This window comes from Xiphophorus maculatus, chromosome 13 (genome assembly GCF_002775205.1).
Source record: "Xiphophorus maculatus strain JP 163 A chromosome 13, X_maculatus-5.0-male, whole genome shotgun sequence".
Classification (NCBI taxonomy): Eukaryota; Metazoa; Chordata; class Actinopteri; order Cyprinodontiformes; family Poeciliidae; genus Xiphophorus; species Xiphophorus maculatus.
Window position 1 is genome coordinate 8,095,775 of NC_036455.1, and position 121,896 is coordinate 8,217,670.

At 38.0% G+C, this 121,896-nt stretch overlaps 9 protein-coding genes, 1 long non-coding RNA gene and 2 pseudogenes across 13 annotated transcripts; 9 read left to right on the forward strand and 3 right to left on the reverse strand.

Annotated features, from left to right (window-relative positions):
- The first annotated feature begins 8,023 nt into the window (after nucleotides 1-8,023).
- Nucleotides 8,024-9,282, forward strand: LOC111610440 (gastrula zinc finger protein XlCGF8.2DB-like). Its single transcript, XM_023344666.1, has one exon. It carries the CDS (start codon nucleotides 8,043-8,045, stop codon nucleotides 9,162-9,164), a length of 1,122 nt encoding a protein of 373 aa, XP_023200434.1. The 5' UTR covers nucleotides 8,024-8,042; the 3' UTR covers nucleotides 9,165-9,282.
- A 10,610-nt stretch (nucleotides 9,283-19,892) lies between these two features.
- Nucleotides 19,893-22,636, forward strand: LOC111610420 (annotated as a pseudogene).
- A 14,025-nt stretch (nucleotides 22,637-36,661) lies between these two features.
- LOC102217500 (oocyte zinc finger protein XlCOF6-like) lies at nucleotides 36,662-48,137 on the forward strand. Its single transcript, XM_023344627.1, has 2 exons — nucleotides 36,662-37,612; nucleotides 46,890-48,137. The coding sequence occupies exons 1-2, from the start codon at nucleotides 36,712-36,714 to the stop codon at nucleotides 48,014-48,016; spliced, it is 2,028 nt and encodes a 675-aa protein (XP_023200395.1). The 5' UTR covers nucleotides 36,662-36,711; the 3' UTR covers nucleotides 48,017-48,137.
- Nucleotides 48,138-61,723: 13,586 nt separating this feature from the next.
- Nucleotides 61,724-64,776, forward strand: LOC102223177 (gastrula zinc finger protein XlCGF26.1-like). Its single transcript, XM_023344661.1, has 2 exons — nucleotides 61,724-61,974; nucleotides 62,562-64,776. Exons 1-2 carry the CDS (start codon nucleotides 61,917-61,919, stop codon nucleotides 63,743-63,745), a joined length of 1,242 nt encoding a protein of 413 aa, XP_023200429.1. The 5' UTR covers nucleotides 61,724-61,916; the 3' UTR covers nucleotides 63,746-64,776.
- A 3,075-nt stretch (nucleotides 64,777-67,851) lies between these two features.
- On the forward strand, nucleotides 67,852-72,406 carry LOC102223442 (zinc finger protein OZF-like). Its single transcript, XM_023344654.1, has 2 exons — nucleotides 67,852-68,086; nucleotides 69,569-72,406. The coding sequence occupies exons 1-2, from the start codon at nucleotides 67,942-67,944 to the stop codon at nucleotides 70,852-70,854; spliced, it is 1,431 nt and encodes a 476-aa protein (XP_023200422.1). The 5' UTR covers nucleotides 67,852-67,941; the 3' UTR covers nucleotides 70,855-72,406.
- Nucleotides 72,407-73,385: 979 nt separating this feature from the next.
- LOC111610483 lies at nucleotides 73,386-93,305 on the forward strand. Of its 2 annotated transcripts, XR_002753662.1 has the most exons (6): nucleotides 73,386-73,628; nucleotides 74,795-74,937; nucleotides 81,720-81,784; nucleotides 88,059-88,115; nucleotides 91,168-91,233; nucleotides 93,224-93,292. It is a non-coding gene; the product is annotated as an uncharacterized LOC111610483 (long non-coding RNA). The 2 variants fall into 2 exon arrangements; XR_002753663.1 differs by lacking the exon at nucleotides 91,168-91,233 and having other exon boundaries at nucleotides 93,224-93,305.
- Nucleotides 74,960-75,912, forward strand: LOC111610454 (gastrula zinc finger protein XlCGF49.1-like). Its single transcript, XM_023344682.1, has one exon. The coding sequence runs from the start codon at nucleotides 75,016-75,018 to the stop codon at nucleotides 75,835-75,837; it is 822 nt and encodes a 273-aa protein (XP_023200450.1). The 5' UTR covers nucleotides 74,960-75,015; the 3' UTR covers nucleotides 75,838-75,912.
- On the reverse strand, nucleotides 78,520-84,354 carry LOC102223955 (gastrula zinc finger protein XlCGF8.2DB-like). The gene is made up of 2 exons (XM_023344664.1): nucleotides 83,788-84,354; nucleotides 78,520-80,589 (listed from the first exon to the last, which is right to left on the reverse strand). Exons 1-2 carry the CDS (start codon nucleotides 83,846-83,848, stop codon nucleotides 79,487-79,489), a joined length of 1,164 nt encoding a protein of 387 aa, XP_023200432.1. The 5' UTR covers nucleotides 83,849-84,354; the 3' UTR covers nucleotides 78,520-79,486.
- Nucleotides 85,400-96,350, reverse strand: LOC102221969 (gastrula zinc finger protein XlCGF26.1-like). 2 transcript variants are annotated; one of them, XM_023344651.1, is made up of 2 exons: nucleotides 88,900-89,551; nucleotides 85,400-86,712 (listed from the first exon to the last, which is right to left on the reverse strand). In XM_023344651.1, exons 1-2 carry the CDS (start codon nucleotides 89,081-89,083, stop codon nucleotides 85,400-85,402), a joined length of 1,497 nt encoding a protein of 498 aa, XP_023200419.1. In that variant the 5' UTR covers nucleotides 89,084-89,551. The 2 variants fall into 2 exon arrangements, with proteins under 2 accessions (XP_023200419.1, XP_023200420.1); XM_023344652.1 differs by lacking the exons at nucleotides 85,400-86,712; nucleotides 88,900-89,551 and adding exons at nucleotides 91,245-93,517; nucleotides 96,108-96,350.
- Nucleotides 96,351-100,876: 4,526 nt separating this feature from the next.
- Nucleotides 100,877-107,989, reverse strand: LOC102221437 (gastrula zinc finger protein XlCGF57.1-like). The gene is made up of 3 exons (XM_014475166.2): nucleotides 107,907-107,989; nucleotides 107,710-107,808; nucleotides 100,877-103,430 (listed from the first exon to the last, which is right to left on the reverse strand). The coding sequence occupies exons 2-3, from the start codon at nucleotides 107,771-107,773 to the stop codon at nucleotides 101,665-101,667; spliced, it is 1,830 nt and encodes a 609-aa protein (XP_014330652.1). The 5' UTR covers nucleotides 107,774-107,808; nucleotides 107,907-107,989; the 3' UTR covers nucleotides 100,877-101,664.
- A 1,114-nt stretch (nucleotides 107,990-109,103) lies between these two features.
- LOC102221175 (oocyte zinc finger protein XlCOF6-like) lies at nucleotides 109,104-114,229 on the forward strand. 2 transcript variants are annotated; one of them, XM_023344625.1, is made up of 3 exons: nucleotides 109,104-109,366; nucleotides 111,118-111,491; nucleotides 113,742-114,229. In XM_023344625.1, the coding sequence occupies exons 1-3, from the start codon at nucleotides 109,225-109,227 to the stop codon at nucleotides 113,826-113,828; spliced, it is 603 nt and encodes a 200-aa protein (XP_023200393.1). In that variant the 5' UTR covers nucleotides 109,104-109,224; the 3' UTR covers nucleotides 113,829-114,229. The 2 variants fall into 2 exon arrangements, with proteins under 2 accessions (XP_023200393.1, XP_023200392.1); XM_023344624.1 differs by lacking the exon at nucleotides 113,742-114,229 and having other exon boundaries at nucleotides 111,118-113,593.
- A 6,010-nt stretch (nucleotides 114,230-120,239) lies between these two features.
- Nucleotides 120,240-121,123, forward strand: LOC111610456 (annotated as a pseudogene).
- Nucleotides 121,124-121,896: the final 773 nt, after the last annotated feature.

Below are 121,896 nucleotides of genomic sequence, written 5' to 3' on the forward strand. Positions count from 1 at the left end.
TATGTAATGTTCAAACATTTTAAATATTCATCTCTTACTGTTATATTAAAATTGTTTAATCTGATTTGGATGACTGGGAGAATTCCGGCAGAATGGAAACAGTCAGTTATAATTCCCATCTTAAAACCTGGTAAAAATGCAACAGACCCATCAAATTATAGACCTATAGCTCTTACATCTCAATTAGGGAAAATAATGGAGAAGATTGTTACTGATAGGCTTTCTTATTTTATTGAGAGTAAAAATAAATTTAGTCCATTCCAGAGTGGTTTTCGTAAAGGGAGAAATACGATGGATGCAGTTCTGTGTCTAGAGTCAGAAGTAAGAAAAGCTCAAGCGAATAAAGAGTTAGTGATAGCTGTGTTCTTTGACATTGAGAAGGCATATGATATGTTATGGAAAGAAGGATTATTGATTAAATTAGGAAAAATTGGTATAGGAGGTAAGATTTATAATTGGATTTTGGATTTTTTGTTTGGTAGAGAAATAGAAGTTCGGGTAGGGGTGAATTTCTCTTCTAGATATGCTGTAGAGAATGGTACCCCCCAAGGTAGTGTGTGTAGCCCAATTCTCTTTAATATTATGATTAATGACATTTTTGATGAGATAGATAGTAGTATAGGCAAATCTTTATTTGCAGATGATGGTGCTCTATGGATTCGGGGACATAATCTGGTTTATTTACAGAAAAAAATGCAGGCTGCCATTTTGAAAGTGGAAGGTTGGGCTAATAAGTGGGGGTTTAGGATGTCAATCGCAAAGACTCAAGTAATTTGCTTTTATAGAAGACATAAGGAAGTTAAGTTGAATCTTTATAAACATAAACTTGAACAAGTGAAAACAGTGAAGTTTTTAGGTGTCATCTTTGATGAAAGCTTAACTTGGAAACATCAAATAGAATTAGTTCAAAATAAATGTAAAAAGGTGAATAATTTGTTAAGATGTCTCTCAGGACAGGAATGGGGAGCTTCAAGAAGTGCACTGTTGGGAGTTTATCAGGCGCTCATGAGATCTATTATGGATTATGGGTGTATAGCATATATGGCAGCTGCTGACAGTCATTTGAGAAAACTTGATAGTGAGCAAACACAAGCATTGAGGATTTGTTGTGGAGCTTTCAGAACATCGTCTTTAGCTGCTTTGCAAGTAGAAACTGGTGAGCTTCCTTTAAGATTAAGAAGGTTGAAATTAATGTACATGTACTGGGTGAACCTACAAGGACATAAGTGTGATCATCCAACTAAGATGGTGCTGAAGGAATGTTGGGAACATCATAAATTAAATTGTAATAGTTTTGGATGGATTGGGGAAATAAAGGCAAAACAGCTTGGTTTAAATATGCTCCAGTATAGTGCAACAGTTCCTCAATCTGAAATTCCTCCATGGTTATTTCTAACTCCAGAAGTTGATCTTCAATTAAATGAAATTCTTAAAAAGGAAAAGACTCCAGAATGGGTTCTAGTTGATAGATATTTTAAAAGATATAAAGACAACATAATTATATATACAGATGGATCTAAAGATCCACATAGTGGTAGAACTGGGGCAGCAGTGAATATCCCACACCATAAAGTCTTGATTAAGAGGAGAACAGCTGATCATTTAGCTGTTTTTACAGTTGAATTATCAGCCATCATATTGGCCTTAGAATGGTTGCTTGGTAATGATAATAGGGAAGTAAGTACATTTATCATAGCATCAGATAGTCAAGCAGCATTATTAAGTATTAAATCTGGTAAATCTAGCAGATTAGATTTGATATTAAGAATATATCAATTATTAGTTTATCTTCATAATAATAAATGCTTGGTTCAATTTGTCTGGATTCCTGCCCATGTGGGTATAGAAGGAAATGAGGAAGTTGATATTCTAGCTAAGCAGGCCTTGAAATCAGATATTGTTCATCTGAATATTCCTTTGAGTAAAAATGAGGGTAAATCTATTATTCAAAAAGAAATTATTAAGATTTGGCAGGAGCTATGGGATAACCATGATAATGGGAGACAACTATATACAATTCAAAAGAGTGTGGGAGATAGTAATTATATGAGTGGAAGGCGGAAAGAGGAAGTAGTTATGTCTCGACTTAGAATTGGACATTCTGGACTTAATAGTTCGCTCTTTAAAATAGGAAAGCATGAGAATGGGGCTTGTAATTATTGCAATCAGGTGGAAACAGTGGAGCATGTCTTGTCAGAATGTGATAAATACTCAGAGGAACGCCAGATTTTAAAGTCGTTACTAAGTAGAAAGAATATAGGATTGTCTATGATTAGTCTATTAGATAATAAATCAAGTTATGTTAGAAATCTATTATTTAGGTTCTTAAATAACACTGGGTTAATGAGTCGTATTTAGGATATGAACAAATATTTATGTGTATGGCAGTGCATGTTCATGCATTAATTCAGGTAATAATGAGTGTGTTAGGATGTGAATTTGCACATCCTACACATCATTGAGGTGGATTTAATTCCCTCTGAGATCTCTGATGACCACACTCCAGTCTGGTAGGTGGCGGTAAATGCACCTTAAGTTGGATGCCAGCCGCCAATAAAAAACAAAAGAAGAAGAAGAAGAAGAAGAAGAAGAAGAAGAAGAAGAAGAAGAAGAAGAAGAAGAAGAAGAAGAAGAAGAAGAAGAAGAAGAAGAAGAAGAAGAAGAAGAAGAAGAAGAAGAAGAAGAAGAAGAAGAAGAAGAAGAAGAAGAAGAAGAAGAAGAAGAAGAAGAAGAAGAAGAAGAAGAAGAAGAAGAAGAAGAAGAAGAAGAAGAAGAAGAAGAAGAAGAAGAAGAAGAAGAAGAAGAAGAAGAAGAAGAAGAAGAAGAAGAAGAAGAAGAAGAAGAAGAAGAAGAAGAAGAAGAAGACAAAGAAAATGGCGCATGGTCTGTTTGGTTGAATGTTCGACTGTTTCTCTAAACGAGTTTATCAACGAGCCGTTAACTGCTGCTGAAGAAACATTCACAGAGTTTAAAGAAATCATCGTCAAGTCGGAGGAAGAGATGGATGATCATCGCAGACTGCTGGATTTCTCCCGGAGGCCCCAGATAATCTTACACCGAATAGGTAGGAACCACCAGCGTTTGGATGCAGGTTAAGGTCTAAATGTCTGCACCTTTCTGTATGAGGATCATTTTAGTAAATGTTCTTTTCCCGTATAAATGTTTTGTTAACCGGTAAATGAACGCAGGAATCACAATTACGCTGTGAAAATGGCTTATTGATATAGAAATAAAATGACCTTTTATGGCTTTTCCTCCTTTAACTACACGAAGCTGAAGTTGGTTTGGGATTTGTGAAACTTTTTTCTGATTTGTGAAACTTTATGTAACAGACGGCTGCAGAAGATCTTTCCTTCCAACAACCATCTCCATCTACAATAACTCTTGGAAGAATTCATGAGTAACACCAACATTTAATTTCCCATTAGGATTAATTAAGTGGTTTTGAATTAGAATTGAATTGGAATTTTAAAAAACTGCATGGAACAAGTGTGAATAGTAATCTAAACTTTAGTGAAGTTTCACAAATCCCAAACATGAATTAAAATATTCTGCTATTAGAGAAGAATAATCTAGTCCAAGTTTGAAATACGTAATTGTTGTAGTTTTGGCATTAGAGCAGTTTTAATATGAGCTGGATGCAAAGATGGGTAAAAATGGCATTTTATTGAAGTTCCACAAATCGGATAAAAGTTTCACAAATCACAAAGATGGTTTTAAATATTCTGCTGTTAGTTGAAAATAATCTTGTCCAGGTTTCAAGAGTTTAGGTGTTATGGTAGTTTGGGAATTTGAGCAGTTATACTATAACAGAGATTAAAAAAAAAGTGGTGAAATCAACCTTTATTGAAGTTTCACAAATCAGAAACATGGTTATAAATATTCTGCTGTGAGAGCAGATTAACCCAGTCCAGGTTAGAAGAGTCTAGCTGTTGTAGTTTTTAAACTAGACTCTATTAAAGATGTGGAAGGTAGTGAAAAATTAAGTGGACTCGCCCTTTAGCCATTTGCTGAATCAGAAGCTGGAATCAGAAACCAACTTCAGCTTCATCCAATGATCTCAGGTAATTACTAATTGGAACGTGCATATATAAGCTAGTAAAGCCTTGCAATGCAAACAGCATGAAACAATAATAGAGGTGTTATTATCTGTCAAACTAAACCTCATATAAAAGTCCAATCAACAAGCCACTGCTGCATTGAGGTGATGTTTCATACGTAGGTGTAACACATGAGAAAACCCGGATCGTGACAGACGACGTGGAGTTTCAAATAATATCAAGTGGCCTAGGCTCTCCCTATTAAAAGTACCCAGGCAAGTCTGGCTTAAAATTATGAAACAGAAGTAATATACAAAATATATTTTATTTATACATACTTTTATAATATTAAAAATAGACTTTATTATTCTAATTTAAAACCCAATGAAGCACAGCAACCCAGAACAAACACTAGGAGCAGTCTGAGACTTAAAACAACTGCAAACCAAATTAGTAGCACACACCACACACTACAGGATGATCGGTTACGAAATCGCAAGCGACAATCTTAGAGAACGATCAACGTTCTAAAATTGTCGTATGGAGAGGGGGGGGATTGTGTAGTGTGAACTATTGCATCGGGTAGTCGATGTGCCCATCTTCTCTATTTAAATCTAATTATTACTATAGGGCAACATGATATACAGACTTTATAATCTGCACTCTTTTGGTTGAATGCAGTATTTATTTCCACTTTGGCTTTATGTTGTTTAATTTTTGTTCAAGTAGATTTTTTATTAATGGAGACTGAGAATCCATGTTATTTATGGTTTTGGTTGTTTTGTTTTGTTCATCAGTTCCAGTGTTAAATGTTCTTTTGAAAATAAAGTGTATCTATCTTTGGCAGAAAATCGCATGCATTATTACGTCATTTCCATTAAATCAGTGTAAAATGGTCTTCAAACAATATTATCGTTTATCGCAATAATTTTTGAGACGATTAATCGTTCAGCAAAATTTGTTATCGTGACAGGCCTAGTAGCAACAATATAAAAAGCGACACTGACGTTACACAGAACCAGCCACAAGTGACACATCAAAAATCCATTTATCCTACCAGCAGCACATATATTGATGATCCTGCGGCGCCAGCGCTCATCCGACAGACATCCAACTGCACACAACAACACTCATAGCTTGGCTGCCACACCCGATGCCTATCTGCACTAATAAGCCCGACAATGCTGTGAACCGGAAGTGAAGGTGGGGAAAAGCATAGACATAATATAATGAGTAGACCCCGCATGGCTGCTCTGGCGTAGGAAATACGGCGTCCATCTTGGAGCGGTCGTCCCTCCTACTTGGCTAAACCAAAACAGCAGAAGATGCCTCAGCACTGCCAGATATTTGTGTTCAGATCGACAGACTAATGACGCGAGATCTCGGACGATAACGTTTCACAAGTAAGATGGACATATTACAGTTTATATTTTGTGATTAGAATATTACTATACTGTATTTATGTCCACTGACAAAATAACAGCTAATATTAGCTATCAGCTTAGTGTAATACCGGGGTTCAGCCCCGCTATGAAGGCTAACCGAGATTTTGTAAATCTTAAAAAGTTTTAAATATTCCCTAACATTGATTTAGATTATTCCACACAAAGTGGCAAGACTCTTATTTATATGAAATTCTTTCACTCTGTCTAAAGTAAAATAGCTCCTGTTTTTGTTTTGAAGGTTTCATAAAGACCATGTGAGGAAGAAGTGGGGAATGTCTTTAAGGAGAGACAGATTCACTGCACTGATGAATCTCAGCTGCTGAATCTCTCTTAAGCTCCTCCTCGGCTGGAAAACATGAATAAAACCTATATAGATATTATGTATATACGCACGTCCATATAAATATGTGTAGTTTAATGCATATTATTCATCATTAATAATTATTTAAGCATCTTTATTTCTCTGATTGTATTATTTTGTGTTTGTATATGTATATGAATATGTATTGATATTACTAAATAACATATTTAAAAATTATGACTGGTTGTGTGCTTTGTAAAATAATCATAATACAGAAATATCAACACATTCTATTCTGACTCTATTCTGTTTTCCCCACTAAGAATAGTTAAATATGCTCAACCTTATATCAGTCATTCAAAAATACTTTAAAAATCATTTCCTTGTAAATGTTGCTAACCTTTTAATAAGGTTTACAGAAAAATTGGTAAATATCTGTTTAGTATTTAGCGAGTTATGATTGATAAATGCGCTGATACGTCATTGAGTCTGTTAAACATAAAGCTGAGTGGAACGGTCGACCGCTCCAAGATGGCCGCCTTAAATCTCTTCAGTAAACACATTTTTCAACTAATATACCAAACAGTTACATAAATAAAAGAAGTTCAATGTCCAAAAAACTTGAAAATTGCTTTTATAGTTTATTTTTTCAGTTTGACAAGCAAAAACAAAGATCAAACTTTACATTAGTGATGTGTTGAGTAATGAAGCGGGTAAGACAGAGAACTCACCTAAACCTGAGCAGTTAAAGTTTTTATTTTTTAGTAATAAATCGTTGTCCCTGGTGACATAGCGAGTAACAAGCCAATCACAACTCTCTAGTTTCTAGTTTTCTTTTGGATCCAGCCATTGTTTCATACAACCAGATTAATCAGAATTTATGTATCAGAATCACAAACATTTTAAACTTGTTTATTCATTGTAAAGCTTCATGTTGTTTTCACGCTGCCTATTTTACATATATTGTCCAGTTGATGTCACAGTAGAGCAAATGAAGCACCGCGGTGCATCGGCTCATGAGTCGAATGGTTGGATGGAGTTCCTCAGGGCTTTTAAAAAAGTGGACTAAAATGAAATTTGAATATAATTTATAGTATTTGTTTAAAATCCGTTCATTTGAGAATTTTCCAAATGTCAGCTGGATATGTCGATTCATCTATATCTCTGTCTACGCTCTTGAATTTTCAAATGGATTTTTGTTCATTTCTGCCTTAAACTATTTACTTCAGTAAAGTTAACAATTACTCTTTTTCTCTGTTTTCTTCTCCAGATTCCCTGAAGTGTAACGTTTATAACCAGGAGAGGAGATCCACTCTGGACCAGGAGGAGTTAGAACCTGTGCAGGTGAAACAAGAACAGGAAGAGCCAGAAGATCATCACATAAAAGAAGAGCAGGAGGATCTAAAACACCAGCAGATAAAGGTGGAAGAGAAAGAAGTTTACTGCAGTCAGGATGAAGAACAGATTGGATTAAAACAGGAGACTGATACCTGCATGTTGGTTCCTGTTGATGAGCAAACAGACCACACTGAATCAGAACCAAACAGGAACCAAGTCATCTTCCAGGAAGCTGCTGAAGCTGAGAACCAAAATCAGGAAAGAAGAAAACCTTTCTCATGTGGCATCTGTAAAAAGTGTTTTGCTTTCAAATCTGCTTTTGATGCTCACATGAGAACTCATACGGGTGAAAAGCCGTTTTCATGTGTGAAATGTGGAAAAGGTTTTAGTCTAAAACAGCATTTAACTCTGCACATGATGATTCACACTGGTGAAAAGCCGTTTTCATGTGTGACCTGTGGAAAAAGTCTTAGTCACAAACAGCATTTAACTAAGCATATGATGATTCACACAGGTGAAAAGCCGTTTTCATGTGTGAACTGTGGAAAAAGTTTTAGTCACAAACAGGTTTTAACTCGGCACATGATGATTCACACTGGTGAAAAGCCGTTTTCATGTGTGAACTGTGGAAAAAGTTTTAGTCAAAAACAGCATTTAACTCAGCACATGATGATTCACACTGGTGAAAAGCCGTTTTCATGTGTGAACTGTGGAAAAGGTTTTAGTCGAAAACTTAGTTTAACTGAACACATGATGATTCACACTGGTGAAAAACGATTTTCATGTGTGAACTGTGGAAAAGGTTTTAGTCAAAAACAGTATTTAACTCAGCACATGATGATTCACACTGGTGAAAAGCCGTTTTCATGTGTGAAATGTGGAAAATGTTTTAGTCACAAACGGATTTTAACTCGGCACATGAAGATTCACACTGGTGAAAAGCCGTTTTCATGTGTGAAATGTGAAAAAAGTTTTGGTCAAAAACGGATTTTAACTCAGCATATGATGATTCACACAGGTGAAAAGCCGTTTTCATGTGTGAACTGTGGAAAGGGTTTTAGTCACAAACAGGTTTTAACTCGGCACATGATGATTCACACTGGTGAAAAGCCGTTTTCATGTGTGAAATGTGGAAAAAGTTTTAGTCAAAAACAGTATTTAACTCAGCACATGATGATTCACACTGGTGAAAAGCCGTTTTCATGTGTGAACTGTGGAAAAGGTTTTAGTCGAAAACTTAGTTTAACTGAACACATGATGATTCACACTGGTGAAAAGCCGTTTTCATGTGTGAACTGTGGAAAAGGTTTTAGTCAAAAACATAATTTATCTCTGCACATGATGATTCACACTGGTGAAAAGCCGTTTTCATGTGTGAACTGTGGAAAAAGTTTTAGTCAAAAAGGTAATTTAACTCAGCACATGATGATTCACACTGGTGAAAAGCCGTTTTCATGTGTGAAATGTGGAAAAAGTTTTAGTCACAAACAGGTTTTAACTCAGCACATGATGATTCACACTGGTGAAAAGCCGTTTTCATGTGTGAAATGTGGAAAATGTTTTAGTCACAAACGGATTTTAACTCAGCACATGAAGATTCACACTGGTGAAAAGCCGTTTTCATGTGTGAACTGTGGAAAAAGTTTTGGTCAAAAACGGATTTTAACTCAGCACATGATGATTCACACTGGTGAAAAGCCGTTTTCATGTGTGAAATGTGGAAAAAGTTTTAGTCAAAAACAGGATTTAACTCAGCACATGATGATTCACACTGGTGAAAAGCCGTTTTCATGTGTGAAATGTGGAAAAAGTTTTGGTCAAAAACGGATTTTAACTCAGCACATGATGATTCACACTGGTGAAAAGCCGTTTTCATGTGTGAAATGTGGAAAAAGTTTTGGTCACAAACGGATTTTAACTGAACACATGATGATTCACACTGGTGAAAAACCATTTTCATGTGTGAATTGTGGAGAAAGTTTTCGTCACAAGGTGAGTTTAATTCACCACTTGAAGCGTCACACAGGTGAAAAGCAGTAGAAGTATTTTCCATACATGTTCTATGTTGAGGTTCACTATAGAACTGATTTGGTTTAAAACTAGAATGAAAGACTGGAGGGGTTTCATGTCTATAAAGCTGAAAATTGTTGTATTTGTTAAATGTATTCATTTGGATACTTGGAGATGTGCAACCATGACACATTTTCCTTCAGAGATGCTTTCTTGTTTTTTTTGGTATATTCTGTATCAATAAACAATAATGATAAACTGTATGTTATTGTATTAACTTACAGTTTATGTCAAACTGTATGTTGTGTGTGTACAACATGAAGAGCAGAGGGCTCAGCACACAGCCCTGAGGAGTGCCAGTACTGATGCTGATAGATGAAGAGGCTTGGGGGCCCACTGACTATTTCATGCATTAACAGAGTTTGACCGGACATGGACTCCCTTCCAGAACATTCTCACATGATTGGACTTGAGGGATTGATTTGTATTATTCTGTACCATAGAGAGAGTTAGTGGGGTTTATTTTTGTAGTTTTTTAAATCAACAATAGAATGTACGGAATTGAGTATTTTCAAAACATCTGCAAAAAAAGTATTTGTGATAGTTTTGTCTTTAAAGTAAAATGAGATTTCTTTCAAATTATCGTAACCAGTTTTACTCTACCTAATTAAAATCTTTTCAAATGAAAGAAAACTCATTTGTACTTTAAAGAAAATGCAAGATTCACCACAAACTAATTTTCATGCATTGATTGCACAAAGTACATGTGATTATTTTTAATATTTTGCTTTTTTTCTCTAGTTTTAGCTGTAATATTTTGCTCTTTTTTGCTGCATGCATTTATGTTGAAACAATTTTTATGTGTATTTATATATGTATTTTAGAAAGAAGTTACAGTGTAACATTTCATTGAAGATTAAAAGTTTTGAGTTTTCCTTTAGTGTATGTTGTGCCTCATACTTGAACCCAGTAGATGGTGGTACTACAGCTAAACTGGTTGTAGCCACTGTGGTTCCTGTAACTGGTGGGTTGCCGGTTCAAACTCCCCACATCCATCTCAGTTGTTGAGTCCTTGAGCAAGGCACCAAACCTGCCTTGCCTGCTGTTAGTCAAAGGTCCGATGGCGCCGATTGTGTAGCAGCTTCTATCAGTCTGCCCTGCTCAAAAAGACAACCATACACAAGTTATTTCAAAAAGATGCATTACAGAAACTACTGCCGATCGATTTATTCAGGCTGTTCCTTCAACTGCTATACACTCCTGTACTTCTCTGAGTGATTTAACAGACAAGTTTATTTTTACAATTCAGAAGGTTACTGACACCATTGCTCCTGTTACTACAAAAATAATCTCTGGGAAACGTAAACCACCTTGGAGAAATTTTGAGTCAGTTAGAAAAGGGACAAAAAGAGTCCCGGAAAGCAGAACGTCGGTGGCGTAAAACTAAAGTACAAACCCATTTAGATATCTTCAAAGATAAACAGAGAAATGCAAGAGTTTTTTTTTTTTCCAAATGTCATCTCTACCTCTGCCAACAACTCTCGTGCTCTGTTCTTGATTGTTGACAGATTGACAAATCCACCTTCTTCTGTTAACTGTAAACTTTTCTCCTCTGAGGCCTGTGACAAATTGACCACCTTTTTCATTAATAAAACGGTGAAAATAAGGGAGGCAGTGAACTCCTCTGTGTCTGTTGTTAGGAAACAATTAACTATATTTTCCACCAAACAGGACTTACCTAGGATCACAGCAAAAAGCCCAGTGTTAATTTAACTCCCACAGAGTGGATTTTAACACTTTTTCAGTGTTTATATAGTCCACACTCTTCAGAGTTAAATTAACACTTTCAATATAGTTAAAATTTTAACACTTTATCAGAGTTACTTATTTAACTCACAAAACAGGGTTCATCCATATAATGGATAACACTGATCCAAGAACAAAATGTACCACTTTTAGTGTTGATTTAACACTTTCAAGTGTTATTTACTCCAAAAAAAGTTACTTTATGATTATGATTAATTATAATAATTATTAAGAAAAAAAAATTGACACAAGTACATCAATTTTGAGCACTTTATTTTTGCAGCTGTGTTTCCAACATTTTAAATTGATGTACGATGAACAAGCATTCATTAGAAACGCCATAAGAGTTTTGAATATTAAAAGGCTTATGAAATTTAAGTTTTCTTTACTAAATTCTTCACTTTGAACAATCCTGAAAGCATGATGATGATCATCAAATGTTTCTGTGAATAGCTGTTTAGATAACAAAAGAAAGGTATTGTCAACTAAAAGTACATCACTTATCTGACAAAACACTGGCATCTCATCTTGAATTGTGCTGCAAACAGCAAGTCCTGGTCTGTATTCAACACCCTCAACTCTAACCCAGCTGGTTGAGAAAACATCTCCTGATGAAATCATTTGAAGCATTTCTTTGTTGACCACATCTTCATCTTTAAGTGAAAATGGTTTGAGAGGCCCATGCTCATTTTCTTTAATACTTATTGTTTCCCAATGATAAGCTGTGGCCATCTGATGCTTTTTCGTAAGTGATTTGGTTATATTTTTAAAGTTTTTAAAATATTCTTTAAACATTTTGTGTTTAGCCTCAAACCTCATAGACCACATATGTAACAATGGACCTATTTTCCTAATGGAAGATGGATAGTGGATCATAAAATGATGCTTAGGTATCAAATTTCGATGTGAATATAAGAACTTAAAGAGTCTATGGTGTTCAACAATCAAATGCTTCAAATACATCGTCATACCCATAGTGAGAATAGGAGAAAAGACAATGTTCACAAAATGTGCTTTGAATAGCTCATCAAATGCTCCAAGAGAACCGTTTGTCTGGCATGGGATGAGGCACTTATCCATGACGATGTAGAAGCTGTCAATCTTGCTTCTCTGACGCCCAACAGCAAGGAGGTATGGCTGCAGACCCTGTTGACCCCGGAGATGCTCCTCTAAACTGCAGCATGACTAAAATTAAAAAGATATACACCAAACATAAGAAACAAAACATACAGCTTTACGATACATGTTACATCGAAAATAAATGTAAGTATGCCCAGACATCTTCAAAGCTGTCATTCAAACATCTGTATTTATGCATGTCTATAAAAGGAAATAGACAGATAATTTTGCATATTTTAAACTTCAATTACCTTATGAAAGACAACAAGTCTCTCAACTGCATCACTTGCACTGATTTTTGGAGACTTCTGTCCTCCTGGTTGCGGTGGAAGGAGATGTAAGAGAAGTAACAGCGAGGCCGTTTCTTGGTCATAGCCTGAGGACAAATTTATAAAAGTTTTCAGATATAATATCAGAACTTTATGAGTACTCTGAACAGTCAACTATCTTCAGATATATCTAGGTACTTACTAGATGTGTTAGCAGACAAAAAATATTGTTACATTCTTAGCAGACACTGAGTTATTAGGATTCTCAGGTTTTTGCTTCTTGCGTGGTATCTCATCCATTAGTATTGTTGATGTTGATGCATTTGAGTCGAAGCTCGAGTCAGACTCAGAAGCAGATTACCATTCTGAGAACTCTGAAGAAAGAGACAATAGACATCAGTGACATTCTTTGGTAAAATCTGTATAACAGTTGATTTAATTTGCTTTGGCATCTCACCATCATAGCAGAAAACTGTCAGTACCACATTGCCTTGTCTAAGGAGGTCACTGAATATTTCTTCATCAACTTCAGTACCTGTTTGTATGTAACTTTGCCTTCAGGTGGCAGGCAAAATCGTTCAATGACTGAAAAAACGAGGCAAGATTTAGAGCCTAATTCTGTAATTAGCTGGATTTTTTAAAACTAACAGTTACTTGTTATGGATCATGTGATTAGTATGAAACATATTAATGAAAATACAATGGATTACTCTTTTTACTTACCACAAATGTGTAAAATATGTGTTAAATAGACATACATTGAAAAGAATAATGCCCATGCCCCACACACGTCTTAAATAAATAACAAACCTTTCTCATGAAACTGATTAAAGTCATCCATCTGTTCCCTTGACTTTATACCCACAAGTTTATTCCTAAAGGTCTTTTATGTTTTTGCTCCTGATCTTTTACAAAAAATTAATAAGTCACTCTCCTCTGGAGTCTTCCCTCAGGCTTTAAAGACAAGTGGTTATGGGATTTTTTTACGGGATAGAAATATTCAAGTAAAAATAGGATGTCAGTTTTCGAAATTATGTAAAATAGAAAATGGAACACCTTTAGGAAGTGTGGTAAGTCCAACATTATTTTCAGTTATGATCAACGACATTTTTAAAGAATTATCCATCGGTTTTGGTAAGTCACTTTTTGCTGATGATGGAGCATTATGGACAAGGGGAAGAAATGTGGACCGTCTTATTGTTAAAATACAGGAAGGTATAGATAAAGTGGGTAAGTGGGGAGTAAAGTGGGGCTTTAAATTTTGAAAAGACAAAAGTAATGTTTTTCACAAATAAAAAAATAGGGGTTGATAAAAAGTTGTGTTTATATGGGAAAGAGTTAGAAAGGGTTGATTGGTTTCGTTTTTTGGGAGTAGTTTTTGATAAGAAACTAACTTGGGGAAATCATATAGAACATATTATGGAGAAGAATAAAAAGGTTCTAAACATTATGAGGTGTTTAGCTGGGTTGACATGGGGTGCGAATTTCGATTCCCTTAAAAATATATATGTGTCTCTAATTAGATCAAGAATAGATTATGGGAGTGTGGTGTATGGATCAGCAGCTAAAACTAGGTTAAAAAAGTTAGATGTTATTCAAGCCAGAGCACTGAGAATCTGTTTAGGGGCAGTTAAATCAACACCAATATGTGCATTACAAGTAGAGTCAGGAGAAATGCCATTATGCATTAGAAGACAGCAGCTAATGGTCAATTATTGGATAAGTTTAAAAGGACATAATGCAGATCACCCGGTTAAGAAATTATTAGGAGAGTGTTGGGAAAGAGGAAAGAAACAAATTGATAGCTTTGGGTGGGTTGGGGATGATAGAGCGAAAATGTTTAATGTATATTATAAGGAATTTAGTCCAACTGTATTGTGGCCTTTGAGACCGACATGGACTTGGAAATATATTAATGTAGACAGAACACTAACAAATATTAGGAAAAGGAACACATTAGATACTTGCCAAGAATTTTATAATCAAATGCAGAATAAATATAATGAATATTTGCAAATTTATACGGATGGGTCGAAAGACCCTAAAAGTGAAGCAACCAGTATAGCTGTAGTGATTCCTGAATTAAAGATTAGTATTTCAAAAAGAACATCTGATTATTTGAGTGTATTCGCGGTAGAACTAGGTGCTATTTTAGTAGCTTTAGAATGGGTGGAGGAAACTGATAGGAATAAAATAATAGTTTGTAGTGACTCTCTATCTGCGTTGACGAGTATCGGAAAGGGACGTACAAAAAATCATCAAAATATTTTATATGAGATTATGGCGGTTCATCATAGGATATGTGAACAAAATAAACATGTTGTATTATTCTGGACTCCTGCTCATGTAGGTGTTATGGGGAATGAAAGAGCGGACAGGCTGGCGAAGGAGACAATTAAAAAAGATGATATTGATATGCAAATAAAGTTATCTAAATCTGAAGGCAAAAGTATAATTTGGAAAGAAAGCAAGAAGATATGGGAAGTTAGGTGGGTAAATGAAATAAATGGAAGACATTTATTTAGAATACAAAATACAGTCGATGTAGAAAGGATCAGAGGATTAAACAGGAGGGAAGAGATAATTATAAATAGAATAAGAACTGGGCATAGTTTCCTAAACGGAACTCTTTTTAAGATGGGGAAACACCTTACTGGTTTATGTAGATGGTGTGATGAAGTAGAAACAGTGGAACATGTTTTGATTAAATGTAGGAAATACGCAAGTCAAAGAAGATTATTAAAAACAGATCTAGGTGTTAGTAGGGAATTGGAATTTGACAAGGTGATCGATCAGCTGAATAGTATTGAGGGGAAAAAGAAGATTTTTCGTTTTTTAAAAAACACTGGGATTTTTAAGAGTCTTTGAGGAGTAGGTGGTAGGAGGCAATAGAGGGCAGTAGTGCAACATAATTGGATGCAAGCTGCCGTTAAAATCTAAAGAAGAAGAAGAAGAAGAAGAAGAAGACAAAGAAAATGGCGCATGGTCTGTTTGGTTGAATGTTCGACTGTTTCTCTAAACGAGTTTATCAACGAGCCGTTAACTGCTGCTGAAGAAACATTCACAGAGTTTAAAGAAATCATCGTCAAGTCGGAGGAAGAGATGGATGATCATCGCAGACTGCTGGATTTCTCCCGGAGGCCCCAGATAATCTTACACCGAATAGGTAGGAACCAGCAGCGTTTGGATGCAGGTTAAGGTCTAAATGTCTGCACCTTTCTGTATGAGGATCATTTTAGTAAATGTTCTTTTCCCGTATAAATGTTTTGTTAACCGGTAAATGAACGCAGGAATCACAATTACGCTGTGAAAATGGTTTATTGATGTAGAAATAAAATGACCTTTTATGGCTTTTCCTCCTTTAACTACACGAAGCTGAAGTTGGTTTGGGATTTGTGAAACTTTTTTCTGATTTGTGAAACTTTTTTCTGATTTGTGAAACTTTATTCTGATTTGTGAAACTTTTATCTGATTTGTGAAACTTTATTCTGATTTGTGAAACTTTTTTCTGATTTGTGAAACTTTATGTAACAGACGGCTGCAGAAGATCTTTCCTTCCAACAACCATCTCCATCTACAATAACTCTTGGAAGAATTCATGAGTAACACCAACATTTAATTTCCCATTAGGATTAATAAAGTGGTTTTGAATTAGAATTGAATTGGAATTTTAAAAAAACTGCATGGAACAAGTGTGAATAGTAATCTAAGCTTTAGTGAAGTTTCACAAATCCCAAACATGAATTAAAATATTCTGCTATTAGAGAAGAATAATCTAGTCCAAGTTTGAAATACGTAGTTGTTGTAGTTTTGGCATTAGAGCAGTTTTAATATGAGCTGGATGCAAAGATGGGTAAAAATGGCATTTTATTGAAGTTCCACAAATCGGATAAAAGTTTCACAAATCACAAAGATGGTTTTAAATATTCTGCTGTTAGTTGAAAATAATCTTGTCCAGGTTTCAAGAGTTTAGGTGTTATGGTAGTATTGGAATTGTAGCAGTTATACTATAACAGAGATTAAAAAGTGGTGAAATCAACCTTTATTGAAGTTTCACAAATCAGAAACATGGTTATAAATATTCTGCTGTGAGAGCAGATTAACCCAGTCCAGGTCAGAAGAGTCTAGCTGTTGTAGTTTTTAAACTAGACTCTATTAAAGATGTGGACTGCAGTGAAAAATTAAGTGGACTCGCCCTTTAGCCATTTCCTGAATCAGAAGCTGGAATCGGAAACCAACTTCAGCTTCATCCAATGATCTCAGGTAATTACTAATTGGAACGTGCATATATAAGCTAGTAAAGCCTTGCAATGCAAACAGCATGAAACAATAATAGAGGTGTTATTATCTGTCAAACTAAACCTCATATAAAAGTCCAATCAACAAGCCACTGCTGCATTGAGGTGATGTTTCATACGTAGGTGTAACACATGAGAAAACCCGGATCGTGACAGACGACGTGGAGTTTCAAATAATATCAAGTGGCCTAGGCTCTCCCTATTAAAAGTACCCAGGCAAGTCTGGCTTAAAATTATGAAACAGAAGTAGTATACAAAATATATTTTATTTATACATACTTTTATAATATTAAAAATAGACTTTATTATTCTAATTTAAAACCCAATGAAGCACAGCAACCCAGAACAAACACTAGGAGCAGTCTGAGACTTAAAACAACTGCAAACCAAATTAGTAGCACACACCACACACTACAGGATGATCGGTTACGAAATCGCAAGCGACAATCTTAGAGAACGATCAACGTTCTAAAATTGTCGTATGGAGAGGGGGGGGATTGTGTAGTGTGAACTATTGCATCGGGTAGTCGATGTGCCCATCTTCTCTATTTAAATCTAATTATTACTATAGGGCAACATGATATACAGACTTTATAATCTGCACTCTTGGTTGAATGCAGTATTTATTTCCACTTTGGCTTTATGTTGTTTAATTTTTGTTCAAGTAGATTTTTTATTAATGGAGACTGAGAATCCATGTTATTTATGGTTTTGGTTGTTTTGTTTTGTTCATCAGTTCCAGTGTTTAGTGTTCTTTTGAAAATAAAGTGTATCTATCTTTGGCAGAAAATCGCATGCATTATTACGTCATTTCCATTAAATCAGTGTAAAATGGTCTTCAAACAATATTATCGTTTATCGCAATAATTTTTGAGACGATTAATCGTTCAGCAAAATTTGTTATCGTGACAGGCCTAGTAGCAACAATATAAAAAGCGACACTGACGTTACACAGAACCAGCCATAAGTTACACATCAAAAATCCATTTATCCTACCAGCAGCACATATATTGATGATCCTGCGGCGCCAGCGCTCATCCGACAGACATCCAACTGCACACAACAACACTCATAGCTTGGCTGCCACACTCGGTGCCTATCTGCACTAATAAGCCCGACAATGCTGTGAACCGGAAGTGAAGGTGGGGAAAAGCATAGACATAATATAATGAGTAGACCCCGCATGGCTGCTCTGGCGTAGGAAATACGGCGGCCATCTTGGAGCGGTCGTCCCTCCTACTTGGCTAAACCAAAACAGCAGAAGATGCCTCAGCACTGCCAGATATTTGTGTTCAGATCGACAGACTAAAGACGCGAGATCTCAGGGGATAACGTTTCACAAGTAAGATGGACATATTACAGTTTATATTTTGTGATTAGAATATTACTATACTGTATTTATGTCCACTGACAAAACAACAGCTAATATTAGCTATCAGCTTAGTGTAATACCGGGGTTCAGCCCCGCTATGAAGGCTAACCGAGATTTTGTAAATCTTAAAAAGTTTTAAATATTCCCTAACATTGATTTAGATTATTCCACACAAGGTGGCAAAGACTCTTATTTATATGAAATTCTTTCACTCTGTCTAAAGTAAAATAGCTCCTGTTTTTGTTTTGAAGGTTTCATAAAGACCATGTGAGGAAGAAGTGGGGAATGTCTTTAAGGAGAGACGGATTCACTGCACTGATGAATCTCAGCTGCTGAATCTCTCTTAAGCTCCTCCTCAGCTGGAAAACATGAATAAAACCTATATAGATATTATGTATATACGCATGTCCATATAAATATGTGTAGTTTAATGCATATTATTCAGCATTAATAATTATTTAAGCATCTTTATTTCTCTCTGATTGTATTATTTTGTGTTTGTATATTTATATAAATATGTACTGATATTACTAAATAACATATTAAAAAAATTATGACTGGTTGTGTGCTTTGTAAAATAATCATAATACAGAAATATCAACACATTCTATTCTGACTCTAATCTGTTTTCCCCACTAAGAATAGTTAAATATGCTCAACCTTATATCAGTCATTCAAAAATACTTTAAAAATCATTTCCTTGTAAATGTTGCTAACCTTTTAATAAGGTTTACAGAAAAATTGGTGAATATCTGTTTAGTATTTAGCGAGTTATGATTGATAAATGCGCTGATACGTCATTGAGTCTGTTAAACATAAAGCTGAGTGGAACGGTTGACCGCTCCAAGATGGCCGCCTTAAATCTCTTCAGTAACAATAGGCAAGAGCGGTCCATGAGGCGTTTATTTATAGTCTATGGGGAAATAGGGCACAATGACGTATGGGCAAAGGTGCATTCATGGGCCCAATATGGGTGGGAATTTACAGCTACTTCATGTAAACACATTTTTCAACTAATATACCACCCAGTTACATAAATAAAAGAAGTTCAATGTCCAAAAAACTTGAAAATTGCTTTTATAGTTTATTTTTTCCCGTTTTACAAGCAAATAACAAAGATCAAACTTTTCATTAGTGATGTGTTGAGTAATGAAGCGGGTAAGACAGAGAACTCACCTAAACCTGAGCAGTTAAAGTTTTTATTTTTTAGTAATAAATCGTTGTCCCTGGTGACATAGCGAGTAACAAGCCAATCACAAGCCTCTTTTCTTTTTGTTTCTAGTTTCTTTTGGATCTAGCCATTGTTTCATACAACCAGATTAATCAGAATTTATGTATCAGAATCACAAACATTTTAAACTTGTTTATTCATTGTAAAGCTTCATGTTGTTTTCACGTTGCCTATTTTACATATATTGTCCAGTTGATGTCACAGTAGAGCAAATGAAGCACCGCGGTGCATCGGCTCATGAGTCGAATGATTGGATGGAGTTCCTCAGGGCTTTTAAAAAAGTGGACTAAAATGAAATTTGAATATAATTTATAGTATTTGTTTAAAATCCGTTCATTTGAGAATTCTCCAAATGTCAGCTGGATATGTCGATTCATCTATATCTCTGTCTACGCTCTTGAATTTTCAAATGGTTTTTTGTTCATTTCTGCCTTAAACGATTTACTTCAGTAAAGTTAACAATTGCTCTTTTTCTCTGTTTTCTTCTCCAGATTCCCTGAAGTGTAACATTTATAACCTGGAGAGGAGATCCACTCTGGACCAGGAGGAGTTAGAACCTGTGCAGGTGAAACAAGAACAGGAAGAGCCTGAAGATCATCAGATAAAAGTGGAAGAGAAAGAAGTTTACTGCAGTCAGGCTGAAGAACAGATTGGATTAAAACAGGAGACTGATACCTGCATGTTGGTTCCTGTTGATGAGCAAACAGACCACACTGAATCAGAACCAAACAGGAACCAAGACATATTCCAGGAAGCTACTGAAGCTGAGAACCAAAATCAGGAAAGAAGAAAACCTTTCTCATGTGACATCTGTAAAAAGTGTTTTGCTTTCAAATCTGCTTTTGATGCTCACATGAGAACTCATACGGGTGAAAAGCCGTTTTCATGTGTGAACTGTGGAAAATGTTTTAGTCACAAACAGCATTTAACTCGGCACATGATGATTCACACTGGTGAAAAGCCGTTTTCATGTGTGAACTGTGGAAAACGCTTTAGTCGAAAACTTAGTTTAACTCAGCACATGATGATTCACACTGGTGAAAAGCCGTTTTCATGTGCGACCTGTGGAAAAGGTTATTGTCAAAAACAGGCTTTAACTCAGCACATGATGATTCACACAGGTGAAAAGTCATTTTCATGTGTGAACTGTGGAAAAGGTTTTTGTCAAAAACAGGTATTAACTCGGCACATGATGATTCACACTGGTGAAAAGCCGTTTTCATGTGTGACCTGTGGAAAAAGTTTTAGTCACAAACAGGTTTTAACTCAGCACATGATGATTCACACTGGTGAAAAGCCTTTTTCATGTGTGAACTGTGGAAAATGTTTTAGTCAAAAACTTAATTTAACTCAGCACATGATTATTCACACTGGTGAAAAGCCATTTTCATGTGTGAAATGTGGAAAAAGTTTTAGTCACAAACAGGTTTTAACTCGGCACATGATGATTCACACTGGTGAAAAGCCGTTTTCATGTGTGACCTGTGGAAAAGGTTTTAGTCACAAACAGCATATAACTCAGCACATGATGATTCACACTGGTGAAAAGCCGTTTTCATGTGTGAACTGTGGAAAAAGTTTTAGTCACAAACAGCATTTAACTCAGCACATGATGATTCACAATGGTGAAAAGCTGTTTTCATGTGTGACCTGTGGAAAAAGTTTTAGTCACAAACAGCATTTAACTCAGCACATGATGATTCACACTGGTGAAAAGCCGTTTTCATGTGTGAAATGTGGAAAAGGTTTTAGTCACAAACAGGTTTTAACTCGGCACATGATGATTCACACTGGTGAAAAGCCGTTTTCATGTGTGACCTGTGGAAAAAGTTTTAGTCACAAACAGCATTTAACTCAGCACATGATGATTCACAATGGTGAAAAGCCGTTTTCATGTGTGACCTGTGGAAAAGGTTTTTGTCAAAAACTTAGTTTAACTGAACACATGATGATTCACACTGGTGAAAAGCCGTTTTCATGTGTGAACTGTGGGAAATGTTTTAGTCGAAAACGGATTTTAACTCAGCACATGATGATTCACACTGGTGAAAAGCCGTTTTCATGTGTGAAATGTGGAAAGAGTTTTAGTCAAAAACAGGATTTAACTCGGCACATGATGATTCACACTGGTGAAAAGCCGTTTTCATGTGTGAACTGTGGAAAACGTTTTGGTCAAAAACGGATTTTAACTCAGCACATGATGATTCACACAGGTGAAAAGCCGTTTTCATGTGTGAACTGGGGAAAAAGTTTAGTCGAAAACAGCATTTAACTCAGCACATGATGATTCACACTGGTGAAAAGCCGTTTTTATGTGTGACCTGTGGAAAAGGTTTTAGTCACAAACATCATTTAACTCGGCACATGATGATTCACACTGGTGAAAAGCCATTTTCATGTGTGAACTGTGGAAAATGTTTTAGTCAAAAACTTAATTTAACTCAGCACATGATGATTCACACTGGTGAAAAGCCGTTTTCATGTGTGAACTGTGGGAAATGTTTTAGTCGAAAACGGATTTTAACTCAGCACATGATGATTCACACTGGTGAAAAGCCGTTTTCATGTGTGAACTGTGGAAAACGTTTTGGTCAAAAACGGATTTTAACTCAGCACATGATGATTCACACTGGTGAAAAGCCGTTTTCATGTGTGAGATGTGGAAAAAGTTTTACTCAAAAACGGATTATAACTGAACACATGATGATTCACACAGGTGAAAAGCCGTTTTCATGTGTGAACTGGGGAAAAAGTTTAGTCGAAAACAGCATTTAACTCAGCACATGATGATTCACACTGGTGAAAAGCCGTTTTTATGTGTGACCTGTGGAAAAGGTTTTAGTCACAAACATCATTTAACTCGGCACATGATGATTCACACTGGTGAAAAGCCATTTTCATGTGTGAACTGTGGAAAATGTTTTAGTCAAAAACTTAATTTAACTGAACACATGATGATTCACACTGGTGAAAAGCCGTTTTCATGTGTGAAATGTGGAAAAGGTTTTTGTCAAAAACTTAGTTTAACTGAACACATGATGATTCACACTGGTGAAAAGCCGTTTTCATGTGTGAATTGTGGAAAATGTTTTAGTCAAAAACGGATTTTAACTCAGCACATGATGATTCACACTGGTGAAAAGCCGTTTTCATGTGTGAACTGTGAAAAAATCTTTAGTCGCAAAGGTAGTTTGACTCGCCACGAGGCGTCACACAGGTGAAATGCAGTAGAAGAATTTTCCATACATGTCCTATGTTGAGGTTCACTATAGAACTGATTTGGTTTAAAACTGGAATGAAAGACTGGAGGGGTTTCATGTCTATAAAGCTGAAAATTGTTGTATTTGTTAAATGTGATCATTTGGATACTTGGAGATGTGCAACCATGACACCTTTTCCTTCAGAGATGCTTTCTTGTTCTTTTTGGTATATTCTTTATCAAAAAACAATAATGATAAACTGTATGTTATTGTATTAACTTACTGTTTATGTCAAACTGTATGTTGTGTGTGTACAACATGAAGAGCAGAGGGCTCAGCACACAGCCATGAGGAGTGCCAGTACTGATGCTGATGGATGAAGAGGCTTGGGGGCCCACTGACTATTTCATGCATTAACAGAGTTTGACCGGACATGGACTCCCTTCCAGAACATTCTCACATGATTGGACTTGAGGGATTGATTTGTATTATTCTGTACCATAGAGAGTTTGTGGGGTTTATTTTAAAAGTTTTTTAAATCAACAATAGAATGTACAGAATTGAGTGTTTTCAAAACATCTGCAAAAAAGTATTTGTGATAGTTTTGTCTTTAAAGTAAAATGAGATTGAGATTTCTTTCAAATTATTGTAACCAGTTTTACTCTACCTGATTAAAATCTTTTCAAATGACAGAAAACTCATTTGTACTTTAAAGAAAATGCAAGATTCACCACAAACTAATTTTCATGCATTGATTGCACAAAGTACCTGTGATTATTTTTAATATTTTGCTTTTTTTCTCTAGTTTTAGTTGTAATATTTTGCTCTTTTTTGCTGCATGCATTTATGTTGAAGGTTATCCTGCAATAGTCAGCCCCGCCCACTCCTCACTACTACCCAGGGCTGTCTACTGACCAGTTCTCTGTCTAACAGGTCCGGAAAATCTCTGAGACCTGGGTATTACCCTAAAAGTACTCTATAAGAGATAATCTATTTAAACTGGTGGCGAAAGTGATTCGTCTAGCTCTAACTACCTCCAATCCAGAAGTTATGACCCTTTACAGTTAAGAAACAATCAGCTGAGTAGCCCTCACAGCTGCATAATTCCAATAACCACTTCTGTTAACGGTAGCCCACTTTCTAAATCATAACTTGCACTTGGAACCGGCTAGATTATGTTTAGTGACTTAGATGTAAGTCCCAGGGTCATTATTTACTCTCACCAAAGGAAATTATGAAGCCTCCTATTTACTGGAATCATGTACATTAGTTTTACCTTAATTAAAAGAACTGAACGAAGATTAAATGACTCTATTAATTCCAATGTCCACCAACCTCTTTAGAATTTTATAGTATAAATTTATTAAGCCAGCTTAAGCAGGGATATGCGACATACAAATCAATAATCAATCGTAAATAATTCAAAAACAGTGTAATAAAATTTACATGTACAATCATACTACCCTGTCCTCTTTTCCCTGACTAAAGTCGCAAGTTCTGAAATGGAATTTCAATGAGCAGATTCAACTCATACCCAGACGCGAAGGTGTTGTAGCATCTCTGCGGTAGCCTCCTGGTGTCTTGGCTTCTCACGGCCCGGTCCTTCCCAGATAATGGGGAGATGGTGGTCGGCTAAACAGACCGGACAGCCGCTTTTAGCTTTCCTCCAAACCAGCATCTCTCTCTCCTCCGACAGGACTCCATTTTTGGCCCAATCCAATTTCTTCAGGGCTCGTCCTGCCCAAATCCCTGAAGGCGTTCTTCTAATTACAACCACCCCTTTCACGGTGGCCAGTCCGAGATAGGGTGGAATGGTACATGATTCACTGGCCATTTCACCGGCTTCTGTTTCACTTTAGTCAGGAACTGGCTTGAGCTGCTCAACTCCCTGGATCCCTTTTCTTTCCAGCAATACTGTGTTCCTATCCAGTACTTTCTTGACGATGTCAGTTGTCTCAAACTTGGGTTTTACTGCTGCATGTACAGGTTGCTCTCTTGCTTTGACCCACACGCGCTGTCCCTCTCGGAATGGCACTCTGGGCGTCAGCTTCTCCTTTTTGTCGCTGGAGCCCCGCCCCACTTCCTTCGTGGTGAACGGCCGTTGGTTGAGTTCCATCGCAGGGGCGGGTCTTTCGGCTCTGCTTCTGTCGTTCAGGGCCTGCCCTATTTCCACCGCTTGGGTGCTCCAACTGTTGGTGTTAGCATTTTTAGCTATCCAGCTTTTCACTAACCCTATGGCTCGTTCCACCACTCCGTTAGCTTGTGGGGTGTAGGGAGGCGAGTAAACTCGCATTACTCCATACTTCTGACACCACTGGTCAACCTGTGAATTACGGAAATGAGTCCCATTGTCCGTGCGCAGCTCTTTCGGGATTCCCAGGGCACTGCATACTTGTTCCAGCATGCCGACAACGCTATTGCCGTTTGCTTTCCTGGCTGCTTTTGTAGTTACAAACCCCGACATAGAATCCACCAGCACTAAGAGGTACTTCTCACCTCTCCTTCCTGTTATCCCCATGGGGCCTGCGACATCCATGCAGACTGAGCCCCAGGGGACCGTGCTTTTGATGGACAACCCATCCATCCGCTGCCCTCGGCGACCTGCGTTGTATTGACCACACACTTCACAGTCCCTTAGCACGCGTTGGACTTGTTTCACTGGGATCCAAAGGTCTTGCTCCTCCAGTTCCTTACGGGTAGGTCGCACGCCTGCATGTCCAAGGGCCTCATGCACGCTCCGCACGACCTCGACCACGTATTCTTCTGGGACCTCCCGTCCTTTGGGAGTTCTGTCCCACTTCTCGGTACCGACAAAGACGATCTTCCTTTGTTGGACATAACAGTCCACTTCATCATTCCCACGCCAATGAGCTCCCTCATGCGTGTGTGCTCTTTGGTGCTGCACTTCTATTTCCAACTGCAGCTTCAGCTCAGCAATCTTTTTCCACAAATCTTTGTGCGCCACTGGCTTGCCCTTTGCTGTCTCGAAACCATTTTCTTCCCAAATGGCCAAGTCCTCTCTGAGAGCCTGAGCGCAGTAGTAACTGTCGGTTACTAACCTGGCACTTTTGATTTTCCTTTTCACCAGCTCCAGCAATCCTTCCAGTACTGCCGTCACTTCTCCGGCTTGAGCACTACCCGGGGCCTTTCCTTTCTGGCGGCATTTCTCTTTGCCGTCCTGCTTCAGAATAAATCCCCAGTATGCCGACTGGTCGGACCCCTTTCTGGATCCATCGGTGTAGATTGTCCATTCCGGTTGTCCTGGCTTCTCAAGTGTTTCTTGTGGTTTTTTCTTACTGGTAGGTTGTGCTGGCCCAATTTCAAGCTCCGGGTCCAGCAAGATGTCCTCCCATCTTCCCCACCGAGTATTGGTTGCTTTAGTACTTTCCACAGTTCCTTTTCTTAGGTACTTGTGAACTTGGCTTTGTGTGATGACTTTGACTGGTTGTCCTTGTGCTAAATCTTTCAGCACACCCCAATAGCGGGCTAACACCGCTAGCTCTTTCTCTTCCTGCGGGTATTTCTTTTCAACAGAAGTTAGGGTGTAACTCCACAGGGTAACCAAGCCTCCATTTTCGTTACTCACTTTGATCATGGCATCGTCATTCTCGCAGCTGATCTCTGCCACCAGTCTTTCTGACAAACTCCTTGGCTCCAATCTCACAGCTGCTTGAATGGCCCTTCTTAGTTCCTCTAGGTTCTGTTGATTGGCTGCTGTCCAAACCCAGGGTCTTTTTCCGTCTTTCTCATCGTCCTCACTTTTCCTCAGGCAGTGGTACAAAGGTTTGGCATATTTCTGATAGTTGGGTACATGGTCTCTGACATAGTTGCACAGTCCCAATATTTTCTGCAAGTCATTTTCTGACTGTGGTGGTTGAATGTTCGTCAGCTTTTCTCTGTACCCATCCGAGAGTCCCAAGTCCGACGTGACTTGGAAACCCAGATAGTTCACTTGGAACTGTCCAAATTGACATTTCTTGAGGTTTAGCTTCAAACCTGCCCTGGTGAGATTTTCAACCACTTTTCGTAGCCTCTCTAGGTGTTCTTCCTCTGTGTCATCAGCAATAAAAACATCATCAATGTACACAGTTGCACCTACGTCCCCCAATACTTCCATCACTGCTGACTGGAACACGTTTGGGGAGTTCTTGTACCCCTGGGGTAACCTTTGCCACACATAGCTTTTGCCTTTATGGGTGAATGCAGTTTTACCTTGCGACTGTCTGGCGAGGCGTAGAGAGAAAAATCCATTGGCTAGGTCGATGCAGGACTTGAACTTTTTGACTCGAAGAGTTTTCAACGCTCCTTGTGGATTGATCAAACTGGCTCGGTTTGCTATTGTTCTCCGATTCAGGGCCTTGAAGTTGATAACTGGCCTCCAACCCCCTCCAGCCGATTCAGGTTTCTTCACCGCCTGGATGGGGCTGTTGGTGATCGGGTTGAGCTCTTCTCTGATGATTTCCAGGGCGCTCAGCTCCTTCACGATCTTGTCCATCTCCTCGACTGCTCCTGGGTTCAACGGGTACTGCCGAACAGGTGGATGAACCCCACCTTCGATGTGATGAACAAACTTTGGGCCCAAATCTCCACAATCATTTTTGAACCGGGCTACCTGTGCTGTAGCGATGATTTCACGCAGCTTCTCTTTCCCAGCCAGGGAGAAGTCACTCTCTTCAAGTTTCTGTTCTGTCACCGTTGGTATGTCGACCGGTTTGTACCAGTCTTGCTTCTCTGATCCTGCTTGGGTCGGGCCGACTTTCACCAATCTTGCTTTCAAGTTCGTCAGTCTTCGCTCCAGTCTGCGATGTGTGCTTTTCTTTTTACTGAGTTCGTCTAAGTCTTTTACTGTGAGGAGATTGTAGGGACCTTTCACCCATACTACTCCTTTCCAGGTCCCATATGGCATTTCTTCTATTTTCCCATTGGCAAACTGAACCTTCAGGTGTCCTGCTGTTTTTAGGTCTTTGCGGGTCATCGACACCTCCGCTCCGGTGTCCACTAGGTAGGGCACTCCTTCCACTTTAGCATAGATTTCGTCCCCTTCCCAGTAGGCATTTTCTAAAACGACCCGCGACCTGGACGCCATTACTTCGGTGACCCTCCGGCCCCGGCTTTACGGGACTCGCGGAGGGCCGTCCTCTCTTCTGGGCTCAATTTCCTATACTCCTCATCTGTCAGGAACTGACCTTTTCCTGGCTGGTTTGATGTAGCCGGAGGGCTGGTCGGTTTTCCTTGTGGTCCTGGTGGTTTCTGCTGGAACGGCCGGTTCCGGAAGTTGGATGGCGGTGCTCCTTGTTGAAACGGTTTGCTCTGGAAGTTGGATGGCGGTGCTCCTTGCTGGAACGGTCTACCCTGGAAGTTGGATGGTTGTCTGATGTTAACCCTTCCAGGTGGCTTTGCCGGTTGGCTAGCCTCCTTCTTCCTTTTGTCCTCGTAGTACTGTTGTTCCAGGTCGAATCCTTGCACTGCTACATCCATCTGAGCGACTGTTGTGCTTCTCACTGGCAACTTCACGAACACGATCTCTCCTCTGCGTCCTTTTGTCACCTCACGCAGTACTTTCACATATCTCGCAGGGGAAACGGTCTGCTTAAGTGTGTGCCAAAGCGGTTCCAACCGGCTTCCCTTGTCCAGCCGTCCTCTGGCTCTCTTCACCTGGGACTCTTCATCATCCATGTCCTCCAACACCAGCCTTTCATAGTTGCTCTGTGCTGAATCTGTTCCAACCATCGGGTCCGAGGTCACGCTGGTCAGCCACAACTTTTTGGCTCCCTCGTGGTTGGTGGTAGACAACACAGTTGGCCAAACATCTTTTAGATACTCCTCATTGTTTTCGTCTGCGTTTTTACTCCTAATTACCAGCCTTAGATTCTTCAACTCGGCGTAAGCATCCTGTCCCGTATTAGCGGCAGGTAGCTGAGCCAACGCCCCTGGTGGCCTCACCGGGATCTGTGGTCCTGGCTCCGAAGACGTCGCCTGAGGTTCCTCTTCATCAGCCGACACTTCGTCCAGCTTCTGTCGAGCCTCCCTGGAGTATTTGAAGGCGGCTTTCTTCAGTCGTCGCAGCATCACATCATACATAATTCCAATGTATGCATTCCTGAAGTTGGTAGTCAGGGAATAGTGTGCTGTCAGAGTGGAGCAGGATGGTGTCATCAGGATGTTAGCCCATTCTCCGATTGTCGCTTCCACCTCGAGCCGCACCCGGTCTCCCAATCTGCTGGCCCATCCTGCCGGGATCTGGTACTCGGTTTGGCCGACCTCTGGTACATACGTACACCGTCCGTCCTTAGCCTGCACGGGACCCCAGGTCACGTCTCTTGCCAGTCTCTCAGAAGATCCTTCGATGTCAAAGGTTTCTATTTCTTTCTTCTTACCCCGGTGCTGTCCTGTTCGGAGTGTCTTATGCTCGGCCGGTAGTTGCTTTGGGTCGGAGAGGACGCTGTCGTGATCGCTCTCCTCTTCTTCTTCTCCAGGATGTTCGATCTCCGGTTGCTCCTCTTCGTCCTCCGAGTCGCTGATGTCTTCATGCTGCTGTTGTCGAAGAGGTTCTCTCCTGGGGGAGTTCAGCGGTCGAATCTTAGCTGGTTTCATCGGTCCTTCTTCTTTCGGGACCGTCGGCTGCTCATTCTTGACTTTTCCCGCATTGGGTTTTTTCAGTTCACTGCGGCTCTCTTCAAACGAGAACTCCTTAACGTACCTTGCTGCAGAGAACCCTGGTTCAACAGGTGCCTCCTTTATCTTTATCCTGGGTGGCTGCACGGCCTTGGCTTTTCCTATCTGGGTGGTGTTTAAAACCTCACTTTGGGGAATTTTTAAGGGATATTTCTTGATTTCTTGCGATGGATGGCTAATGCGGCATTGCTCCTCCATCTCAGCTGCCAATTTCACCCCTTGCTCAGTGCGGAGTCGATGCAGACGGGGGTCAACCACCACCACCACTTCTTTGAACACAAAGAAATGACTGTTGGTCTTGGCTATATTCACCACTCCGTTCTCCGCGATTGATCTGGCGGTGTCCCTTGGCAGATCTGGCGATCTCAGTCCCTGTACACTCACTATCACTCTTCTCATGCATTCGTTGCTGGCCGCCGTCAGGCCCCGCTCGAGTCCATGCCACATCTTCTTCCGATATTCCTCCAAACTCTCTCCTTTTCGGTAGACGTCAATCGGGACTAGGATTACAGCTCCATAAGGGAGACTATAGCCGTTCATCAAGACTACTTCTCCCCTTGTTTTTGGGCTACAGGTGGCTTCTAGCAATTTTGAATCCATTTTGTAATTTTGCCCTGCTTGGTCCTCAAGGCTGTGTCTGAACTTTCGATTGTGGATCTTGTATTTGTCATTGGTGAACACAATCAGTCCGTCACCTTCAAGATCCCATATTCTTCCAATAACCTGATAAACCCGGAGGCCGGTCTGCAGCCTAACGTTGCTGGCCCCCGGTGGTAGTTCGGCTAATTCTCGGGCCATCCTCCAGGTGTCCGATTTCTGAGTCTTCTTCTTGGGGCGGCCGGGGCCCCGCTGCTCCTCGTCCGATTCCTCCTCGTCCTCGTCGGAACTGCTGGCCGCTGGGGTCTTCGAAGGTGGTAGTAGATGCCTCCTCTCCGTGCTGTGGACTCGGGGATGAAACCCGGGCCCCTGACTTTGTCGGGGGGACCAGTCCCTGGCCTCTTGCTCCAGTTGCTCCTCGGTGAAACCGCAGACGAGTAGTCCCTCGGGGTCTTCCTCATGTGCCGGTGCAGGTGGGATGTCCTCGTTCCGCGATGGACCCGGTGGAGCTGAGGGACCTCCATCGTTGTCGTCGCTGCTGTCACCGCCGCCGTTGTCGTCGCTGCCGCCCGTCAGGTCTATCAGATCCCTCGGAGGTTGCTTCTGCTGGCGAGTCGGTGTCGTGGTTCTGCTGGGCAGTCGGGATGGGGCCTCAGCCACCTCCGACTCTGCCTCTTCGAGGGCTTGCTCCTTTTCCTTGCCTTCTTTGTAGGTTGAAAGTCTCTGCATGGCCTCAGTATACTCTTTATATTGGCGCACTCCTCTAACGAGAGGGTTCACCAGGATTCCGTCGATGCCCGCCGCCAGTGTAGCTGTTTTTACTATGCTGTCATACTTTTCGGAGGGGCTGTAGACAGTCCGCAGCTTACCATCTGTCCATCCTTCAAGGAGTCTAGCGAACCATTCCAGCCACTCCCCAACCTCCGCCTTCTTAGCAACCTTCACCGGGCATCTGACGACCCCCAGGCGGTGGCCATGGTTGAGCTGGGTGCAGTAGTATATGTGATTCCTCACTAGGATCTCCATTAATTCCTGAGCCATGTCTTTACCGGTGGCGTAGTGAGATCCAAAGAACATCTTCTTATTTATTTCAGTCCAGGATTCCAATCCATCACCGAGTAATATTAACTTTGTAGGAAGTCGTGTTATAGTGGATTGGGAAAGCCGGGATTGATGACTCCTCCAGTCCCGGCTGGTGTCGCTTGCCCCTTGTCCCATCGCTGGCTTTTGCAGGGGATCCAGTTCCCCTCCTTCTTCTTCGCTCATAGTTGTCTTTGTCTTCGAGTCGCCTATCCCCCAAAGCCTCTCTTTGCGCTTTCGAGTAGGGATGGGTCCAGGCTGTGTTGGCTACTGGCTTCACTGTCTGGATCTGGTCATTCTATCCTCAGTAGAAGCTTTCCCTCACCTGTATGCTATACAGTTACTGCGAGGGTTGTGACTGATGGCCTTATCAGTCACCACTAACTCTTTTCCCCAAGAGTTAGTAACCCAAGTGAGCTATTCAGAGTCTCACATCTGTTTTCACCGACTTGGTATCTTTGGGGCCCGCCTACTCAGTTGTGCGCAGCCCCACGTTGGGCGCCATGAAGGTTATCCTGCAATAGTCAGCCCCGCCCACTCCTCACTACTACCCAGGGCTGTCTACTGACCAGTTCTCTGTCTAACAGGTCCGGAAAATCTCTGAGACCTGGGTATTACCCTAAAAGTACTCTATAAGAGATAATCTATTTAAACTGGTGGCGAAAGTGATTCGTCTAGCTCTAACTACCTCCAATCCAGAAGTTATGACCCTTTACAGTTAAGAAACAATCAGCTGAGTAGCCCTCACAGCTGCATAATTCCAATAACCACTTCTGTTAACGGTAGCCCACTTTCTAAATCATAACTTGCACTTGGAACCGGCTAGATTATGTTTAGTGACTTAGATGTAAGTCCCAGGGTCATTATTTACTCTCACCAAAGGAAATTATGAAGCCTCCTATTTACTGGAATCATGTACATTAGTTTTACCTTAATTAAAAGAACTGAACGAAGATTAAATGACTCTATTAATTCCAATGTCCACCAACCTCTTTAGAATTTTATAGTATAAATTTATTAAGCCAGCTTAAGCAGGGATATGCGACATACAAATCAATAATCAATCGTAAATAATTCAAAAACAGTGTAATAAAATTTACATGTACAATCATACTACCCTGTCCTCTTTTCCCTGACTAAAGTCGCAAGTTCTGAAATGGAATTTCAATGAGCAGATTCAACTCATACCCAGACGATGGTGGATCTTTGGCAACAGGAATTTCTAGCATCCTTGGTTGAGGTCTTTGCCTTGTGTGGAAAAAACCCTCTTTAGAAAAGAAACAAAGCAGAACGGGTCCGAATCCTTTTACAAAACCCAGTTCCTCATCCCTGAGGGAGCTTTGTCCTTCCTCCAAGTCTTGTTGCAGAGTTTGTAATTGCTGGGCTGAGACGAGACCGACGATCGAATGAGGAACCGGGGATGGGGCGATGGAACCCAGTCCTTTCTTGGCGGTGTGAAGTCCGAGCTCTCCCGTAGTTCTGAAGTGCGGTCCGTGGCTCAATCTGCTTCAGCAAGTTGTCTCTCCTTCTGCGCCGTCGGACTGGGAACGGCTGGTTCCTCTTTTCAGCCCCTTTTTATGCATCTCTCCCCCATGTGTGTGTATGGGGAAATTTGGTCTACGTGACTTGCTTCACATCTGCTATGTATCATGAAAAAGCCCCCACATTGCCCAACCTATTTCTGCTGACCATAGTGGAAAGTCCCGTACTTCCCCTTTCTCCGTTGCTTCAGCCAAACTCAACACTCCAACCATCCTGTGCGCTCTGACCATCTGTTCAGAACTGCTTGCGACATTTCCTGTTTCAGGACTGTACTGTATTCCTCTCTTTTTCTATAACCCACTATTATTTATTATAGCTCATTAAACACATTAAATCTGTTGTTAACCTGTTTGAATTAATTTCAAATGATTACAACTTCACATTATCACAAGTTTGATCCTTAGTTAACAATCACAGGACTGTACTGTATAATTCATCAACCATAATCTTTCCACAGTTAATTCATTACAGAAATCATTACAGATCACATTTCAGATAATACATTTCAGAAGGTTATTATGTGATTACTTGTATTCATTTTACTATTCCTTCATATTCAATTTAATTAGCTTTTAATCAAACTACAAGATTACTTATTTTCTCCCAGGCCTCTATGCACCTTTTCTGCATGCACCCGGAAAGATCTCACACCCTATGCCAGTTTTCTTGACAATGTTGAAACAATTTTTATGTGTATTTATATGTATTTTAGAAAGAAGTTAAAGTGTAACATTTCATTGAAGATTAAAAGTTTTGAGTTTTCCTTTAGTGTATGTTATGCCTCATACTTGAACCCAGTAGATGGTGGTACTACAGCTAAATTGGTTGTAGCCACTGTGGTTCCTGTAACTGATGGGTTGCCGGTTCAAACTCCCCACATCCATCTCAGTTGTTGAGTCCTTGAGCAAGGCACCAAACCTGCCTTGCCTGCTGTTAGTCAAAGGTCCGATGGCGCCGATTGTGTAGCAGCTTCTATCAGTCTGCCCTGCTCAAAAAGACAACCATACACAAGTTATTTCAAAAAGATGCATTACAGAAACTACTGCCGATCGATTTATTCAGGCTGTTCCTTCAACTGCTATACACTCCTGTACTTCTCTGAGTGATTTAACAGACAAGTTTATTTTTACAATTCAGAAGGTTATTGACACCATTGCTCCTGTTACTACAAAAGTAATCTCTGGGAAACGTAAACCACCTTGGAGAAATTTTGAGTCAGTTAGAAAAGGGAAAAAAAGAGTCCTGGAAAGCAGAACGTCGGTGGCGTAAAACTAAAGTACAAACCCATTTAGATATCTTCAAAGATAAACTGAGAAATGCAAGAGTTTTTTTTTTTTTCCAAATGTCATCTCTACCTCTGCCAACAACTCTCGTGCTCTGTTCTTGATTGTTGACAGATTGACAAAGCCACCTTCTTCTGTTAACTGTAAATTTTTCTCCTCTGAGGCCTGTGACAAATTGACCACCTTTTTCATTAATAAAACAGTGAAAATAAGGGAGACAGTGAACTCCTCTGTGTCTGTTGTTAGGAAACAATTAACTATATTTTCCACCAAACAGGACTTACCTAGGATCACAGCAAAAAGCCCAGTGTTAATTTAACTCCCACAGAGTGGATTTTAACACTTTTTCAGTGTTTATATAGTCCACACTCTTCAGAGTTAAATTAACACTTTCAATATAGTTAAAATTTTAACACTTTATCAGAGTTACTTATTTAACTCACAAAACAGGGTTCATCCATATAATGGATAACACTGATCCAAGAACAAAATGTACCACTTTTAGTGTTGATTTAACACTTTCAAGTGTTATTTACTCCAAAAAAAGTTACTTTATGATTATGATTAATTATAATAATTATTAAGAAAAAAAAATTGACACAAGTACATTAATTTTGAACACTTTATTTTTGCAGCTGTGTTTCCAACATTTTAAATTGTGGTACGATGAACAAGCATTCATTAGAAACACCATAACAGTTTTGAATATCAAAAGGCTTATGAAATTTAAGTTTTCTTTACTAAATTCTTCACTTTGAACAATCCTGAAAGCATGATGATGATCATCAAATGTTTCTGTGAATAGCTGTTTAGGTAACAAAAGAAAGGTATTGTCAACTAAAAGTACATCACTTATCTGACAAAACACTGGCATCTCATCTTGAATTGTGCTGCAAACAGCAAGTCCTGGTCTGTATTCAACACCCTCAACTCTAACCCAGCTGGTTGAGAAAACATCTCCTGATGAAATCATTTGAAGCATTTCTTTGTTGACCACATCTTCATCTTTAAGTGAAAATGGTCTGAGAGGCCCATGCTCATTTTCTTTAGTACTTATTGTTTCCCAATGATAAGCTGTGGCCATCTGATGCTTTTTCGCAAGTGATTTGGTTATATTTTTAAAGTTTTTAAAATATTCTTTAAACATTTTGTGTTTAGCCTCAAACCTCATAGACCACATATGTAACAATGGACCTATTTTCCTAATGGAAGATGGATAGTGGATCATAAAATGATGCTTAGGTATCAAATTTCGATGTGAATATAAGAACTTAAAGAGTTTATGGTGTTCAACAATCAAATGCTTCAAATATATCGTCATACCCATAGTGAGAATAGGAGAAAAGACAATGTTCACAAAATGTGCTTTGAATAGCTCATCAAATGCTCCAAGAGAACCGTTTGTCTGGCATGGGATGAGGCACTTATCCATGACGATGCAGAAGCTGTCAATCTTGCTTCTCTGACGCCCAACAGCAAGGAGGTATGGCTGCAGACCCTGTTGACCCCGGAGATGCTCCTCTAAACTGCAGCATGACTAAAATTAAAAAGATATACACCAACATAAGAAACAAAACATACAGCTTTACGATACACGTTACATCGAAAATAAATTTAAGTATGCCCAGACATCTTCAAAGCTGTCATTCAAACATCTGTATTTATGCATGTCTATAAAAGGAAATAGACAGATAATTTTGCATATTTTAAATTTCAATTACCTTATGAAAGACAACAAGTCTCTCAACTGCATCACTTGCACTGATTTTTGGAGACTTCTGTCCTCCTGGTTGCGGTGGAAGGAGATGTAAGAGAAGTAACAGCGAGGCCGTTTCTTGGTCATAGCCTGAGGACAAATTTATAAAAGTTTTCAGATATAATATCAGAACTTTATGAGTACTCTGAACAGTCAACTATCTTCAGATATATCTAGGTACTTACTAGATGTGTTAGCAGACAAAAAATATTGTTACATTCTTAGCAGACATTGAGTTATTAGGATTCTCAGGTTTTTGCTTCTTGCGTGGTATCTCATCCATTAGTATTGTTGATGTTGATGCATTTGAGTCGAAGCTCGAGTCAGACTCAGAAGCAGATGATCATTCTGAGAACTCTGAAGAAAGAGACAATAGACATCAGTGACATTCTTTGGTAAAATCTGTATAACAGTTGATTTAATTTGCTTTGGTATCTCACCATCATAGCAGAAAACTGTCAGTACCACATTGCCTTGTCTAAGGAGGTCACTGAATATTTCTTCGTCAACTTCAGTACCTGTTTGTATGTAACTTTGCCTTCAGGTGGCAGGCAAAATCGTTCAATGACTGAAAAAACGAGGCAAGATTTAGAGCCTAATTCTGTAATTAGCTGGATATTTTTTAAACTAACAGTTACTTGATATGGATCATGTGATTAGTATGAAACATATTAATGAAAATACAATGGATTACTCTTTTTACTTACCACAAATGTGTAAAATATGTGTTAAATAGACATACATTGAAAAGAATAATGCCCATGCCCCACACAGGTGTTAAATAACAAACCTTTCTCATGAAACTGATTAAAGTCATCCATCTGTTCCCTTGACTTTATACCCACAAGTTTATTCCTAAAGGTCTTTTATGTTTTTTCTCCTGATCTTTTACAAAAAATTAATAAGTCACTCTCCTCTGGAGTCTTCCCTCAGGCTTTTAAGACTGCGGTGGATAAACCACTTCTCAAAAAACGTAATCTAGACTCATCCATTCTAAGCAATCATCAACCAATATCAAATGTACCTTTTTTGGCTAAAATATTAGAAAAAAATATTTTTCAACAGATAAAAGGCTTTCTAGCCCTGAACAACTGTTTTGATGTCCATCAATCAGGCTTCTGTCAACATCACAGTATTGAAACTGCTCTTGTTAAAGTATTCAATTCAAGTTAAACCACTTCTCAAAAAACATAATCTGGAAGTTTAAAGCTGTAATTATTGGCTCTTTTCTGCTGCGCATTTAGATTACTGTCTTTTTATGTTCAAATTATTTTTATGTGTATTTATAAATTGAGAATGAGCTCTGCATCAATCAGGATGAAGAACAACTTGTGGTGAAGAAGCAGGAGATGAAAACCTTTCCTGCATCTCCTACCAGTGTAGAAATAAGCTGCAGTGAACCCGAACCAAACAGGGAGCAACTCGTCTCTCGGGACGGCTGTGATGCTGAGGACCGAAATCAGGAAGAAAGCAATGATGAAGACACAGAAATAAGCAGCGATGAAGAACCGAAACAAAATAACAGATGTCAGAAAACCAGAGGGTATGATAACAATTCTGACAAATTAAAACAAAAAGAGCAGAAGAAAACGCACAAAGATAAAAATCTGTATTCATGTACGATGTGTGATGAATTGTTTTCTCAAAAGACTCACTTGATCTACCACATGAGAACGCACACAGGTGAGAAGCCTTTCTCATGCAAGTTTTGTGGAAAATGTTTCAGTCGAGAAAGTATTGTGAACAATCACCTGAGAATCCACACAGGCGAAAAGCCCTTCTCATGTCTGACCTGTGGAAAAAGTTTCACTCTCAAACATAAGTTGACGGATCACATGAGAATTCACACGGGTGAGAAACCGTTTCCGTGCAACGCTTGTGATAAATCTTTTAATCTAAAAAGCAATCTGAAGCAGCACCTGAGAATCCACACGGGCGAGAAGCCTTTCTCATGTGTGACCTGCGGTAAAAGTTTCAGTCAAAGAAGTCAAGTAACGCTTCACATGAGAAGTCACACGGGTGACCGACCTTTTTCATGCGTGACCTGTGGGAAAAGTTACAGCCACAAAGGTCACCTAACTGATCACATGAGAACTCACACAGGTGAGAAGCCATTTTCATGTCTGACATGTGGAAAAAGTTACAGTCAGAAAGGCAATTTGACAGTTCACATGCGAATTCACACAGGTGAGAGGCCGTTTCCATGTAGCACCTGTGGAAAAACCTTCAGTCGAAGAAGTCGTTTAAAAAAAACACATGAGAATTCACACAAGATAGACGTCCTGTGTGACCTGTGGGAAGTGTCTCAGTTTAAGGAGCTAAGAAGCATTTTATACAGCTGTGAACTTTAAATCATCCACTCACATATTTTTTCTGATTTTACTTCTTGGTTACTGAAATGTAAAAATCCGTAGCATCCGTGTCTGAACAATGTTTACATCTCTAATGAATGGACGGGTCTTCAGAACAATCTTGTGTTGAACACACAGTAAGAGCTATAAGGAAAGAATAAAACTACTGTTTGCTCTTACACACACACAGAGGTTCACTTTAGAGTGACATTAGGTCATACTAAGCAAATTCAAGCATATCTAAATAAACACCAGCTTCTTCATGTAAAAACTGTCTCTCCTGCTAAAGTTCAACATGAATGGAACGGCAACTACGGATTTAAAAGACTGTGGGAGTTAAGAGTTGTATGACTGGAAGACGGAAAGAAGAGGTAGTCTTATCTCGACTTAGAATTGGTCATACTGGACTTAATAGTTCTCTTTTCAGAATAGGGAAACATGAAATAGGGACTTGTAATTATTGTAAATAGATGGAAACTGTAAGGGCACTGGGTGGGGACCCGGAAATTCAACCACACACAAGAGTTGCAAAGGAAAAAGGTTTAATTAAATTTTCAGCTATTGGTGCGGCTCAGGATGTGGTCATCCAACACAGCACTGAGAAGAGAGGAGAGAAGGCTGGTGATGCACTGATAGGGGAGGGGTAACTTTGAAATGTTCGGCTTAACTGACCTGTAGTGCAATGGATGGGTGGAGCAGAGAATCCAGGAAGAGACTAAGACGGTTATCCAGGCAGAGGTCATACACAGGAGATCGGAGGGAGCAAACTTAGCTTGAGGGGCAGGCAATAGTCGATGGTCGTGGGGCGAAGCTTGGGTCAGGGTCCAGAAATCCAGAACAGTAGGTATCCGAGGAGGGCTTGGCAGGAGGGGTCAATCCGTGGGCAGAAAAGGGTCGAAGAAACGCTGAAGGCTTATAAGGAAACGCTGGATCACTACTGGCTCGTGGCTGTCGATAATCTGGCAAGGAGGCAGAGGCTGAGAGGAGTTTAAGTAGGGCAGGGACCAGGTGGAACAGGCAAGCAATCAGCAGGCGCGGCAGGTGAACTGAATGAGTGTTAACGCACAGCATGGACAGGACAGAACATGGATCATGACAGGAAACAGTGGAACATATTTTATTAGAATGTAATAAGTATTCAGAGGAACGTCAGCACTTAAATTCAATGCTAAATAGAGAGAAAATAGGATTTTCTATGATAAATCTTTTAGGAAATAAATTCTGTTAGAAATCAATTAATTATTAATTAGATGTTTTTTTAAAAACACTGGGTTATTTAATCATATATATATATATATATATAAAAAAAAAAAATTAAAAAAAATTCCCTTCTCACCCACCGCGGGTGGTTCTTATCCTCTGAGCTCGGGTCCTCTACCAGAGGCCTGGGAGCTTGAGGGTTCTGCGCAGTATCTTGGCTGTGCCAAGGACTGCACATTTCTGGACTGAGATGTCTGATGTTGTTCCTGGGATCTGTTGTAGCCATTGGTCCAGTTTGGGGGTGACTGCCCCGAGGGCCCCGATGACCACAGGCACCACTGTGGTCTTCACCTTCCAGGCCCTCTCCAGTTCCTCCATGAGGCCCTGGTATTTCTCTAGTTTCTCGTGCTCCTTTTTCCTGATGTTGTAGTCGCTTGGTATTGCTACATCTATCACAACGGCTTTCCTCTGTTGTTTATCCACTACGACAATGTCTGGTTGGTTCGCCATTACCATTTTGTCTGTCTGGATCTGGAAGTCCAACAGGATCTTAGCTCTGGCGTTCTCCGCCACCTTTGGGGGTGTTTCCCACTTTGATCTCGGGGTTTCCAGTCCATATTCTGCACAGATGTTTCTGTACACTATGCCTGCAACTTGGTTATGTCGTTCCATGTACGCTTTCCCTGCCAGTATCTTGCACCCTGCTGTTATGTGCTGGACTGTCTCAGGGGCCTCCTTGCACAACCTACACCTTGGGTCTTGTCTGGTGTGGTAGATCTGGGCCTCTATTGCTCTGGTGTTTATATATATATATATATATATATATATATATATATATATATATATATATATATATATATATATATATATATATATATATATGTGTGTGTGTGTATGTGAACTGTGGAAAAAGTTTTAGTCAAAAACAACATTTTACTCATCACATGAGGATTCACACTGGTGAAAAGCCGTTTCCTGTGTGAACTGTGGAAAAATCTTTAGTCAAAAGATAGTATCAAAGGTAGTTTCACTCGCCACGAGGCGTCACACAGGTGAAAAGCAGTAGAAGTATTTTCCATACATGTTCTATGTTGAGGTTCACTATAGAACTGATTTGGTTTAAAACTAGAATGAAAGACTGGAGGGGTTTCATGTCTATAAAGCTGAAAATTGTTGTATTTGTTAAATGTGATCATTTGGATACTTGGAGATGTGCAACCATGACACATTTTCCTTCAGAGATGCTTTCTTGCTTTTTTATTGGCATATTCTGTATCAAAAAACAATAATGATAAACTGTATGTTATTGTATTAACTTACTGTTTATGTCAGACTGTATGTTGTGTGTGTACAACGTGAAGAGCAGAGGGCTCAGCACACAGCCCTGAGGAGTGCCAGTACTGATGCTGATAGATGAAGAGGCTTGGGGGCCCACTGACTATTTCATGCAATAACTGAGTTTGACCGGACATGGACTCCCTTCCAGAACATTCTCACATGATTGGACTTGAGGGATTGATTTGTATTATTCTGTACAATAGAGAGAGTTAGTGGGGTTTATTTTAAAAGTTTTTAAAATCAAAACTAGAATGTACAGAATTGAGTGGGGTTTTTTTTAAATCTGGAAAAAAATATTTGCGATAGTTTTGTCTTTAAAGTAAAATGAGATTGAGTTTTCTTTCAAATTATATTAACCAGTTTTACTCTGATTAAAATCTTTTCAAATGAAATAAAATGGATTTGTACTTGAAGGAAAATGCAAGATTCACCACAAATTAATTTTCCTGCTTTGATTGCCAGAGCCGGCACAAGGCATAGCAAACCAAGCAGCCACTAAGGGCCCCAGGGCCACTAGGGGCCCCTCAGTGGAGCTGATTTTATTTATTTTTCTTAGTAATAATTTCTGTCATAATATCAAAACCACACAATGTCACTATTAAGTGGTTTGTTTTTACAATAATATATATTTGATAATGTATGTAGAAATTATTTTTTTATTGATAGAAAGAAACAATATGCTCTTGGCGGCCCCTGGTGGCCGCGGTAGGTACCGCACGCTTCGCTGGTAACATGAGCCTCATCCAAACGTGAAAAGCTCCGGTCAGAAGACAAGTCAGCAAAACAATGTCTCCAAAAAGGACTTATCCTTCAGGGAGGGAGAAAAGAGGAAGAATAGAAAAAAGCCAAGATAAAGGTTTGTTTTAATGTGTCTTGGTAATGTCATGGAAAAGATTTGTAAAGTTGTAAAGTTTGTACTCATTTATCTTACTTTAATTTGCTTTTTCTAGCAGCTGTTAACTTCTGTAACTAGGGTTTCCCAAGTCTGAATAAAAAGAGGAGCAGCGAGAGGGGAAATTTAGAGTGAATTGCAATAGACACTGTTTCAAAGTTATAATAATTTATTAAAATAAAAACAGTAAAACTAAATAATACTTCTATGTAGATGAGAAGAAGTTAGGAAAAACTAAGCTGAGTTGCCGAGGCTTGGCGGTAGGTGCTGACAGGTTCTGGATCGGAGGCTCCCGAGCAAAGAATCACCAAACACCGTGACGTCACACACTCGTTTGATTTCCCTCAATCGATTTATGTTGATCACGGGACAGCCACAGCAACAGGGGGCGCCACTATCTGGGCCAAACGCACCACCTTCAATCCTCAGAGCTAAAAAATAAAAAAATACAAACTATTATTAAAATACCGGTAGAAAATTCAAATAGATAAAACCCGTTAAAAGTCATTTACACTCGACCACCAGCACCGCACAATTCAGTGAACAAGCCGGTGCTGATCGGCTCTCAATAAGCCACAGGATGGGCGGAACCAGCGGTAACTCCGAACAAAGCAGCAGCGATCATTGTGGATATACGGAAACTATAGGAAAGGTTCTGATCTGGTGGAGTGAAGAAACTGTGAAACATGTTGCGGGATGTAGGAGATACGAATCAGAAGACAATATTAACTTTGGATTTGTGGAAAACTGGAATACTAATATTGTATTTGTTTTATTTAGATAAAGTGGAAGAAAAGATTTTACGTCTTTCAAAGAGAACTGGCACTGTATGAGAAATCTTTAGATGTGATGATCGTAAGATCCACAAGGTGGCGGTAATGCAATGACATGAATGAACGACAGTCATAAAATCCCAAAGAAGAAGAAGAAGACAAAGAAAATGGCGCATGGTCTGTTTGGTTGAATGTTCGACTGTTTCTCTAAACGAGTTTATCAACGAGCCGTTAACTGCTGCTGAAGAAACATTCACAGAGTTTAAAGAAATCATCGTCAAGTCGGAGGAAGAGATGGATGATCATCGCAGACTGCTGGATTTCTCCCGGAGGCCCCAGATAATCTTACACCGAATAGGTAGGAACCAGCAGCGTTTGGATGCAGGTTAAGGTCTAAATGTCTGCACCTTTCTGTATGAGGATCATTTTAGTAAATGTTCTTTTCCCGTATAAATGTTTTGTTAACCGGTAAATGAACGCAGGAATCACGAGTTACGCTGTGAAAATGGCTTATTGATGTAGAAAGAAAATGACCTTTTTATGGCTTTTCCTCCTTTAACTACACGAAGCTGAAGTTGGTTTCCGATTCCACCTAATTTTTCACTTCCTTTCGCATCTTTAATAGACTCTGGTTTAAAAACTGCAAGAACTACACTCTTCAAAACCTGGACTGGATTATTCTGCTCTAATAGCAGAATATTTAAATCCATGTTTGGGATTTGTGAAACTTTTTTCTGATTTGTGAAACTTTATGTAACAGACGGCTGCAGAAGATCTTTCCTTCCAACAACCATCTCCATCTACAATAACTCTTGGAAGAATTCATGAGTAACACCAACATTTAATTTCCCATTAGGATTAATAAAGTGGTTTTGAATTAGAATTGAATTGGAATTTTAAAAAACTGCATGGAACAAGTGTGAATAGTAATCTAAGCTTTAGTGAAGTTTCACAAATCCCAAACATGAATTAAAATATTCTGCTATTAGAGAAGAATAATCTAGTCCAAGTTTGAAATACGTAGTTGTTGTAGTTTTGGCATTAGAGCAGTTTTAATATGAGCTGGATGCAAAGATGGGTAAAAATGGCATTTTATTGAAGTTCCACAAATCGGATAAAAGTTTCACAAATCACAAAGATGGTTTTAAATATTCTACTGTTAGTTGAAAATAATCTTGTCCAGGTTTCAAGAGTTTAGGTGTTATGGTAGTTTGGGAATTTGAGCAGTTATACTATAACAGAGATTAAAAAGTGGTGAAATCAACCTTTATTGAAGTTTCACAAATCAGAAACATGGTTATAAATATTCTGCTGTGAGAGCAGATTAACCCAGTCCAGGTCAGAAGAGTCTAGCTGTTGTAGTTTTTAAACTAGAGTCGATTAAAGATGTGGAAGGTAGTGAAAAATTAAGTGGACTCGCCCTTTAGCCATTTCCTGAATCAGAAGCTGGAATCGGAAACCAACTTCAGCTTCATCCAATGATCTCAGGAAATTACTAATTGGAACGTGCATATATAAGCTAGTAAAGCCTTGCAAAGCAAACAGCATGAAACAATAATAGAGGTGTTATTATCTGTCAAACTAAACCTCATATAAAAGTCCAATCAACAAGCCACTGCTGCATTGAGGTGATGTTTCATACGTAGGTGTAACACATGAGAAAACCCGGATCGTGACAGACGACGTGGAGTTTCAAATAATATCAAGTGGCCTAGGCTCTCCCTATTAAAAGTACCCAGGCAAGTCAGGCTTAAAATTATGAAACAGAAGTAGTATACAAAATATATTTTATTTATACATACTTTTATAATATTAAAAATAGACTTTATTATTCTAATTTAAAACCCAATGAAGCACAGCAACCCAGAACAAACACTAGGAGCAGTCTGAGACTTAAAACAACTGCAAACCAAATTAGTAGCACACACCACACACTACAGGATGATCGGTTACGAAATCGCAAGCGACAATCTTAGAGAACGATCAACGTTCTAAAATTGTCGTATGGAGAGGGGGGGGATTGTGTAGTGTGAACTATTGCATCGGGTAGTCGATGTGCCCATCTTCTCTATTTAAATCTAATTATTACTATAGGGCAACATGATATACAGACTTTATAATCTGCACTCTTTTGGTTGAATGCAGTATTTATTTCCACTTTGGCTTTATGTTGTTTAATTTTTGTTCAAGTAGATTTTTTATTAATGGAGACTGAGAATCCATGTTATTTATGGTTTTGGTTGTTTTGTTTTGTTCATCAGTTCCAGTGTTAAATGTTCTTTTGAAAATAAAGTGTATCTATCTTTGGCAGAAAATCGCATGCATTATTACGTCATTTCCATTAAATCAGTGTAAAATGGTCATCAAACAATATTATCGTTTATCGCAATAATTTTTGAGACGATTAATCGTTCAGCAAAATTTGTTATTGTGACAGGCCTAGTAGCAACAATATAAAAAGCAACACTGACGTTACACAGAACCAGCCACAAGTGACACATCAAAAATCCATTTATCCTACCAGCAGCACATATATTGATGATCCTGCGGCGCCAGCGCTCATCCGACAGACATCCAACTGCACACAACAACACTCATAGCTTGGCTGCCACACCCAGTGCCTATCTGCACTAATAAGCCCGACAATGCTGTGAACCGGAAGTGAAGGTGGGGAAAAGCATAGACATAATATAATGAGTAGACCCCGCATGGCTGCTCTGGCGTAGGAAATACGGCGGCCATCTTGGAGCGGTCGTCCCTCCTACTTGGCTAAACCAAAACAGCAGAAGATGCCTCAGCACTGCCAGATATTTGTGTTCAAATCGACAGACTAATGACGCGAGATCTCGGGGGATAACGTTTCACAAGTAAGATGGACATATTACAGTTTATATTTTGTGATTAGAATATTACTATACTGTATTTATGTCCACTGACAAAACAACAGCTAATATTAGCTATCAGCTTAGTGTAATACCGGGGTTCAGCCCCGCTATGAAGGCTAACCGAGATTTTGTAAATCTTAAAAAGTTTTAAATATTCCCTAACCTTGACTTAGATTATTCCACACAAAGTGGCAAAGACTCTTATTTATATGAAATTCTTTCACTCTGTCTAAAGTAAAATAGCTCCTGTTTTTGTTTTGAAGGTTTCATAAAGACCATATGAGGAAGAAGTGGGGAATGTCTTTAAGGAGAGACGGATTCACTGCACTGATGAATCTCAGCTGCTGAATCTCTCTTAAGCTCCTCCTCAGCTGGAAAACATGAATAAAACCTATATAGATATTATGTATATACGCACGTCCATATAAATATGTGTAGTTTAATGCATATTATTCAGCATTAATAATTATTTAAGCATCTTTATTTCTCTCTGATTGTATTATTTTGTGTTTGTATATTTATATGAATATGTATTGATATTACTAAATAACATATTTAAAAATTATGACTGGTTGTGTGCTTTGTAAAATAATCATAATACAGAAATATCAACACATTCTATTCTGACTCTATTCTGTTTTCCCCACTAAGAATAGTTAAATATGCTCAACCTTATATCAGTCATTCAAAATATTTTAAAAATCATTTCCTTGTAAATGTTGCTAACCTTTTAATAAGGTTTACAGAAAAATTGGTAAATATCTGTTTAGTATTTAGTGAGTTATGATTGATAAATGCGCTGATACGTCATTGAGTCTGTTAAACATAAAGCTGAGTGGAACGGTCGACCGCTCCAAGATGGCCGCCTTAAATCTCTTCAGTAACAATAGGCAAGAGCGGTCCATGAGGCGTTTATTTATAGTCTACGGGGAAAAAGGGCACAATGACGTATGGGCAAAGGTGCATTCATGGGTCCAATATGGGTGGGAATTTACAGCTACTTCATGTAAACACATTTTTCAACTAATATACCAAACAGTTACATAAAAAAAGAAGTTCAATGTCCAAACAACTTGAAAATTGCTTTTATAGTTTATTTTTCCAGTTTGACAAGCAAATAACAAAGATCAAACTTTTCATTAGTGATGTGTTGAGTAATGAAGCGGGTAAGACAGAGAACTCACCTAAACCTGAGCAGTTAAAGTTTTTATTTTTAAATAATAAATCGTTGTCCCTGGTGACATAGCGAGTAACAAGCCAATCACAACCCTCTTTTCTATTTGTTTCTAGTTTTCTTTTGGATCCAGCCATTGTTTCATACAACCAGATTAATCAGAATTTATGTATCAGAATCACAAACATCTTTTACTTGTTTATTCATTGTAAAGCCTCAGGTTTTTTTCACGTTGCCTATTTTACATATATTGTCCAGTTGATGTCACAGTAGAGCAAATGAAGCACCGCGGTGCATCGGCTCATGAGTCGAATGATTGGATGGAGTTCCTCAGGGCTTTTAAAAAAGTGGACTAAAATGAAATTTGAATATAATTTATAGTATTTGTTTAAAATCCGTTCATTTGAGAATTCTCCAAATGTCAGCTGGATATGTCGATTCATCTATATCTCTGTCTACGCTCTTGAATTTTCAAATGGTTTTTTGTTCATTTCTGCCTTAAACGATTTACTTCAGTAAAGTTAACAATTACTCTTTTTCTCTGTTTTCTTCTCCAGATTCCCTGAAGTGTAACGTTTATAACCAGGAGAGGAGATCCACTCTGGACCAGGAGGAGTTAGAACCTGTGCAGGTGAAACAAGAACAGGAAGAGCCTGAAGATCATCAGATAAAAGTGGAAGAGAAAGACGTTTACTGCAGTCAGGCTGAAGAACAGATTGAATTAAAACAGGAGACTGATACCTGCATGTTGGTTCCTGTTGATGAGCAAACAGACCACATTGAATCAGAACCAAACAGGAACCAAGTCATCTTCCAGGAAGCTACTGAAGCTGAGAACCAAAATCAGGAAAGAAGAAAACCTTTCTCATGTGACATCTGTAAAAAGCGTTTTGCTTTCAAATCTGCTTTTGATGCTCACATGAGAACTCATACGGGTGAAAAGCCGTTTTCATGTGTGAACTGTGGAAAATGTTTTAGTCACAAACAGGTTTTAACTCGGCACATGATGATTCACACTGGTGAAAAGCCGTTTTCATGTGTGACCTGTGGAAAAGGTTTTAGTCACAAACAGGTTTTAACTCGGCACATGATGATTCACTCTGGTGAAAAGCCGTTTTCATGTGTGACCTGTGGAAAAGGTTTTAGTCGAAAACTTAGTTTAACTGAACACATGATGATTCACACTGGTGAAAAGCCGTTTTCATGTGTGAACTGTGGAAAAGGTTTTAGTCACAAACAGGTTTTAACTCAGCACATGATGATTCACACTGGTGAAAAGCCGTTTTCATGTGTGAAATGTGGAAAAAGTTTTAGTCAAAAACAGGTTTTAACTCAGCACATGATGACTCACACAGGTGAAAAGCCATTTTCATGTGTGAAATGTGGAAAAGGTTTTAGTCGAAAACTTAGTTTAACTCAGCACATGATGATTCACACTGGTGAAAAGCCGTTTTCATGTGTGAAATGTGGAAAAAGTTTTAGTCAAAAACAGCATTTAACTCAGCACATGATGACTCACACAGGTGAAAAGCCATTTTCATGTGTGAATTGTGGAAAAGGTTTTAGTCACAAACAGCATTTAACTCGGCACATGATGACTCACACAGGTGAAAAGCCATTTTCATGTGTGAATTGTGGAAAAGGTTTTAGTCACAAACAGCATTTAACTCGGCACATGATGACTCACACTGGTGAAAAGCCGTTTTCATGTGTGAACTGTGGAAAAGGTTTTAGTCACAAACAGGTTTTAACTCAGCACATGATGATTCACACAGGTGAAAAGCCGTTTTCATGTGTGAACTGTGGAAAAAGTTTTGGTCAAAAAGGTAATTTAACTCAGCACATGAAGATTCACACTGGTGAAAAGCCGTTTTCATGTGTGAAATGTGGAAAAAGTTTTAGTCAAGAACAGTATTTAACTCGGCACATGACGATTCACACTGGTGAAAAACCATTTTCATGTGTGAACTGTGGAAAAAGTTTTCGTCACAAGGTGAGTTTAATTCACCACTTGAGGTGTCACACAGGTGAAAAGCTGTAGAAGTATTTTCCATACATGTTCTATGTTGAGGTTCACTATAGAACTGATTTGGTTTAAAACTAGAATGAAAGACTGGAGGGGTTTCATGTCTATAAAGCTGAAAATTGTTGTATTTGTTAAATGTGATCATTTGGATACTTGTAGATGTGCAACCATGACACATTTTCCTTCAGAGATGTTTTGTTTTTCTGGTATATTCTGTATAAAAAACAATAATGATAAACTGCATGTTATTGTATTAACATACTGTTTATGTCAAACTGTATGTTGTGTGTGTACAACGTGAAGAGCAGAGGGCTCAGCACACAGCCCTGAGGAGTGCCAGTACTGATGCTGATAGATGAAGAGGCTTGGGGGCCCACTGACTATTTCATGCATTAACAGAGTTTGACCGGACATGGACTCCCTTCCAGAACATTCTCACATGATTGGACTTGAGGGATTGATTTGTATTATTCTGTACCATAGAGAGAGTTATTGGGGTTTATTTTAAAAGTTTTTAAAATCAAAACTAGAATGTACAGAATTGAGTGGGTTTTTTCTTTAAATCTGGAAAAAAATATTTGTGATAGTTTTGTCTTTAAAGTAAAATGAGATTGAGTTTTCTTTCAAATTATACTAACCAGTTTTACTCTGATTAAAATCTTTTCAAATGAAATAAAATGGATTTGTACTTGAAGGAAAATGCAAGATTCACCACAAATTAATTTTCCTGCTTTCATTGCCAGAGCCGGCACAAGGCATAGCAAACTAAGCAGCCACTAAGGGCCCCAGGGCCACTAGGGGCCCCCTCAGTGGAGCTGATTTTATTTATTTTTCTTAGTAATAATTTCTGTCATAATATCAAAACCACACAATGTCACTATTAAGTGGTTTGTTTTTACAATAATATATATTTGATAATGTATGTAGAAATTATTTTTTATTGATAGAAAGAAACAATATGCTCTTGGCGGCCCCTGGTGGCCGCGGTAGGTACCGCACGCTTCGCTGGTAACATGAGCCTCATCCAAACGTGAAAAGCTCCGGTCAGAAGACAAGTCAGCAAAACAATGTCTCCACAAAGGACTTATCCTTCAGGGAGGGAGAAAAGAAAGGAAGAATAGAAAATAGCCAAGATAAAGGTTTGTTTTAATGTGTCTTGGTAATGTCATGTAAAAGATTTGTAAAGCTGCTAACAGAAAATTAGCTTGAATGGTCCAGTTCAACAGCCCAACATTTATAGGGTCTTTGTGTTTGTGTGAACCTGAGTTTAAACTTTAAACGAGTTGATTCTCATGGTTGGCTCTGTATATTTCTCAGGTACTTTTGGCTTCAAAACTCCGTGTTTGATAAGGTTTGATAACAATAACTTAAACTTCTCAATGTTTGACATTGTCTAGCAAAATGTTTTTACGTCAGGCTACATAGCTGCTACATGGATGAGCTGCTCTATGCTGTAGTTGGTGATTTGTTGTTTGCTGCTGAGCATAATCATTTTGTGGCTAAAACAAACATTATTTTTACATCAACTTCTAAGTTATGTTAGAATCATTTGAAGGATCAGAATCAGTCCAGTACTGGTACCGGTCCACATTGTTGGGGAGAAAGACTCACCTGGTATAAATTGCATTTTTAGCTATTTGTTAGACTTTAAATTCCTTATTTTCATATGTACTCATTTATCTTACTTTAATTTGCTTTTTCTAGCAGCTGTTAACTTCTGTAACTAGGGTTTCCCAAGTCTGAATGAAAAGAGGAGCAGCGAGAGGGGAAATTTAGAGTGAATTGCAATAGACACTGTTTCAAAGTTCTAATAATTTATTAAAATAAAAACAGTAAAATTAAATAATACTTCTATGTAGATGAGAAGAAGTTAGGAAAAACTAAGCTGAGTTGCCGAGGCTTGGCGGTAGGTGCTGACAGGTTCTGGATCGGAGGCTCCCGAGCAAAGAATCACCAAACACCGTGACGTCACAAACACTCGTTGGATTTCCCTCAATCGATTTATGTTGATCACGGGACAGCCACAGCAACAGGGGGCGCCACCATCTGGGCCAAACGCACCACCTTCAATCCTCAGAGCTAAAAAAGAAAAAAATACAAACTATTATTAAAATACCGGTAGAAAAATCAAATAGATAAAACCGTTAAATGTCTTTTACACCCGACCACCAACACCGCACAATTCAGTGAACAAGCCGGTGCTGATCGGCTCTCAATAAGCCACAGGATGGGCGGAACCAGCGGTAACTCCGAACAAAGCAGCAGCGATCATTGTGGATATACGGAAACTATAGGAAAGGTTCTGATCTGGTGGAGTGAAGAAACTGTGAAACATGTTGCGGGATGTAGGAGATACGAATCAGAAGACAATATTAACTTTGGATTTGTGGAAAACTGGAATACTAATATTGTATTTGTTTTATTTAGATAAAGTGGAAGAAAAGATTTTACGTCTTTCAAAGAGAACTGGCACTGTATGAGAAATCTTTAGATGTGATGATCGTAAGATCCACAAGGTGGCGGTAATGCAATGACATGAATGAACGACAGTCATAAAATCCCAAAGAAGAAGAAGACAAAGAAAATGGCGCATGGTCTGTTTGGTTGAATGTTCGACTGTTTCTCTAAACGAGTTTATCAACGAGCCGTTAACTGCTGCTGAAGAAACATTCACAGAGTTTAAAGAAATCATCGTCAAGTCGGAGGAAGAGATGGATGATCATCGCAGACTGCTGGATTTCTCCCGGAGGCCCCAGATAATCTTACACCGAATAGGTAGGAACCAGCAGCGTTTGGATGCAGGTTAAGGTCTAAATGTCTGCACCTTTCTGTATGAGGATCATTTTAGTAAATGTTCTTTTCCCGTATAAATGTTTTGTTAACCGGTAAATGAACGCAGGAATCACAATTACGCTGTGAAAATGACTTATTGATGTGCACAAGATGGCGGCGCGTGTAGACGCTGCGGCTCGGAGCTCCCGTGTTTTCGTTTTTTTTAGCCTGTTTTTATTGATGTCTTCGCTCAACACACTACTGGAAGCCGTTACAACTTACAGCAGATTAGAACTGTGGGACACAGGAACACAGTTTGGACTTCACACACCCACCAAGCTGGACTTTATTCCTCCAGAGCTGCTACGAACACCTGGGACTATGATCATTCCCCCCCTGCTGCCAAGGCGACGGAGGAGGCAGCGCAAACAAAAGAGGGGTAAGAGAGCCGGCGTGCGTGCTAGGCTACAAGCTAGCCCTCATAAACCGGCCCTCCCCAGCCTCTTCCTCGCCAATGCCAGGTCCCTCGTCAACAAAATCGACGAGATGCGACTCCGGATTACTTCTCGCCGGATGGACCGCTGTGTGACTGTTGTCACAGAGACCTGGCTGGAGGATAACATCCCGGACGCAGCGGTGGAGATAACGGGGCGCGCTCTGTTCCGGGCGGATCGGACTGCAGCTTCGGGTAAGGGCAGAGGCGGAGGTTTGGCATTGTATGTACACAATGCCTGGTGTACAGCCACACACTCTGTCGGAACATTCTGCTCTCCTGACTTGGAATATCTGGCGGTGAAATGCAGACCCTTCAAGTTGGTGAGAGAACTCTCGTCCATTGTGATCGTGGCCGTCTACATACCACCGAGGGCTAATGCTAAGCTAGCATTAGAGGAGCTGTACTGCCTGATCAGCGTGCAGATGAACTCCAACCCGGAGGCGGCCGTGATTGTGGCGGGGGACTTTAATCACGTGGAACTGAAGGCTGTGTTTCCCAAATTCCACAAATCCATAAACTTTCCCACCAGAGACAATAACATTTTGGACCAGGTCTACTGCAATATCCCCGGAGCCTACAAGGCTGTAGCAGCTCCACATCTGGGCATGTCTGACCACATCTCAGTGGAGCTGATTCCTGTCTACAAGCCTCTGGCCTGCAGAACTAAGCCGACCACCAGAATAGTTCAGGTCTGGACTGAGGAGGCCTCCTCTGCACTTCAGGACTGCTTTGAGCATACAGACTGGAGTGTGTTCAGGGACGGCGCAGACTTGGAGGAATACTCATCGTCCGTTCTGTCCTATGTTCAGTTCTGCACCGACGCTGTCCTCCCTGTTAAGACCATAAAAGTGTTTCCAAACCAGAAACCATGGCTGGACAGCACAGTACGGGCCCTGCTGAAAGCCCGGGATGCTGCCTACAGGTCTGGAGACAGGTTGGCTTATATCAGGGCCCGGTCGGAACTGAAAAAAGGCATTAAGCAGGCCAAGCTCCAGTACAAACAGCAGATTGAGGAACATTTCATCAACAACAACCCCCGAAGCATGTGGAGAGGCATTAGAACCATGACGGACTACAAACACAGCACTCAGCTGACCAGCCGCGACCCCACCCTGCCTGACACCTTAAACAGTTTCTTTGCCCGCTTTGACACGGCGGGCAGCAGAGAAGCTGTACATCTACCCCAACTGGAAGAGCAGCACCAGCCCCTCGTCCTACAGAAGCATCAGGTGACGTCCACCCTGAGGAGGATCAACACCCACAAAGCTCCAGGACTGGACAAGGTGTCAGGCCAGACGCTGAAAACCTGCGCCGACCAGCTGGCAGGAGTGTTTCTGGACATTTTCAATCTGTCCCTGCAGCTCGCCATGGTTCCTGAGTGCCTCAAGTCTTCCACCATCATCCCTGTACCGAAGAAGAGGTCCATCACCAGCCTGAACGATTACCGGCCCGTCGCTCTGACCCCGGTGATCATGAAGTGCTTTGAGAGGATTCTTCTGAGGTACATCAGAAACTTCATCCCCGCAAACCTGGACAGCCTTCAGTTCGCCTACAGAGCGAACCGGTCAACAGAGGATGCTGTCTCCATCACTCTGCACACAGCCCTGACCCATCTGCAGCATCCCAACACCTACGTCAGGATGCTATTTGTAGACTTCAGCTCAGCATTTAATACCGTCATCCCAGACAAGCTGGTGCTGAAACTACTCGAGGTGGGGCTGCCCGCTTCACTGTGCCACTGGATCAGAGACTTCCTCACCAACAGGCCTCAGGTGGTGAGAATAAGTGGCTCAACATCGTCCCCACTGGTCCTCAACACAGGCACGCCGCAGGGCTGTGTGCTCAGCCCAGCTCTCTTCACCCTGTTTACACACGACTGCGTGGCCATCCACCCCACCAACACAGTCGTGAAGTACGCGGACGACACAACAGTAGTGGGTCTCATTTCAGACAACAACGAGACCCACTACAGAGAGGAGATTCTGCAGCTCACTCAGTGGTGTTCAGCCAACAACTTGGTGCTGAACACAGGGAAGACCAAGGAGGTCATTGTGGACTACAGAAGGTCCAGGAGGACGGCTCACACTCCCCTTCTCATAGATGGAGAAGTGGTGGAACGTGTGGACAACATCAAGTTCCTGGGCCTCCACATCACGTCTGACCTCTCCTGGAACACAAACACCTCCCACCTGGTGAAGAAAGCACAACAAAGGCTCTTCTTCCTCAGGAAACTGAGACGGGCTGGACTTTCCTCACGGCTGCTCGTGAACTTTTACAGGGCGATGATCGAGAGCATCCTCTGCCTCAACATGACTGTGTGGTATGGTAGCTGCACAGCATTGGAGAGGAAACAACTGACACGGGTGGTGAGAACAGCACAAGGCATTGTGGGATGCCCCCTCCCAGACCTGGACTCCATTTACACAGACCGGGTCAAGAAGAGAGCTGGATCCATAGCGATGGATTCCAGCCACCCGGGCCACAGACTGTTTGTGCCGCTGCCATCAGGCAAGCGGTTCAGGAATATACGGACTACAACAAATAGACTGAGAAACAGTTTCTTCCCCACAGCCGTCAGAGCCATTACTCCCTGCCGCCCCCCCCTCCCACACATATCATAACCTCGCAGTCACACATACATATCCCCCACCCCCACACAGCCATATTGTTCTGCACTTTGCACTGTCACATTATCTGTACTTTGCCATAATTGGACCTGCTGCTACTTCTTTGGTGTGGTTGAGTGCCTTTAGTTAATTTAGTTGTATATATTGTTATTATTATTATTGTGTGTTTGTTTATTTTATTTATACTGTATATATTTGACCTTTTGCACGGGAGCTGCAATGGAAATTTCGTTGAATTCTGTTCAATGACAATAAATGCTATCTAATTTCTAATTCTAGAAATAAAATGACCTTTTATGGCTTTTCCTCCTTTAACTACACGAAGCTGAAGTTGGTTTCCGATTCCACCTAATTTTTCACTTCCTTTCGCATCTTTAATAGACTCTGGTTTAAAAACTGCAAGAACTACACTCTTCAAAACCTGGACTGGATTATTCTGCTCTAATAGCAGAATATTTAAATCCATGTTTGGGATTTGTGAAACTTTTTTCTGATTTGTGAAACTTTATGTAACAGACGGCTGCAGAAGATCTTTCCTTCCAACAACCATCTCCATCTACAATAACTCTTGGAAGAATTCATGAGTAACACCAACATTTAATTTCCCATTAGGATTAATAAAGTGGTTTTGAATTAGAATTGAATTGGAATTTTAAAAAACTGCATGGAACAAGTGTGAATAGTAATCTAAGCTTTAGTGAAGTTTCACAAATCCCAAACATGAATTAAAATATTCTGCTATTAGAGAAGAATAATCTAGTCCAAGTTTGAAATACGTAGTTGTTGTAGTTTTGGCATTAGAGCAGTTTTAATATGAGCTGGATGCAAAGATGGGTAAAAATGGCATTTTATTGAAGTTCCACAAATCGGATAAAAGTTTCACAAATCACAAAGATGGTTTTAAATATTCTACTGTTAGTTGAAAATAATCTTGTCCAGGTTTCAAGAGTTTAGGTGTTATGGTAGTTTGGGAATTTGAGCAGTTATACTATAACAGAGATTAAAAAAAAGTGGTGAAATCAACCTTTATTGAAGTTTCACAAATCAGAAACATGGTTATAAATATTCTGCTGTGAGAGCAGATTAACCCAGTCCAGGTCAGAAGAGTCTAGCTGTTGTAGTTTTTAAACTAGAGTCTATTAAAGATGTGGAAGGTAGTGAAAAATTAAGTGGACTCGCCCTTTAGCCATTTCCTGAATCAGAAGCTGGAATAGGAAACCAACTTCAGCTTCATCCAATGATCTCAGGTAATTACTAATTGGAACGTGCATATATAAGCTAGTAAAGCCTTGCAAAGCAAACAGCATGACACAATAATAGAGGTGTTATTATCTGTCAAACTAAACCTCATATAAAAGTCCAATCAACAAGCCACTGCTGCATTGAGGTGATGTTTCATACGTAGGTGTAACACATGAGAAAACCCGGATCGTGACAGACGACGTGGAGTTTCAAATAATATCAAGTGGCCTAGGCTCTCCCTATTAAAAGTACCCAGGCAAGTCTGGCTTAAAATTATGAAACAGAAGTAGTATACAAAATATATTTTATTTATACATACTTTTATAATATTAAAAATAGACTTTATTGTTCTAATTTAAAACCCAATGAAGCACAGCAACCCAGAACAAACACTAGGAGCAGTCTGAGACTTAAAACAACTGCAAACCAAATTAGTAGCACACACCACACACTACAGGATGATCGGTTACGAAATCGCAAGCGACAATCTTAGAGAACGATCAACGTTCTAAAATTGTCGTATGGAGAGGGGGGGGATTGTGTAGTGTGAACTATTGCATCGGGTAGTCGATGTGCCCATCTTCTCTATTTAAATCTAATTATTACTATAGGGCAACATGATATACAGACTTTATAATCTGCACTCTTTTGGTTGAATGCAGTATTTATTTCCACTTTGGCTTTATGTTGTTTAATTTTTGTTCAAGTAGATTTTTTATTAATGGAGACTGAGAATCCATGTTATTTATGGTTTTGGTTGTTTTGTTTTGTTCATCAGTTCCAGTGTTTAGTGTCCTTTTGAAAATAAAGTGTATCTATCTTTGGCAGAAAATCGCATGCATTATTACGTCATTTCCATTAAATCAGTGTAAAATGGTCTTCAAACAATATTATCGTTTATCGCAATAATTTTTGAGACGATTAATCGTTCAGCAAAATTTGTTATCGTGACAGGCCTAGTAGCAACAATATAAAAAGCGACACTGACGTTACACAGAACCAGCCACAAGTGACACATCAAAAATCCATTTATCCTACCAGCAGCACATATATTGATGATCCTGCGGCGCCAGCGCTCATCCGACAGACATCCAACTGCACACAACAACACTCATAGCTTGGCTGCCACACTCGGTGCCTATCTGCACTAATAAGCCCGACAATGCTGTGAACCGGAAGTGAAGGTGGGGAAAAGCATAGACATAATATAATGAGTAGACCCCGCATGGCTGCTCTGGCGTAGGAAATACGGCGGCCATCTTGGAGCGGTCGTCCCTCCTGCTTGGCTAAACCAAAACAGCAGAAGATGCCTCAGCACTGCCAGATATTTGTGTTCAGATCGACAGACTGAAGACGCGAGATCTCGGACGATAACGTTTCACAAGTAAGATGGACATATTACAGTTTATATTTTGTGATTAGAATATTACTATACTGTATTTATGTCCACTGACAAAACAACAGCTAATATTAGCTATCAGCTTAGTGTAATACCGGGGTTCAGCCCCGCTATGAAGGCTAACCGAGATTTTGTAAATCTTAAAAAGTTTTAAATATTCCCTAACCTTGATTTAGATTATTCCACACAAGGTGGCAAAGACTCTTATTTATATGAAATTCTTTCACTCTGTCTAAAGTAAAATAGCTCCTGTTTTTGTTTTGAAGGTTTCATAAAGACCATGTGAGGAAGAAGTGGGGAATGTCTTTAAGGAGAGACGGATTCACTGCACTGATGAATCTCAGCTGCTGAATCTCTCTTAAGCTCCTCCTCAGCTGGAAAACATGAATAAAACCTATATAGATATTATGTATATACGCATGTCCATATAAATATGTGTAGTTTAATGCATATTATTCAGCATTAATAATTATTTCAGCATCTTTATTTCTCTCTGATTGTATTATTTTGTGTTTGTATATTTATATAAATATGTATTGATATTACTAAATAATATATTTAAAAAATTATGACTGGTTGTGTGCTTTGTAAAATAATCATAATACAGAAATATCAACACATTCTATTCTGACTCTATTCTGTTTTCCCCACTAAGAATAGTTAAATATGCTCAACCTTATATCAGTCATTCAAAATATTTTAAAAATCATTTCCTTGTAAATGTTGCTAACCTTTTAATAAGGTTTACAGAAAAATTGGTAAATATCTGTTTAGTATTTAGTGAGTTATGATTGATAAATGCGCTGATACGTCATTGAGTCTGTTAAACATAAAGCTGAGTGGAACGGTCGACCGCTCCAAGATGGCCGCCTTAAATCTCTTCAGTAACAATAGGCAAGAGCGGTCCATGAGGCGTTTATTTATAGTCTATGGGGAAAAGGGGCACAATGACTATGGGCAAAGGTGCATTCATGGGCCCAATATGGGTGGGAATTTACAGCTACTTCATGTAAACACATTTTTCAACTAATACACCAAACAGTTACATAAATAAAAGAAGTTCAATGTCCAAAAATCTTGAAGATTGCTTTTATAGTTTATTTTTTTCCAGTTTGACGAGCAAATAACAAAGATCAAACTTTTCATTAGTGATGTGTTGAGTAATGAAGCGGGTAAGACAGAGAACTCACCTAAACCTGAGCAGTTAAAGTTTTTATTTTTTAGTAATAAATCGTTGTCCCTGGTGACATAGCGAGTAACAAGCCAATCACAACCCTCTTTTCTATTTGTTTCTAGTTTTCTTTTGGATCCAGCCATTGTTTCATACAACCAGATTAATCAGAATTTATGTATCAGAATCACAAACATTTTAAACTTGTTTATTCATTGTAAAGCTTCATGTTGTTTTCACGTTGCCTATTTTACATATATTGTCCAGTTGATGTCACAGTAGAGCAAATGAAGCACCGCGGTGCATCGGCTCATGAGTCGAATGATTGGATGGAGTTCCTCAGGGCTTTTAAAAAAGTGGACTAAAATGAAATTTGAATATAATTTATAGTATTTGTTTAAAATCCGTTCATTTGAGAATTCTCCAAATGTCAGCTGGATATGTCGATTCATCTATATCTCTGTCTACGCTCTTGAATTTTCAAATGGTTTTTTGTTCATTTCTGCCTTAAACGATTTACTTCAGTAAAGTTAACAATTACTCTTTTTCTCTGTTTTCTTCTCCAGATTCCCTGAAGTGTAACGTTTATAACCAGGAGAGGAGATCCACTCTGGACCAGGAGGAGTTAGAACCTGTGCAGGTGAAACAAGAACAGGAAGAGCCTGAAGATCATCAGATAAAAGTGGAAGAGAAAGAAGTTTACTGCAGTCAGGCTGAAGAACAGATTGAATTAAAACAGGAGACTGATACCTGCATGGTGGTTCCTGTTGATGAGCAAACAGACCAAATTGAATCAGAACCAAACAGGAACCAAGTCATCTTCCAGGAAGCTAAGAACCAAAATCAGGAAAGAAGAAAACCTTTCTCATGTGTCATCTGTAAAAAGCGTTTGACTTTCAAATCTGATTTTGATGCTCACATGAGAACTCACACTGGTGAAAAGCCGTTTTCATGTGTGAACTGTGGAAAAAGTTTTAGTCAAAAACAGACTTTAACTTGGCACATGATGATTCACACTGGTGAAAAGCCGTTTTCATGTGTGACCTGTTGAGAAAGTTTTCGTCACAAGGTGAGTTTAATTCACCACTTGAGGCGTCACACAGGTGAAAAGCAGTAGAAGTATTTTCCATACATGTTCTATGTTGAGGTTCACTATAGAACAGATTTGGTTTAAAACTAGAATGAAAGACTGGAGGGGTTTCATGTCTATAAAGCTGAAAATTGTTGTATTTGTTAAATGTGATCATTTGGATACTTGGAGATGTGCAACCATGACACATTTTCCTTCAGAGATGTTTTCTTGTTTTTTTTGGCATATTCTGTATCAAAAAACAATAATGATAAACTGTATGTTATTGTATTAACATTCTGTTTATGTCAAACTGTATGTTGTGTGTGTACAACGTGAAGAGCAGAGGGCTCAGCACACAGCCCTGAGGAGTGCCAGTACTGATGCTGATAGATGAAGAGGCTTGGGGGCCCACTGACTATTTCATGCATTAACAGAGTTTGACCGGACATGGACTCCCTTCCAGAACATTCTCACATGATTGGACTTGAGGGATTGATTTGTATTATTCTGTACAATAGAGAGAGTTAGTGGGGTTTATTTTTGTAGTTTTTAAAATCAACAATGGAATGTACAGAATTGAGTGTTTTCAAAACATCTGCAAAAAAAGTATTTGTGATAGTTTTGTCTTTAAAGTAAAATGAGATTTCTTTCAAATTATTGTAACCAGTTTTACTCTACCTAATTAAAATCTTTTCACATGAAAGAAAACTCATTTGTACTTTAAAGAAAATGCAAGATTCACCACAAACTCATTTTCATACATTGATATCACAAAGTACATGTAATTATTTTTAATATTTTGCTTTTTTTCTCTTGTTTTAGCTGTAATATATTGCTCTTTTTTGCTGCATGCATTTATGTTGAAACAATTTTTATGTGTATTTATATATGTATTTTAGAAAGAAGTTAAAGTGTAACATTTCATTGAAGATTAAAAGTTTTGAGTTTTTCTTTAGTGTATGCTGTGCCTTATCCTTGAACCCAGTAGATGGTGGTACTACAGCTATACTGGTTGTAGCCACTGTGGTTCCTGTAACTGATGGGTTGCCGGTTCAAACTTCCCACATCCATCTCAGTTGTTGAGTCCTTGAGCAAGGCACCAAACCTGCCTTGCCTGCTGTTAGTCAGAAGTCCGATGGCGCCCATTGTGTAGCAGCTTCTGTCAGTCTGCCCTAGGGCAGCTGGGCTACAATGTAGCTTACCACCATCAACATGTAAAGCACTTTGGCATCCTCTGCACTAGATAAATCGCTATACATACATTTACCATTGACTAAACACTTGCATTTTGTCTTTTTGTTGTGTTTTGTATTAAACTTGTCCCGTCTGACAGTGTGACACTCAGCATTGTCGAGTACCAAGGTTAAGCCCTAAAGACTTGCATAAGTGGACCATTATGGCTTCCCCCTGATATAATTACATGAAACTTTATTAGAAACTGCTTTGGGTTTTTTTTTATTAAATTGTAATGAGACGGAGACGAAAGCTGGAGTTTAAAGAAAGATGAGAATAAAGTTTTATAGGGGCCCCCTCCTCTCACCCAACTTGATATAAAGGTGATCACAGAGAGGAGGGAGCCAGAGACCAAACCTGACAGACAGACCAGGCACACAGAGACAAGATCACATGTTCCCATTCTCATGTGTACACCCAGACATTCAAACCCATGTAGACAATGTCAAACTAAGCTAAACTAAAATGGACGCCATACACCCACTTGCATTTCTCATACACACAGATCCAACAGCCAACCAGAACCAGGACCACCAGCTTAGGAATCATTCAAACCAAACCCCTATCCCAATTCACAAACACAGCCTGCCAACCAAAGGATCCACCTAGTCCCAATGAAGAACATCCAGCAGACATACTGGGCACTGCGTTAACTTATAGAACCCCAACCCAATAAATGGACCGACCAGCCAGCTCAGCGCAATATCCAGAACAAGAATACCACCCACAGCCCTGAATCCCAGCCCAGCACCAGGCTGTGGCCACAAATAGGCTAGCAAAGCAATAAATCACACCCCATACCAACACCAAGACTGACAGACAGCAAACGATACCAGACCCAAAAAAAGGGGCCAATTAAAATGCAAACACCAGCCAACACAAGCACTTTCACCACTTCATACACAAATAAGCCAAAAACACAAGCCTCTCAACTTGCCGACTACACCACCAGTAGGAAGGATGCTACAGAAAAGCCAACACACCAACTGTGAAAAAGGAAGCAGCCCCTCACAGGTCCATAAACATCCCAGCTGCCAAGTGATAAGTAAAAAAGCCAATCCTAACCTGGTACAAGACGATGGTTGTTGTGAAGTCCAACATAATGAGAGCTCAGCGACCCCAACCCTGACAGACCCACACAGAGACAGGCTCACACAGAGACTGCTGGATCATCCAGACACAGGACCACCACCACCCCACTGCGATCCACCTCACAACTGAGGACAAGACGTGGCATAAAGAGCCCAAAACCATGTTGAAAATTCACAGTGCAAACATGCAGTGCATGAACCGGCCCAAAATCCAGACTACATACTGAGCAGAACCCAAGTCTCAGGGTTCAGCCAGGATCCAGAGAAAATACGCCCCCAGAATCCCAAGACTACCCCAGGAACAATACAATTAAGGCAGATTAACCTCACAGTGCAACAGACAGTGGTGTGTGTTATAAAGGACATTGCTAACAATAAAGTGTCTTATGAACTGTCTAAGTAAACAACATGTTTTCAATCATTACACTATAATAATGCTACAAAATTAAAATTTTCCGACTTACACAGGCAATATCTAATTATCTTAGACAAATGCATGCGTTTGTAGGATTATATACTAAAGTGACGCTGCAGTCTGTCCTCCAGACCAGTTGGTGGCGATAATCACCTGACTCGTTGTTTGCCAACCGTCAATAAACACCAAAAGAATTAAGCTAAATGTGATGCTAGCAGCATTAGCTTTCTTTCGTTCTGCTTGAAGCCATCCTAGGGAGTCAGGCCATCTGTGAGCTGAACATGTGAGTGTTTGCAGTAAAAATATCTCCAGTCTGGATTCAACACGAGGTTTTAAACGAGCTGCTGCTGAAGAAACATTCACAGAGTTTAAAGAAATCTTCAAGTCTGAGGAGGAGATGGATGATCAGATACTGGTTTTTACCCCGACACCTCAAATCATCTTATATCGAATAGGTATGAAACACCCGCGATGGTAACTTTTTACCGATGAGATGCAGATTGTGGATATAAAGCTTTCATTTGGGAGCTTTATTAGCGGAGATTATGCAACGAAGCTAAAGTTTGCTTCCGGCCGGTTGTGGCTTCCACTTTAAAAACAGACTAAAGGGCGATTCCACCGATTGTTTTCAAGTTCAAAAATACTTTATTGAGCCCAAAGGAAGAATAAATGTTGTTGTAACTCATATTAATCCTAATTCTTAAGAGAGTTATTGTAGATTACAATGACTGTGAACTGCAACAGAGATTGTATTGGGAGGAAAGATCTCTTGTAGCTGTCTGTATTACAGAGAATTTGAAGAAGCCTCTGACTGAAGACACTCTGTTTTCCCAAGACAGTCTCATAAAGAGGATTGTCCTCTTCATGAGACTTGTCAGGATTATGAGGATGGTCAGGGTTGTCCATAATTTTCTTTTTATTGCTTTTACCATCTCCAGTCTGCTCTAATTGGTAAGCTTCAAAACTTAGACTCTTTAATCATAGACTGGATTGTTCTAGACTGAGATTTTGATGTTTCAGACCATTTTTATATGTTTTTCAGACCACCTACTGGATCGGTTTTGGAAAGAGGAGGTTTGCTCTGACCAGCAGCTCTGTAAACCTGAGACAGGTCCCAGTTTGGACCAGGAGGAACCAGAACCTCTGCAGCTGAAAGACAAGCAGCAAAAGCCAGAACATCCCTGGACTAAAGAGGAACCATTGGAGCTCTGCATAGGTGAACATAAAGAGCATCTTGAGCTGAAGCAGGAGACTGAAGATTCATTAATGTTGACTCCTAATCATGAAGAAAAGAACCACATTCAACCAGAACCAATCAGTAACCAAGTGGTCTCTCAGATCTTTAAAAAAGATTCCTTTATTCCAAAGAAAAACTTGACTCAAGACTTGAAAAGTCATACAGGTGAGAAACGTTTTCCGTGTCGGACATGTGGAAAAAGTTTTTCTAAAAAAAGAGATTTAACAGATCACATGAGGATTCATTCAGGTGAGAGACCTTTCAAATGTTGGCTCTGTAGAAACAGTTTCACTACAAAAGTTGTTCTGGACTCTCATGTCAGAACCCACACAGGGGTGAAGCGATTTTCTTGTGCCATTTGTGGCAAAGGTTTTAGTCGAAATTATACTATGAATTATCACATGAGGCGCCACAAAAATGAAAGGCCTTTTCCCTGGAATACCTGTGAGAAAACGTACACATCAAAAGATCCATTGAGCGATAATACAGTTGAGAATCCCTTTTTGTGTGGGATCTGTGGAAAAGCTTTCCAAGAAAGCAATAGCTTAAGAACTCACCTGATGACTCACACAAAAGAGACACCGTTTCAGTGCAGAACATGTGGAAAAAGTTACAAAGAAAAAGTACATTTCACAATTCACATGAAAACTCATACAGATGGGAAGCTTTGTTCTTTCTGTGGAAAAACTTTCACAACCAAGTCTAATTTTGAAAGACATGTCAGAATTCACACTAGTGAGAAGCCTTTCTCTTGTACAATTTGTGGCAAAGGCTTTATTCAAAAAGAGCATTTGGCTTATCACATGACGCATCACACAGATGATAGGCCTTTTCCCTGTAATATCTGTGAAAAATCTTTTAAAAGAAAGGATGCATTGAAAAGACACATGAGAATTCACACAGGTGAGAAACCCTTTTTGTGCAAGACCTGTGGAAGAGCATTCACCCACCATAACAGCTTTAAAGCTCATTTGCTAACTCACAAATGAGAACCCTTTACATTGTGTGATGTGTGGATAAGGTTATGAGAAAAACATATTGATGCTTGGCATGAGGCACAAATGCTTAGGGGCATTTGTCAGAATGTTTCTCTTTATTTGGTGGTAGAAAATGAAATCAAAGACAACAGATTTTATTTGATATTAAAATCCAAGTATAAAGGATAATAAATGAATGAATAATAAAGAAGTACGACTCATGCCATGGTGTCCTGTTAATGCAGTACTTGTTTCTGTGCAGTTTTCACATGCTATCTCAACCAGATTTTATCACAAAGCTCTATTTAGCACCAAGCTAACTGTCATAACAAAAACATGACAATCTTGTTCATAAACAATGGTGTCAGGACTTTTCATTTTGATGACATTGACACTTTCATTGATATGAATACTTGCTTTTAAGGAAGAAGCTTTTAATTGTTAGCAAGTCGCTCACTCCTACAGGTTATCAACTGTGTTTTGTATTTATTCTTTTAAGAAAGGCAGTAGTTTTTGTGCTAATGTTAATGTATGAAATGCACAAAAGTGACAGGAAAAACTGTAGAACTAAAAATCCTCAGGCTTCTCACTAGTTTATAAGTTATTTTAGACTAATAGACTGCTTTTCAAAATTAAACATCTTTGTCAGATGACAGAATTAAGATTGCAGATAGATGCAATAGTAAAAGTGTATGTAAAACTTGATGCATTTGACTGCTTTGTTAATATCTACATTGATTTAAAATAATAAAATTAAAGAAGAAACATTTTTGTTTAATATATTTCCAGAAAATAAAGCAGAGTTAAGCTACAGGTACCATCAATTTTGTCCAGACCCGTTTCATTAATTAGTTTTTTCAAATGATTTTGTTGATCCACAGTTCAAAAGCAATATCTAGTTTTCATTTTTTCATTTTCAATAAATTTTTATTTATCATTTCTGTTGTCCATTTCAACTTATTTCAGCTTCCCAGTTATAAACAGAAGGTAGATAACCAAGAATGTTATCTACAATTAATTTACTGTGTGATTTTTGTTACTGGATGTGAGAGAAATAAAATCTGGGTTAAGAAAAAGTTGAAACCAGAAGTTTACATACACTAAGTAAAAAAAAACGTTTCTTCTCATTGAAGTTAAATAAAACCTAACTTCTCTTGTTTTAGGTCAGAATTATCAAACAAATTTGAGTACTGTGGAGATGAGGGGACAATATATCATCTTATATAACACTGTTAGAAACAAAGAATTGATCTAAACAGAATTATAATAAAACTTATTTACTTTAAAATGATTCAGAAACGTTTTCTGGCAATATTTGATTATCTTCGATCAAAGTGACGTTGCTGTTCACCCTCCAGACCATTCGGTGGCTCTAATTATCTCATTCGTTGTTTCTCAACCGCCAATAAATACCAAGAAGAAGAATGTTGCTGTACACTCTTGTAAGGTAGGTGGCGATATTCACTTTGAAATCCACTATAATATAAAAGAAGAAGAAGAATGTGTTGCTAGTAGGGTTAGCTTCTCTTCTACTTGAAGTCATTCTGGAGAGTCTGATCATCTGTTGGCTGAATATGTGAGTGTTTGCAGTAAACATGTCTTCAGTGCAGCTTCAATGAAAGATTATCAACGAGCAGTTAACTCCTGCTGAAGAGTTTAAAGGGATAATCAAGACCGAGAAAGAGATGGATGATCAGCGCAGACTGCTGGATTTCACTAGGACACCGAAAAGGTACGAAACACCTGCGATTGTAATGTTTTACTGAAGAGGAAGGACGCATACTGTACGCATAAGAACATAAATTGGGAACAGTTACAAGGATGCAGTATTCTCGTTTCCTGTCCGCTTTCAAAATAAAAGCATTTTGAAAGGTTTGCCAATTTGCATTATAATTTTTCCATCTGAAACAGCAGTATTTATAAACACGTAAAGTCTTATTGGTTGTTCGGAACAGGTTTCCTCATTTCCCAACTGTTTTTCCATCTAAATCTAAATATTAGATTTTAAACATTCATTCATAAATTGGAGCCTTAATACTCCGACCAGCTCTCACTCCAGGGAGAACGGGCTCCAGTTTTTGGGAGCTTTGGCGACACCTAGTGACTATCCTGCAGAGCTGTTGTCAAAATTATGTACAAAGACACACTGGATATTTTTTTCACGTGTCCATATTAAATAAGGTGGGAGGTAAATATTTTAAAAACACAAATTATTATGGAGAATTATTGATATTGACTCATATGAAATACTTATATTGTAATTTTTCCCCAGCTCTCATTATTTAACATAGGATGCCCTCGAGGACAGGATTCTATGTGTTAATTTGATATTTGTGTTTTATTTCATATAAATAAAATCATTAAGATGTGTTTTATTTTGCTTTTTTGTCCTCTCAGACCTCAAACAGGAACATGTTTGGAAGGAGGAGGCGCTCGCCGACCAGTGGAGGAACTCTAGTTTTGACGAAAGTGAGCTGGAACACTTTCAGATAAAGGAAGAAGATAAGGAAGCCTGTATTAGCCAGGATGAAGAGGAGCTTGGGCAGAAGCAGGAGACTGAAACCTTAATGGTGACTCCGACTCATGAAGAATTTCACACTGAGTCAGAAGCAAACTGGAACCAACTCAACTTTCCTCCTGAAACTGAGAATGAAACAGAAAAAAAGCAATCCCAAAGTCTCAGAAGTAATGATGAATGAAGAGCAAATACATTGGAAAATTAGACACCATAATGACACAAGAAGTTCACCAGAAAAAGGGCGCACAGAAACTCATAGCGATAAGAAACTTTACTTTTGTGAAATGTGTGATAAAAGTTTTTCTTTAAATAAAAACTTGATCGCGCACCTGAGAATTCACACAGGGGAGAGGCCTTTCTCGTGTAAAACCTGTGGCAAATGTTTCACAAAAAAATCCAATTTAACTCACCTCTTAAAAGCTCACACAGGTAAGAAGCCTTTTTCATGTGACGCATGTAAAATGACATTCAGCCTTAAAAGAAACATGGTGAAACACATGAGAAACCGTGGAAAACATCTTAAATCTACAGGTTGTTTTGATTCAAGTCGGATAATGAGATGAGAGCGCTTTGTCTGGCTGAACATGTCACAAACATTTTAAGTCTTTTTGCCTACCAATGTTGAAAATATTGGAGATTAGTGAGGTTATTCCTGCTAGTATTACAGACTGACAATTTAACCTAAATTAAGAGATTATGTTTGCTGTGTCAATGCATTCTTATTTAATATGTGTCATTTGAAGGGGCAGTATGATATAAAATCAACTTTGAGCTTTAGATCATATTATGTTAGTCCATCATCAAAAACATATTTGGAGTGTTGCCTTGATTTTTAATTTTTTTTTATGTTTGAGAAATTGCCCACTCAGCTAGCCAGCAACAATTAGCAAGCGCCTGGTGGAACTGTGCATCTGCGGAGGTCATTACATGAACTACTTTTCAGTAAAACGCTGGTAAAAACATTGTCAAAGTGTTAATAGAGGCGTTGTGATGTGGCGACATCCTGAAGGCAGAGTTTCAGTTTTTAAAGAGACAGAAGACTTTAAATTGTGATGTCAAATCTCTTTTAAATCATATTTGATACATGCAGCGATCAAGCAACTGAAGACAGCAGTTGCTTGATTGTGATATAAAATGACACTCTGTGTCCATTTACAAGATTTGTTATAAAAAAAATAGACTTCTAGTGTAATTTGCTCACTAGCTGATAAAATGCTTTGATTCATTAAAAATAAAATGAAGTGAATTCTACCAACCAATTTTCACGTTTTTTCTTCATGTTTCTATGTTTAATAGTTGTCTTATAACGTTTGCCTTTGAGAGAATAATCTTGTGCAACATTTAACTATTATTTTTAAAAATAGTTAATGTATACCGTTTTTATATACCGTTTTCCATCTTTAGTTGGAAAAAACAACAATAACATTAGAATAAAATATTTGAATGCTTTATATGGACCAATTACGAAATTGGTTTCTAATTTTTATGGGGTGTTTAATCTATATGAAGAAAAAGTTAAGAAATGTATTGGATTTTCTCCTTATATTTTGTTATCTTCTGCTTTCATCCACTAGGGGGTGGTAGTGTGTTCACTCGCTGGAGAAAAAAAAACGCCAGTAGAAGAAGAGGCGGCGGATGTAAACGGATTGCTAGCCGTTATTCTCTGAATATGTGAGTATTTGCAGTAAAGATGTCTTCAGTTCAGCCGCAGAGGAGATTTATCAACCAGCATTTAACTCCTGCGGAAGAAACCGACCCAGAGTTTGAAGAAGTCATCGTGAAATCGGAGGACGAGCTCGATGATCAGTCCAGTCTGCTGGATTTCTCCCAAGAAGGTATTAAAATGAGCGATGCTAACGTCATTTCTCTGCTAAATTTTGAAATCTGCGTGCGTTTTATGTTCTGGATGCTGACACAGAAAGCCGGGAAGCTCATGAAGCTCCGCAGAGATCAGCATCCAACATGGCTGCGAGCAAAATAGCGAACGTTGGAGCTATAAACTATAATTAAACGCTCCGGACGGGTTGTATCTCAGCAAATCAGTATCTGACACACACTGCTGCGAAATATCTGCAGGTAAAAAAGATTATTTTGTGTTTAAATGTAGGAATGAAGAGAAAGTTGTTTTCGACTTGTATTAGGAAGCTGGCTTCCGATTTGATTAACGACTAAAATATGATTCCGCCTCATCTTTTTTACTTTTATCTTTAATCTACGGAGCGCCCTAAGGGACATGAAGGGGACATTTTTTCGTTTTCAGTAAATCGCAATAAATTGACAAATACCCCTTGGTCTATTTTGTATACAGACACTGTGATCAATGTGGATTCAAAATTTCAGTTAAAAATCCTCAGTGAAAACGTGTTTATACATTCTTAACTATTTGCTGCAGAAAACTGGTTGAAAATCGATTTATTCACTGTTGTATTCATTTTTGTTTATCCAATACTGTATATATCAAAACAACTATTTCTTAATACCACCAAAACTGGTAGATAATGACATTACCCTGTGAATTTAACTCAAGTAGTCAAAATAGTTTAGATGTAGCTTATTTTCCTTCTTACAGAAAGTTTGTCATGTTTATGTAGGGATGGAAATAACACGTTTGACCTGTTTTGCTCTGGTATTTTTCACATAAAAACAAAAATATGAAACTTTATAGAACTCAATCGAGATGTAAACATAGAATTCCTCCATAGAAAAACCGGACATTGTGGGAGAAAGATTTAAAAGTATTCAAGATACTTCATATTCTGAACACTAGATGCATTGTTGGCCGTTAACTCAAAAGTATTGAGTGGAAATGCAATACTCTCTATATAAATTTCTTAACCTGTATCATACAACAATAAAAGGTAATTACATATAATCTTGAACTTAGTGATCAAATAAAATTTGAGTCAGTCTGATTTTTTTGCTGATTGCTGTTCTACTCCTCGATGAGTAATTCTGTGCTAATATTGGCCAGCTAATTACCAGAGCATAGTCCTCTAACGCACCTGAATCAAATGAAGAGTTGTTGACCAGGCCTTTGAAAAACTTCTTGCAATGCTGAAGTAATTCAGTCTTTTGATTCAGGTGTGCTGCAGGACTGAAGTTATAGACCCCTGCTTTATAAACTTCACTTTCGAAAGAGCATTATGCTAATAACAGTAAAAGATTTCATCCTTTAGTTTTCAGCCCAAGAAAACAGAGATAATAAGACACACTCTGCTGCAAACTCATCGTCTAACTTTAGAGTGTTAGCTGGAATTTTATTAAAGGGAGTTTAAGACCATTAATTGACCCAGGCTCTTTACTGTTCAACCCTCCAGACATCCACCAGGATGATGTTTGGAAAGAGGAGGCGCTCGCCGATCAGGAGAGGAGCTCCAGATTTGATGAAGAGGATCCCGAACCTCTGCAGATGAAAGAGGAGCAGGTTGAGTTTGGACATCTGCAGATAAAAGAGGAAGACATGGAGCTCCTTGTCAGTCAAGATGAGGAACTGCTTGAGCTGAAGGAGGAGTCTGACACCTTCATGGTGACGCCTACTGACGAGGAAAGCTTTCACACCGAACCAGAACCAAACTGGTACCCGCTCGACTCTCAGGACTCCCCTGAAAGTGACAACCAGGATCAGGAAGGAAGCATTTCAGAAGACTGGGGGTCAAAGAGTGATGAAGAGCAAATGCTAAATGAACGGGGTCAGGAAACGAGACAATATAATCAGTATTCTGAGAGCTCAAATCAAGAAGGGCACAGTGCTCACAAAGAAAAGAAACAATATTCTTGTAAAATGTGTGATAAAAGCTTTTCCCAGAATAATAACCTGACGATACACATGAGAAGTCACACAGGGGAGAGGCCTTTCTCATGCGAGACATGTGGCAAAGGTTTTACTACAAAATCGAATTTAACCCTTCACTTGAGAACTCACACAGGTGAGAAGCCTTTTCCGTGCGTGACCTGTGGAAAAAGCTTCAGTCTAAAATGTATTTTAACTGAGCACATTAGAACTCACACTGGTGAGAAACCCTTCCCATGTCTAGTCTGTGAGAAAAGTTTCCCCTCCAAAAACCATTTGAATAAGCATTTGAGAAGTCACACTGGTGAGAGGCCATTCTCATGTATCACCTGTGGGAAAAGGTTCAGTCTGAAGTGTAATTTAACTGAACATATGAGGACTCACACTGGTGAGAAGCCTTTTCAGTGTTTGGCTTGTGACAAAAGTTTTAACTCTAAAAACCATTTGAATAAACACCTGAGAGTCCACACAGGTGAGAGGCCTTTCTCCTGCATGATCTGTGGAAAAAGGTTCGCTCAGAAAAGTTGTTTAACGGATCACATGAGAACTCACACGGGGGAGAAACCTTTTCTTTGTGATATGTGTCAGAAAGCCTTCAGCCTGAGGAGCAGCTTGAATAACCACATGAGAACCCATACAGGTGACAAGCCTTTCTCATGCGACACCTGTGAAAGAACGTTCACGTTAAAGAGTCGTCTGAATAGACACATGAGATCTCACACTGGGGAGAAACCGTTTACATGTAATGCATGTACTAAAACCTACAGCCTTAAAAGTAGTTTGACCAAACATATGAAGACTCACGTTGGCTAGGAGCATTTCTTCTGTATACAGTGTAGAGATAAAGATGTTAGTAACCACTAACATATTTTAATGTAATATGGAAGATAGTGACTGTTCACTAGGGTTGGACTTAAAGCTTTATTATGAAATTTTGTGGTGCCATTGTGATAACAATAAAAGTGATAATAAGAACTATTTATTACATCTTTTTTAGGTAACTTTAGGAATATGACTGCTCTTGAAAAACATTCCCATTTGTAATGAGCTTCTTTAGGAAAAATACCAGTTTTGTAAAGAAGTGTAATTTATATCACTTCTTGAATGTTCAAATTTAATGGTATTTATTGATGCTTTTATGGAACAACCAGTGGAGAAAATAGTAAAACTATCAATCCTGATAATAATGACTGTTTTAGGGTTTTTTTAATGTCACTTATTGGAGTTTATAGTGGCAACAATAAATCAAAATTTGTATGAAAATGTATTATGATAAATGACAACACCATTAATACCGTCTGTAGTGTTCACTTTAAATTTAGCAAATATGAATGTGAAACGTCCTTGTATACTACTTCCTTGTATATATTGGGGACATTAAGCTAATTGTTAAACAAGCTAAGTCAAACAGGCCAATGGAAAAAGACAAAACCTGGATCAAAATAGTTGTCATTTGTTCTAAAGGCAAAATTATTGCCAAATCATCAGTTTGTTCAGAATTATTAAACACATTAAGCTCAGGTATTTACATATAAATGTTACTACAATTTATTAAAGTCATTGCAACAATTTTTCTATTCTCATTCTCATAAAATCAATTGTTGGTTGTTTACTAAAGTCTGGCTTTTTCACTTTTACAATTCAAATTCAAAAGATACTTTATTGATCCCAAAGAATTTTGATGTCGCTCCAATCCATTAATTCAAGGTTCTTCAAAGAGTTATTGTACATTTTTGTACGTCCATTTGGGTCTCTACTGCTTCTAGAAAGGCTCCAGGTGTTCAAAAAAAGAACAAGTTAATATTTTTTGGTGTCTAGACAGCAAACTGTTTCAAAAACCTTTCGTAATATAATGTTACATATCAACAGGCATTGCCCTGTTACCTAGCAACCTCAGTTGCAGAGCAACTGCTCCAGCAAAGCTTGAGCACGTTTGGTCAGCTGGTTTTACTGCTGTATGTGCTGTACAATGGCTGCTGGAATAAGCAAGAGGCCCTAAAACGGCTCATTCTGAAAAGAGCTCAAAATAGTCTAAATCTGTGTCTGCGAATTATTTTGGGTAAAAAATGTTATGAAGGTGTTTTGTGTAGCCCGCAGTCCTATCCTGACTCGTTCAAGGAAACATAACAAGTCCCCTTTAAGATGGCATTCCTGCTCCACCTCTTACAAATTATAGATTTCCATCCCCAAAATCAGTTGTAGTGAAAAGCCACAAAGTTTGTGTTTTTCTTTGTATTCATTGCAATAATTGACTGACGACGAGTTGTCCATTCAGCTACTGTAGAAAAAAAATTAATTCATTATATCCATCTTGATAACATGCCGTTATTTTCAAAATATTTGCATGTATGATTGATTTCTGGGTGAAAACTGATTTGATGCAGTTTCCTATTAACTTTAAAAGAAAATAAAATTTTCTCCAGCATTAAACTTTATTTAAAATTTATTGCAGGCGTCATATTTTTATTGCAGTCTAAACAAATAAATATGCCATAGCTGCATACTGTCTACTTCACAGAAGCGTGGCCTTCCTAAAACTGGAGGATTAAATAGATTTATTTCTGCAGTATTATGATAATGTCCTTTATGAATTGTTGCACATTTAGGCTTTAAAAGTGATGAATTTGCAGGCAAAGGAAGGCACCAAAAATACATTGAATAATAACTTTCAAACAAAATTAGGTGAATTTAAGAAGACATGAATAAAAACACTGGACTGACAGTTTGGATTCAAATTAAAAAGGTAAAATCAAGACTAGGCTTCTCCTTATTATTGTCTTCATGTTCTGTCTGGAGATCTTATTGTTGCAAAGTCAGTAACTCAGTGCTGCTTGATATCCTTAGATAAAAAATTTTGCAAATTTGAATCAACTGAATTTTTACTGCACTGATTAATAACTAAACTGAAATTGTAATATAATTTATATAGTATGTTTAGATTGTATTTAGATTGCTGTTTATAATTTGGCTATTTTTTGTTAATGTACCTTGATATTGTAGTTTACATCCATCAAGCTATATAAAATATCTGGATTAAATATAAAATAAGATAAACATGACAAAGTTAGAGAGCAGAATATAGAAAGGATGTTTTATGGAAATCTGAGAAAAACGGCAGCCAGGAAGTGATTTCAGGGACACATGAGACACAAACATGTATATTAAAGAGCCAACAATTAATCTGAGTAGAATGAAAATAAAAATGTGTCCTTTGGTAATTAACTTGTACTACGTGAAACAAAGTGATTAAACCGAATTTAATTGCTTTCTTCTTGTTGTTGTTTTAATTCCCCACCAGAAGGAGGCGGTACTTCGTTACTACCCTACCGTAGTCAAGGAAACCAACAGAAGAAGAGCTGAGTCGCTAACAACATTAGCTATTTTGCTGCTACTAATAATTTAGGAGAAAATAATTTGCTGTAAGCTGAATAGGTGAGTGTTTGCAGTGAGAATGTCTTCAGTGTGAGAGTTTATCAGCGAGCAGTTAACTCCAGATGAAGAAACATTCACAGAGTTTGAAGAAGTGGATGAAAAGAGCAGACTGCTGGATTTCACCTGGACATCCCAAATCATCGTACGACGAATAGGTACGAAACACCAGCGGTTACAACGTTTCTCTGATTGGGGGTATTTAAGGGTATCGTTTGCGTGGAGGTTAAATTAAGCTGTTTTTACCTTCGGAGCTCACAAAAGGTGTTGGTGTGTGAAAAACGATCCGCACTAATGACAGATGTGCGTTGTGGTTGTGAATTTGGGGCTATTTCTGTTGTTGTTTTCTAACGAGAAGAAACGGAAAAGAACGAGACCTAACGAGTGCTGAAAGCTGGGCTCGGGCCTTGAGCTAAAGGAGGCTTAGACACCGGACGGGTCTAGTTACTAAAAACTACTGAAGTTAGAGGGGTTTTTATTCAAAAATAGAGTAGTTGTAAAAGCTGTCGTCCCAAAATTACTCAAGATTTTTTTTTAAAAAGTTGCTCAAGTACTGAGTAGCTGATCATAATGTATCTGATTAATATTTTAAAGTAATGACATTAAAAACTAAAATATAGTTATTTGCAAATACTGGTATTTTTAAGACTAATATTAAGATTATTTCAGATATGTGCAAAATAACACATTCAAGCAGAAGAAACAGTTTCTTCCCAATGTCAAACTTTAAATAAAAGTAACATTTACAGTAAGTAATGTCTACATGGATGAAGTATTTCCAGTGATCATATATAGTGTAGCTTACTGATCTGCAAATAGGACAATACACACAGAGGACAGAAAATAGCATTAGAACAACAAAGCTTGTGGAGAAAAAAGAGGTCTCACTTTAGCATGTTTGTGTCGCTTGTATTTTTGGTTAAAATGTTTGTTCTTTATTCATTGAAGTTACTCATGTTGGGTAGAGTATCCAGATATTTTACTCGGGTAATAGTAGGAATGTTTAATAATAATATAACTGAAATAAAAGGAAAAGACATGGTGCAGTAAAAATACTCCCCAGATTATTTTTCTACAGCAAATGCAAATGAGCATTTATTAACCTTAACTAGTGACGACCGCCATGTTTATTCCAGCTATTTGAAATTATTTATTCTAGTGTTTTTTAAGTCACAAAGAAGTAGACACTCCAACAGTGAGGTGGAGTACTTAGTTCATCATTGCATGTGTATTTAGTTAATAATTTGATGGTTCAATCTGGTTTACAAGCATGTTTCTATGAATCACTTGCTTGCATACATAATCTTTCTTTCTGCATGTCCAGATATTTTGCAGCATGACGTCAAAGAGGAAGAGACTCTTTATGGCCAAGAGAGCAAATCCGGTTTGGACCAGGGCCAACCAGAACCTCTGCAGAGAACAGAAGAGCGGGAGGAGTTGGAAAATCAACAGCCTGAATATCAACAGGTAAAAGAGGAAGAGGAAGAACTCTGCATCAGTCAGGATGAAGATCAGCATGAACTGAAACAGGAGACTGAGACCTTTATGGTGACGATATTTAGTGAGGAAAAATACAATAAAGAACCAGAACCAGATGGAAACAAACATGACAACCAGGATCAGGAAAAATTGGATAGAGATGAAGAGTTGAAACAAAATCAGAAAACCACAAATAAGTCAAAACGAAAAGGACACAAAAAGATGCACCGAGATAAAAACCTGTATTTTTGCAACATTTGTGAAAAATGTTTTTCTACTAGTAGCAACTTGAATATGCATTTGAAAATTCACACAGGTGAGAAGCCTCACTCATGCCTGACCTGCGGAAAAAGCTTCAGTCAAAGATGTCATATAAAGCTACACACCAGAATTCACTCAGGGGAAAAGCCTTTCTCATGTGTGATCTGTGGAAGCAGTTACAGTCAAAATCATTTTCTAACTTGTCACATGAAAGTTCACACGGGTGAGAAGCCTTTTCTATGTCTAACATGTGGCAAAAGTTTCACCATGAAAACTCTTCTGAATAAGCACCAGAGAACTCACACAGGTGAGCGACCGTTCTCATGTGATGATTGCGGCAAAGGTTTTACTCAAAAATCCCATCTAACATATCACTTCAGAACTCACACGGGAGAGAAGCCTTTCCCATGCAGTACTTGTCGAAAAAGTTTCAGCCTCAAAATAACTTTAAGTAGGCACATGAGAATCCACATTGTTGAGAGGCCTTTTCAATGTTTGACGTGTGGGAAAAGCTTCAATGAGGAACAGCAGCTAACGCTCCACATGAGCAACCATGCGGGTGAAAAACCTTTCCAATGTGTGACCTGTGGAGAAAGAGAAAGTAATCCTAAAAGAAAATTTAACTGATCACCTGAGAAGCCACATAGGTGAAAATCCCTTCTTATGCATGATCTGCGGAAAAGGTTTCAGTCTACTGAGTGATTTAATTGATCACATGAGAATACACAGAAGTGAGAAGCCTTTTCCATGTTTGACCTGTGGAAAAGGCTTTACTACAAAAACTCTTTTGAACAAACACCTGGGAGTTCACACAGTTGAGAAGCCTTTCTCATGTTCCACCTGTGGAAAAAGCTTCAGGCAAAAGATTTCGTTTCAGTGTCACAGGTGTAAAAAATCTTTCAGCATTAAATGTAGTTTGAATAAACACATGAAACTGCATGCAACCTAGATGCCTTCCTCTGTTGCATCCTGGACGTATAACATTTTTAGATGAGCTGTATTTTGATTAAACTTCATAGACTTTGAGGTATAATCATTAGTGATTCTTGTTAAATTCTCAGCTGGAGTCTTTCAGCTCATCCTTTCACTTTATGATCAAACCACATTCTTTATGCCTCAAAATTGACTAAAATATCCTGCCTCTGAATAAAAGACTTAAAGTTATCTGAGAAATATGATCTTCTGCAAGATCTGATGGAGATTTTAACATGTTGAGGATGGAACACAGCGACTTTTCCTGTATTTGCAACACTGCATGGATTTTAATAAGCCAGCATCAGGTCACAATATAAACTCTAACAATTTCCTTCGTCTTACAAGTTGCTCAGAGGGGAGTGCTATATTGTCTACCTGCAATCACCAGATATGTTGTGCTTAACATAAAGGGGCCAAAGTGTCTGATGTGAAAGAACAAAGGGATCCATTTATATTTTGTAGTTTTTATTGCAGAACTACAACTTAAAAACCAACTAATTCTTGAGAAATAATCCATTTGTTAAGCTATTCAGATAAACAAGTGACACAAAATGCTTGAGAAATGTTTATATTTAACTAACAACTAGGCCTGTCACGATAGCAAATTTTGCTGAGCGATTAATTGTCTCAAAAATTATTGCGATAAACGATAATATTGTTTGAAGACCTTTTTACACTGATTTAATGGAAATGACATAATAATCCATGCGATTTCCTGCCAAAGATAGATACACTTTATTTTCAAAAGAACACTTAACACTGGAACTGATAAACAGAATAAACAAAACAACCAAAAACGAAAATAAAATGGATTCTCAGTCTCCATTAACAAAAAACACACTTGGAAAAAAAAACCTAAACAACATAAAGTAAAAGTGGAAATAAATATTGCATTCAACCAAAAGATTATGAAGTCTGTATATTATGTTGCCCTTCAGTAATAATTAGATTTAAATAGAGAAGATGGGCACATCGACTACCTGATGCAATAGTTCACACTACAGATTTTTTGCTCCTATTTTTCCCCTTACAACAATCTTAGAACGTTGGTCTTTCTAAGATTGTGTGGTGTGCTATGGTAGATCGTCCTCCGATCCAAATCAGGGTTTTCCCCGACTGACAGAGTTAACGCAGCCTGTTGAATGTGACAGGTAGCCAATCAGAAACCGCGGATTCTCCTCCATGTTTTCTGAGGGGAAATTACGGAGGGGAATCCCAAACAGCTGACACGGCGCAACCCGAAGTCCAGCGGACGTTGGAGATGATATGTGGAAACAACATTAATGTTTATTCAACATGCAAAGAATATAGAAATGACAAGAGGAGGAGTTGGAGCGAAATTGCTACAGCAGTTGATAAACCCGGTAACTTTTCAGCTGTTCTTCGTTAACGTGACGTAAATAGGTTATAATGATTTTCATTCAGTCAGGACTGACACTAGCCACATGCATTGCAGGTAGATTGTAGTAAAGCATTGATTAATGCCTGGTTTTAAAATTAGTTAACTGGATTGTAGCCATTATTTTGTGCCCATTGTTGGACACCACACGGCAGGACCGAACCCGATTGAACCGTTATAGCAAGGATTTCTGTCGGTTAATGTGTGATCTGTCAGGTTTTGAAAATGGGCCGACAATCGGCCGACAGCTCTAAGATCGTGTTGTGTGCGCTGGGCTTTACACTGAGGAAATGAGGAAGGGAGGATCAGTGGAGAGCATCGGAGTTGAGCCTTTTTTTCATTCAGTGTCATCAACAGAAAGAGAAAAAGGGCGGAAGAGACGATAATGCCGATAATTAAAATGACATCGATAGTTTTAATTTATCGTACGATTAATCGATTTATCGTTTATCGCGACAGGCCTACTAACTAATTTTCATGCAGACATTCTGTGTTTCTATGTGCACTAATTGGGTTTCTTAAAGCTGCTTTCTAATTCAAATGTTTTTTTCCCATTGAAGTTGCTTCCATGGATTTCCATTGTTTTGTTTTTTATTAAAACAGTCATATCAAGAAACGAGTAGACAAAGCATCATTTAGTTTTTTACACAAGTTGAAAACTAACTTTGATTTTTGTCTTTTGACAATGAAAACACTTAAAAGAAGAGCTTATGTTCTTTCAGATATAAGTTGTCATTTTGTGAAATTGTTTGTGGTCACTACTCATCAAATCTTAACTGTCTAATTTTAATCATTGCTGCTGTTGCTATGTAAACTAAATGAACAGTTTATTTGCATTTTTGGCAGTGTGTACGTTTTGAAATCTGTCAAACAATCTCACTTTCTTAAAAATATTTTTTTCTTGTAGCTTTTTGCCTGTTATATTGCACAACACATGGTGAAAAATCTTTTATTCATTTAATCTTTGAATCAAGACTAAACGTACAGTTGTAAATACAGATAAATGTTAAGTGAATGAAGAAGATATAATTCAACTTTACTTTTTACTCACAAGTTGGTTGAACATAATGATAGAAGGTAGAACATGTTAAATTGACTGTTATATAAGGATTATAGATACAGTTTCTTTTTTAGTCACTTTTGTAATGTAATTTATACATTTTTAATATCTTACACAATTAAAATACATTCTTGGTAATTTCAATTTGAATATAATCTTGGTGAATAAAACAGATGGTGTCCAACTAGACTAAGCTTGGTTTCACTGATACATGCAGCCACCAACTACACCTTTAAACGAGTCACAATCCACAGCTAAACTGGGAAAAAAACCATCACAATGGGAAATTTACTTTATTACATAAAAACCACAAAGTCTGACATTCACTCTGATTCAGGATTTCGTTCCTCAATCAGAAACATAAAAAATAATGCAAATAATAATGAGTGATGTTTACATTCAAATACAGAAAACATTAATCCCAATCCTAGTAGCTGTAGTCTACCGGTCCATACATGAACCCATAACATGAATCTAATATGTAACTACAATTATAACTCTTAACTGAAAAGCTGTTTTAACTAAACTAAATATTTTAAAATGTGATCCAGATGTAATTACTACCTCAGTGAAGTTGCTCTCCCAGAACTCACCCCACTGTCTTCAGGTATAATTTTGAAGATATTAGTAAAAAAGAAAAAAAGATATCCAGAGGTCATCTGAGGTTATCATCAATATTTTCAAAGCAAAAGCAGCAAAGTGACTTTTTTTGCTGCAAAAATGTTTGACAGCAACTTTGTTAGATTTGAAGACTGTGGAAGGAGATATGGAGGGGAAACTTCACTCAGGTGTAATTACAGAATAAAACAAGTTACAGAGCAACTTGGTACTTGAGGTTCACATTAAATAGTCTGACTACTGTGAGTTCTCATGTGAATATATAAACTATTTCTATGGGTGAAACTTTTTAAACAAGTAATACATGTGAAAGGTTTCTCACCTGTGTGAATCCTCATGTGAGAAGTTAATATTTGTCTCTCCGTAAAACGTTTTCCACAAGTCATACATGGGAAAGGCTTCTCACCTTTGTGAATCCTCATGTGAGTAGCTAAATAACTTTTCCGAGTGAAACTCTTTCCACAGCTAGTACATGTGAAAGGTTTCTCACCTGTGTGAATCCTCATGTGGATAGTTAAACTACATTTTCTAGTAAAGCTCTTCCCACAACTAATACATGTGAAAGGTTTCTCACCATTGTGAATCCTCATGTGAGTAGCTAAATGAATTTTCTGAGTGAAACTCTGTCCGCAACTAATACATGTGAAAGGCTTCTCACCTGTGTGAATCCTCATGTGATTAGCTAAATGAATTTTCCGAGTGAAACTCTTTTCACAGCTAATACATGTGAAAGGCTTCTCACCTGTGTGAATCCTCATGTGAGTAGCTAAACTACATTTCTGAGTGAAACTCTTTCCACAACTAATGCATGTGAAAGGTTTTTCACCTGTGTGAATTCTTGTGTGTCTCGTCAAAGACTCGTTTTCGGAAAAGATTTTATCACAAACTGTACAAGGATATAACTTTTTCTTTAGGTGAGATTTTTTGCACTTTTCTTGTTTTGGACCTTCAGTAGTTCCTTTTTGCCGGATGTTTTTCTGACATCTCTTGTTTTGTTTCTGCTCTTTGTCTCTCTTTTCTCCTGGGTCTCCAGAATTGCTTCCTTCCTCAACCTGGTTCTCATCTTCTGGAATAGCTTGAGAGACGAGTTGGTTTCGGTTTGGTTCTGTTTCATTGTTGAGTTTTCGTACATTAGAAGGAGTCACTAAAATGTCTCCAGTCTCTTGTTTCAGCACAAGCTGCTCTTCATCCTGACTGATGCAGAGTTGATTCTCTTCCTCTCTGAACTGTTGATCTTCCAGTTCCTTTTCATTTAAAGTGGACTTCCTCTTCTGGTTGCTGAGCTCTTTGAGAACCTCCTCTTTACACACACAGCATCGAGGGCGATCTGGACAAGCAGACAAACAAAAGTTTAAAAATTTAAGTAAAAACCAAACACTTCACTTTAATCACTTGGTGCATCTGAACAAGTTTTATTTTGTTTGAAAGTTAAACAATGTCCCTTTGACGGGAGGGGAGCTGGGTTTGTGTAACAATAAAACATTTTGTCAGAAATTTCAGAAAATATAAAAATAAAATAATTTTAAAGGTAACATCTAGGGCTGGGCGATGCATTTTCAATGTACGATAGTTAAAATGGCTATATCGCAACTATCAAGTATAAATTGTTGTTCAAATAATAACCTTTCACCATCAAATTCACTGCGAGAATGGTTTATCCCACACCCTATGAATGCTTCGTACGTGCATTCATAGCACCCTCCCCCCTCTCAACTTGAAAATCTTCTAACAATCACGCTGCGCGGAGAAAACAAATAACATGGTGACAGCGAGAGTTTGAGGCGAGCGGCTGAATGAGACGGTAACTGAAGAGGAGTCAGATTAACTAGTCTAGCTGGATGAATAATTTGGCAGTGGCTTGGATTTTATATGGAGTATGTCAAACAAAATGAGGTAATTTGCGTAACATTTTATAAAACTATTGCCACACAAGGTTGTACCACAAATGTATTTCCCTCCCTAATCAGACTATTGTTTTACATGCCGTTCATAGCCGGTAGAACTAGTCTGTTAAAGTGAGACCTAGAGATGTAGGTAGGATTCATTTAGTGCAATGCAGTGGAAAAATAACTCAAAATTTCCCCTTTTTTTTCTCGTGCTCTGTCAAGTAGACTTGTTGCCATAGCAACTAACAACAACACAACTATATATATCAGGATTCAGCACCAAAACCAGTAAACCATTACCCCCACATAGAACAGAACATTCAGTTCGTTACAGATTTGGGTTTTTAGGCTTGATGTGTGTAACAGGTGGTACCATTAGGTGTCGCACTCTCCACAGCCTGAGCCTCCATAAAAGGGAAACTAGAAGGGTGGTGGCCAAGCGTTAATTTCCTGTGTGTGAGACCAGGTGTGTGTTGGGCCCACGCTGTTTGCTGGCTATGGTAGGTTGGAGGGAAACTGTTTTAAAGTGATTCTCTTAAGTAAGTTGTGCTGATTTGGTGTTTTTATACAGGGCTGCATTATTAATGGCGTTCCGGTGGTAGCGTTACCTGGGCGTGTGGTTGTTCGACGCCGCAGGTAGGTTTAAACATTAGTCTCTTAATCAGAATGAATTGTATGTTTTTTTCTATTGTTTTTATCTGGTAGGGCTGCACCAGATCTGCTAGACCAAGGTTGATCTTAGAGTGCTGGTTAATGCGATGCATGTATGCAGTGTTTTTAACGTGTTTTAGATTGACTTGATTAAAATGATTTAATAAGCATTTAGTAATTTTAGTGTTTTTGTTTTATAGTGTTGACACTGCTTGCTGCTGTCCTTTTAGAGTTTTATTTTTGTTAGTCCGCCTAGTTAGGATTGTGAGGGCGGGCTAACAACTTTTCATTTATTTTTTTGTTTTGTCCTCCGTTTGTTTTTGGGTCACTTCCCAGAATTTCCATATCCAATGTCTCTGTTAATCTTCAATAATTGAGACCCGATCCTGTTTGGTTTGATCTCTAGTTTGAATTGCATGTGATCATGTTTGCAGTGTATCGGGTGCATCTTAAGTTTGCAGTGAACATTGTGGTCTATGCGGGTGTTATGCCGAGAAACTCATGCCCTGTCGCGGGAGCGCGCATCGCTCTAAACTCTCGCATATTGATGAGAAAACGGACTGAAATATGACCAAAGAGAAAACTTTTAAAGATATTCGTAACATTATCATATTTCTTAACCATGTAAGCCATAAAACGGTGGGTTTTATTTTGCAGATTAATTGAAATAAATACGTTTTTACAGCTTTATTGAGACATATGACTCGAACGTTTTTCAGTCAGTGTCTGATAAAAATGTTCTCCGCAGATCGTTTGAAATTCCCCGATGTTTCTTTCAACACCATAATAGCTTAAAGCATTACAAAGCAGAAACCCATTATGTAAAACATTTTATATCATCCTTAACTGTCTAGTCTATTAATGTAGGGGATACATTTTAATTTCTGAGCCTGCCAATATTAACTCTTTCATTTTTATGTTAAACCATAAACATTTTATGGTTTTTAAACCATAAAATTTGGTTTAATTTTATGGTTAAAATTAAACCAAATTTAATTTTGGTATAATTAAACCAAAATTTAATTAAACTTTGGTTTAATTAAAGTTTAATTAAATTTAATAATAATTAAATTAAATTAAATAATTTTATTTAATTAAATTATTGCTTAAATAAATCATTTTTATTTAAGCATGCAAAATAAAAATGGTTTTGCATGCTTTACATTTACCAAGGTTGCATGGTCAGATTGATTTCCTTCAGTATCCTTGCAATAGCGATAATAAAGAAATAACATTTTCTACATAATCACATTTGTTCCCATAACTGCTGGTATAAGTTTTATATCAATAGGATAACATTTGAAGAAAATAGAGAGGGCATGCAGATATAGGCAGGCTCAAACTCCATATTGCCAAAAAATGCATCCCCCTGCTAACATGGAGAAATTAATAGTTAAGAGGGATTTTACCTTTTCTACATAATGACACTTCTTCTCTGTGCTACAGCTATAAGTTTCATATCAACAGGACAATAGACAGGGGATGCAAACATCGGCAGGCTCAGAAATTAAAATGTATCCCCTACATTAATAGAGTAGACAGTTAAGGATGATATAAAATGTTTTACATAATGGGTTTCTGCTTTGTAATGCTTTAAGCTATTATGGTGTTGAAAGAAACATCGTGGAATTTCAAACCATCATTTTCATCAGACACTGAGAAACGTCAGAGACATATGTCTCAATAAAGCTATAAAAACCGTATTTATTTCAATTAATCTGCGAAATAAACCCACCGTTTTATGGCTTACATGGTTAAGAAACGTGATAATGTTACGAATATCTTACAATTTTGTCTCGTCTGTAATATTTCAGTCCGTTTTCTCATCAATAAGCGAGTTTAGAGCGATGCGCGCTCCCGCGACAGACATGCGTTTCTCGGCGAAACACCTTTTAAAACTTTATTTAACCCAGCATGAAACCTTTATTTAACCTATTTCCATCTCTCTCTATTCTGTATCACCAGTAAAACGTAAAGGTGTTTCATACCTATACGGTGTAAGATTATCAGGGGAATCCGGGAGAACAGCAGTCTGGGCTGATCATCCATCTCTTCCTCGGACTGGACGATGATTTTATAAAAGTCCGTTAAAGTTTCTTCAGCAGCAGTTAGCTGCTCGTTGATTAACTCTCTCTGGGACTAAAGTGAAGACAGAGTTACTGCAAACACTCAAATATTTACCAGATACACCAAACCCGTCTTCAAACTACAATTTAACTGAAGAAAAACTAACGCAGCTATCTGGGCTTTGCTTTCATTTCCTGTGTTTCACGGTGGCTCCACTGAAGAAACACGAAACAGACTTTTAGTTCCGCTTTGAATTTCCTAATTCCCTCTGAATCTGAAACAGACTATATAAGTAAAAACACATTGAATGATGTTTCTAATCCTCCTGCAGTCTTAGTGTGAGGCTCAGGAAGATCGGATGTCACAGTCAGACATCTGGGAAGAAATGGAGGCATCCTGCTTTCACATCAATACAAAGGTGTCTTAATGTTATTGTAGATAGAAAAAGTAATACATTTTCTAAAGTCTCTACACTGGCTCCCTGTAGCTCAGAGAATAGTTTTTAAAATACTTTTAGTTTATAAATCACTGAACCTCTTAGCATCACAATACATTAAAGATCGGCTGCTGTTGTATGAACCTTCCCGATCACTCAGGTCTTCTGGTTCTGCTCTGCATCCCCAGAACCAAACATGGAGAAACAGCATTCAGCTTGTTGCACTATCGCCGTCACGCCAGCAGGGGGCACACATGTTGTTCGGCATAGAGAGCTGTTTTCGAATAAATCAAGTCCCGTTTGTATGTTTGTTACCACACCAAGAAATAAATGTGCAGCTTCCCAAGAAACCCTCTACTGTCTCTTGCTTGCTGCACCACACAGCTGTGAACCACAAAGGGAGTTAACCCTGAAGTATCCAACCACTTCAACCTTGGAGCGAGAAGGAGCTCCCCTGTGTTTCCCCCACAGTTTGGAGATGCAGCAGGAAAGATTAACATCGAGTTCCTATAAATCTAAACTAAAATCCCTCCTGTTTAGTTGCTTTTCAACCATATTAAATGAAATATTGACCAACATTTTGATGTGTAACCATGGCAAAATATGTTTGCAAGTTGTCAGTTATTGTGTTTTTAATCACATAAAGCACTTCAAACTGCATTGTTTTTTTAAACACTATTTTTTATTAGAATTTTTATAGGAACCATTCATACATTTGTTATATTCTTAAGAGTGATGGAAATGTAATTCACACACATACAGTCCAAGTTTGCATGGGTTCCAATGACACACATATATTTGTATCTGAATAAACATTTGATTTAAACATTTAGGTCAGGAACAAATGACCAAACGGATAAACCAATCAATCATAAGAAGACAGAGAAAAGAAGGAGAAAACACACACACGCGCTTTCAAAATGATACTTGAGGAACCAATTACACTTCCACACACGAACAATTTTCTTTAATCTTATTTACCATGGTCACACATATCTCATATTAATTTTCTTCATCTATGAGTTTTCAGTTGTGTGAGTTCTCATGTGCATAGAGAAACTGTTTCTATGGGTGAAACATTTTCTGCAACTAATACATCAGAAAGGTTTCTCACCTGTGTGAATCCTCAAGTGGACATCTAAACTACATTTTTGAGTGAAACTTTGTCCACAAGTCATACATGTGAAAGGTTTCTCACCTGTGTGAATCCTCAAGTGGATATCTAAACTACATTTCTGAGTGAAACTTTTTCCACAAGTCATACATGGGAAAGGTTTCTCACCTGTGTGAATCCTCAAGTGGATATCTAAACTACATTTCTGAGTGAAACATTTTCCACAAGTCATACATGTGAAAGGTTTCTCACCTGTGTGAATCCTCAAGTGGATATCTAAACTACATTTCTGAGTGAAACTTTTTCCACAAGTCATACATGTGAAAGGTTTCTCACCTGTGTGAATCCTCAAGTGGATATCTAAACTACATTTTAGAGTAAAACCTTTGCCACAAGTCATACATGGGAAAGGCTTGTCCCCTGTGTGAATTCTCATGTGACAAGTTAAATGACATTTCTGTGTGAAACGTTTTCCACAAGTTGTACATGTGAAAGGCTTCTCACCTGTGTGCATTCTCATGTGAATATCTAAACTACTTTTCAATGTGAAACTTTTTCTACAAGTCATACAGGTGAAAGGCTTCTCACCTGTATGAATCCACATGTGAGAAGTTAAACTTCTTCTTTCAGTAAAACTTATTCCACAAGTCATACATGTAAAAGGCTTCTCCCCTGTGTGAATTCTTATGTGAGTAGCTAAATTAAATTTTTTAGTGAAACTCTTTCCACAAGTCATACATGTGAAAGGCGTCTCACCTGTGTGAATTCTCGTGTGACAGGTCAAAGAGTCGTTTCGAGCAAAGGCTTTATCACAAACTTTACAAAGATATGATTTTTTTTTTTGTTGAGATTTTTTGTGCTTTTGTTGTTTTGGACCTTCAGTAGTTCCTTGTTGCTGTTTGGTTTTCTGGCATCTCTTGTTTTGTTCCTGCTCTTTGTCTCTCTTTCCTCCTGGGTCTCCTGAATTGCTTCCTTCCTCAACCTGGTCCTCATCTTCAGGAGAAACATGAGAGACGAGTTGGTTCCTATTTGGTTCTGTCTCCTTGTTGACTTGTTGTACATTAGAAGGAGTCACCAAAATGTCTCCAGTTTCCTGTTTCAGCAAAAGATGCTCTTCATCCTCACTGTTGCAGAGTTGATTCTCTTCCTCTCTGAACTGTTGATGCTCTGGTTCCTCTTGCTTACGTTTTATTTTAAAAGGTTCTGGTTCCTCTTTATCTATAGCTGAATTCCCATCCTGGTTGCTGAACTCAGTGAAACCTTTCTCCTCTTTACACACACAATTTTGTGGGAGATCTGGACAAAAAAACAAAAAAAACAACCAACAGCTTATAAATTTAGGTAAAAACAAACGTCATGTTTATCCATTGATGCAACTGAAACAGGCTTTATTTCATATGAATATTAAACTTAATCGATGTTGATCTTCTGATGGGAGAGTCAATAGATGTGCATCATAATACAATAAAGACATTATTTTATAACATTCTGTTAATCTTCACCTTTCAATTAAATGAACTTTTCAAGGACCTTCATAAGGAAGGCAAGGGATGACAAAATTAAATATACCATACTTGTAAATTTTCCTTTAACAAAATATATCATGAAATTATGAAATGTTCAATTAAATAAATGACTTCTAAAATAATTAAATCTACCTTTTTAAATAATATATTTTAATTGTGAATGTAACTTTAAGAAAAACATATCTAAAATATATAATAATTTCATTGCATTCATTTGAAGTGTATTTGTATAGAACCTTTCAGCTTTACATGATGAAAACAAAAATTAAAAAAAAAAGTCACCAACTTGAGAAACCAGTTAAAACCATTACATTTTGATGAGTACCATCATTAAAATGACCTTTACACATCAAATATGTTGGTCAAAGTTTATTATGGCTCTAAAGTAACTAAACAGGAGGGTTTTAGTCTAGATTAAAAAGAACTCAGTGTTTCAGCTGGTTTGCAGTTTTTTAGAAGTTTGTTCCAGATTTGTGGCGCATAGAAGCTGAATTCATGTTTGCTTCTGGGGATGCAGATCAGAACCAGAACCAGAAGACCTGAGAGGTCTGGAAGGTTGATACAACAGCAGATCTTTAATGTATTGTGGTGCTAAGAGGTTCAGTGATTTATAAACTAACAGTACAGGGAGCCAGTGTAGGGACTATTGAACTGGGTGATGTGCTCTAACTTCCTGGTTTTAGTCAGAACACCAGCAGCAGCGTTCTGGATCAGCTGCAGACGTTGGATTGTTTTTTTTAGTCAGACCTGTGAGAAGCTTCTTGCCTTATATAAATTGAAGTCAGTGGATTGTATATACAGATAGTTAATTTTCCAATTTCTGAAACAGAAAAAAATAGGAATAAACATCACTGAGAATAAATAGAAGTTTTTTCTTGAAATTGGGAGTTTTTACTGACATGCCTGCTTGCAAACTCATATTATGGGTTACTTGTAGCTTAGCTTAAAAACTATCTACTGTAAATAGTACTGTTCTAAATTTGTTGTCAAAACAAATTATTTTATTTAATTGTTCTCAAAAAACAAATGATTGATTTAATTACTGGAACACTTGCATGTTTTGGTGTTTATATTTCTTTCTCTTTATATGGCCATTTTGTTTTCTCTCCTCAACAGCTGCATCCAGACACTCCTGAACTTTTCCTGCCAAGCAACTAGGCATCTTTATAGTAGGTGTGTACTTTTGTTTTACTCAACCTGGTAAACCTAACAGAGCCTGTCATGAATGTTAAAGCCATTTTGTTGAAGAGGAAATGGAAGAAAATGTTTTTGGGACAGTTTGTCACCTTCAGATAAAAACAAATACATATGACAGACAAATTAGAGGAATGTTTTACTAAGTATTGTGTTGATAACCTCTCTGTTTATAATATTTCTGCTCAAGCTGTTGACGGATCTGTCAGGTTTACGATCAGTGAACCCAAAATGATAAACTAGTTCCTACGCCGTTGGTTCTACATATTGGCTATAATGATTCATTTATCTGTTTTTTTCCCTCCTGATAACCAAATTGTGCAATTAACCTTAAGCGAATGTAATTATTGAGTGCTTCTTATTTGCAACCAGCGTTTGAGCACTAGTTAAGAAGCTTAAAAAAACCTTAAACTATTATGTTGTGGAGGAAAAGAGCGGGAAATTGCAAACCATGGAGCAAAGACGAGGACTGTAAACTATTTAACTCAAACTAGTCTCGATAAACCCGACCTTTTTACATTGATAAACGTGATAATGATACGAATATTTTTAATAGTTGTCTCGTCGGTCATTTTTCAGTCCGTTTTCTCATCAATAAGCGATGAGAAAACGGAGTTTAGAGCGATGCGCGTTCCCGCGACAGGCTTGCGTTTCTGGGCGAAACGTGTTAAAACTTTCCTTAACCCAGCAGGAAAACTTTATTTAGCCTATTTCCAACTCTCTCCAGCCTGTATCCAAAGTAAAACGTGAGGGTGTTTCTTACCTATTCGGTGTAAGATTATCTGGGGAGTCCGGGAGAAATCCAGCAGTCTGCGCTGATCATCCATCTCTTCCTTGGACTTGACGGTGATTTTATAAGACTTCGTTAAAGTTTCTTCAGCAGGAATAAACTGCTCGTTGATTAACTCTCTCTGAGACTGAATTGAAGACAGAGTTGCTGCAAACATTCAAATATTTGCCAAATACACCAAACCCGTCTTTAAACTACATTCAAACAAAGAAAAGCTAACGCAGCTAGCTGTTCTCTGCTTCATTTCCTGTTTCTTCTTCTTCTTCTTCTGTTCTATTGTGGCGGATCGCAAACAACTTTAAGGTGCATACCGCCACCTACTGTACACCAGTGTGTAGCAACATTACTTTACATTTATCAAATTCAATTTTTAAATTGTGTATTCTGAAGATAAATAAATATTGCTTTCCTTAATCTGTAAATATCCATTATGTTTCCTTCATTTCCCAATATTCCTTTAAAACTCCATTCTTGACCTGTCCTTCCATCCATTCTTATCAATTCTTCCCTTTCAGGTTCACATGTCTTACAGTTCATCAATATGTGTTCTACATTTTATTTCTCTCCACATCATTCACATTTAGCATTATTTTTCCTTCCTATTAAATATAAAATGTCATTTAAATAGGTATGACCTACTCTTAATCTGATCATCATTATTTATTCATTTCTGTTTCTCTCATTAATATTTCTAATAAAAACTGACTTTTGTACTTTATATAATCTTCTTCCTTTCTTATCTTCATTCCACCTTTTTTGCCATTTTTCCATTTCTTTACTCTTAATAAGTGATTTCCCTTCCCCTCTCCCAAAAGAAATTGTAATTGTTATTTTCCCCTCTAAAGCCTTTATTGCTATTTTATCTGCCTTTTCGTTGCCTTTCACACTTCATGTGCTGGTACCCACCAAAACCAAACATCAATGCCACCCCTGTATAATCTAAATAGACTGTGCTGAATTTCTAATAGTAAATCTTTCCTATTATTTCCTTCTCCCTGAATACTTTCTAAACCTGCTTTGGAATCTGTGCACACCACCACCCTGTCTGGTCGAACCTCCTCCACCCACTGTAAGCTTAGTATATCTGCCACCATTTCTGCTGTGAAAACAGATAGTTGATCTGATAGTCTTTTAGAAATATATTTTTTAAACTCTGGTATATATATTCCTATTCCCACACATCCTTTTAGTCAGATTCTCCTTCTTGATTTTACTGGCAGTTGGCAACAAACTTTTAGTATCATTATCGCCACCTACTGGTATGGAGTGTGGTTCGTGACGGTCCTTCTCTCATTTAAAAAGTGTATAATTAAGTCCTGTATGTCCAAATCTCAACCTTATCACTCTTTTTTCCTTTCTATTTCTTCTTCCATTCCTTCTTTCTATATCCTGACCTAATACTAATATTTCCAATCCAACAGAGGAGGGAAATAGTCAACACAGATTCAATATATGATCTATAAAATAGGATCATCAATGACTTAAAATGAAACTTTGCAAGCCTCCTTAGACAAAATAATCTTTGCGGGCCCTTTTTTGTAGGTTTTCTGTATGGCAGGTAAATTTTAACTTATTATCCAAAAGAGACCCAAGATATTTGTAGTTCTCTACTGTCTCCACAAAGCACTAAAGATCTGCTGCTGTTGTATCAACCTTCCAGGCCTCTCATGTCTTCTGGTTCTGCTCGGCATCCCCAGAACCAGAACCAAACATGGAGAAACAGCATTCAGCTTCTATGCACCACAAATCCAGAACAAACTTCCAGAAAACCACAAAACAACTGAAACACTGAGTTCCTTCCAGGGTTGGGCAATCCTGGTCCTCTAGGGCCGGTGTCCTGCATCTCTTAGACGTCTCCCTGGTCCAACACGCTTGAATCAAATAGCTGAAACATCTCCTAAGAGCAGTCAAGTTCTACAGAGTTCTGCTAATGACCTCATTATTTTACTCAGGTGTGTTGAAGTAGAGACACATCTAAAACTTTCAGGAGACCGGCCCTCGAAGCCTGGAGTTGCCCACCACCCTCCTGTTTAGTTGGTTTATAACCATAATGAATGAAACACTGACCAACATATTTTGTGTGTAAAGTTGGCAAAATGTAATGTTTTAATTATTCACTGTGTGGTGTCTTCTATGACTTTGTGTTTTATGATGTAAAGCACTTTGAACTTCCTTGTTGCTGAAATGTGCTATAGACAATAAACTTAATTGATTGATGATCTTACATTTCATGTTTCTCAGAGAACCTCTGGGGTTCGCAGTGGAGCGGAGACGCACGTAGTGTAAATCAGGAGAATCAGGCAGCAGGTATTTGCACAGGCTTAAAGTCAAAAACTTCTGCTAAACAGAAAGTAATAAGACAATCTTAACGTAAAATTGAGTTTATTACATAATAATTACAAATACATGGTTTTACTTACAGACATTTTTGTATCAGAAAAAGTATTTTTCAATTTGAATATAAGCTTGGTGAATAAAACAGATGGTGTCCAACTAGCCTAAGCTTGGTTTCACTGATACATGCAGCCACCAACTACACCTTTAAATGAGTCACAATCCACAGCTAAACTGGAAAGAAGAAAACTATCACAATGGGAAATTTACTTTATTACATAAAAACCACAAAGTCTGGCATTCACTCTGATTCAGGATTTCTATCTTGAAACAGAAACATAAAAAATAATGAAAGTAATAATGAGTGATGTTTACATTCAAATACAGAAAACATTAATCCCAATCCTAGTAGCTGTAGTCAACCGGTCCAAACATGAACCCATAACATGAATCTAATACGCAACTACAATTATAACTCTTAACTGAAAAGCTATTTTAACTAAACTAAATATTTTAAAATGTGATCCAGATGTAATTACTACCTGAGTGAAGTTGCCCTCCCACAACTCACCCAACTGTCTTCAGGTATAATTTTAAAGATATTAGGAAAAAAAAAAGATATCCAGAGGTCATCTGAGGTCATCATCAATATTTTCAAAGCAAAAGCAGCAAAGTGATTTTTTTGTTACTGCCAAAATGTTTGACAGCAACTTTGCTAGATTTGAAGACTGTGGAAGGAGTTATGGAGGGGCAACTTCACTCAGGTGTAATTACAGAATAAGACAAGTTACAGAGCAACTCGGTACTTGAGGTTCACATTAAATAGTCTGACTACTGTGAGTTCTCATGTGAATATATAAACTATTTCTATGGGTGAAACTTTTTAAACAAGTAATGCATGTGAAAGGTTTCTCACCTGTGTGAATCCTCATGTGGATAGTTAAACTACATTTTCTAGTAAAGCTCTTCCCACAACTAATACATGTGAAAGGTTTCTCACCTGTGTGAATCCTCATGTGAGAAGTTAATATTTTTCTCTCTGTAAAACTTTTTCCACAAGTCATACATGGGAAAGGTTTCTCACCTGTGTGAAACCTCATGTGAGTAGCTAAATGGCTTTTTATAGAAAAACTCTTCCCACAACTAATACATGTGAAAGGTTTCTCACCTGTGTGAGTCCTCGTGTGGATAGTTAAACTACATTTTTTAGTAAAATTCTTCCCACAACTAATACATGTGAAAGGTTTCTCACCTGTGTGAATCCTCATGTGGATATCTAAACTACATTTTTTAGTAAAACTCTTCCCACAACTAATACATGTGAAAGGTTTCACACCTGTGTGAATCCTCATGTGAGAAGTTAATATTTGTCTCTTGGTAAAACCTTCTCCACAAGTCATACATAGGAAAGGTTTCTCACCTGTGTGAATCATCATGCGAGTAGCTAAATAACTATTCTCAGTGAAACTCTTTCCACAGCTAATACATGTGAAAGGCTTCTCACCTTTGTGAATCCTCATGTGAGTAGCTAAATAACGTTTCCGAGTGAAACTCTTTCCACAGCTAATACATGTGAAAGGTTTCTCACCTGTGTGAATCCTCATGTGAGTAGCTAAATGAGTTTTCTGAGTGAAACTCTTTCCACAGCTAATACATGTGAAAGGTTTCTCACCTGTGTGAATCCTCATGTGAGTAGCTAAATGTCTTTTCTGAGTGAAACTCTTTCCACAACTAATATATGTGAAAGGTTTTTCACCTGTGTGAATTCTTGTGTGTCTCGTCAAACACTCGTTTCTGGAAAAGATTTTATCACAAACTGTACAAGGATATAGTTTTTTCTTTAGGTGAGATTTTTTGTACTTCTTTTGTTTTGGACCTTCAGTAGTTCCTTTTTGCCGGATGTTTTTCTGACATCTCTTGTTTTGTTTCTGCTCTTTGTCTTTCTTTTCTCCTGGGTCTCCAGAATTGCTTCCTTCCTCAACCTGGTTCTCATCTTTTGGAAAAGCTTGAGAGACGAGTTGGTTCCGGTTTGGTTCTGTTTCATTGTTGAGTTTTCGTACATTAGAAGGAGTCACTAAAATGTCTCCAGTTTCGTGTTTCAGCACAAGCTGCTCTTCATCCTGACTGATGCAGAGTTGATTCTCTTCCTCTCTGAACTGTTGATCTTCCAGCTCCTTTTCATTTAAAGTGGACTTCCTCTTCTGGTTGCTGAGCTCTTTGAGAACCTCCTCTTTACACAAACAGTATCGTGGGTGATCTGGACAAGCAGACAAACAAAAGTTTAAAAATTTAAATAAAAACCAAACACTTCACTTTAATCACTTGGTGCATCTGAACAAGTTTTATTTTCTTTGAAAGTATGACTTTGAAACAATGTCCCTTTGACGAGAGAGGAGCTGGGTTTGTGTAAATATATAACATTTTGTCAGAAATTTCAGAAAATATAAAAATAAAATAATTTTAAAGATTACAACAAGGGCTGGGCGATGCCTTTTCAATGTACGATAATTAAAATGGCTATATCGCAACTATCAAGTATAAATTGTTGTTCAAATAATAACCTTTCACCATCAAATTCGCTGCGAGAATGGTTTATCCCACACCCTATGAATGCTCCGTAGGTGCATTCATAGCATCCTCCCCCCTCTCAACTTGAACATTTTCTAACAATCACGCTGCGCGGAGAAAACAAATAACATGGTGACAGCGAGAGTTTGAGGCGAGCGGCTGAATGAGACGGTAACTGAAGAGGAGTCAGATTAACTAGTCTAGCTGGATGAATAATTTGGCAGTGGCTTGGATTTTATATGGAGGATGTCAAACAAAATGAGGTAATTTGCGTAACATTTTATAAAACTATTGCCACACAAGGTTGTACCACAAATGTATTTCCCTCCCTAATCAGACTATTGTTTTACATGCCGTTCATAGCCGGTAGAACTAGTCTGTTAAAGTGAGACCTAGAGATGTAGGTAGGATTCATTTAGTGCAATGCAGTGGAAAAATAACTCAAAATTTCCCCTTTTTTTTTCTCGTGCTCTGTCAAGTAGACTTGTTGCCATAGCAACTAACAACAACACAACTATATATATCAGGATTCAGCACCAAAACCAGTAAACCATTACCCCCACATAGAACAGAACATTCAGTTCGTTACAGATTTGGGTTTTTAGGCTTGATGTGTCTAACAGGTGGTACCATTAGGTGTCGCACTCTCCACAGCCTGAGCCTCCATAAAAGGGAAACTAGAAGGGTGGTGGCCAAGCGTTAATTTCCTGTGTGTGAGACCAGGTGTGTGTTGGGCCCACGCTGTTTGCTGGCTATGGTAGGTTGGAGGGAAACAGTTTTAAAGTGATTCTCTTAAGTAAGTTGTGCTGATTTGGTGTCTTTATACAGGGCTGCATTATTAATGGCGTTCCGGTGGTAGCGTTACCTGGGCGTGTGGTTGTTCGACGCCGCAGGTAGGTTTAAACATTAGTCTCTTAATCAGAATGAATTGTATGTTTTTTTCTATTGTTTTTATCTGGTAGGGCTGCACCAGATCTGCTAGACCAAGGTTGATCTTAGAGTGCTGGTTAATGCGATGCATGTATGCAGTGTTTTTAACGTATTTTAGATTGACTTGATTAAAATGATTTAATAAGCATTTAGTAATTTTAGTGTTTTTGTTTTATAGTGTTGACACTGCTTGCTGCTGTCCTTTTAGAGTTTTATTTTTGTTAGTCCGCCTAGTTAGGATTGTGAGGGCGGGCTAACAACTTTTCATTTATTTTTTTGTTTTGTCCTCCGTTTGTTTTTGGGTCACCTCCCAGAATTTCCATATCCAATGTCTCTGTTAATCTTCAATAATTGAGACCCGATCCTGTTTGGTTTGATCTCTAGTTTGAATTGCATGTGATCATGTTTGCAGTGTATCGGGTGCATCTTAAGTTTGCAGTGAACATTGTGGTTTATCCGCCTGAAGTGGTTAAATTCTGGTCGCACATTATCAGGTTGACAAACGACGGATGAAGTTAATGGGGAATCCCTTTTATGTGTGTAACAATAAATGTTGTTAATAATTAACTTTGTTCTGATTGTTTATTGCCCTTCGGCTTGACAGAACTGTAACGTGTATTTTGTGATTATTAATAAGTGATTGCTGTGGTAGATCAGCCACCGCTGCTATTAGCCAGTCTAACACAGCAGTGGCTGATTAGCTAATTTAAACAACTGCTTTACTGATGATCTGTCAGTTTGTGTGTAGGTCGCCTTTTTTTTTTTTTTAAGCTGAACCAAAACACACCTTATTCCACAGCACATCTATTTAAGTCAAAGTCAAGCATAACTGACCTACTTCCCTCCCTCTTTATTTTTTTCTTGGTTAAAACTTATTTCTCACCTTGTTATCTAGTCATAATGTAGACGGTTCATAGCAAAACACTGCATTCCTTTTATATTTCACATTTAAGTCTAGCTGGGAAATGGTTACAACCGGATTCAATGAAACATAAATGACGGAAAATTCTCCACTTTCTGCTCACGTTGGTTCCCATCTCTCTAGCAGAGGTCGTGCTAGACTTTTATGCTGTCAAAATCTGCTAAAAGATACGAAGGTTTTAGGGCCTACATGGAAAATAACCATGATAATGTTACGAATATTTTTAATAGTTGTCTCGTCGGTCACATTTCAGTCAGTTTTCTCATCAATAGGAGAGTTTAGAGCGACGCGCGTTCCCGCGACAGGCATGCGTTTCTGGGCGTAACACGTGTTAAAACTTTCCTTAACCCAGCATGGAAACTTTATTTAACCCATTTCCAACTATCTCTATTCTGTATCACCAGTAAAACGTAAAGGTGTTTCTTACCTATTCGATGTAAGATTATCTGGGGAGTCCGTAGTCTGCGCTGATCATCCATCTCTTCCTCGGATTTGACGGTGATTTTATAAAACTCCGTTAAAGTTTCTTCAGCAGGAATAAACTGCTCGTTGATAAACTCTCTCTGGGACTGAACTGAAGACAGAGTTGCTGCAAACACTCAAATATTTGCCAAATAAATCAAAACCGTCTTCAAGCTACATTCTAACAAAAGAAAAGCTAACGCCGCTACCTGTGCTCTGTTTTCATTTCCTGTGTGTTTCACGGTGGCTCCACTGAAGAAACACGAAACCGATGTTTAGTTCCGCTTTGAATCTCCTAATTCCCTCTGAATGTGAAACAGACAAACGTCCCGTCTGACCATCAATACAAAGGCGTGTTAATGTTATTGTTGTTACCCCCACCCCTAAATGAAGGATTGTGGCTTTTCTGTTGAACAGTGAGGTTTATTGGGTGCAAACCGTAAGTTTCACCATAAGAGCTGTACAAACACACACACACACACACACAAAGACAGTGTAAGCCAACCGCGCTCTAAAACCGTAACGTTTGATTTGTTTTTATGTGTTATATAAGCATTGTTCCATATGATGCAGTAATAAGGAGAGTAGATGTGTTTATATAACAGAACCTGCTGATGAAATTTAGCTAATTTGACTGGAAGTTTCCCAACTGAGAAAGGACAACGCAATAAAAACTTTTAGAGCCCCTAGTTCACTGATGATTTGGGAAAATATTCCACATGGAATTTTGAGTTTTTAGAAATCTTTTAATCCAATTAATTTTTAACATTTGATTAAAGACAGTAAAAGTCAAAACATTTAAACCTTCTTCAGCTAAAGAGTTGGACAGAACAGATTTTTTTTATTTTATGGGCCTTATTTTTCCATATAACCTTGAAGAGAATTTTATCCAGATCAGAGCAGAATGATTTATTAACATCTAATGATGCGAAAAGATATGACGCCCTTGACATTCCTTCTGCTTTGCTGAATAGTTACATCCCTAGCTAACCAAGTGTTAGGTTTCTTTTTAATTGATTCACAAACAGGAGTAAAATTAATACCCATGTTATTGTGGTCAGTGGAGATTTGATCTCCTAGGTAAGTTACAGTGTTTTTTACAGGGATATTACACATTTCAGTAACAGCAGTTGTAAATAAGGGAAGGATTTCACTTCTTTTTTAGATTGAGCTTCAATCCTGAAATGCCTGAGAATTTAGCTATAACAGACAGAGCTACAGGAATTTCATCAGAATTTCTTAAAAATACAGTTGCATCATTAGCAAGTTGTGAAATTTTAAGTTCTTGAACAAATATTTTAATTCCCTCAAATGAGCTCTGTCTGATTAAATAATTTAGAATTTGGCCAACAAGCAGAAAAATGTAAGGGGAGGCCGGACAACCCTGACGAAACCCTTTATTGATACTAAATCGGCTAGATGTGCCATGTAGGAGTTTTATAGAACTGTTATTATCTCTATAAAGTGTCTTAAAGGCTTTAATGAAAAAAGTACCAAAGTTAAAAAAGGATAATGTGTCAAAAGTAAAGTTGTGACTAACTGTATCAAAAGCCTTTTGATTATCTAAAATCAGAATAATTGGATCACCAGGAATAAGATCTTTATAATCAACTAATAAAAACACTAATCGAATATCAGAAATGTTGCGTCCAGGCATAAAGACATTTTGAGATTCATGTATAATATCATTTAAACCATTTTTCAGGGTATTAGCTAATATGCAGGCCAAACCTTTATAACCATTATTTAATAGAGTGATTCCGCACTAATTATCTGTTATTAAATGGTCTTTATTTAATTTAGGGATCAGAGTGATAAGACCCTGTTTCATTGATGGGGGTAGCACTTATCTTCTGTTGCTTCAGTTGCCAAGCTGCCGCTGCACAACATAAACAGCGGAAGCCCTCTCATCAAAATAAAAGCACCAAATCAAAATCCGGAAGTGAATCATATACTACACAAAACAAAATTAAATAAAGGCAACAAACGCCAAAAAAGGAATACAACAAATAAGGAGCTTAACCAGGGATTATTTAGTTATTGTAAATAGAAAAAAGTTAATTCTAATAAAAATAAATAAATAAATACATTTTGACATTAATCTCTAAAATTCTCTAGTAAAAAAATAAATAAATTCTGAGCTCCAAAGGTAAAAACTAATCTAAACAAAACGAAGAATAACCCTCAAACTGTGAGATTAAGCTCAGAAATATTCATGTGATGTGTGTTCAGTGAAATGAGACGTTGATCACCAGTGTCTTCAAATAAAGAAACATAAAGACAAAGATTAATCTCTCTCTAGTTACTGGAACAGGTCTGTCCTATTAGAATTTCTCAGTTGCAGAAATTTATATTGAACTGCCTTGTTGCTGAAATGTGCTATACAAATAAACTTGATTGATTGATGATCTTAAATTTCCCTTTTTTTGCTTCTCAGAGAACCTCTGGGATTTGCAGTGGAGCAAAGACGAATGTACTGTAAATCAGGATGATAATAAGCACATACACTCACACACATTTAAAGTCAAAATTCTCTGACAAACTGAAAAAAGACCATGTTGTTATTAAATTTTATTGAAGAGTTTATTACACGAGAATTACAAACTATATTTTATTTACAAACATGTCTGTATCAGCATGCAGCTGTAATTACTACCTAAGTTTCCTAAAAATAAATAAATAAATTCAATAATGCAAGAAAAGAAATACAAAGTTAAAAAAATATAGATCAAACACACTACAATTAATGGAACAAACTAAATGTCACGTTATCTGGCCCCAGTAGTGCACTACTGATCGCTTAAGGCTTACTGAGTTAAGGAGTTTGCTCACCCAATTGAAGAAAATGGATCCATAGAAACAACGGTGTTAAAACTTAATCACAACATGATATCCATCTATCCTGAATGAAGAACGTGCCTTCATTAAGGTGTAATTGTAGTTGTAAGGTTACAGGGCAACTTGGTTCTTCGATTGGAATAGTGTGAATTGTAGTGAAGAGGAAGAGATGGGTGGTCAAGATGAAGAGAACAAATGGGAAACGGTGGTAAGAAGAAGAGAGCTATTGAAAGAGTATTGAGGAAAGAGCAAAAAATCCATCTATGACTTTACAGTAACCTTTGATGAAGAAGGAGTAACAAAGACTGATCCATTTAAGTTAACAAAAACATTTAAAGCTCAAGTTGGAGAAATTAAACATGCTAAGACATTGAGAGAAAAAAATCTTCTGCTGAGTAGCTGATTAATGCTGGCTCTGATTGGTTGTTTCTGACTGAGCTGAGTATTTCTGCAGAACAGGGAGGAGGCAGAGGAGATTTTCTTTCAGAGATTATCGGTCTTATGTCAGGACATAGCGAAAGTTTTAATGCATATGTAAAATCTTTTTTCTAGTTACATGCTGCAGCTTTAAGCAGCGGTTCGCTGTGAGAGTTCACTGCCAGGTGGAGGTTGAACGGCGCTGCGTCTGTAAAATATGACTACCAGTAGCGTGTAGCGGCAGTACAACAACTAGAGCAGAACCAGGGTTTTACAAGCTTGTTGACTTAAATTAATGTGTTTTTTTTGTTTAGCATTCTGATCGTCATGCTTATCTGGGTGAGTGTTGGTAGCCGAATAGCTAAATTACATCAGATAGATAAAGGAGGAAACATGTTTAACTGGTTATGGGATTTTCTATGTGATGGAACTATTCAAGAGGAATAAACAGGAGGGAGGAGATAATTATATACAGAATAAATAGAATAAGAACTGGTCATAGTGTTTTGAATGGTACTTTTTAAGATGTGAAAACATCTTAGTGGTTTGTGTAATTGGTGTAATACTGCAGAAACGATGAAACATGATTTTATTAGTAGTAGGAAATATGTGAATCAAAGAAGATTACTGAATACGGAAATAGGTTTTAAATAGTAATGAAGGAAAAGGATTTTTTGTTTTTTAAAAATACCGGGATTATTAGGAGAATTTGAAGAATAAGTATTACGATCCAAGTGATGGGAGTAGTGCAACAATAATGGACGCAAGCTGCCGTTAAAATATAAAGAAGAAGAAAATGCTGAATGCGGTGAAAATGTTGGTGCAATTGCCCTTTTGACATTTCCCAAATCGGAAGCTGCAATTGGAAACCAGCTTCAGCTTCGTAAAAACTTTCCCTAACAAAGCCTCCAACTTTATTTAACCTGTTTCCATCTCTCTCTAATCTGCATCCTGAGTAAAACGTAAAGGTGTTTCATACCTATTCGGTGTAAGATTTTATAAAAGTCCGTTAAAGTTTCTTCAGCAGCAGTTAGCTGCTCGTTGATTAACTCTCTCTGGGACTAAAGTGAAGACAGAGTTACTGCAAACACTCAAATATTTGCCAAATACACCAAACCCGTCTACAAACAACATTAAAACTGAAGAAAACTAACGCAGCTATCTGGGCTGTTTTAATTTCCTGTGTGTTTCACGGTGGCTCCACTGAAGGAACACTAAACAGACTTTTAGTTCCGCTTTGAACGAAATGATGTTTCTGATCCTCCTGCAGTCTTAGTGTGAGGATCAGGATGTCACAGTCAGACATCTGGGAAGAAATGGAGGCGTCCTGCTTTTACATCAATACAAATAACATGTTAATGTTATTGTAGGCAGAAAAAATAAGTATATTTTGCCAAAAAACTAAATTTTGAGATTAACCTATGAAAACAAAAAGCAATTTCTGAACACCAAAAGTATATAAAGTACTTCACCCCCTTGGATATTTTACTCTTTTATTGTCTTACAAATCATGACTAAATTTGGCTTTTCTGTCAAAAAAAGAAAACAATTGAATGTCAAAGAAAACTGTTCTACAAAATTACTAAACTACAAAACATAAAAGTGATTTCATATTCAGTTCAGTCAAGTCAATACTTGTAAATGCATTCATGTTATCTAGATTCAATTTTAGAAAATATTAATCCAAATAAAGGGAAATCATGTGTAGCCTACTACTCTGTGCATTTGAACATGTATCCACTAACAAAAATCACAAAATATTTGAAGAAAAATACAAAGTACAGCAAAGGAACAACAAACCTTTTTGCCTTTACTCATTTGTATCTGTGTATTCTCATATGCACATAGCTATGAGTGATTCTATTTCACATATGCAGCTATAACAAAAGTCCAAGTTAAAAAAATTCACTGCAGTCTGAAAGTAAAAGCATTGAAATGCATTGTTCTTTTAAAAAAAGCATTCAAAACAATTTTATGAAGACACTGACAATCTCACTGAAAAAAATAACTTTAAATGTTAAAGTAAAACTCCCAAAAATGATGAATTTCATAAAGTATTTCAGCTAAACTTATTATTTGAATACATTGTTTGTAATTCATACAGGCTTCTCATCTCTATGAGTCTTCATGAAATTATTCCCCTCTCTAAACAAAAATTTACTAATTTGATATTTCTAGTTTTCATCACTTTGTCTCACATTTGGGTGACGTAGTAAAGGACATTTCTGCTGGAAAGCTTCTTAACAGAACAAGCAGAAAAACGGCTCCTAACCTGTATGAGTCTTCATGTGAACAGTTAACCTGCTTTTTATGGCATAGCTTTTCTCACATATTGTGCATGTGAAAGGCTTCTCCCCTGTGTGACTTCTCATGTGCAAAATTAAATGAGAATTATGAACAAATCCTTTTCCACAGGTCACACACGGGAATGGCTTTTCCTCTGTGTGATTTCTCATGTGGTAATTGAAACTACTTTTATTATGGTAACCTTTACCACAGGTTGCACATGAGAAAGGCTTCTCATTTGTATGAGTCTTCATGTGAAAAGTTAAGTTACATTTCACAGAGAAACTTTTTCCACAGGTCATGCATGAGAAAGGCTTCTCCCCTGTGTGACTCCTCATATGACATATTAAATGAGACTTCCTAAGAAACCCTTTTCCGCAGGTCACACATGAGAAAGGCTTTTCCTCTGCGTGATTTTTCATGTGGTAATTTAAACTACTTTTGCCACGGAAACTTTTACCACATATCGCACATAAGAAAGGCCCCTCATCCCTATGAGTTTTCTTGTGAATAGTCAATTCACATTTCTGAGTGAAAGTTTTTCCACAGGTCACACATGAGAAAGTCTTCTCAACTGTGTGAATTTTCATGTGATTTGTTAAAAAGGATTGTTTTCGGAAACTTGCCTTACAAGTCACACAGGAGAAAGGTCTCTCAGCTGTGTGAGTTTTGACATGATAAGCTAAACCACTTCTCTCACTGTAAGTCTTTCCACAGGTGGTACATGAAAAAGGCCTCTCACCTGTGTGCCTTCTCATGTGATTTCTTAAAAGGCTTTTGTGACTGAAACATTTCCCACAAGTAGAACATGAAAAAGGCTTCTCACCTGTGTGAGTTTTGATGTGCTCAGATAAATTACCTTTATGAGTGAACGTTTTTCCACAAGTCATGCATGAAACAGGTTTCTCACCTGTGTGAGTCATCATGTGATACCGTAACTGACTTTTCTGACTAAAACGTTTTCCGCAAGCAATACACGAGTAACGTTTCTCACCTGTGTGAATTATAATGTGAGAATTTAACACGCTTTTATTAGAAAACCTTTTCCCACAGGTTGTGCATGAATAAGGCTTCTGATCTGAGTGAGTTCTCATGTGAGTATGTAAAGCTGAACTTTGACGGAAATCTTTTCCACAAACAACACATTTGAACCGCCTTTCCCCTGTGTGAGTTCTCATATGAAAATTTAAAGAAACCCTGCTACCATAGCTTTTTCCACAGGTTGCACATGTGAATGGTTTTTCCCCTGTGTGGGCTCTCATGTGCAGATTTAAACCACTTCTGCTATAGTAACGTTTTCCACAGGTTGTACATCCATGTGTCTTCTCACGCATGTGATTTCTCATATGTATTGTGAAACCCTTTTGTCCAGAAAATATTTTATCACAAACTTCACAGGAATACAAACTGTGGCCTGGGAGAGTCCCTTTCTGCTGTTTGGTCGTCTGACATATCTCATGTTGTTTCTGATCATCTCTAGTTTTTCCTTGATTTTCAGAATCAATTTCTTCTTGATCCCGATTCTCAACTAAGGGAGAATCAGTGTCCTGTTTTTGCACAAGCTGCTCTTCATCCTGACTGACGCAGAGTTGATTCTCTTTGAATTGTTGATGTTCCGGTTCCTCTTCCTCCTGTTTTATCCCCAGAGATTCTGGTTCCTCTTGATCTAAAGTGGAATTCTCATCCTGGTTATTGAGCTGAACGGGAACCTCCTCCTCTTCTTTAACTACAAGGCATCGTGAGAGATCTGGACAAAAACACAAAATAAAAGCTTATAAATGTGAGCAAAAGAACACACCTTTCAATTTTACTTATTAGAAATCAAGTTATCGATGAATGAGTTGATCAATCTTTTCAACCAACTAAAGATTAATCGATAAGCGGCCATCTTCTTAAAACCTGAGATTTCTCATGCATGAATAGAGTCTTTCTATAATATGAAGAACATATTTTAAATAATAAGGAAAAAATACATGTGAAGCACTATTGTCCATGAAGAGAGATGTAAAACTATAATTTAATGACAGCAACATTTAAAATGCAACTAACACACTTTCAATGGGTCAGCATAACCGCTGACAAATTTTGAATATTCCAGCAAAAGCACATTTACAAAAGTCTCAGCTGTCCGAAGTGCTTCACAAAATCCCAAACCAATTATAAAACAAAAAATAAAAATGAAGTTTGATAAAAAAATTTTTTAAAAATTATAAAATTCACAGAAAATATCAAAAGCTAATAAAAACCAAGACAGCTACAACAATTTACAAAAAATTTAAGAAAGTTGAATCAGTGAGGTACAAATATTTTCCCCTTTTTTAAAGCTAGTTTTGAAGGCCAGAGAGAATAGACGTGTTTTTTAACAAAAATTAAACTGACCTACTGACTGACAAAGCTCAACAGACAGAATGAGACTGATGGCAGTCTGGCTGCTGCCACAGAGAAAGCTCTGTCTCCTCTGGTTTTTAGCCTAACTTTAAGAACAGACAATAAAAGTTTACCTCAGGCCTCTGGTGGAGTGTAGCGCTGCAAGAGCTCACTAATCTCTATCAAAACACAGATTAGACACCTAAAAACAATCAATAAATCCTTAAATTTTACCCAAAAATCAAGCCAGTGAAGGTTGCGCAAAATGGGGGAAAAAGATTCACGCCTGCTTGTTTTCATCAGCAGACGGGCTGCAGCATTATGTCTGCTCTGCAGTGGCTGCAGCGAGCTCTGGTCCAACCTAAAGTACAAAACAATTAGTAATCTAAACGTGATGTAATGAATGCGGGGATAGCCCTCTCAAAATCAGGCTGAGGAAGATAAAATTTTATCTTAACAAGGTTGCTCAGCTAAAAGAAACTGGCTTTGATAACAGCGCTAATATGGTTAGCAAATTTAAACAGGATCAACAATCACACCCAGATTTTTCACAAATGGACGACAAATGGAGGTCAGGGGGCCAACAGCACTGTCATGGCCAAGCAGGGGATTGCATTTAAGTTAAAAAAAGTTCTTAGCCATGTCTGTACATCCTGAAGACAATCCTGTCTTTACAGAAGACTGGCTGTCATTAGTAGTCACAGGTAGATAGATTTCAGTGTTGTCTGCAGAGCAACCGTACTTCAGAGAAGAAACAGAGTAGGAATGAGAGATTCACAGAAAACTCCTATTTGAAAGCTAGGACAGGAACCAATGTACCATATTTTCTGCACTCTAAGGCGCACCTAAGAGTCCTGAATTTTCTCAAAAATCCGCAGTGCGTCTTATAATCCTGTGCGCCTTATGTGTGCACTGAATTCCAAAATCTGTCCCTGACACAGAAACATAATGTGTACAGTACCGGTACGTACGCTGGCAGCAATAAGCCAATCAGAGTACATAATGTAATACATACACTTTCAAAACTCCTCCGGTAGGAATACCACCGGTACGCAGGAAAACAACATTTGATTTTCTCAAAACCCCCAAAATGGCACCAGTGAAGAGACATGCTTACGATAACTACAGGCTATCAGTACAGGCCATCATTCCAGGAGGATTAACAAAAGAACTCCATCTGCTGGACATTGGTAGTTCGTTCAAAGTGAAGTTGCGAGCTGCGTGTGAGCGATGGATGATAGACAGCAAACACACGTTTAGTAAGACAGGTAGGCGAGTTACGCCACCGTATGTGAATGGACTGTGGATGCTGGGGCTAAGGTATCTGATTTAACTGTTGCCTGAACTTTCGCCAAAGCCGGCATCATTGCTGAACGGCCAGCTGACAACGAGACTGATTCCTACAATGAGAGGGAACCTGGCATGTTTGATGGCAAAATTGCCCAGCTGTTCAATTCAGACACAGAAGATGAGGACTTTGATGGATTTGTGGAAGAAGAATGATAAAAAATAATGTGAGTGTATTGATACATAGAAGAAGAAATTAAACTCACTGTTTTGCTTACGTGACTTTTTTTTTTTGTAGACAATATGTTTTAGCATTTGCCTTATAATCCGGTTTGCCTTATGGTACAGAAAATATAGTAGTGCAGAACCTTGAATACCAACAAATGACTCCAGACGGGTCAAAACGATCATGCTGTGATCCGAAAGCAGCAGACGAATAGAAAAGTAAAATAACTGCTGACTTTCCCGCATCAACAGTTAAAAAAAGAAGAAAGATTATTTAAACTTTTAAAAGGGCAAAGAGGGTCCAACCAGGCGTTTTGCACAGCTCAGTGGTTGCCATGGAGATTGAAGGATTTCTCAAACATGCATGAAAGAATCAAGGCAACACTTTGATGAGGGACTTTATGTCATTAAAACATGACATAAAGCTAAAAATATAAATTTTATACATTACTGCTCCTTTAAACAATAGAAACATTCAACTGCCTAAGCACCGTTCGGCTGAGGGAGGCCGGCACTGAGACGGTTTTAGCCAAAATAGGACAGAACTAAACAAATTTACACAAAAATATCAAAATTTGCACAGAAATAATATTTAGACAGTTTGGGCAAGAAAAGTTAATGTGGGGATTAATTACACTTTAAAGTAAACTGTCAGACCCTCTTTTTTTTTTTTTTATGAAATTCCTCTTGCGGCTAAACAACCCCACAACATGATGCTGCCACCACCATACTTCACAGTTAAGGTGGCACAACCATCACCCTTTTTCCTCCAAATGTAACGATGATCATAAAGGGCCAAACGGTTCCACTGTAGCTTCAGTAGACCACAGGACATGTATCCAAACATGACGATGTTTGACCCTGTGTGAATTTGCAAACTTCAATCTGGCTTTTCTATGTTTCCTTTGGAGTAATGGCTTCCTCATTACTGGGTGGCATTTAGCCCATGTCAGTGCAGAACAGGTTTTACTGCGGATAATTACACTGTCTAACCAGCTTCTGCCAACATCTTATGTTTATGTCTTTTGTTCTTGGGTCAATCTGGACATTTTGTACCAAAATACTTTAATCTCTGGAACACAGAGCCCATCTCCTTCATGATAGGTACGACGGTTGGACATTCCCATCATGTCTATACTTGTTTGGACTCATGAATGCGGCGCCTTCGAGGATCTGTAAATTATTCCCAAGGACGAACGCGATTTGTGCAGCTCTTCCTGATATCTTGGCTGACTTCATGTCGAACAAGAAAGCAGTGTGTTTCAGTTCTGGCATTAAAATACGTCTACGGATGTCCCTCCAGTTAACTCAAATGTGTCAGCTAACCTATCAGACGTTTGTCAAAGAAAACCCAAAAGATTTGACCCAAGTCAAACAGCTTAAAAGACAATTATCCCTGCCCAAAAGTATGTAAACTTATTCATTCAAAAAAAAAAAAAAAGTTACAAAAAAATCTTTAAAATAGGTTCTTGCTAAATTTTCTGGCATTTAGCAAATAGAAATTATTTAGGTAATTCTAGCAAAACTAAGACAAGAAGCTTGGAAAGATTTGACTTTAGAAAGTGAAAAAAATATATATTGAATTTAAATTACTATATCTTTCTGTAAATCTTTTGAGATTGTGAATTGATAAAGGGCCACTTACTGGTTTCAAGATACACCAAAACCACTGGTCATAAATAAAGTGCCCCAGTCGTAAAGCTACTAGCTCTGCAAGTCCATGAGTTTAAAACAGCTGATGCAAGAGATAGTTAAAGCATAATTATGTGCTTTTTTTGTTTTCAATTTAGAATAATATAAAAAATAGCCCCTCAAGAACTTCGACCCTCTTGGTGTAATTGATAAGCTGGTTTTTCAGAAGATGGCCGCATCTCTGAACATTAGTTAATCGATAGGATCAATAAACTTTACATTAACTCATTAATGTAACCCCTTTCTGCGGTTTCACACTTGGCTTTAAATATTCTGATATTTGTGTATTTTAGTTTTTGAACCTGAGCAGATTAAAGATTATGAAGGTAGTTTTTTGGCCATTTTCCGAATCGGAAGCTGCAAACGGAAACCAGCTTCGGCTTCATTTGACGGTTCTGAGTATTTAATTTTCCCAGCCGTCATTTTGTTTGCTGAAACGTGAGGGTGTTTCATACCTATTTGGTATAAGATTATCTGGGGTGTCCGGGTGAAAACCAGCAGTCTGTGCTGATCATCCATCTCTTCCTCGGACCTGGCGATGATTTCTTTAAACTCTGAAAACGATTTTTCAACAGGAGTTAAACACTCGCCGATAAACTGTCATTGACGCTGGATTGAAGACATTGTTTAAAGAAAACACTCATGTGTTTACCTAAAACGCCAAATCCGTCTTCAAACCACTTTCTAACAAAGGAAAAGCTAACGCTGCTATCGGTGCTCCGTCTTTATTTCCCGTGTGTTTCACTGTGGCTCCACTGACGAAACAATAAAAGATGTTAAGTTCCGCTTTGCATTGTATGATTCCCACTGAAACGCCTCCTTTACATTACATTTATATTTAGAATATTGTTGCAAAGTTTATTTATTTAAGGAGCACAATTCACTAAATGAAACGCATGTTAATTACACATTGTGTAGTTTTCCACCATTTATTCTTTGAGTACAGCTAATGGAAACAGGAGGTTTAAGATGAAAATATTAATATTAATATTAATTAAAAAGGACATATTAATTAAGAAATGTGGGTTTGGTGAAGAGAAGACAGCTTAAAGGTTTTCAAAATTAATTTCAATCTAATAAAAGTGCCTCTCCCTGAAAAAAGAGACAGGAACTCTGTTAAAAAAAGGTTAATTTGTTACGATGAAATTAAGTTTTTCAAAATCTATTTATTTATTTGGCTTAACTTTATTTGATTACTCATATCAAATTAACTCATTTTTTAAAAAGTTTTATCTTCTGAATTGTTTTCAGTTTAATTGAAATATCTAATTTATTTAATTTGATTAGATGTTTAAGCTTGGACAATAGGACTTACGTTTTTTCATATCTGCACCTTAGACTGTAGTTTTAAAACAAATATAAATAGTATGTATAAATAAAACCTACAAAGACTACTTAAAAAAGAGTGGTAACCTGGGATGTATTGTATAAAGTTTGTCATCCAGTTCTGGAGAATTAGTGGTAAAGATGCTGTTATGAATAATTATTATAATTTCAAAAGTAAGAAGATAAATACAAAACTGGAAAATACAATCTGATGACGTTTGTAGTGAGATGTAAAGTACCTTCTGAAAATAAACTTTAGAAAGTTGTTTTGTTTAAGATGTTGCGTTTTCAATAGCTTTAAGTTGAAAATCATCAAATTGATTGAAACAAAAGCTTGAAAACATCCGACTGGGAATAATCTACAAAGCGTGTTTCACTCAGAGAATTCAGTCAGTAAAATAAAACAAAATTAATGTTTCTTTTTCTTTTAAATATATACTGAAAGAGATGACTCAGCGGGATTTGGAAAATTCAAAGCGGAACTAAACATCTTCAACAGTTTCCTCGGCGGAGCTACAGAGAAACGCACCAGAGATAAAACAGAGCACAGATAGCAGCGTTAGCATAGCCTTTGTTAGAAGGCAGTTTGAAGACGAGTTTATAGGTTTGATATATATTTGTACATTTGAGTGTTTGTAGCAACAATGTCTTCAGTTCAGCCTAAGAGAAAATGGATTAACGAGCAGTTAACTCCTGCCGAAGAAACAGAGTTTAAAGAAATCATGGATAATCAGCGCAGACTGCTGGATTTCTCCCGATCACCCCTGATAATCTTACACCGAATAGGTACGAAACACCCTCACGTTTTACTTTTGATATAGGTTAAAGAGAGGGCTAAAGTGATTTGGAGAAAAGTTAAATGAAATTGTTTGACGTCGCTAAACTGGGCAACCTATTTAAAGTATAAAGTACAACAAAGTAAATTACCCTGGAATGACAAATCTGCTGTATCTGTTTAGGACTGTGACACAAATCCATAAGAACATAGACCACAACAGACACGTGATCAGAATAAATCAAAACTACCTCCGATAAAACGTTTTATGACCGCACAGCACTCTGGGACATGTAGTCAGATGCACCAGGCGAAAAATGTCAGCCCTTAAATTTGCAGTATGTAACTGTTAGAAGAGAAAAGTTAAATACTGCAACTAGAAACCTAAGAAGTTTAACACAATAATGTGTTAAACTTATTAGGTTGTGACAGTATAAGACAGATAACATGTTTGTTTGTTTTTTAAAAAAGAGCTCGTCTGCCTTCTCCCAGTGCTCCCAGTACTAACTACAGAAATGCACAACTCAGTCAGAAACAACCAATCAGAACCAGGAGAAGGGTTTTAGCGCTGTCAATCAATCTTGTGCACACCCACTTGCTCTCTGATTCAATGCCACTTGTTCACTGCAACGGAGCCTGCCACAAATGCTAAGGATAGTTAGCATGGTTACTGATGACGGCGGATAAATGGGTCTCCTGGAATGGTAGTCTATTTCTCTGCCATTAGCACATTTAGCAGTACTGATTGGCAGTTCTAACACCCTCCCCCTGGGTGTGATTGGTTGTTTCTGACCAGTATCGGACCAGAAATAACCAATAGCCATCTAATGGCTATTATTGCCTTCAGATGCCAATAATGGCACAAGGAGGAAGTGGAGGAGATTGATCTTTTCACAGATGATTTGTCTCATATATTGCCACAACATGGTGACCGTTTTAACAAATATGGAAAAAAGGTATTTTTGTAAAAGTTACAGCTTTAATGAACCAGTCCAAGTAAAAGCTCTCAGTGGAAGCCAGCTGTGGTGGCATTGGGGTGTATTTCCTGCCCACAGGTTATTTACTTTATGTGGGATTTGTTTTGCTTGGTTTTACCTCATAGTGGCCAACTTTCCATTATTCCTATCTCGATTTGAGGCAGCAGGAGTTCCTGGACTTCCTGTATCTGTCCCGTCTGGCACGTTTTTCAGCCGTTACAAGCCAACACACAACAAAGAATTTGCACAATTTTTCCAAACAAGTCGAGTGAGTTGACTATTGTTACTGACTGAAGATAATGTTAGCTACATGATGACTAGTTAATCAATGCCAATATTATATTACGCTTGTTAACAAGAATAGGCTACTAATTAACAAGTGGGTGGTTGAGTAACTTTTTGTAAAAAAAAAAAGGGTGCTTATGTGTAGTTTCCCTGCACTGTATTTCTAACTTTTACTTGAGTAGATTGAGTCAGAGATGGAAACTTTAGATTTTTCCTGCAACATGTGAGCTAATGTTTATGCTAATCGGAGCATAATTACTCAGGATTTTCAACATGTGACTGTTTGCATCGATGTTTATTTTATATTAACAACATGGTTATTTTATTAGACAGGTTGCATAAATGTTCCTGTATTTATATTAAATATACATACTATTTACACATCTACTTTCCTTTTGATCAAAAGAATATCAAATTAATTTTCATACAGCCTATTTAGATGTGCCAAGTTATTAATTTTTTAACTTAAATTTCAAAACTTTTTTTGTCTGTTGGTCCAGATCTTCCACAATGCTGTGTATGTAAAAAGGAGGAGGTTGTCACTGAGCTCAGCAACCAGGATGGGGACTTCACTTTAGATCAAGAAAAAACAGAACCTTTGGTGATAAAAATAGAGCAAGACGAACCAGAGCATCTGGAGATAAAACATGAACAAGAAGAACCAGAGCATCTGGAGATAAAACATGAGCAAGAAGAACCAGAACATCTGGAGATAAAACATGAACAAGAAGAATCAGAGCATCTGGAGATAAAACATGAACAAGAAGAACCAGAGCATCTGGAGATAAAACTGTTCAAAGTGGAAGAGAATAAACCCTTCTCCAGTCAGGATGAAGAGCAGCTTGTGCTGAAACAGGAGACTGGAGACATTTTGGTGACTCCTTCTAATGTGCAAAGAATCAACAATGAAACAGAACCAAACAAGAACCAAAAAATGCTAAAGAAAAGTCACCAAGACCAAAATTTATTTGCCTGTAAAATTTGTGATAAAACCTTTTCCTATAACAGTAACTTGACTAAACACATGAGAAGTCACTCAGGGGAGAAGTCTTATTCATGTAAAACCTCAAGAAAAAGTTCAGATCCTGACTTTACAACTCATAAGGGAAAGAAGCTTTCCTCATGTGTTGTTTGTAGCAGAAGTTTCAGGAACAAAAGTAATTTAAATAATCATATGAAAACTCACAAACCTAAGAAGACTTTCTCATGTATAAACTGTCCAAAAACATTTAATCAAAAAAGCAATTTAACTACTCACATGAGGATTCACACAGGCAAGAAAGCTTTCTCTTGTGTGACCTGTGGAAAAAAATTCAGAAACAAAGCTCATTTAATTTCTCACATGAGAATTCACACTGGTGAGAAGCCTTTCACATGTATGACGTGTGGAAAAAGTTTCACTCAAATAGGTCATGTAGGTGCTCATATGAAAAGTCACACAGGTGAAAAACCTTTCACCTGTGTGACTTGTGGAAAACAATTTAGGGAAAAAAGGGGTTTGATTTCTCACATGAGAAGCCACACAGGTGAAAAGCCTTTCTCATGTGGGACCTGCCAAAAAAGTTTTTTCACAAAAGATGGTTTATCTTGCCACAAGAGAATTCACAAAGGTGAGAAGCCTTTCTCGTGCAAGAGCTGTGAAAAAACATTCACCACTAAAAGTTGTTTAGCTTCTCACATGATGACACATACTGATGAGAAGCCTTTCTCATGTGGGACCTGTGGAAAAGGTTTAAGTAGCAGATCTCATTTTACTTATCACATGAAGACTCACACTGGTGAGAAGCCTTTCACATGTTGTACTTGTGGAAAAAGCTTCATTCAAAAAAGTCATTTGGCTACTCATATGAAAGATCACACGGGCGAGAAGCTTTTCACATGTGGGATCTGTGGAAAAGATTTTAGTCTAAGACGCTGTTTAACTATTCACATGAGAACACACACAGGTGAGAAGCCTTTCACATGTGGGACCTGTGGAAAAGGTTTCTCTACAAAAGATGGTTTAAACTCTCACATGAGGATCCACACAGGTGAGAAACCGTTCTCATGCAAGTGGTGTGAAAAAAGCTTCACCAATAAAACCAATTTAACTTTTCACATGAGAAGTCACACAGGTGAGAAGCCTTTTTCATGTACAACATGTGGAAAGAATTTTAGGGTAAGAAGTTCTTTAACTATTCACATAAGGACTCACACAGGTGAGAAGCCTTTCTCATGTATGACTTGTGGAAAGAGTTTTAGTGCAAGAAATTGTTTAACTATTCACATGAGAACTCACACAGGTGAGAAGCCTTTCTTATGTGTGACATGTGGAAAGAGTTTTAGGGAAAAAGGGGCTTTAACTTCTCACATGAAAATTCATACAGGTGAAAAGCCTTTCTCATGTGAGATCTGTGGAAAATGTTTCACCAATAGAAAGAGTTTACCTGTTCACATGAGGACCCACTCTGGTGAGACGGCATAATGTGAACCTGAAGTACCAAGTTGGTCTGTAACTTAACTGGCAGACTAGCCAGCAGCAATTAGCTGCTGGCTAGTCTGCAAATTAGTTAGCAAATTAGTTAGCAAACACCTGGTGGAACTGCACATCTGTTGAGCTATTTCTTGGTACACTGCTAGTAAAAATGCTGTTGAAGGTTTTATAGTGGGGTGATGTTATGATGACTTCCTGAAGACGGTGTTTCAGAAGAAGCAAGAGTTTCATTGAAAGATGGAGGTCCAATTTCAAGGCATTAAATTACAAAGTCTTTTTTTTCCTATTTGGTGTGTATATAGCATTTTTATAACAATTGAAGGTAACATAGATGCTCGATTGTGTTATAAAATCGCACTATATCCCTGGAAAACACATAATGTTGCCCCTTTTAAAATTGAGCATCTTGGTTTCCAAAGGTTTTCTTCTAGCCCCCCCTATGGATTACAATAAAATCCCACCCAAAAAAAGAAAAACAAATCAACTGGGCACACACATCGTTCAACCAGACAAAAACCTATACACATATTTTGTTTTCAAACTCCACTGAAGTTTATTTCACACTTTAGGTTGCAACAAAACAAACTACAAACCATCTTTCCAGCGAAACACTTGTGTAACTGTTTTTTTTTTTTTTTCATTCATTCATAGTGCTTCCTGCCCCCCACCCCTCCTGCAATGGCACTGACCCTCCCTAGGGGGAACCACTGGATTAAGAAAAGGCTTCAAATAGCTTAAGTTGAAATAATTAAATTTTTCTGATAATGTCTCATTTCTAAAGGTAAACTAATCAAAGGAATGATGGATCTAAATTATTTTAAGATTCACATCTATAAATCTTTTGAAGTCTTTTTGTGTTTTTATGCTTTATTGTATCTACACTGTTTTTTTTTTCCAGTTATAGGGGTAACCGTATCGATTGATAAATCACAAAATAATTTGTTTTTTGATTAAAAACTAAATATTACACATTACTTTCATTCTTTTCTCTCAGTTTGAAATACTGCTTATTATGCTGGGTTTCCTTAGATAGAAACTTTTCAAACTACTTTGAATAATTAACTTACTGTACTGTGTCACAACTAGAATCGATTGAAATGTTTGTGTGACTAAACTGAAATAATTTTTTGGTAAAGTTTGGTAAAATTTGCTGTGAATTTGCGTTATATAAGTAAAACTGAATTACTTTTTTTATTTTTATATCTTTCTTGATGTAATTCTTCTTAAAAGTACTCTAAATTGTATGTTTGTCTTTTACACAGTTTATGTTTGAAAAGGTTTTTATTTTTTAACATGCTAGAAAATGTATTGACGTAAATTCAATTTCTGGTACAAAAATGGAAGTGAAAAACATTGTATTTGTAATTCTTATGTAATAAACTGGATTTACCACCAAGATGGTCTTCTTTCAGCTTAGCAGTGGATTCCGAGTGACATAATAGTGTGAGCAAATTCCTGCTGTCTGTCGTAATAGAACATTTTGTTTTTAGCCTTATTTCATCTTTCATGGACCTGATGATACTTTTTGCCATTTATTTACCGATTACATCTGCTGTGGTTTTGTATTTCTGCAAGTTGTTTTTTTTTCCATTAAAAATGTTTCCAGGTAATGTTTAGATGTTTCCACAGTTGTGACAGCAGAAGAGTCCTGAAGACATGTTGAGTAAAATGCTTGATCTGGAAATTGTCTTTAAGGACTTCATGTGTGGACTAGTTTGCACCCAGGAGTAACTGAATAATTAGAAGTTTCTCCTGAAATCCTTATCAGCTCTTTTTCCTGCCATAAAACATTCCCTCCAAGAGGTGAGGGATAGTTTTGAGGTGGGGGTAAGGATTGTCTAGTGGTCCATCTGGCAGTAAAGATAAGACCAGACTTTGGGTTGGTCTTTTCCTTGGTGTAATGTGTCGTTCAGTGAGAAGCTTCTTTGAACGCTTTTGCCTTCGAATAAAGAAACTTAAAGACGAAGATTAATCTTTCTCTTATTATTGAAACTGCTTCTCATTTCTTGATAAAGATTTTGATAATTGTCCATCCTGATTTGCAGTACAGTATTTGCATTTCGGCTCCTCGGAGAACCCTTGAGAAAAATTAATATATTTAAGCTTATTTTAAATATGCTATAATTTTCTGAATTCCATTATTATCAAGAGGATATACTCATTAAGATTATATTAAAAATGTAAAAATAAGTACAAAACCAAAAAAAAGAAATACATTTTAAATGTATTTTTGCTTTCCAAAGTCATTGCAGGAGTCATTTGGCTGTTCAAATGTGTCTTGTTATAACTTGTTGAAAACAGACTAAAGTTATGTCATGTAATGCATAATACTAGGGAGGCTAAGTGGAAAGGTAGTTAGCATAATAGATACCAGGATGTTTGTTTATTGTGGCCTAAATTTAACCAGTGGTGTTATAATCAACATCAAGTGTCCTTAATCATCTGAATCTTTTCCTACCAACTAATGCACTTCCTACCACAGTGCATTAGTTATACTCCACTCCATATTGACTCCACAGATTATTCCCTTTCCTTGCCGTATGTCAGCAGCAAAGTTTTCTGCTACTGCAAACTCAGGAAATTGAGCCTGTTTGACATAAGGCTCAAATTGGGAAGATGTTTTAATGGAAAATCATTTTTTATTCCAAAAACAATTCAGTTTTATGACATATAAGAGGAAAACATGTGCTGCAGGTTTGTTGTTTTGAATCAAAGTAAACTTTTTTTTTTTCAGATTTGTGCATCATAACATATCTAATATTTATCAGATCTTTAATAGCTCCAAAGAAAAGTGCATCAACATTCATGCTGCTGAAGCTTTTAGACTGAAAAAGCGTGAAAAATTTGATCAGGGCCGGCCCAAGGCATAAACAAAGCAGCCGCTTAACACCAAGAAATATTTCAAAAGATGTTTTAATGGATCCTGCTCTTTTTATCTTGAGAGTCAAAAAATCTACTGCTCTCTCTTGGAAAAGAATAGAAAGTCTGAGTGTCACCATTTTGGATGAGACAAATGTTAACTTTTCCTTTGGAAAGGCTAATATTCATATAAGAAGGGAAGCGAGAAAATTTTGAGGTTTGGCCTTCATTTTATTCATTTGTTAAAAATACAAAACTCAACTGAGGGTAATTATTCTTTTTTGTTGTTTTGAGAATTTTGTTCACTTATGGAGCTCAGAAATTGCTTGTTTTTTTTCAAAGGTTAATCTTAAACATGTGTTTTTTTGGCGACAAATACTTATTTTTTCTATCTACAATAACATTATCAGGCCTTTGTATTAATGTGCAGGCCGGACGCCTACATCTCTTCCCAGATGTCTGACTGTGACATCCGCTCCTCCTGAGCATCGCACTAAGACTGCAGGAGGATTAAAAACATCATTCCATGTGTAGTTCAAAGCGGAACTAAAAGTCTGTTTCGTGTTTCTTCAGTGGAGCCACCGTGAAACACACAGGAAATGAAAACAAAGCCCAGATAGCTCCGTTAGCCTTTCTTCAGTTTTAATGATGTTTGAAGACGGGTTTGGTGTATTTGGCAAATATTTGAGTGTTTGCAGTAACTCTGTCTTCACTTTAGTCCCAGAGAGAGTTAATCAACGAGCAGCTAACTGCTGCTGAAGAAACTTTAACGGACTTTTATAAAATCATCGTCCAGTCCGAGGAAGAGATGGATGATCAGCCCAGACTGCTGTTCTCCCGGATTCCCCTGATAATCTTACACCGTATAGGTATGAAACACCTTTACGTTTTACTGGTGATACAGAATAGAGAGGGTTGGAAATAGGCTAAATAAAGTTTTCATGCTGGGTTAAGGAAAGTTTTAACACGTGTGTTTCGCCTAGAAACGCATGTCTGTCGCGGGAGCGCGCAATAAACTCTCGCTTATTGATATTACAGACAAGACAAATATTTAAAATATTCGTAACATTATCATATTTCTTAGCCATATTTTCTCTAAAAAGTCAGCAGGGTCGAGTTCAAATCGTGGCAGTGGCAGTTATTGGGGAACTTCCGGTGCCGAGAAACGCATGCCCTGTCGCGGGAGCGCGCATCGCTCTAAACTCTCGCTGTCTAGTCTATTAATGGTAAATGGACTGAACTTATATAGCGCTTTTGCAGTCATTTTGACCACCCCTTAATGTAGGGGATGCATTTTAATTTCTGAGCCTGCTAATGTTTGCATCCCCTGTCTATTGTCCTGTTGGTATGAAACTTATAGCGGTAGCACAGAGAAGAAGTGTCATGATGTAGAAAAGGTGAAATCCCTCTTAACTATTAATTTGTTCAAGTTAGTAGGGGGATGCATTATTTGGCATAGCAAATTATTAACTTGCCGATATAAGCAGGTCCTATATATTTTCCCCAAATATCATCCTATTGATGTGAAACTCATACCAGGAGCTCAGAGGATAAGTGTAATTATGTAGAAAAGATTATTTCACTCTTAACTCTTTCTTCAAGCTAGGAGGAGGATGCATTTTTTGGCAAAGCAAATTATTACCCTGCCAGTACATGCATCCCGTCTATTTCCCCCAAATATCGTCCTTTGGTTGAAACAGTACCAGTAGCTCAGAGAACAGGAATGATTATATAGAAAAGTTAAATTCTTCCTAACTCTTTATTTGGCTGAGTTAGCAGTGGATGCATATTTTGGCGCACCAAATTATGAGCTGCCTATATTTGCAGAAACGAACAAAACAGGAGGGTTAAACGAGTTTATCAACGAGCAGTTGATAAAAAAAAATACGTATAAGTGTTTTTCACCTGTGAAAATATACGCCGCTGCCATACGTTTGGCTAAGCCTCAAATCTGACCCTTCACCATGAAACATCAAGGTTCACTATTAAATAGTGAACCTCATGTAATAGTGAGGTTCACTATTAAATGTATTTGTGTTAAAAACTAGAATTAAGACTGGAGGGATTTCATGTCTATAAAGCTGAGAAATTGTTGTATTTGTTAAATGTGATCATTTATGTCTTGACATTTTGATACGTAGAGATGTGAAACATTTTCCTTGAGAGATGCTTTGTTTTTTTCTGGCATATTCTGTAGCAACAATAATGACAATCTGTATTGCTATTATATAAACCATTCAATAAAATGACACGAATTATAAGAAAATTGGGTGATAAATTGTACTAGGTGGCATTTAATGCCCTTATGGCTACTGAGTATAAACTGATCTTCAGTCTGTTTGTCTTTGTTTTAATGCTCCTCTATCTGCAGCCAGTTGGAACAAATTGTAACCTGGGTGTGAGGAGTCTTAAAATGTTCTTGGCTTTCGTGAGGCAACGGACCTGTGGAGTTCCTCGAGAGAAGGCAGAGAGTAGTCGATAGTCCTCTGGGCAGATTTTATGATTCTCTGGAGAGGCTTCCTCTGTGCTGCTATGCAGCTGGAGAACCACGCAGAGACAGTGGCAAAAAAAGTTTCTTAGAGGTACCTCCTAAATTACATGGAGAGGCAGCCATTTTGGGTCAGGGGGCATATCTAGGTAATTTTTCACTTTTAGTCACATCGAACTTTAACAAACTCCTCCTAAGGATTTTCACCTATTGGCTTCATTCTTGGCCAGGATACAGGTAATGAGTGGGGCTTTAAAAGTTATCAAAAAAATTAACTTTTTGTATATGTTCAGGTGGCATGGTAGAGCGGCGACTTTGGCGCACTCGCCAACGCAAACAAAACGTTATGACTTTCACTTTAAAAGGTCAATTGGCACCAAACTTGGCATGAATGATCCTGGTTGGTTCCCTGACAATCCTATGTCATCAGAGTTTGATGTGATCTAAGCCCCTCCCCCTCTGAACAGCGAGTTACTTTTTTTTCTTGGAAAGCTCCATCTCTGACCCCCTTGACCTAATCGAGGTGATCTTGTGTCAGAGCACAGATAACAAGTTGGTCTCACTTGCCTTAAAGCGGCAAGAGTTTTCAGTGGAGGGCGTGGTGATGGCGATGCGGCGAAGTGACGGGTCACGCCGCTGCCACACGTTTGACTATAAATTCTACATTTTGACCGAGCTGGACCAAACTCGCTGTGATAGATTCTTATCCAACCCCTGACAGGAATGCAGTCCAATATTTGGTGGGTGTGGACTAATTCCTCCACAGCGCCCCCTAGAATCATTTTAAAACCAGCCCCAAGCCATGCTTTGGCTGATGATCATAAAATTCGGCACACATGTACATCTTGACAGGACGTAAAAAAAATTGTACATCAAAGCATGTGGGTGTGACTAAGCCTCAAATCTGATCATTCGCCATAAAACATCAAGGTGGAATAACATCCCCACATAAACTCCCAGGTGCATCAAACTTCATTTGTATTATGACAGACCAGAGCTCATCACATTCACATGGCCAATTAGTGACATCACCACAACCCCTACCCCTTTCAACAGGAAGTCAGTGTTTTCCCACTCTCTTTCTTCCCTTTACTCGGCGGTTCATGCAGATTTCAACCTGTGTTTAATGAAGTAGAACAACATGATGGTAAATCCTTCTCTCAACACTGGCTGGCAGGAGCATGTGGATGTGGCTGAATGGTGAATACTAATCCATCGCTGTTTGCACCTTTATCTCAAAATCATACATGAATTATTGCATTTGCACTATAATTGTTATGATTGACCTTTGTTAATTGTTAATAAATTTACTCGTAAATATTAACAAAGGCGACTATAATTTTCTAATAAATAAAAAAAATAATTTTAGTATCCGTTCATTTGGGAATTCTCCAATTGTCAGCTGGATTTGTCGACTGATCTGTATCTCTGTCTGTGCTCTTGAATTTTCAAGTGTTTTTTTGTGTTTTTTTTTTTGTTCCTTGCTGTTATAAACAATGAACAATTTCTTCTATTTACTTCAGTAAAGTTAACAATTACTCTTTTGCTCTATTTTCTTGTCCAGATTCCCTGAAGTGTAACGTTTATAACCAGGAGAGGAGATCCACTCTGGACCAGGAGGAGTTAGAACCTGTGCAGGTGAAACAAGAACAGGAAGAGCCAGAAGATCATCAGATAAAAGTGGAAGAGAAAGAAGTTTACTGCAGTCAGGCTGAAGAACAGATTGGATTAAAACAGGAGACTGATACCTGCATGGTGGTTCCTGTTGGTGAGCAAACAGACCACATTGAATCAGAACCAAACAGGAACCAAGTCATCTTCCAGGAAGCTGCTGAAGCTGAGAACCAAAATCAGGAAAGAAGAAAACCTTTCTCATGTGACATTTGTAAAAAGCGTTTGACTTCAAAATCTGTTTTTGATGCTCACATGAGAACTCATACGGGTGAAAAGCCGTTTTCATGTGTGACCTGTGGAAAATGTTTTAGTCAAAAACAGCATTTAACTCAGCACATGATGATTCACACAGGTGAAAAGCCGTTTTCATGTGTGAACTGTGGAAAAAGTTTTAGTCAAAAACAAGATTTAACTCGGCACATGATGATTCACACTGGTGAAAAGCCGTTGTCATGTGTGAACTGTGGAAAAAGTTTTAGTCTAAAACAGAATTTAACTCGGCACATGATGATTCACACTGGTGAAAAGCCGTTGTCATGTGTGAACTGTGGAAAAAGTTTTAGTGTAAAACGGAATTTGACTCGGCACATGATGATTCACACTGGTGAAAAGCCGTTTTCATGTGTGAACTGTGGAAAAAGCTTTAGTCATAAACAGCATTTAACTCGGCACATGATGATTCACGCAGTTCAAAAGCCGTTTTCATGTGTAAACTGTGGAAAAAGTTTTTGTCAAAAACGGGATTTAACTCAGCACTTGAGGATTCACACAGGTGAAAAGCCGTTTTCATGTGTGAACTGTGGAAAAAGGTTTAGTTTAAAACGTAATTTAACTCGACACGTGAGGATACACAGGTGAAAAGCCGTTTTCATGTGGGAACTGTGGAAAAGGTTTTAGTCAAAAACAGGATTTAACTCAGCACTTGAGGATTCACACAGTTGAAAAGCCGTTTTCATGTGTGAACTGTGGAAAAGTTTTAGTGTAAAACGGAATTTAACTCAGCACATGAGGATTCACACTGCTGAAAAGCCGTCTTCATGTGTGAACTGTGGAAAAGGTTTTAGTCGAAAACAGAATTTAATTCACCACATGAGGCGTCACACAGGTGAAAAGCAGTAGAAGTATTTTCCATACATGTTCTATGTTGAGGTTCACTATAGAACTGATTTGGTTTAAAACTAGAATGAAAGACTGGAGGGGTTTCATGTCTATAAAGCTGAAAATTGTTGTATTTGTTAAATGTGATTATTTGGATACTTATAGATGTGCAACCATGACACATTTTCCTTCAGAGATGCTTTCTTGTTTTTTTTTGTATATTCTGTATCAAGAAACAATAATGATAAACTGTATGTTATTGTATTAACTTACTGTTTATGTCAAACTGTATGTTGTGTGTGTACAACGTGAAGAGCAGAGGGCTCAGCACACAGCCCTGAGGAGTGCCAGTACTGATGCTGATAGATGAAGAGGCTTGGGGGCCCACTGACTATTTCATGCATTAACAGAGTTTGACCGGACATGGACTCCCTTCCAGAACATTCTCACATGATTGGACTTGACGGATTGATTTGTATTATTCTGTACCATAGAGAGAGTTAGTGGGGTTTATTTTAAAAGTTTTTAAAATCAAAACTAGAATGTACAGCATTGAGTGTTTTTTTTTTTTTAAATCTGGAAAAAAATATTTGCGATAGTTTTGTCTTTAAAGTAAAATGAGATTGAGTTTTCTTTCAAATTATATTAACCAGTTTTACTCTGATTAAAATCTTTTCAAATGAAATA

What these genes read in the sequence shown, in the direction of transcription:
- LOC111610440 (XM_023344666.1), top strand. Translation starts at nt 8,043, where the DNA reads ATGAAGATTCACACTGGTGAAAAGCCGTTTTCATGTGTGAAATGTGAA.
- LOC102217500 (XM_023344627.1), top strand. Translation starts at nt 36,712, where the DNA reads ATGAAAACCTTTCCTGCATCTCCTACCAGTGTAGAAATAAGCTGCAGT. An exon ending in TCGAAGAAGTCGTTTAAAAA is followed by an intron (nt 37,613 to 46,889) that starts AAACACATGAGA and finishes CTGCTTTTGATG; the next exon opens with CTCACATGAGAACTCATACG.
- LOC102223177 (XM_023344661.1), top strand. Translation starts at nt 61,917, where the DNA reads ATGGATGATCAGATACTGGTTTTTACCCCGACACCTCAAATCATCTTA. An exon ending in AATCATCTTATATCGAATAG is followed by an intron (nt 61,975 to 62,561) that starts GTATGAAACACC and finishes TATGTTTTTCAG; the next exon opens with ACCACCTACTGGATCGGTTT.
- LOC102223442 (XM_023344654.1), top strand. Translation starts at nt 67,942, where the DNA reads ATGTCTTCAGTTCAGCCGCAGAGGAGATTTATCAACCAGCATTTAACT. An exon ending in GCTGGATTTCTCCCAAGAAG is followed by an intron (nt 68,087 to 69,568) that starts GTATTAAAATGA and finishes TCAACCCTCCAG; the next exon opens with ACATCCACCAGGATGATGTT.
- LOC111610454 (XM_023344682.1), top strand. Translation starts at nt 75,016, where the DNA reads ATGGTGACGATATTTAGTGAGGAAAAATACAATAAAGAACCAGAACCA.
- LOC102223955 (XM_023344664.1), bottom strand. Translation starts at nt 83,848, where the DNA reads ATGGATGATCAGCCCAGACTGCTGTTCTCCCGGATTCCCCTGATAATC. An exon ending in GATAATCTTACACCGTATAG is followed by an intron (nt 80,590 to 83,787) that starts GTATGAAACACC and finishes CTGCTTGTCCAG; the next exon opens with ATCGCCCTCGATGCTGTGTG.
- LOC102221969 (XM_023344651.1), bottom strand. Translation starts at nt 89,083, where the DNA reads ATGTTTGCAGCAACTCTGTCTTCAATTCAGTCTCAGAGAGAGTTAATC. An exon ending in GATAATCTTACACCGAATAG is followed by an intron (nt 86,713 to 88,899) that starts GTAAGAAACACC and finishes TTTTTTGTCCAG; the next exon opens with ATCTCCCACAAAATTGTGTG.
- LOC102221437 (XM_014475166.2), bottom strand. Translation starts at nt 107,773, where the DNA reads ATGGATGATCAGCACAGACTGCTGGTTTTCACCCGGACACCCCAGATA. An exon ending in GATAATCTTATACCAAATAG is followed by an intron (nt 103,431 to 107,709) that starts GTATGAAACACC and finishes GTTTTTGTCCAG; the next exon opens with ATCTCTCACGATGCCTTGTA.
- LOC102221175 (XM_023344624.1), top strand. Translation starts at nt 109,225, where the DNA reads ATGTCTTCAGTTCAGCCTAAGAGAAAATGGATTAACGAGCAGTTAACT. An exon ending in GATAATCTTACACCGAATAG is followed by an intron (nt 109,367 to 111,117) that starts GTACGAAACACC and finishes CTGTTGGTCCAG; the next exon opens with ATCTTCCACAATGCTGTGTA.